Source organism: Atractosteus spatula, chromosome 3 (assembly GCF_055471065.1).
Source record: "Atractosteus spatula isolate fAtrSpa1 chromosome 3, fAtrSpa1.hap1, whole genome shotgun sequence".
NCBI classification, from domain to species: domain Eukaryota; kingdom Metazoa; phylum Chordata; class Actinopteri; order Semionotiformes; family Lepisosteidae; genus Atractosteus; species Atractosteus spatula.
The window spans coordinates 6,395,627-6,527,451 of NC_142708.1; the positions used below are offsets into that span (position 1 = coordinate 6,395,627).

The 131,825-nt window shown below is 47.5% G+C and overlaps 2 protein-coding genes across 8 annotated transcripts; one reads left to right on the top strand and one right to left on the bottom strand.

Annotated features, from left to right (window-relative positions):
• The first annotated feature begins 18,070 nt into the window (after nucleotides 1–18,070).
• On the top strand, nucleotides 18,071–92,725 carry rtkna (rhotekin a). Of its 4 annotated transcripts, none has more exons than XM_088911997.1 (12): nucleotides 18,071–18,242; nucleotides 52,867–53,066; nucleotides 54,109–54,170; nucleotides 55,987–56,040; nucleotides 59,341–59,458; nucleotides 59,637–59,861; nucleotides 60,143–60,237; nucleotides 62,102–62,205; nucleotides 62,629–62,760; nucleotides 66,715–66,880; nucleotides 76,242–76,346; nucleotides 88,107–92,725. In XM_088911997.1, exons 1-12 carry the CDS (start codon nucleotides 18,147–18,149, stop codon nucleotides 88,661–88,663), a joined length of 1,914 nt encoding a protein of 637 aa, XP_088768123.1. In that variant the 5' UTR covers nucleotides 18,071–18,146; the 3' UTR covers nucleotides 88,664–92,725. The 4 variants fall into 4 exon arrangements, with proteins under 4 accessions (XP_088768123.1, XP_088768121.1, XP_088768122.1 ...); XM_088911995.1 differs by having other exon boundaries at nucleotides 18,072–18,242; nucleotides 62,099–62,205; XM_088911996.1 differs by having other exon boundaries at nucleotides 18,072–18,242; nucleotides 62,099–62,205; nucleotides 62,632–62,760.
• A 21,236-nt stretch (nucleotides 92,726–113,961) lies between these two features.
• On the bottom strand, nucleotides 113,962–128,146 carry arid6 (AT-rich interaction domain 6). 4 transcript variants are annotated; one of them, XM_088910319.1, is made up of 7 exons: nucleotides 127,971–128,127; nucleotides 119,483–119,643; nucleotides 118,797–118,849; nucleotides 117,839–117,936; nucleotides 117,573–117,738; nucleotides 116,818–117,105; nucleotides 113,962–116,727 (listed from the first exon to the last, which is right to left on the bottom strand). In XM_088910319.1, the coding sequence occupies exons 2-7, from the start codon at nucleotides 119,628–119,630 to the stop codon at nucleotides 115,513–115,515; spliced, it is 1,968 nt and encodes a 655-aa protein (XP_088766445.1). In that variant the 5' UTR covers nucleotides 119,631–119,643; nucleotides 127,971–128,127; the 3' UTR covers nucleotides 113,962–115,512. The 4 variants fall into 4 exon arrangements, with proteins under 4 accessions (XP_088766445.1, XP_088766443.1, XP_088766444.1 ...); XM_088910317.1 differs by having other exon boundaries at nucleotides 113,962–117,105; nucleotides 127,971–128,146; XM_088910318.1 differs by lacking the exons at nucleotides 118,797–118,849; nucleotides 119,483–119,643; nucleotides 127,971–128,127 and having other exon boundaries at nucleotides 117,839–118,209.
• Nucleotides 128,147–131,825: the final 3,679 nt, after the last annotated feature.

A 131,825-nucleotide genomic window follows, 5' to 3' on the forward strand; every position in this document is an offset into this window, starting at 1 on the left:
TGTGAGCGCTCAGCCGGAAGTACAGTGCGGCTGCAGGGAGAGGAGGAAAGCCAGTGTTTTGGCCTGTGGAAATGGAGGAGAGGCTCGTCCAGCTCTGGAGCCAGCACAGACGTCTGTTCGATGTTTCGGGTTTGTTTACTGTCGTGTGGTGCTCCTCCTCCTATTCTAGTGTGCTCCACGTTGATTGGCTGCCAGAATGAGGCGCAACACAAGATTTGGAACCGTGATGAAAAGTCGTGTAATAAGTCACTCCCTGCGATTCCTAGTCGTATAATTGACACCCTCTAGGACAGAAAAGGCAGCGAGATTCAGCAGCTGCAGTCGTTCAATTTGACTTGCTCTCCGACTAGAAGCCGTGTCCTGTAGTCTGACAGAGGCTTAAGCTGATTGTTCTGGGCATCACCAGGACCTTGAGGGGCTGCCAAAGGCTATTACACCAGCCTGATTCACTCCACCCAGATATGAAGAGGCACTCCACTAATTGAGCTAACGAGCTGATAAAATCACAGAGCCTGAAGAAAGTTTCTCTTACTCAGGAGGATTCCTTTGAAATCCCTCATTAACTCCTTGATTTGGACAATCCTCTGAGTGCAGTCAGCCTTTAAATGTCACAGGGTGGGGAGGTCAGTTGGATAAGCAGCAGCATGAGAACGTTGATGCGGTTATGTTTGATACACAGTAAGTCTCCAGAACACATTTACGATTCTGTGACAGTGACGCAGCATCTCGGCTTGAAGTAAGCTCACTTTTCGTGGGTTTCATTGTGTTTCTGATCTTGAATTGTACTGCAATTTAAATAGCAGTTCAGAAGTTGCATGGAGGTGAAGGTTTTGACTTTGAGGAGATCTTTAATTCCACTGTACCACAGGGTCTGGCTGAGCTGACGAGTCTTTGCGTTGTGCGTGTTGGACGGTTAATGAACCACTAAAGGTGAGATGGATGTTAATGTTTAGAATTGACTTCAAATTCATTACCTTTGAGGTGAGGTAGTATACTGAAGATAATTTCAAGAACATTGCTTCATTTGGGGACAGAATGACAAAGGTGTACCCAGCCCTGTAGTTTCAGTGTTGCTGGATAATGTTTACTACCTGGGTGCACAGTATTTCATGGTACTGCAGGTCATATATGGAACCTGCACTCTGCTGTGGGTGATGAAGCATCAGAAGAAGACTGTGCCCAGCGCGTGTCGTGCCCTGGCTGGGAAGGGAGGGGGGTGACTTTCTGCTTTTGTGTGTGAGTGTGATGAGGTCATTTGTAAGTGCGAGGAATGAAGTCATGCACAGTTGTTTGCTTAGTTGAAGGGAAACAAGCCCCCCTTTGTTCACATTATTGTTGCAGCAGGCCCGGGGGAGGGGTTACAGCCGACTGGGCACTGTTGTTTACTGACCGGGCCGGGTCGAGGCACTGACTGCAGCTGCCTTATTAAGGAGGAGACCCTTCGACCCATCGGGCCTGTTTTGTACTTAACAGTGAATTGATCCAGCGATCTCATCCACTCTTTCTTGAAGGAAACCAACCGTATCGCCTTCGGTGGCTTGTTCCACACTCCCACAGCACTTTGTGTAAAGAAGGGGCTCCTGGCCCTGGTTTCAGATGCACTTCCATGTGGTTCCCACTTGTGCCTCCAGCGCCCACTGTCCTATCGTGGCCCCCGTGTGGAGCTGACACGGGCGATCGATCTCCGAGCACGGACTTGGGGCCATTGCAGATCTGTAAAGGTGAGCGGGACATGACTGCTCTCCCACTCCCCGTTTGCCGCCTGTGGTGATGGCTCAGCTGTGCACACGGTCTCCTGCAGAAATGCACACTGGCCACTGAGACCACACACAAGATTACAGACCCTCCTGTGCACAAGCACAAACACAAGCACTTCATAGGAGCTGTGTGTAGGCTGTGCTTGTGCGATACAGCTGAATCTCCACATACAGTATTGTGCTATTTTTCTTATGATCATAATGTCACGAGGAAGAATGTATATAGCCTGAGTTAAGTCATAACGTGCCTTATTTTTACAAAATTACCATTTGTTAAAAAAGAGGATTGGTCTTACTACAGATTTCACTAGATTTCTTACATAGGGACATAAGATGTTCCATGTTCTCGCAACTCTTTGTGCAAAAGAAGTGCCCCCTGTTCTCATTTCAGGATTTTAAAAATGTTTTTCAAGTTTTAAGGTCAGACAGTTTCAACGGTCTGTACATTTCAGCTTGTTGGGACGGCTAGAATTTCAAAACAATTTGAATCATTGTACTGTATCAATGATTTATTAGCCTTGCCAGATTATTATTGATCATTTCTACTCTAAACAATACTCTTCTGCTGTATTTTGCAGTTCTTGCATCTACAACATGAAAAGTATTTAAGTTCTAAGCTAGAATGATAAAATCACACATTATTATCATATCATGTTAATTCAGATTTCAGTTGTTTCTTATAATTATATACTGGATATTGCATATAAACAACTAAAATTGCCTATATTGTACATGGACAAGCAAAATAGTCAATTTAGTTTTTTTTTAATCTAAGAATATACAGCACGTATATGTGAATATAAAATATGAATATGAGATTTATAAGCAAATTCACTGCCCTTCCTTTAAAGGGTATCCTATTTTACCTCAAAAATGAGATTAGGTAAGATAACAGACACATTGTAGAAGTGTTAAGGGCATGGTTTCATTTTTTAATTGAATAAGTCAATCAAAAACAGACCTCAATTCCAAAACAACCTGGAGAGTCAGGATTGCAAAACGTGGATTAAAAATATCCCTTAACCAAGCAATATTCTCATCGGGTGCAGTTCAGATGCTTAGTTGTAACTCAGATAAGAGCTTTTATTACATTGGCTGAGACATCCTGTTCAGGCCCAAGGGGATTTACTTGCTTTTGTTATGTGAGCCCTGGGTTATCTGGCTGCACCTTATCATGTGTTTGAAGCTGCTCTCCAGGATAGCCCTGAACCTGCTGAGTCAGGAAGCAGTCTGGATTCTGTGCTCACTGGAGAAGTGTCCTGCCCCTCCACAGCGGAATGACAATGGAGTTCTTTTGTCTCCAAAGCCAGGATCTTCAGGAATGCAGCCATGCGGTCATGGACCGCTGAGTACACTTCGTTAAGGTCCATCACTCTGAATGTTCCAATAAACAGCCTTTTTTTACACAAAGGGTTGTGGTAGTATGGAACAAGCTACCCAGTCACATTTTCCAATCTCATACTCTGGTTTCTGTCAAGAAACAGTTGGATGGGATCCCTGGATTAATGAGCTGCTACCTACCAAACAACCCCCCTTTTGTCTGTTTTGTTTGTTTTGGTGAAAAGCATCAGCAGGATAACCTCTGTGATGGAGGGGAGAAGGAAATGGTTTGGCAGTGGTGATGGAGTGGGCAAGGCCTGATTTTTTGTCCTTCTGTACCAGGGTGATCCAGGAAAGGTTTATTGAACTGTGTCCCAGCTGAGTCCAGAGACACCCATCAGGGTCATCCTGCTTGGCACCTCGGTGGTCTCTGGTTCGGTGACACAAGGGAGGTGTTTCAATGTCTTTCTGATGGTTCTCCACAGTGGAGTGGACAGCGTTCAGACTGTACTGTTGAATGGTCCTGTGTGAGTGTCTTTGTAAGAGCCTGGGCTCTGTGTGCTAGAAATAATTTTCTTTCAGGTGGGGGGGAAAAAAGAAGTTAATTTGCTACAAGCTGGTAAAAGCCTTAAACTAACAGAAGGCTGTGTGTAGCTCTTCAGCATTGTTGACTTTTTAATGAGCCCCTTATCAGGGTTAGGAGAGCAGCCTGTGGAGGTGGATTAGTGTCTAGGAAGAATGTGGGTTTCGGTTAATACATAACTTTGCCGGTTAATCATAAGCAGAGCCTTCTGAGTACAATGCCTTCTTCAGCACGAGGAAAGGTGCTGTTTGAAAGTTGCTTTCGGTAAGCTCGAGTGAGACATTTGGGATGATGCCTTGGCCACTGAAGTGATCTGCAGGATGTCAGGGATTTAAAGAATTTGCAGAAAGCTGTGGTGATGAATATTCAACCTCCTCCTGCACTGCAGGAGGTGCAAGATTGAGATGATCATTGTTAATTCCCAGCTGTGACCTTAGTTCATGTAGCAATCGGATAGCTTGTCTGAAGACTGTGAGAGGGTGATGACGGATTTGTAGAAGGACTGCCACAGTCCCCGAAGAAAAGGTCAATTTGGGGTTTTACGGTGAGGAGAAAGGGCGCCAGGTTTCGCTCTCTGAACAGCTGTGCTTTGGGTTTCAGGCAGCACATGCTCGGACATTGTCAGGTTTGAAAGGAAAGCATAAATCAGGTGAAAACCTAACTGCATGGAAGGAGACTTCAATCCACGAAGGGGGGCTGACAGCAGTGACCGTGCCCTCCCAGAGCCAGCCAGCCTGTCCTCCCTCTCCCAGAGTCCTCTGCCTCGGGGCGTGTGCGACAGTGCTGGGCTTGTTCCGCAAGGTGCTTGGTATCCGCAGGTGGGCAGGCGCTGGTAATGTGAGCTCGCAAGGGGCCCGTGCTGGGCTGAGACGAGTGCAAGGCGTGTCCCTTTGTCTTGCCAGCAGAAGGCTCTCTAGGTATGCTGTGATGTGGAAGGCGGCGAAAAGTGTGGAGAGGTTTGGCTGAGCACTGTTGGTGAAGGGGGTTCTGTGTTCAGCTCGTCTTGTATGGATTCGATACCCGCTCTGGGATTCACTAACAGGGGGACTAAAAGGCCTGACCGCTGCCTCTCGGCGCCCCACCCAGCAGGCGTACACAGACTGTAGCCCTGTACCCCTCTTCAATTGTACCCCCAAAAGAACATTCTGGTAAGGGTTTCCAACACAATTCACACCTCCGCCCACTGAAGGTTCAGTCTTGCTTTGCAGTTTTCTCTTTTTTTAATAACTAATGCTTCCATCATGTTGATAGCTACATTTACTCTGTTTTTGTAGTGATTTTCTTTAATGTGGCAGAGGAGCTGGGATTGTTTTTAAGAAGGGTGAAAATGAGGGTGCTTGTCAACTTCCTAAGATGCAGGGGAACAGGCAAACTCTTTAGAAGAAAACATCTTCATTTCTCCAAAGGCAGCGTTATGTTTGTCCTGGTACTGACACGACTGTGTACGGAGTTGACAGTATTTTAAAATAAGTCAGCAAAACAACATTGTAAATCATTATAAATACAGCAACATACTGCCACCTCACAAACGCAGGCTTTTTTCTGACTGCAAATAAAGACCTTTCATGAATCAATATGTTGACTAACAATGTTTTGGAGCGAAGAAACACCTTTCATCTCAGAAACCAAAGCAGCGCAAACTCTGCATTTCGCAGTACAAACAGAATGCGCTGGGAGTCCTTGCTTGTGTTGTCTGTCGGGGAGCTGACATCTCCGGTTAGGGGTGTGAAAGGGCCCTGCCAGTGCCTGGTGCCAGGCAGAAACACAGCGAAGGGCTTGCGCTGTCCTGAACTGCAGCTGCTCAGCCAGGCCGGTGTCCCTGGGTGCCTCTCCAGGCTGTGGCTGGGATGGCTGGACAGTGCAGGAAGCGGTGGGGAAAGAGCCAGTCTCAGTCAAGGGAGATGTACGCTGCACTTCTTGGTGCACACTGGTGCAGCCCTGCCTGGGAACAATCCAGTCTGCACTAACAAGAGGGCACACGTGGGAGTATTGAACAAGCTGCCCGGCCATATTGTTGAACCAGATATCCTGGCTTCTTTCACGGTGGCTCTGCACCTGTGGCTGGACGGTTGCCAGTTTGTATCCCGTGGCCGGCAGAGGAATCCTACTTTGTGGGCCCCTGAGCAAGGCCCTGAACCCCAACTGCTCCAGGGGCGCAGTATAAATGGCTGACCCTGCGCTCTGACCCCCAGCTTCTCTCCCTGTCTGTGTGTCTCAAGGGGAGCAAGCTGGGGTCTGCAAAAAGACAAATTCCTAATACAAGAAATTGTATATGGCCAATAAAGTGATCTTATCTCTTATCTTATAAACAGCTGGGATCAATTAACCGATACCTATCAAACAAGCTAGAATGGTCTCCTCTCGAACCTTTTTAATGTTTTTGCCTGGAAATGAAGTGGAAGTATGTTTACTGTGCAGGTACTATTTTCCAGAGAGATCAGGGCAAAACACAGAGAACTGTGGGCTGAGCAAATCTGCAAGGTATCCGTTTCAGAGGCTGGTTTGTCCTCAGAAGCTCAATAGTGTTTGAAACCATGGAGTAACGTTACAATCTTTTTGGCCTTGTGGGGGGACTGGCGTGCTGTACCTACTGCACTGGTCTCGTGTTCTTTCCTTCTGATCTCTGGAACAATGAGGTCATTGTGTCAGTGAGGCAGAGATCCACACCCACAGACCACATGACTTCATTGCAAAAGAAACATGTAGTCCTGGAGGCTCTTGTGCTGTGCCCGCTCTGTTTCAGATCAGTGTTTTATCTCCCACAATGTACAGCTATGAACAAAAAGATGCAATTTCAGTACAAAAATAGCAAAGAGAGCCTGTTACTTGATGAGTGGTTCCTGCCCGAGGCTGGCGCTCAGACTCCTGCTGTCAGGTGATTTAGAAAGATTCCTCCCTGTGAGGTCGTCGCCGATCCGGTCGAGCACAGTCTCCCATCGCTGTGATCCCAGAGGAGGGGGAGTTTACAGGCTGTGGTCTCAGCTGGGAGAGCTGAGTGCCAGGAAAACAATGATGTCATCGTCTCCCGTGGAATTCTCACTACGATCGTCCCCTGCTGCGATTGGCTGGCGATGACACTCTGTGGGCATTGTCACCTGTGTGTGTGTGTGTGTGTGTGTGTGTGTGTGTGTGTGGATTCCACTCTCTCACACACACACACTGTCCCTCTCCCTCCATTCCAGAGGCAGTGTCTGCTGGCTCACCCTCTTACTCTTTCTCCCTGTCCCTCTGTCTCTCAGCTGTCACTCCTGCGTCATCACAGCTGTCCCTGGTCTCCCAGACAGGGTGCCCTGCTGGCCTTTCAGCTCTGACCCTGTTGGCCAGATTGTCTCTTAGGAGGGCCAGGTGCTCCCCGCTGGAGAAGAGAAGAATAATAATGATCGTCTTGCGTGTCTCATCTTGTGTGTTAGTGTTTAAGGTATCAGACACTCCAAATGCACGGCCTGATGTTACTGTATCAGGTACACTAACTGGTATCAAACACAGTATTTTACTCTTTTCCTTCGTGGCTGCGTTGAGTACTCTTTGGCTTTGACAGTGCTGAGGGCCGGCACAGATCTTCCTGGATCCACAGTGCCTGGGTGGTACTGGATGTGGAGATCAGAAGCTGAGGTTGTTGAAGGACTCATGAAATCAGAGGGCGATGCTTTTTCACAGCAAATCCGGGCTGTTAGTGCAGATCTACGGTTTTTGGATATTCTCAGTTTTATGAATTGAATCTGTGTTTCAACCTGAACAGTAGATGACAATCCAGCACCTAAAGCTAGTTTAGTCCAACGGCTGTGCGCTGCAAGAGCTGAAAGTGCTTGGATGGACCCCACAGTCCCACCGATGCTGTATTGGCCTTTGTGGCACAGGGGACAGGCGAACCCTGTCCAGGATGAGCCAAGATCGTGGCACAGGGACAGGACGGGGGTCTCAGGATTCTTCTCCGTGTGTTGGATGATGTGCGGTTGTCTTTAAAGGAATAAAGTGAGAAGATCTGTGCTTCTCTTCCGTAAGTGGCTGCGGACCATGGGGGTGCACGTGGCCGCGTAGGAGCGGCTCTGTAAAGAAACCAGTAACCGCCATGCCTGGTTAAGGAGCCTCGAATTGCAGCACGTCTCCACATGGGCGCTTCACAGATCACACGGGCCTGGCGGCTGACAGCTCCTCCTCTGCCCAGGCCTCCACCCCAGAACAGGCTTGTCAGTCTCTCTAATTGATAGCTTTTCTATCAATTGTTTGTTTGTCCCCCGAGAGCAGTGATCTTCACTCCCTGGTGACCAGGTCTTACAGGTAACTTAACTCCTCAGGGAGAGGCTTTCAGTCAGAGACGATGTAGGGCTGTCAGTCCGAGAGGTGGCCGTTTTGTAAATTTATGGGAATTCCTCTGGACTTCTGCGCTGTGAGACAGAGCTTCTGTGTAAGAGCTGTCTGCCCCTTTCACCCTCTGTACGTCTCTCCCCTGTAATGATGCATAACGATGCAGCTGAAATGCACTGTGGTCTTGTACTGAGAGATGATCGTGTTGAGCAATTAATGAACATGACAACCCCCTCAGGGCACTTATTTTTCGAGCACATCTTCCCATGTGGTCTGTCTGGGCAAGAGTGGAAGACATCCGCAGATTAGACACCTGGAGACCCTGGGTCTGGGTCCTGTCTCTGTCACCCCTTTCCCTCGGGGAGCCGACAGCGCTGCCTCTCCTCTGTGAGTCAGCCTTGGACTGCACAACAGCCGGAGAGCGCCTTACATCTGGTGCGACCTCATCAGTGGGATGGAGCATGGCGCCCTCTGCTGGTGGGAACCGGTCATTACGCCAGGGTTCGCTCCTCGAGAGATTTTCACAGGTTGATTACTAGCACAAAATTAATTAATCAGTTAATTTATTCACCCCCATCTTCTAAGAAGTGGATAAAGATGATCCCGGTTACATTCTATAAATAGGCTTTGCCACCTAGGTTCCTTGTATCTTTTTCCTTGTGAAAATGTTATTAGATGTAAAGCTATTGTCCAAAGTGATTTACACTTTGTACCAGTCTATACAGTTGGGCGCTTTACTGAAAGTCTGAGTGAAAGTATTCAAGGTTACAGCAGCAGTGTCTCCACCTGACATTTGAACCTTGGATGAGAAGCAATAAACTAGACTAGTGAAGAAAAAGCACCAGCATCTGTATGAGACCCCCATATTGTCATCTATAAAGACAGCCTTACTGCCATCTCAAAAATACGTTTCTGAGAAATCAGACAAAGTATGATTTTATAGTATGCTCCAGTTTCCTAAAGGAAGGTACCTAGAAATGGTGACTGAGAAACATCCATGTTTTCACCACTAATACTTCCCCATTTCTGTCAAATTGTATTGAAGGTGTTATTAAGTGAACGTGTGATGGCTTTTTAAAGTTTTTCTTCTCTTGGAGGAGCCAATAATGCTATAGAATGAGGTGAACAACATGTACCATTTGCAAAACAGGACTTTGTATTGAATAGCCTGCACATTTTCAGTTCTATTTGTTGGTCCCAATGAATTGAAAACCTATTCGTAAATAAAACAGCATTTTTGACACATTTTGCAGATGATCAATCAGGAGCCTTCTCCCCTGGTTCTGGAGACTCCCAGTCCAGTTGGTCTTCTAGGTCACCCCTAAATCAGGGGTGATGGGGGTCACACCTGATTCTCCAGTTATGGACAGCCCGAGTCCAACGTGTTTTACAGTTGACCTTCAGTACGAGTAAGAGCTGAGCAGTCAAACTGGGATCAAATCAACAGCTGTTGCTAATCTCGAAGTAACAGCTGATTAAGGAGGTGACCTATAAGAAGAAGCAGGTGGTGCTCCCAGGGCTGGGGGTAGAGACCCTGGCTGTAAATCACACGACGGCTAATTGCTGTGTAAACCCTCTCCAATCCATCATGGAAGAATTCTACCAATAAACCAAAGCTGAGTTTTCATAGCGCTACTAATTAAGCGGTTTCAAAGGCGTTATGCTCTCACCCTGTCCCTATGGTTCGTTGAATGTGCAAAAAGCGACATGCTGTGTTACACCCCAGTAGAAGCTAAATACACAGCAGCCTTCATTTGACTGGGTCGATCGAAAGGAAGCTGTGGCTGTAGTTGAAGCCACTCTGCTCTCAGGTGAGGGCTACTAACCCTGAAATTTGTGATTGAGAACAGCCATTGTTCAGAGGGAAGGAAGCTGTGAGTTATCCATGACAATGACAAGATGGCATCTTTGAATCGTGTTCACCTGTCGGACTAGTGAAGTGGTTAGATGGGGAAAAATCATGGGCTGATCAATTCAGGCTGTGTCCAGCAGAGGGCGGTAAAGACTCATCACTTCTTAAGAGTGGGTGTTCTCGGTCCATTTGCTGGGGAGCCCAGTCTGCAGATTTTCACATCAGCACATTTCTAGTTGTTTTAGATTCTTGCACTGTTGTTGGAAAAGGTCAAAACATTAGATTTCCTCAAAATAAAGAGAGTGAAACATGAACCAGAGGATAGAAGTGGAAACTATGAGAAAGAGCATTAAAAACTGAGAACAGGAGGCATGTCTTTACCTTACAGATTGTGGTAGTATGGGGAAAAAACTACCGGTTGTGTTGCTTAAAGCCGATAATATGGCTTCTTTCAAGAAACAGCTGAAAAAGATCCCTGGATCAGTTAGCTACCACCTAATGGGCTAGCTGGACCAACTGGCTTCCTGTTGTTTGTCGACATAATGTTGATTTCAAATGACCAAAGTTTTGTATGAGGTAATTCTAAGAGTGTTGTATTTAAGTAAATTAAAATCTACTTTAGGAGTCGAAAGCAATAGAAAAGGGTCTAAGCATGACATTTGCTCAGTTGAGGGTTTAATTAAGTAGCAGTTCATCCGGAATGAAAGTCAGCAGACAGAGGTCAGGAGGACTAAGACGCTCTTGTCTAGGAGCAGCTTTGAGCTCCTGTGCTTTTCAGAAATGCCTTTGCATGCAGACAAATTCAGCTGCTGGCCCTGATTTCTAAACTTATAATATTTTGGGTCACTGGAGTTAAGCCCTTATAATCCTGCCTGGACTGTATGAGACACAAAGATGTGGTTTAAATAGCTTCCCGCTTCTACAGCCTTGCTGTCTGAGTGAACGGACTCATTAGTACAATCAGTACAATCAGTCTCTTCTTCTCTGGGCGGCACCCTAGCACAGTGGTTATCACCGCCCGCAATACTGGGTTTCATCACAGAGCTTGTGTGCTTTCTGTGTGGAGTGCGTATGTTGTCCCTGTCTTTGTGTGGGTTTCTTCGAGGTGCTCTGGTTTTCTCCCACAGCCCAGTTTGTGTGTTTCTCCGCCCTGGGGGGGGTGAACTACTGTCCTGTCCAGGGGGTCCCCTGATTTCTACCTGCTGCTTGCTGGGATAGGCTCTGGCTCCCCCCTGACCCTGAATTGGATAACACGGTTAGAAAATGGATGGATGAGTTGAAGCTATCATCTTACATTTCTGTCTGTGCAAACCATGTTTCTGCGAGCACCGATGTGCCTCCGTAGTGCCCCTATAATCCTGCCTCGTTGTCCACATGGTGAAGATGTGCTCTGTGGTTCTTTCTTGCGCCCTCAGACTTCCTTCCCAAAGTGTCGCATTACAGCAGTGCAATATTCCTAAAGAACTGGAGCAAAATCAAAAGGAGGTAAAAGACCCGAGTCCGTCCGTCCATGAGGTGGCAGTTGATTCTTTGAGTGACCCGGTTTCTCGAGAGGCTTATATGCACAAAACCTTGCTGTTTATCTGTGCTTGCTCACAGGCATGGCTTTGTAAGATCCCCTTCTGAAAAAAGCTTGCCGGTTGTGCTAGTTCACCGGCGGAGTGGTAGCTCTTTGGCTAAGGATCTGTGCCTGTGCCTGGAAGGTTGCTGGTTCAAATCCTGCAGCCGGCAGAGGAATCGTACTCTGTTGGGCCCCTGAGCAAGGCCCTTAACCCCAACTGCTCCAGGGGCGCCGTACAATGGCTGACCCTGCGCTCTGACCCCAAGCTTCTCTCCTTGTCTGCGTGTCTGTGTCTCATGGAGAAAAGCTGGGGTATGCGAAAAGACGAATTCCTAATGCAAGAAATTGTATAGGGCTAATAAAGAAACATTATTACATTACATTACATTATTATTAAACATTACATTACATTAGTTCATGGCCAGTCATGTGGCTTGTCTTAACTGTGGCTTCACCTACAGTACTTGCTGCTTGTAAACCGTGACAACCTGCTTTTATAAGCAAAGCTGTGTGGCTGTGACCAGGCTCGAGCTGAATCCTGACCGAGCCCCTGCGTTCACCTGCCCCACGGGACAGACATGTGAGGCTGTCGGGCCGGCTCCAGCTCACAGGACCAATGTCCGACGCCTCTGATCTAAACAGACTTCTAATTCCACCTTTACTTATGTACAGTCAAAATTAACAGCCACGGACAGCTCTTTCATCCTTATTAGGGCTCATCGGCACAGCATGGCTAACTTTGACCAGGGAAACGGGTGTGGTGTAAATATGCATTGTTCACATGTTCCTATAACCCATTGCGATGTCTTGCTCTTGAAAATGTGGTTTTTCTTGTTTTCTTCACCTTGCAAGGCGTTTCTTGTAAGATCTTAATACAGTGCGTGAATGACATCTCTTTCACACACAACACCTCACTGGCCCTGCAGTTTGCCATAGCCTCATCAGCTCGCAATTTTTAGAATTAATATCAAACGTTAAGAACTCTGTATATCTGTATGAGTTTGCATTCATGGCAGGAATTGCAGAAACGTAGTCTGAAGCGTCGCTTGTGGATTTTGACTCCATGGGCAGTCTGCTTCCTTCAGGCTCGCTGACGAAAGCCGTTTTGAAGCAGCATGTGAACGTTGCCTGCTGAGTGGACAGGGGTAGGCTCTGCTCTTTACGATGCTTAAAACCAAAGACCGCCTGGGACCCCTGAAACAAGACACTGCTTTTACCCTTGGAGACCAGAGGCAAGGTCGCGGTGGAAGTCCTTGTTCTGTCTTGTGGAACTGAAAAACACGCAGGGGTTTGGGTTCGAAAGACGAAGGCTATCCGTGATGAAGCCCTTGGGTTCAGGCATCTATAGGAATTGTTATCAAGGCAGCGCAGGGGATGAAGACCTGCGACGCTGGCAGTCCTGCGCTGCAGGTGAGCCGCATTGAAGGGACGCCGTTCAGATGCGTCGGAATATTCCTGCGTCGGAGCATCAGCACGTGAAAGAGCACACCCGACAAGAGAGAGAGAGAAGAATCTGTCTGAGGTGGAAGGCTGGAGGCTGTGGAAAGCCGTTCAGGAGGAATCGTCTCCCCGTGTTTCCGTCTGAGCAGCAGGAAGAGCCGTACGCAGTCCAAGAGAGCGCTGGCGCGCTCACAGGTCCGGCTGGCGTCGCAGACGGGCCGCGAGCAGTTGATTTGTGCCATTTCAACATGATTTTCTTACTCCGCGTTCTGCGTTCCGGTGCGTTTCCTGTCCCAGACGTTCTGGTCTCGCAGCTTTGCTCATTTCCTCCTCACCTGCTTGCATGACACGGTGGAGCAGCTGGAGAGATTATCTGTGTGTGACGCGTGTAGAGTGAGCATCTCTGAGGTTTAATGTGCGAGTCCGTCTTGCATTTCAAATCGGACTGCCTTCCAGCTGTTGTGCACGAGTCTCTGTGCTTTGAATGTTTAGCACTGTGCTGTTTGGTGGCCTTCCGGTTTGCCTCTTAAACGTGTCTGCCGGCGCTGCTGTTCAGATCTGGCCACAGCAGAGCTCATGAAACTTTAAATGGAATAATCCTTGTAAGAGATTGTATTGATTAATCAACACGCTGTAAAGCAAGAAAAAAAAATGAAAGGAAGTGATTCACCTGGCCCGAGGGTGACCACATTCTTCACGTAAATCTTTTTGCTCATTCTCAGTTCAAAGCGTTTAACCGAAATAGTGATGCAGTCCTAATTATGCAACTCTTTGTTAAATAATGAGCATTGTTTGGTAACTAATGGCAGATGAAATTACATGAAACTTTACAATTTGGTCATTTTTCATTGCTCTCTGGAAATAAAATCATTTAAGGTTCTGTTCTGCCAAGCTAAAGATGAGAACTGAATCTTTTTTTTTTTGTCTTAGACTACAAAGCCGGTCCGCCTCAGGATCAGCTATGAAACATGAGCCCAGAGAACACAAATGCAGAGCTGTATGGAAATGCATTTTAAAGTGATACCAGCAGGCTCTTTACACAGAGCATTGTGGGAGTTGGGCGCAGGCTGCCCAGCCATGGTGTCAAAGTCGATACCAATATTTGTTACGCATTTGTCTTCTTAACCAATTTCCAAGCAAGTGGGTGTCATGGCAATAAAGTATTGAACTATGCAGGTCGTCTGTCTCTCGTGCTGGGGCGGAGTGGTAGCTCTGTGGCTAAGGATCTGCGCCTGTGCCTGGAAGGTTGCTGGTTCAAATCCTGCAGCCGGCAGAGGAATCCTACTCCGTTGGGCCCCTGAGCAAGGCCCTTAACCCCAACTGCTCCAGGGGCGCCGTACAATGGCTGACCCTGCGCTCTGACCCCAAGCTTCTCTCCCTGTCTGTGTGTCTCATGGAGAGCAAGTTGGGGTATGTGAAAAGACAAATTCCTAATGCGAGAAATTGTATAGGGCTAATAAAGAAACATTATCATTATCATTGTCTATTTGTGCTTATTCCACAACTATTAACCTGCTCAATTTGGACAGTTGACCGTATATTTTACTTTATATATATTTTCTTTCTCTTTGTACGTGTCTGTTATTTGTGAATAAGTTCATGTTGTGTTAAATGTATTGTGTAATGTGTTATGTCTTGATCTGCCTGAGAATCAAATTTCCCATCTGGGACAACAAAGTAAGTAGATGCTTTCCTGCTTTTTTCCACCTCACAAAACACACGTGGAGAAACAAGACGGAAGGTTTCAAGTTAGTGTTTTTATTAAATAATAGTATTTTTCTTTCTAGTGATTTAAAGTTGTTCTCTTTTAATGTAGTACAGTATCTGCAGCTTTAGATCCAGAATGCTATTGTGTACATTGAGTTTCAGGGGACTGTTGGAATTTTTGGAAGCGGTGAAGCCTTTTCCCAGTGTGTCTGTGTATACTATATGCCATTCCTCCTTTCCTTAATCACCCTTCCTCTTAAAAAAAAGTTTCGCTGCGTGGAGAATTAATGTCTGAGGAGGGCTAGAGAAATAATTTTAAAAGCGGAAACTTGAGGTGGACCCCCGAGAGCTGGCTTTGGAAACTCGTAACCTCGTCTGCCCCCCGTGTGAGAGAGTCTGTACGGCTGTCGTCTCCGCACGTCGCCTCGTAGCCCGGCTTTCCCTGCCGGTCTTTTGTGTGTAACTGGCTTAGCGCGCGTGTGACACGATAAGGTCAGTGTGTGTGTGTTAGAGGAAAACGTGTGTGAGCAGGGTGTTTCTCATGTGTGAAAGCCGGAGGAATGTTTTGAGGGGCCAGATTGAATTTAATGGCCCTGTGACGAGCCGCTGTGCGCTGTTTGGTTTGGAAGGAGCGCGGCTTCCTGTGAGCGTCTCTGGCGAGTTGGCGGCTCCTGCTGTGCGTTCGTGCTCGGTGCGAGAGAGACGGAGAGGCACAGCAGCTCGCCTCCCGTCCAGAAACTCGCACACCCACGTACTTCCCATTCTGGAGAAACAGGAGCGTGGGGTGAATAAAGGAAGGCGTGAATAAAAATCAATATTGAACTAAAGCAAACTCGTCCCAGACTGCCTCCCCAGTGAAAGTGAAGGATTTACGGCCAACGGGGAAAATTGCGGGACACCCAGTGTTAAAACCTACGAGGTACATGCAGGGTGGAAGGAAGGAATGAGACGTCCTGGCAGAAACCGGAGTTGGAGACTAACGGCTTTTGGACGGAGCCTGCCGGCGCCCCGGAGCCGCTCAGAGGAAGCGTGATAAATAATGTCTGGGGTGAAATGTGGGAGTCGCAGAAGGAGTGAGTAACGCCTAACTTCTCCGAGCAGTGCTGTGCTCGCAGAGGAAACGGCCAGAGCTGGACTTCATCCTTTCGTATCGCCGTGTTGTGGAATCAAGACCTAGCCGACCTGTCTTTCCCCCCCCCCCAGTTTTTCACAGGAGACCTTCACTGCAACAGAACTCGAGTGCCGCTACTCACCCAGTAACGCAGTAAAATTTTATTTAACCGCAGTCGAAATCGTTTGGGAAATCGTAAATCCCAATTTTCGCAGAATCGCCTGCAAGGAGTGAGAAACAGACCTTAAGTTGTAACGGTATTCCTCGTACAATCGTAAATCCAGCGCTACTCGCTTCGTCAGGGGGGGGGAAAAATGCCATTGCAGTTCATTTAACTTCTGCACGGCGTCTGTGCGCCCTGCCGCGTGGTAACGTGTCTGATGGATGAACCCCCGCACAAGCGCCGAGCGTTAACAATTCTCTAAATTATTCAGGCAGCCTTCACGACTGATACTCATGCGAGCAGTCAGGGGTCGGGCTGCACATGAAACCGAGTCTCGACACAAGGGCCGAGTCGTGACCCGCCAAGTGCGGACACTGGGTTTGAGCGAAACAGATGCTCGGTGCGCGGCTCTAGCTACCTCGGATCCTGAGGAGGTTTTCAAAAATTTAAAACTACGGCAGGTAAAATATGTTACCTTTAGTCGATTTCGTTTGATTTTGCCATTAAGCTAAACTGTTATTTGAAGAGGAAATGTATCTCTACACGCTAAGGTGGCTGTGATTTGGCTGTAGGTTATGACATGAAGCTTTATAACGAGCTGGCTGCCCGCTGTCAGTGTTGTAAGGCACGTGAATTCATTCAGTATGTGATATTTTATAATGTCATACTACAGTATGAGTCAACGTGTAAGATTTTGGCTAGTTTTGCTGTCAGTCTACCTTGGTATTAGAACAAGTAAATAGTTTATCAGAAGAAAATAAGTAGACCTATGTAAGAATTTAAAACCCTGGTTTTTCGATGCTTAAACTGAAAAGGCTTCTTCAAAGAAAGTAGAAGACACTAAAGGAAATAACACCACTCAAATACTTAATGCCCAGGCTTCTTAAATGGGATTTAATTTCTTTTAAGCCCTCTTTCAACGGCACTCTGTGAGCCTTAGTCATTGATTTGAGGCTAAACGGGTTCCAGCGTTCGGCGTGAGACGTGACCGCCTCTCAGTTCGGACAGATGAGCTCTTTGTTTTGGGGAGGGAGTGATGTTAGATCTGGCAGCTGGAGTTCAAGAACTTTTTTAAGTGCAGCTCGTCCGGTACAAAACATATCCTCGTTTTTAAGAAACGGCTTCCAACAGATATACGTATGATCTTCGTGTGTAATGCGTCTTGTAGCATCCAGACTGGATTTTCAATTGTACGCCATTCAGAAGTGCGGCCATCTGAACTGTTGTGATCCTGGATGCGCTTATTTTGAGCCTAACACCTACCTTCCATGTATTTTATAATTGCAGGGTCGGGTTACAGTACCGCGGCTGTTTCTTTCGCGTCGCCTTGAGCTGATCAGACCGTGATAATTCCCTGTCTGACTGCGTTTGGAAGGTTTAACTCGGTTTTTATTCTCGGTCTCTGTTTTCAAACACTACGCCTCCTCCAGGGACGGAAATGCCCCTGCGGACTGGTGTATTTCTTTGCGGATATTTAAAAAGCGTGTGACCTGTACGCCGCTCTTATTTTTTTTTACTTATTTATGAAGACCCTCACTCCCCATCGCGACGCGCACGAAACTGGCCGGGGTAAGCGGGGCTGCTGTGCGCTCCAGCGGAGGCGATGCCCTATTGTGGCGAGGTCCTGACGAGGCGGGACAGACGGCAGTCACATCGGGACCACCTGATACAAAGACAAGTAATAAATTAAAAAAGACCTTTCATTCCCCTCAATGACTGGGGAGGGAGAGGGGTGTGGGCGCGCCTGCTGAGTAGCTCATTGTTCTCGGGGAAAAAAAGAGGCAGGACTGTGGTTTGGAATCGTCGTTATTGACATTTGCAAGAGCAAGCACTTTATGGACGTTCACCAGCGAGGAAAGTTTCAGCTCATCTCTACAGTGGGTCTCTGTCGGGCAGCCCGCTCCGTCGTGTGGGGGTGAAGTTCATTTACGCACCGAGAAGTCCGCTCCCTTCGGGTGAAGGGGTTAAAATTGGAGCCAAGTTCAGTCCAGGCTTGAGGTGTCGCTTTGTTTAACACACGCCAAATATCGGATTTGTGTTATTACTGATTATGTGTTTCTTTGTTTGTTTAAACGACGCCCATATTGGCTTTTGAGGGCGACCTGCGCGGACGGAACCGAGCCTGGTTCGTTACGATGGCACTTTATTGTGGAGTCGGCCACAAAGTCACGCCGATGACCTTTAATACCAAAAGTTTGCAGTAGACTAAACATTTAAAAAAAACATATACTCACACACAAATTTCCACTGGGTGGAGAGAAAAAAAAAACGACTTGCATTTTTTACGAAAAGTAAGGAGGCCGTGGAGCTGCGTCTTCGAGTGACCCGTGGATTTTCCCCTCGAGGAATGCACGCGGAGAGATTAACGGACATGGAGGAGAAACTGCGAATCCTCGAGGATCTGAACATGATCTACATCCGACAGATCGCCCTGAGCTTACAGGTAACACGTCGCGGCGGTGTGAGGCGAGCTCAAACACCACGTCTTTCCCACCTTAATGAGTCAGTTCGCTGGAGAGGGTGGGGGGGGGGGGGGGTCAATTAGGAGAAATTAGCGCATTGTGGGAAATGGACTTTCAAGAATTTGGTTTGCCACTTGGGAAAAAAAAAGGAAATGAAAACGATTTGGCACAGTAGGATTTCTGGGTCCGAATGCTGTTCCTGTGGTGGGGATTGGGTTGGGTGGGGTATTGATTCAAAGAACCAGCTCTCTTTTGCCTGCAGCCCATTTCTCCGAGGTATCTGAGTTACTTTTGAGCTGCTGATGCACTTCGCTGCCTTTCGCGGTCTTCTTGGTAAAACAGAGCCACAGCAGAGAACCCAGCGATGCACTTTAAGGTGTCGGTTTTAAATCTATTGACTTCACTCCTCACGTTCCTGGAGGCTTTGAGCCAGGGAGTACGCTTGGAGGAGATGATGGCGGCATGTGTCCGACTGACAGAGGACTTCATTAAAGAAGAGCTTTCCCTCAGGTTTACAGGAAACTGGGGTACTGTGTGTTAGTTAGGGCAGGGACATGTGTAGGCCTTGTTTCGGGAAGAAGTAAAGAGTTTTAGTGGGATTGGTCCCACTCTGAGTCCCTGTTGCTTTAGTGCATTAAGCAGCTCCACCCAGACAAAATGGAAGGGACTGGTAACTCATCGAGGAGAAGTTCAGAGCAGCCACATCTCGGCAAGGAGGGTTAGGCAGAGTAAGAAACAAAATAGAACTGGTTAGTGTAAAGGCAGGCACAGTCTGGATTTCGAAGGATTAAAAAAAAAATTTTTCTTCCAACCTCTCCTGGTGTTCTGCTCCACAGCTGAAGGGCACAGTGGTCGTTTCCTGCAGAATGATACCGAGCACGTAAGGCTCGTACTCCACACTCCTGCTGTCCGTTTCCTTCTACGCGTCTGTACTTTGTACACGAAGAGAACCTGACCTGCACCGGGGTAGTGTGCTCTGACACTGGGAGGTGGAGAGCCAGACAGCTATGTGTGCCGGTTCTTCCACACACCTGCTGCTCTGAGACAGTCCCACCTCGATCAGCTCCTAGTGTGCCTTCCTGTCCTGTTTGCAGAGCGCGGTGTGAGCAAGAGATTGCTTGTACTGCATCTGGTCTGCTGTCCATAAGCCCACACGCTCCCCAAGCCACATAGCTGCTCGTCTGCAGAGTGGCTTGGCTGTCTGTCCTGCACAGAGCCCTCTGGGTCCACGAGCGATAAAGGCTACTGCATATTCAGTGTGCTGTAATGCCCGTCTGGTTCAGGTTAGCAGTACGTCGCCTGTACGTATTAGCATTGCCTTTGACAGTCTTCAGCTCATGCTGGACACGTGACAGGAAACCAGCTGGACTGATACAAACGCAAAAATCTTTTCAGCTGCAGATATGGGATCATAGATGTGCACAGGAAATTCTGAAATTTTTGCTTGGGGTGAGATAGTGGCTGTGGATTTAGGACTCCTGCTGTCAACCACCCAATAAACTCTCATCTAAGCTGTCAATAAACTAAGCCAAGCGATCCCCTGGGCTAGCGCCCAGCCAAAACAGTAACTCATTGTATCCCATGACGCAGCACAGCCCACAGTGTCTCCAGAGGAATTTTGGAGCATAGAGAGCTGGCTTTTCTCACCCGGAAGCACAGCTTCAAGACTGGGGCGTTGTCAGGCATTTGCAGATGCAGTGCTCTTTGAGCTTGAATGCACGCCATCTTCTGCAGCTCCAGCGCCTGTAGACCAGCCCAAGGCTCCATACTCTCAGTGAGACGTGCTCACTCTCTCAGAGCACAGCTACTACTCTGCTGAGTCTCATCTGCTGTTTAAGTTCTGTTCCATTTGTGTTATGTGAGGATTGCACACAGCCCGGGACTGTACACACCAAAGCAAGCAGGAGTACTGAACCGCAGATGCTATCTGGTGCCGAAGTCTCTCAGCTAAGTGCAGCTCTCAGATACAGGCATCCATGTTTTGTAGTTTTTGGGTAGTAACAGGAAAATGGATAATATTACAAGCTGCAGGCGTTTTTTTCCCACAATCCAACCTCAAACTATATATACTACACAGTTACCATTTTATGTATATTTGGGCACCGATAGATACAGTATTTGGAAATAAAATATGCCAGCAGCCATGTCACTCTGCAAATCACAGCTGGCAGCCCACTGCGGCTCAGCAGGTGTGAGCCTGGTCTGTATTTGGATGGGAGACCTCCTGGGAAAGCTGAGGTTGCTGCTGGAAGAGGTGTTAGTGGGGCCAGCAGGGGGTGCTCACCCTGTGGTCTGTGTGGGTCCTAATGCCCCAGAATAGTGACGGGGACACTATACTGTAAACGGGCGCCGTCCTTTGGATGAGACGTAAAACCGAGGTCATTAAAAATCCCAGGGCGTTTCTCGAAAAGCATAGGTGTGTTAATTCCTGGCCAAATTTCCCATTGGCCCTTACCAGTCATGGCCTCCTAATAATCTCCATCTATGAACTGGCTTCATCACTCTGCTCTCCTCCCCACTGATAGCTGGTGTATGGGTAGTGTTCTGGTGCACTATGGCTGCCGTCGCATCACCCAGGTGGGGCTGCACACTGGTGGTGGCGGAGGGGTCCCCAGTACCTGTAAAGCGCTTTGAGTGGAGTGTCCAGAAAAGCACTATATAAGTGTAATAATAAATAATAATTATTATTATTATTATTATAACGTGGAAGCTGTTGTCGATTACGATTTGCTCAAGAGCCCACACCTCTCCAGTTTACAAAGCAATGGACTTTTCATTTGCTCAGTGTCAAAAGAAACCTTGTAGAGCCCATATGGGGCCAGAAAGCGTCAGTGAAACAGTGCAATAACCCCTGAAGTAGCCTTAGAGCACCTACATCATCTTCAGTGACGGCTTCCCTCCAGACTGTTCCCCACCAAGTGCAGGTTTTCACAAAGCCAATAATTAGCAGTAGGTAATTGATCTCGGGAAAGACGGGTCTCCTGTTGCTGGTTTTACAGTACATGCCTTTCCATTAAGTTTCCACTTGTGCCCTCTGTTTTGTGCTTCACTGTTCCTTTGGAAGAAATCTGCTGGGTTGACTTTCTTTGCCTTTGAGAGTTTTGACTGCCTGGATCGGGTCTTCTCATAGTATGCTCTGTTCAGACTGATAAAGCCTGTCAGTGCAGGACATTCTTTTCAGCCCCAGATCTGGGTGCTATTTTCTGGGCTGATTCCAGAGTATGAGTATCTTTTCTATAATGTGGTGACCACATTTGTTTGTACACAATATTCTAGATTTCTGGGACTATTAGAATAGGACTTACTAGTGCATTATAGAATTTTAACATGACATCCTTTGATTTAATTTCTGCCCCTTTACGTATGGATCCTAGCACTGTGTTTGATATTTTGTGATTGCTTCCCCACAATGTGTCACCATGAACACCTGTCTTTTTCATGACTAGCTTCTTCTAGCTCAGTGTTTCCTAAATAATTATGGTATATTCTGAGCAAGAAAGCACTCATTAACTGTGCTGTCTGTGCTGACAGAGCTGAAGTCTCCCATAAATACTCCTCCTTTTTGCACATCAATTATTTTTCATTAAACATGGTGAATTATAATCACCATCTGCATTTGGTGATCCATAGCTTTCTCCGAACACTCTGGCTTTGTATGGTTCTCAATGAGTCTGACTGCGTGCAGTAGATTCAGAGACTCAAGTTCCTGAACCTGAATACTGTTTGATACACAGTATATTGCTTCACCTTCCTGTTTCTCTGGAACAGAGTGTATCCAGTAATGTTACATTCAGACTCATACAGATAGACCCCCAGGATCCGAATTGAACCCAGAGCCCCAGTGCTGTGAGGCAGGTATGCTAACCACTGCACCACCACACTGCCCCCATAGTTGCTTCTATCTCATTCAGTTTGTTTCTGGTACCTCCTAGCATTTACGTCTAGGCATTTAGGTATAGTCTTGTTTTCCCCTTCAGTTCTCCCTAGTCTTTTTTCCCTTTGTAGATTCTTGTTTGGTTTTATTTGGTTTTTCCCGGCTTCTTTTCTAGTTTAAGTGTTTGGGGATCTTCAGTGTGGATTCATGAGCCCTTGTCATCTCTGTCAGCCCCGCAGTTTCCAGTGGGGCAGATCGCAGCGCCCCCTGGCTGCTCCCCGCTGGACCGCCCCGACAGCGGCCTCAGGACGTGACTCCTCTGCCCCACTGCGAGAGCGTTGTCCCAGTGTGGCTGGGCCAGCAGGGAGCTGCGTACAGGACAGTCAACACTGACGGATCGCAGTGACAGGAGGCCACACGTGGCCCTCTGGGAGCTGCGGCGTTCCACTGTACTGTGCCTGCTGAATATCGCTTTCGCTTACTGTGATAGGTTTAATTAAACTAGTGCTAATCAGCGGTGTTTTCCAGTAATTCACTTCAACGAGTCTAATCAGGACGCTCACACTTGGCTGCCATCTCTTTCGTAGTGAGACTGATTAGCCTAAGAGATCGTCCGCTCTTTCACTTTGAGGAGACTTATTACCTTGTCATTAGCATCCTAATAATCTCTGATTAAGCCTCACTGGCCTGTAATAAGCAGCTCCCCTCTTCTTTGCAGTGAACGTTTTGCCTGTTTCCTTCTCAGTAGCTCCAGGAAGGAGGTGTACTCTAGCTCAGTGTGAAATTCCTCGATGTCCAAGACCTCTTTCGGTCCTGATATGTGCATTGTCAAAGCCAGCGAGGATCCCTATCCCTCTTTGTAGTTTTCTGGGAACAGGAGGGCCTTAGAGAGTTCAGCTACTGTATGTTCAAATTAGCTGCTTTGAGTACAAAATATCCCTGTGAACTTAACACACACAACGCAGCAGCTTCAAACAGCGCAGTGCCGGGTTGCTTGGCCTTGTGTGTCATTCAGAGCTTGGTACATGTGCTCATGCCCCAGACTTGATTTTCAAACCATGAATGAAGTTATTTTTTAAAAAGCTTTTCTGTGGTTTACATGACCACATGTAATGAGGGAGGCATTCACCCTGTTCGCTGTTAATAATAATTTAGGATGCTGTGCATAGACTTGTATGGAAGATCAGAGGCAGATATGAACTCTCCAACCTAATGTACTTAAAATTCCCAGTGACGTGATAATTTTGTTTTGCAAACGGCCTAAATCAAAACATGACGGCACATCATTAGCCTGTCGGAGGACCTGAAGGTGAGTCCCCTGGTGTTAATGCAGCTGTTTGCAAGTGGTAAATAAAGCTCTGAGTGACGAACAAATCCAGCCGAACTCTGACCCCTGCCTGCCCTGCTGAGCTGCAGCCGTAGGTGACATAGATGTTCAGCTGTCGTACAAGCCATCGGTATCCGTCAGGAATTTCAGCTGACTCATAGCTGCGCCCTGACCTAACTCTTTAAATACTGCAATGAGGGGGAGTGGTTGTGCACAGGACTTTGATGTCCGGTGGGAAGAAGATCGCTCTGGCGTAGCCTGGCCCGAAGAGCTTCATGCAGTGACATCAGGGCTTCAGCCTTGTAGAAGAGATTCTCGTGCGCAGATCAGCGATCCACACAGACGCTGCTACCCGCCAGCAGCCATGTCACCCTGCGGCTCACAGCTGGCAGCCCACTGAAGCTCAGCAGGTGTGAGCCTGGTCAGTCCCTGGATGGGAGACCTCTGGAAAAACTAGGGTTGCTGCTGGGAGAGGTGTTAGTGGTGTCAGTAGGGGGCGCTCACGCTGCAGGGTGTGTAGGTCCTAATGCCCCAGTATATGATATACCACTCATGGCCTCCTAATAATCCCCATCTCTGAACTGGCTTCATCACTCTGTTCTCCTCCCCACTGAGAGCTGGTGTGTGGGGAGTGTACTGGCGTACTCTGGCTTGTTGTATAATCCAGGTGGGGCTGCACACTGGTGGTAGTGGAGGGGGTCCCCAGTACCAGTAAAGAGCTTTCAGTGGAGTGTCCAGAAAAGCGCTATATAGGTGTAAGCAATTGTTATTGCCTGCTGGGGGCTTATCTGCAAGCTGGAGCTCTTCCCCGGTGCCGCTGCAGTCCCACAGACCCGAGCTGGTGGCTGTGTATGAGGAAAGGCTTACAAACCGAGTGGTGGGGATTAATGACAGCTGCTTGTCTAGCTCTCCTGGTGAGGCCTGACCACCTGGTTCTTGTGAAACACCCACTTCTGGGGGTTGAAAAAGCTGTTGAGCCCTGACAGTCGCCTGCCTGGTTGTGTACTGTTTTTTTACAACATGAAGTGGCTGCACTTGGGCGTTGGCTAGCTCTTCTGTGAGTCTTGTCACGTTTTTCATCAGTCCAGAAGCGTTCCGTCAGCCGCGCGGAGGAAGGAGCTGGGGAAATCGCTGCAGCCTGTTGCTGCGGTTGTCGTCTTCGTGGCTGCTGAATGGAAGTAAGATCATGGAGTGGGTTTAGACCAGGGATCTCCGAAGCCAAAATCATCCTGAAACTAGGATCACACCTTCCCCCTTCTCTCAGCCACAGGCTCATCTCCTTCTAATCCTCTCGATTCATTTGCAGGTTTTGACTTCTCCCCGAGTGTCGATACTCCTGCTCCCTGTCTTTTGTTCTCCCATGCTTCACTATCTGCTGACGTCCCCCTCTCCCTCACACCTGAAGAAGGCTCCACAGCCGAAATGTTCCCTTCTCTTCCTTCCAGCACAGAATAAACCCATTCCTATGTATATACAGTATGCATACTGTATATGTGTTTATATACCGTATGTATGTAGCCCTGATTTCAGGTTTGTGTGGAGGGGAGGAGGCACTGCAGGCTTGAGAAAGGGGGCTTTTTGTTCATGTAGCGTCGCTGCCCCCGTCTCCCCCAGCCTGGAGGAGCTGGACTGAATGGCCACTCTGTGTCCGGAGCCGGGATGGGCCGCCAGTGAAATGCCACGGCTTCCAGCAGTTTCCTTTGAAAAACACCAGCGAGGAGGGGCGACCTCAGCGCGTCTCCCTGTCTTAGGAGGGACAGACTCCCCTCTTCTCAATGGCTGGCAAGCTCAGCGCTCGAAAGGCCAGCTGGCCTGGTAGAGGCAAGTGGGACATCAGCAGAAAGAGCTCGACTCCTTGCCTTCCAAGCCTGGCTTGTTTCTTTTCCTCCTTCAAATGTGTTAATTCACAGGGTAGACCCACGCAGGGAGCTAGAATTGCTGCAGTACCATGGTCTCTTTATTTTTTGAGTCGTGTTTTTTTTTTCAAGTGCACGGGTAGCAGGTCTGTTGAGTTGAGCAAAACCTTAAATCTACTGTCCTTCAGTACTGGGGGAAATCTATAATAGTGTTGCGGAAAGAGGCGGTCACTGACAGACAGCCTTAAAAAGTAGGGTAGAATCCTCTTACGGATTTGTTGCAGAGAATATTTGGTGTTACGCATGTGCTTTTGTCCCACCTCCGTGACCTGCTCATGTAGGTTCGGACACGGTGACGTCATCGCCCTCCCTGCGCGTAGCAGGGACCTCAGCCGCCCGGGCTGGGGGAGGTCTCCTTTGGCTCACTCGGCTGGTTCCCTGTTGCGTTACGCCGGAGACCCGGGTTTGCACCCCAGGTGCTGCGGGACGGAACGGGGTGGCGGAGGGCACACTCGGATCCACCCTGTGCTGGCAGGTTCACAGGGACGAATCTTGTGTTGACATCTTTTTTTGCTGCCACCTCCAGCGACTGGCTCCGCTCTCGGCCCTGGGTGTGATATTGAAAGGGCTGCAGGGTCTGTGCGGAGGCTGATTGTCCCGAGATCCTTAAAAACATCTAGCAGAGCCCTGCTCTTGCAGACTGGGGCCGTGGTTGTTTTGTTTCTGGAGGTGTGGCACGGCTTCAGGGAGGCAGCTCGATGTGTCAGTCCAGTCAGGGCACAGTGTCTCTGGGCAGCGGTCGCTGTCGCTGTGCCTTTTCGGCTCGGCACATGGGAGGAACGTGTGGCGCTAAGGGCTGTTTGGTCTCTTCAGGAAGCCTGCGTCAGGGGAGGAAGCCTGGCCTGTAATTTGCAAGCGTCTTATTTTCTTGGCAGCAGCCGGGCTTGGCCCCGCTTTATACTGTGAGCCGAGTGGAGGGAAGTGACTACGGCGCTTCGATTAACAGCACCCCCGTCCAGCGAAACAGAACTCTGCGTGCGAGCCGCTCCCGGGGGTGATTAAAGAGCGGGCCTCTCGCGACGTCGAGGCGCGCGCGCGGACACCCAGCGAGCCGCACTGGGGCAGCAGCAGGGTGGACGTGGCGAGCCGCTGGCGGAGGTGAAAGGATTGAATGGCAGCCTGCTGCAGAAGCAGGCTGCCGGAGAACAGTGGTTTTTAAACAGCCGGAGGCTCAATTTAGTAAAAGGAATCCCCTGCGAGCGAGGCCTGGGGTGGGGGTGGTTAATTTCACGCCTTTCTGTCAACAACTGTTTCTTGCTCGCTCTTTATTGCTATTAACTCTTCATTGCTCGCGAGTGGCTTGAGTCCCCTGCACTGCTGCTTTCGCCTGTCCATCCGTGTTCTGACTGCTTTATCCGATTCGGGTTCCTGGCAGGGAGCAGGAAACAGCCAGGCCATCGCAGGGCAGGCACACACTCCCGCCAGGGCCAGATTTCCCAGAAGCCAGTTAATCTACCAGCAGGACTGTGGGAGGAAACCAGAGCATCCAGAGGAATCCTGTGCAAACGCAGGGAGAACATGCAAACTCCACACAGACAGCACCCCAGGTCCAGAACTGCACCCAGGGCCCCAGTGCCGCGAGGCAACAGTATTGACCGCCCCCGTGGTGCAAAGTGAGCCGCTGTATAGGCGGCCAGAACCGGGCCGAGAGCAGCATGGGCCGGGCCCACTGCGCCACCTTGAGTCCCGGAGGGGGTCTCTGCGTGCCCTTCCCACTCCGCACGGCGGCGCCGCGCTCCTCCGCGGTCCTGCACACGCCGGCCTCGCACCCCTCTGCCACGCGCTGATTTTAAGCGATTTGTTCCAGCTCTTTTGAGACTGAAAGAGGTTTAGGTGCGAGCTAAAAGAGGCCATTTGGCTGTTCAGTAATTTCCTGAGCCACCTGTCCGTTTCTTAAAGTGTCACAGAGATCCTGCCAATCTGAACTCCCTGAAGCTGTCTGTCGGGCTGCGGGGATGTTTGGTTTGTTTTTACACGTCCGTATGTAACACATCTTTCAGAGCGGTCAGCCTACTCTTTGAACAGTTTCCAGAGCAGAACAGTCCCTTTTCCAGTGTTGATTAACATGAGAAAGGTTACGAAAGAGAAGAGGCCATTTGGCCATTTAACCTGTTTAGTTGCTAACTGATCCAAAGATCTCGACCCGTTTCCTGAAAGGAGGCAGGGTATCGACTTCAATAAATTGGCTGCATACATTAGCTTGTAAGGAACAGGTAACTGGTTTATTCCATGCTGAAAAGAAAAGAAAGGAAACACAACGTTTTGGCTGTGGAGCCTTCTTCAGGTGTGGCTCCACACCACACGTTACCTGTTCCTTTGCAGTCTACGCATGCTGACGCAGCTCTGTACTTGAACTACTACAGTAGCTTATTCCACGCTCCCTGCTGTGCTGATGCCCAGGTACCTGCGTCGATAATGTGGCCGTGTGTCTAGCTTGTTCCATACTCCCACAGCCCCACTGGGAAAACAGGGCCCAGTTAAGAGGGAGGGGTTGCAGAATTCATCACACTCGGTGCGTCGGTCCTCAAAGCAGGATACCTGCTGCTTCACAACAGGTTAACATGAGCAGTACGTCTCCTGCGGACTCTTCCAGAGAAGTCATTCAATTTGCAGTAAAATTGGATTGGAAATGTTTGATTAAACTGGTTGGCCTGGTGGTGCAGTGGTTCCTGGGGGTACGGTCTGCGTGGAGTTTGTATGTTCTCCCCATGTTCATGTGGATTTCCTCCCACACTCCGCAGACACACTGGTAGGTTAACTGGCTTCTGGGAAGACTGGCCCTGGTGCGAGTGTGTGTATCTGTGTGTCCGCCCTGCGATGGACAGGTGTCCCACCCAGGATGTACCCAGGCCTACACCTGTTGCTTGCTGGGACAGGCTCCAGCTCCCCCATGCCCCTGTACTGGCAGAAGCAGTAAGAAGGGTGGCTGGATGACTGGCCAATCCCTCTGTCGTCACAACGGGACCTGTTGCAGCTGCAAGGTCCTGGGAAGAAAGGAAGTGTTTTTGCAGAGGAAAGAGCCTCCACTCGCAAGTCCCCACTGAGTGAAAATATTCAGACTGTGCTTCCATTCCAGGAAAGGACGATTCAAGTAGATTAATCTGGTGCTGTAGGGTCATTAACGTGGCATGCTAATTATCAGCATTAGAATACATGATATGAATGCTCTTCATTCATGACGGCTTGTGAATAAAGAATCGGATAGCGTGCAAGGAGGCTGCTTCTATTCTTATCCATTTCGTCTTTCCTCCCTCTCGCATCAGTGAAGTGGATTGTCTGTGTCGGCCAAGCGGGCGGATACTGGGGGCTTGTTTCGCCGCTCGGGGTGAAAAGGGGCTTTGTTGGGAATCGGTCAGAGAGAGAGAGACGGCCCTGCTCCGAGCGCAGAGCCGTGATGTCAGGGAACGCGGTCCCGGAGGGGGTGATGTCAACGTTTCCCCCCCGCCGCTGCGGCGGACGGAGAGGTGGAAGGTCAGATCAGGGGGTCCGCGTTGTTCTCGCGTCTCTGTGGGCCCAGACGCCGCGCGGTCTGGGAGGCGCTGGCAGCCGCAGGGGTGAGAGGTTCTTGAAGTCCTGGGATTTCTCTGGTGGGGAGGGCAGAGCTCCTGAAGATGTAATCCAACACCCTTCCACTGGCCAAGACGGTGGCTAGCGTGTTAGCCATCGTCACCAAGGTCACTGCTCGGAGGGAAATGCCCTGCTGTGACAGATGAAGCAGAGTTAAGTCTCTGTGTGAATTGTAAAAAGAAACAAAAGCAGGCAAAATAACACTGGAAAAATTTGTAGAAAATATCCTTATACTGTAAAGCCTTAAGTCTGGACTGGTTGCGTTATTGTAAGCCTAGAGAAGGTAAAGACCACATACAGGTAAAGCCAGTGCAGTCTCTTTTTTCACAGTGCACGTCCAGGGTATAAAAAGCAGTGTTAATGCCAGCTTAAGAAAAGACATCATTTTTGTTGTCATGGCGGTGAGTGCTTCCAGTTCACAGCACTTCTGTGAATTGGTGTTTGTTGTGAATATCTTCACAGCAGATATAAGCTTGTAATCACTAATTACATGACCCAACTTGCTAACACCTGCCTGAATCCACACAAACAAGTTAATTGGTTTAGACTGTACAATTTATTTTTGTGATCTGTGTTGTGGTGGGTTTAAACTCAATGAAACATCAAAAGTCATACAGCTCTTAAAGATTTTAAAAGATGAGCTAATATCAGTATCAGTAAGAGCTGCTGGAGTAAGGAGTAAGGGGTTTGCATGATGACTGCCACCCCAGAGTGCTTTGCAAGGCGAGCTTTGGCATGACTGAGCTCTTATTCTGATAAGCTATCGCTGGACAGCAGGGGGTCTTGCAGTCCACATAAGCTTTAAAGCTGCTCTTTGTCAATTGCCGCTTCAGGCCTGGAAGAAGTCTTGCGCTTTGGTGAGAGAAAGTGGTTGTTTCAGCGCAGGAGCTTGGTGAGCTGAAACCTGACAATCTCCAGAAGTCTCTGAATGTCCCACAAACACCAGGGGTTCTTAGTTCTCAAGGACGGGGTGTAACAGTACAAGAGGGGGTGAGGGCTGTGCACCCCCACCTCTGTCACACTGTTCTCCTTCTCTGCACACGGTGATAAAGCTTAGGTGTGAGCCTGGCCAGTCCCTGGATGGGAGACCTCCTGGGAAAAACTAAAGTTGCTGCTGGAAGAGGTGTTAGTGGGGCCAGCAGGGGGCGCTCACCCTGCGGTCCATGTGGGTCCTAATGCCCCAGTATAGCGACGGGGACACTAGACTGTAAACAGGCACTGTCCTTCGGATGAGACATAAAACTGAGGTCCTGACTCTCTGTGGTCATTAAAAATTCCAGGGCGTTTCTCGAAAAGAGTAGGAGTGTAACCCCGGCATCCTGGCCAAATTTCCCCCTGGTCTTTACCAATCATGGCCTCCTAATAATCCCCATCTCTAAGGGGCTCAGGCTGCAGTTGGAACATGCTCCTTCGCAGGCAGAGCCACTCCCCATTACTGACTCTTAGCTTCCTTGGAGTCAGACCAGTGAAGGAACAGGAGCACTACCGTGTCCTGGCTTGCTCGGTCTCGGTCTGGCAGGTGTGCTGCTGTGGAAATGGTGGAGCTTCACTGGGGTAAGGCTCTCTCAGCCGGCTCCAGCTCTCCTGGCAGGAGCAGTGGAGGTTGCAGTATGTCGAACGGCTGCTGGCTCTGCCCCGGTGGGTGTGTTGGAGGAGCCTGGATGGGCGTCTCAGTCTCTCCTGCTGGGGTTCACACGTTGCTAACGTAGAGCCAAGTCTTAAACCCACCCAGCTGGTTCTTACTGGGTTTAGCCCATTCAGCCAGCCATCCGTTTTCTAAGCGCTTTATCCAGTACAGGATCGCAGGGGCCCTGACAGGAGCACAGAAACCAGGGCAGTCCAGGAGCGAGTGATATGGACTTGCTCGTAAGGGAACAGGGCACGGCTCTGTGGAAAGGTGAAAGGACACTGATCTGACTAACAATGTCAATGTTTCAGTTTCGGGGGGTGTCTGTCTCAAGCCGTCTTGATGCTTTATAGGGGTGCAGTGCCTCAGTCCTCCTGAAGATGTGGCTGCCCTCACCCCCCACTCGCCCTGAGCTGCAGCTGGGAGGAATTCCGAGAGGCCGATCCCAGCCTCCTTCAGCACACCCAGATACTTCCAGGTTTCTTCCTCCAGGATAAATAGCCTCATCACCCCTCCCCTTGAGACACATTGGGGAAGTCAACCCATACTGTACCTCGTCTGACGGGGTGTTTCAGTTGCAGAAGAAACAATAGGAGTGAATGGGAATGCACGCCCGCTGAGCTTGGCAGCGCACACGCTGAGAGAGGAAGCACCGCGGGGGTCCGCCTCTGCAGTGGAGTCGGAGAGGGGCTAAGGGAGGGGGCTGACATGGTGACCCGACACGAAGTGTTTGGCTGCAGTTCACGCTGCTCCGAATCGGCCCAGGGCGTCTCAGATTCTGCTTGCCTGCAGCTTTCCCAGCCCCCTCCCCCTGGGCAGGCGGAAGGGTGGACTGGGCTGCTTCTGGGGGAATGATATGCAAAAGCTGGGATGAAGGAAGATTTCGCAGAACGTTACACTTTCTTTGTATAAAGACCTAGGAGAGCAGCGTCATCCACCTTAACCTGTATTAAACTCCTAATTGTCTGTTGCTTATATCTTATTTTAGAACAGAAGCCTGAGTTGAGATCTCAAAACCTGTATTTAGCCGCTTCACTGATCCTAGGGTACTGCTGTACGGTTTACATTTGTGTTGCTGTGCCATAGGCGGGACTGCAATAAGGCGATTGTTCTGTAATGCCAGTCTGCGTGCTAACAATAAAGCCACTCATTTCGTGTTGTTTGTGAGCCAAGCCTGCTGGGCTGGAGAACTGGAGGTGGAAGGGAGAGGAGTTCCAGGCAGTGTTTTCCATACCCCCCCCCCCCCCATTCTGCAGTGCCCCATCTGCCTCCTGGCTCCCTGCCCTCTGCCTCCTGGCTCAGGCTCGAGCAGATAAACGGTGTAAATGCAGTAATGGCCCCATGTGGAGAGTCATTATCGCCATCCAGCCTGGGGCAGCTTGGAGACGCCTTATTTTCACACCTTCCCTCTTTGTGCGATTGAGCAGGCAGTGCGCGCGCGCGCACGCACACACCTCCAAAAGGAATTCCTGTCCTTTCTGTGTCTGTACTGACTGACTTCCTTTCATTGTCCAAGATGGGGAAATTGGCCTTGCTGGCAGGTAGAAGTCATGATACAATACATTTCACCCATCGTGGACCCATGAATACATCAGTGGCATGCATGTATGAAGAGAAAGAAAAAATAAAATAAAAATATAAATTGAGTGAAATATACAATCGGTTGTCCACATTAAGCAGGTTAATAGCTGTAGGAATTTGAGATAATTTAGTTCTATTGACTTTGAATCTTGCCAGCCTAAATCGGCACCCGGATGGGAGGAGGTCAGATTCGCTGTCCGAGAGACGGTCACGGCAGTCAGTGATGATAGTGGCCTTCCTCAGCATTTGGAACTAGTAAATGTTTATTCCCTGCTGAAGAGAGACGAAGGAGTCTTCTTCAGGTGTGAGAAAGACAGGGGAGTCAATAGCGATTAAAGGTTCACACCTTCCCCCTTCTCTCAACGACAGACTTGTTTTCTTCTAGTCCTCTCTACTCGCATCTCTCTCGACTTTGCTCCGCCTGCCTGCCCCCTGCTACCGCCTCCTCTCCACTCCCGGCTTTTCTTCTCCTGTTATATAATCTCCCCTGTCTCTCTCACACCTGAAGAAGGCTCCACAGCTGAAACGTCGTTTCCTCTCTTCTCTTTTCAGCAGGGAATAAACCTGCACTTGTTCCTTTGCAGTCTACGCACGCTGACGCAGCTCCCTGCTTGAACTTCCTCAGTATTTGTTTGCGTTGATGTCTGACACCTGTAGGTGTTGTACACCAATAGTTTTGCTGGCTGCCTATTATATCCTGCTCAGTCTGTTTTTATTGCATGTTTTAAGGTGACTAAACCAGGCTACCACAGTGAGTGTTAGGACAGATTCAATGAAAGACTGATAGAACGAAGTCATTGTTGTACACACAAAGAGTAGAGTTTTCTCAGGAAGACAAATCGCTGTTGGTTTGTAATAAAAATAATAATTTTTAAAAAGGTTCCTTCCCAAACCTAGGACTATGTACATAGAGATAAAGAAAAAGACAAAGAAAAGATCAAATAAAATGTCAAAGAAAAAAAAGACAAAACCATACAGGATGGAATGTAGGGCAATCAGACATAGGCTCTAATAGAAAGGTGGGTTTTGACTTTAGATTTGAAGAGTCAAAGAATTTCTCTTGAGTCAGAGGAAGGACATTCGATAACAAAGCAGCAGTGACAGAGCTCTTCTTACATGCAGCTTCAGTGTTTTCCTCAGAGGTTAGCTTGGAAGCAAAAAAGCCAGCTTTTGTTGGTGTGTGGGCTAATTGTGCATTTCCTTGTTTTTTGTGCCTGTGTGGATGTGTGCCACCTACCAGCTGAGTGTGTTGCAGTAGGTTTTTAATTTTTTTCAACTACTAGATTTCTGAGCACCATGAGTGTGGTCTGGTGGGAAGTCTGTGCTGTATTGGGGTTCTGCGTGGTCAGGTGGGGAGTCTGTGCTGTATTGGGGTTCTGCTTGGTCTGGTGGGGAGTCTGTGCTGTATTGGGGCTCTGTGTGGTCTGGTGGGGAATCTGTGCTGTATGTATTGGGGTTCTACGTGGTCAGGTGGGGAGTCTGTGCTGTATTGGGGTTCTGCTTGGTCTGGTGGGGAGTCTGTGCTGTATTGGGGCTCTGTGTGGTCTGGTGGGGAGTCTGTGCTGTATGTATTGGGGTTCTGCGTAGTCTGTTGGGGAGTCTGTGCTGTATTGGGGGGCTGTGTGGCAGGTTGGGGGATCTCTCCTGTACAGGGGGGTCTTTACTTTCCTCACCTCTACATTTCCTTGCCTGTAATTTGCATTTTTCATCATTGTGCACTTAGATATTGCTTGTTTGTGTAACAATGTGTCTCAGTTGCACTTTGTGTCTGTATTATGTTCATGTGATTAGGAATGCATTGTAATATTTCATTGCACTGCATCTTAATTCATTGTGTCCGATGCCTTTATCTAATATGATGTACAGGGGTTACAGCTATTAAAATCCGTTGTTAAAAATGAACTGAACACAGAGGTCCAATCCTGCAACAAGACAACCAGCACAGCACAGCTCTGGAGTTCGTGCTCCTAGTGAAGGATATAAGGATAAGTGTTTTTGCATGCAAATCTAATGCCCCTGTGCATTTCTGAGGTGTGTGTGTGCTTGTAATCCTGTGAGATGTCTTTGTGTCTGCCTGTGTCTAACATCGCCAGTGCGGCGTGGTGGAAGTGGGTTTCCCCAGCTGTCCTGTTGCTAGTGCTGTGGGGTGTTGTGAAAAACACCCCCAGTCTCAGCCCAGGGGCAGAGAGGTCTAGCAGACACTCATAGCAGGGGTGCCCAGCCCTGGATCAGAGGCTGGGTGTGCTGACAACCGCAGGTGAAGTTCAGGGGACCCCGCTCCTTTAGTTAAAACCCGTTCTCCTCTTCCTGAGCGCTGGTTTGGTCTGAGGGGGCAGCGCCTCAGTCAGGGCTCGTGTGAGGTGGGTGTAAACTCCGCACGAAATAAATTATACTGTAATTTTAACTGTCTGGTTCATATGATAGAAATCGGACAGAAAAATTGTGTCCCAGTGGCAGATGTTTTACATTTTTGTTTTGGTGGTGTTCATTAATCAGCGCTTCAGAGCACAGGTGCTGCATAGCTGTATTTGTAACATGCTGCGAAGGATTAAGGGCTTTAATACTTGTGTAACGCATTGTCATTTTGGATCCCAATTCCTACGTTTTCAGAGCAAGGAGGGGAATCATTAAGGAAAACCGATATTAATATTAGCACTTCGGACTAGTTTACTCAAAGCAATCTCCCCTCTACCGCCAAGTCGTGTTGAAGTCGTTGTGGGAGGTCGCGCCCCTGTGCACGCAAGATTAATGCAATAAACGAGACAGTGTCGTAAACAGGGCAATAAAGTATCCGGACACCTTTCACGTTGCAGCGTCTTTACCACTCCTGCCTGTGCGCGCAGAAGAGCTCGCACTCTCCCCGTCTCCCCACTGTGTCATCCCAGCTCGGCGCTGCTATTGTTAGCTCGGCGCGGGGATGATGTAATCCCGGCTTCTCCTCTCCCAGGCAGTGGAAATTCAGCGAGAGAGAGGGAGGGAGCCGGGGGAGAAAGGCTGACAGGCGCTCATGTCTGCCGCTGGCTCGGTCCTTTTTCGCCGGAGTCTCTCCCCCCCCCCCGTCAGTTTTTCATTTCTTTTTCGCCCCCTCCCCTCTCCTCTCCGACCCCCTGTCAGACTCGACTCGCGATTCTTTCGGGATCTCGCCGGAGATGGAAAAGGAGCTTCTTTTAATAGAACTTCATGCGCCGCACGGAGGGCACGCTGTAGCCTTATGTGAGCGAAGTCGTTTCCACATGAGCCGGCGGGGCTGGAGAGCCACGTAACGGGATTGTAACAGACCCAGCGGCGCACCTCCTGCTCCTTTCCTACACCCCCGAAAAGAGCCTTTGAGACATCGGCGGAAAAACAACAACAACAACACACAACAACGACAAACAAAAACGAAACGGAACGCAACCCTGCCGCGCTGCCTCCCCGGCTGTTGTGGCGAACCGCGTTCAATCTAAGCTCTCCACACCGGTCACCAACCGACCCAGCCCCGGCGGCTGCACGGTGGACGTCCCGGGGAGATGAGCTCGGTCAGATGACCGGGGCGGGGAGCCCCCCTGCTCCTCGTGACGGGACCCGCGCGGCCCCCGGGCCAAGGACCCCCCCAGCTCTCCGCGAACCGCACCCCCCCTGTCTTGGGAACCCGTCCTGCGCTCTTTTCTAAAATTTGTTTGGTCGGGGAAGGGAGAGCCGGGTGAAGAGAGCGTTTTACATGGCCTTGCGGTGCCGGCCAGTCGTGTGATTTTTGACTTGGGGGGACCCGGACCTCTGCAGAGATGAACAGCTGCCACAACCACCGAGTGAGTGTGGGAGGATCTTGTTTGTGGTTTGGTGCTCTTCGAGGTTCTGGCTGAGTGCGCTGTGTGATTAGAATGTGTATTTATTTATTTTGTTGTTGTTGTTGTTGTTGTTCTGCTTGTGCTTCATGTGGACCGTCACTTCCAGTTGGTGCGGTTTCCGTGGCCGTGTCCAGAGCGGACAAAGTTTCGCCGGGGCGCCCGGGCAGGTGCTCCGTGAGCCCCAAGGGTCAGGGCTGCGAGACGCGTGAGCTGTGTGGGTGTGTGTGCGCGTAAGGGTGGCCTGCGCGGCTTTTCGCCACGGGAAGTGGAAATGGAAGTGAAAAGCCAAGTCCCATGAAAACGGTTTACAGCATGGAGCAATTTTACGGATTAGGAAGGGCAGCGGAGAAAGGCGGTCAGGGTGTGCGTTAAATTTAATATTGGATTTACGGCTGAGCAGTGTGTATGTGAAACCCAACTGCAGTGGGAACAAATCTTTTCATTCTGATTAGAATAAATCAGCTTGTATTTTACAGTGACTTTACATGCGGTTTTAGATCCTCTTGAGTTTTTAAACTAAGACCAGAGTTCCTCCAGTCAAGGACAGAGGCACTGTTAGCCAGTTTCTTCACCTGTGGGACGAGCCTGTTATCCTCAGCGTATGTAAAAGTCTTCTTACCCCGTGAAGGGCAGTAAGAATGGTGAATGTCCATGGCGTTCAGACACCCTTATTTATCTGCTTAAATCCAAAGTGATGCTGAGCGTCTCATGCCGTAGACCTGCGTGGTGTTTGAAAGGATTATTCATTTCCACGTCTTCTCACGGGAAGCAAAATACTTCATTCCCTGCAATGTAATACCCCAGGCAGGGGTGACCAAGAGTGGACGTGCTGCGGTAGTTTGTAGCCTGTGGCAAAGGAGGTGGACTTGGACTTTGGGTGGCCTGGCAGTGCCAAGGTTATGGGGCAGCAGACTGGAGTGTAACTGAGACTGTGGTAGATGCTCCTCTTTTGCTTTCAGTCTGTGTTTGAATTTGAATGCAATATCCAACCCTCCAGTGTTGTTCATGCATTGTGCGGCTGTTCTGTCTCTTAAACACCTGCTTCTGTGACACTGATTCAAAACCGCAATACCTTGGGCAGTGTCTGTGAGTGTTCCTGAAGGATCCAAGCGACATAGTTGTCTGGATAAGTCAATTACAGCTTAAACGCCTGTCGCAGGCCAGGGCTACTTGTTAAAACGGTCTTGCGTTGCAGGATCCATGAGAATGCAGTCTGCCGCAGGGCTGTCCGGCCCTGGTATTGAAGGGTCGTGCATCTGCAGGTTTTCATTGCAAATTAGCGCGTTATTGGCTTAACTGGACCCAATTTAACAGCTTCTCCCAGCTCTTCAGAACTTAAGTGGGGCTTTTAAAGATCCCTAAATAACCTGCACATACACAAGCCCTTCCAGGAACAGGATTTAACATCTCTGGCTGATAGTCATGCAGTAATCATTTATCATAAGACTAGCAAGCATTGTTCATAAGGTGTGTGTGGCATTTTGTTCTTTGGTGCTGTTACACTGTGTGCTTTATTGTAATCGCTGATCATTTTGCAAGGCAGTGATTCACAGTACTGCAGTTTTCCGTATGGCAGAGGACTGTCTGAAAGGGTTTCCTGTGGGATTCTCCACACCGTGAAGTGTGACTGGTTGTAGCCACTGCAGTCAACTCCTTTCGCAGTAAACAGCGTCTCTTAAAATAATCTTGAGCGCTTGCGAGCAACAGTTTCAAGTGTCACGATCGGCAGCTTCAGCAGCTGTGAAGGAAGCGCTTGACTCTGTGAATAAACCTCATGTCCCCTAACAGCATGCGAGTGAAATGTCACAAAGGAGGAAGCAGATGTATAATAGATTTCTAGAGAGCATGATTTACGGCTGTAGCTTGTGCGCCGAGGAGTCAGTTCTGTTGCTTTCCCATGCATTGGCGTGTTTAAAAGACTTGTTCCACACCCCCGCCCATCTGTACATGTCCATATCTCAGCTTGGCGCAGCCTCAGAGGGGCGAGGGACTGGTCACTCTCTGTACCCCTAATTTATCATAGGACACGGACCGCTCCAGTCACTCATGAAAACACCCTCCCTCATATCATGTGGCGTTGTCTATCATGAACAGTCCTTTCCAAGCAAGTAAAACATAACCATGTGCCACATTTTAAAGGAGGACAGGGTAAATAACGTTCAGATGAAAGTGTGCAGACGAGAGGAGGCAGTTTGGCCCATGTTGATCGTTTGGTTGCTATTAGCTTATTGACCTGAACTGTTGCCCTAGTTTTTTTCAACAAACGGCTGGTCATGAGAAGGCAGCTTGCTGCTGCCACCCGCCACCCTTTTTGTAAAGATGTGTGTGTGTCTTGAGTAAAAATAGGCTGAAAGTCTTCTCTGCTTCAGACCAAGATTTTATGGGTGGGCACACAGGCACACAGAGAAGAGAGCTCAGAAATGACTCACAGACGGACCTACACTAAACATGAGGCTGTTAAAACACTTACCAGAGCATTGAAACACAGCAGAGTGAAAAGGCACTGGAGGATCAGAGCAGCTGTGCTCACAGCAGGAGACCTGACCAGGTGTGAGCGCTCCGTGAGGAACAGGGCTCCGTCACGAGATGAGTCTGAGCTCTGAGGCCAGTCACAGCCAGCTGCACGTCTCTGGAAGTCTGTCATGCAGTGATTACTGCCTTGTGCAATTAAACTGAATTTTCCCTTTTGTGGGGAGAATGGTGTCAGTTAAGGCGCTTTTTGCTCTTGCACACGAGAAACAGCTGTGAGGTTTTGTGCAGGAAGAAGCACATGCCCTCGTGCCTGTCAGTAGAGGAGAGATTTCTTCCCTCAGACGTCCGTGTCCAGGTGCAGTTTGTTGGCATTCTTTGCTACAGAACTGTGTTTAATTTAAATAATCATTTTCATTTGCTTGAAAAGGAAGGCTGCGTTTCGGCTGTGGAGCCTTCTTCAGGAGTGAGGGAGACAGGGGAAAGGAGCAAAAAAATAAGGCAAAGGAGCACAGCAGGCAGTGTAGGTAAGAAGGGGGACCAGGGGCAAACAGGATACCCGCCAATTAAAACCAAGCCCCAGTCTGGCATTGCTTTTCTGCTTGCTGTCATTGAAAGGTCATCAAACTCCATGCTGCCTTGTTTCTCGTCAGTGCAGAGACCAGGCTGCGGCTGTCTGTGCAGTCCCAGTAACCGCCGGCTTACTGCCAGCTCTGCAGCCAGAATCGACTGGAGTCCCACGGGCTTCCTGCTGGAGCTGCCTGTTCTTCCAGTAGTGTGAGAGTCAGCATGCGCCAGGGGCAGGCCTGCCAGAGCCAGATAAGACCTCACACTCTCTCTCTCTGCAGAGCCGCTCCTCCCTGCACAGCAGTGCATCCAGAGATCCCAGCCTTCATCTGTGTCACCCTGTCTCCCTTCCCCCGGCGCCCCAGTTCAGTTCAAGGAGCATCACTGGCATGACCGATGAGTTGATGCGTCTTCTGTCTCCTTCCCTCTCTTGACTGAAGTCCCCCCGCCTCCTGTGAGCGGCTGACGGAGGATGCTGGCGGTTAACCTGTGCTCCGTGCGTGCTGTCTGGGCCCGACGCAGAGAGAGCAGCCGCAGGCAAACCGCGATGCTCTGAGGGCAGGGTCTCGGCGCGGGCCAGCCCCTTGCCTGCGCATCTCCCCCCTCCTCAGAGAGAGCTGGCTCCTCCACGGGTTATTACCCAGCCTCCTCGGCTGGAACGGGGGAGCGCGCGGTCACTGCTACAGTGCCGATCACTTCTGAAAGAAATGCAAATGTCGGCAGCATACTGGAGCAATAGAATGTGAAAATTTCACCCCCCCCCACCTCTCCCATCTTGTTCAAAATTGCTTTGCGCCGAGACTTTGAGATGCCAGCTGAGAGAGGGGAAAGATGGGGGAAAATGGGAGCTGCCAGCAGTGCCCATCCTGTACCGCTTTGCTTTAATACTCAAATACTTGTATACAACCATGAGTTGTGTACAGGAAGAGATGAGTAATTCATGCGTCTCCCTAGCGTGAATCTTTAATTACAGAAGTTTTCTCAAAAAGAGGAAGACCGGTTAGCAGAGGTCCAAGTGCTTACAGCAGCCACGAAAATGACTGTAAGATCCACTAGGCACGAAATAAACATCCCAATCTGTTTAAATGTGACACCGAACAATGCCTTATTGAGCAATAGGAATGAAAGACCTTGCGTCGTTTAAAACTCAAACAACCCGAGGCAGCTCTGATGTAAATGAAAGGCCCTGGATGCTCTCTGATGAGATAGAGGTAGAGGAGATTATTGAGATATGTGCATCTACATTGGAATTCTTATTCGCACAGATCTCTCAGGCCATGCACAGTACAGCAGACAACACCTTGCAGTGTAGACAGTACATAACAGAATGATGCAATGATAATAATAATAAATAGTAACACCCAGAACAATAAATACTTTGTAGAGAGCTGTAAATATGTCATAGTGAAAAAAAGGAGCTGAAGTCGGAAGTGCACAGTGCAGAGGTGCATTGAGTTCTGAGGCAGTGCTGGTGAGGTTCCCCTTTGATGGGGAGCAATAAGGCCGTGATGGTGAAGCAAGGTGTGGGAGCTAACAGCTGGAGATTCATTCAGACTGACGCAAGAGGCTTGCAGTTTAGGCACGGGGGTGCCTTTGTCATCCGTGTCTCAGAAAGGTCTGCTTTGGCTCTGAGTGTATTGTGCCTGCTTTGCTCCCTTATTTAGACAGCAGTTCATTTGCATTTGTTTAATTAGCCCTCTGACTGACTGGTGCAGTAAGACCCTCTTAGCATACAGCCCCTTGGGGTGCTGTAGGGAGATGCATTGTGGTCCAGAAGTCCAGAATAAATCTCCTGCAGATGTGGCCACCTTCCACCGTACAGCAGCGCTGCTGCTACACTGGGCTCTTCAGTCTTGGTCTGGCGGTCCAAGACGGCACACAGCATGCGGGCCAATAGAGGCGAAGGGTGAGGATCTGGGGTTTGGACATGGCTCTGGGGAGAAAGGAGCATCAGAAGATCTAATGTGTTACTGCGCAGAGACCCGCTGCAGCCCAGTGGTTCTGTGTTACTGCCGTTTGCTGTGTTCTGTAAGTTTCAAAGAGGAAAGGTGCTCCCCTGCCCTACACACACTGCCTGCAGTGTCGGGTCTTTTTCTCATCCAGGACTAAGGGAGTCACAGTTTTCTGACCCGTGTGAAGGAACATCACATACCGAGGCTGTGTGGCTGCAGGAGTTCTGCAGTCTTGGGGGCTGTGCTTTGTGCCTTTTGGAATAAAGCTGTCAGTGCACTTATGACTTCCCCAGGTCTGTGTATGGCTGCGTCCTGACTCTCAGCTCTCGTTTCTCAGCAGCGTGAGGCCCTGCGCAATGAGGCTGGTCCTTGCCTCTCTGCCTGCAGCAGCCCTGCCAGTTAGCAGCCAGGCTAATGAGCGCTGCTCTGCAGCACTGCAGCCCTCTGTCTCTCTGCAAGGCTTTGCGTGGCGCTCACATGGTGAGTGCTGGAGTGAGTGGCTCCCAGATTCCTGTGCATCTGTGCACACTTCGAGCCCTGACCGATACCGCACTTGTCTGTGGGCGGTTTAGCGGCGGTTCTGATGTGGCTGAAATGAAACCTCTTTTCAACATCCTCTCTGCATTGCTCCAGGGCAGGCACGAACTGAACTCGTCACCTGCTTCCCCTGGATGTAAAATACCCTGTTTTATTCCAGCGCTCTGTATGTTTCCAAGCTTGTGCTTTTCACCCCCAGAGGATTTCAAACCTCTCTAAATCTAGAAGATTTTTTTTTTTTACAGTTGTCAAAGCTGAACTATGTGATCCAGATATATTTGTGTAGGAGGATGGTTAATCATACAGTTGAGAAGCCCTTTGCATGACTTACAAATCAGATATTTTGATCCCTCCTCCCCCCCTGTGTGGCTGAACATATCACACCACACACAGCTGCACCAGAGGTCACAGGTTCTGTCCTGCAAACGAAGAGCTAAAGAATCGTCCTAACTGCCAGTCTGAGAGCTACTGCTTTAACCTGGCGAGTGGAGCTATTGAGCGCCACTGTTCAACTGGCCTGTCATGCCAAGTGCAGTTATCTTCACTGGAGCTGATGCTCAGCAGACCTTATTAGGTAGAGCAGGTTAGCTTGTGGTTCATATGCTATAAAACCATGCTGGTATACAATAAGACTACAGTACTCAGCATCCATCCACAGCACATCTCTCACAAACTCGTTTATTTCCAGTCGTGAAGCTTGAATAACTTGGTTCTGTTTTTTGGACTCTGGGTACGCATGCCATTATGTGCACTGCAGTGCTGCCTTTGGCGTGATCCACCGAAACCCAGCCAGGTCTCCTTTCCTCTGCCACGAGTTTTAATAATAATAGTAATTAGCTACAAAGGAACAAGTACAGCTTAATTCTGCTCTGAAAACTGGAATCGGATTTCAACAACATTTCGGCTGTGGAGCCCTCTTCAGGTGTGTGAAGAAGGCTCAGCCCTTGTAGAAGGCTTAGCAGCTGAAAACTTGTATCTTCTCTTTATTTTTCACTGTGGAGTCAAGCTTGGCTCATTCCTGTGCAGTCGATGCATGCTGTAGCAGATCCCCACTCGAGCGTTGTAGTTATTACCTGCTATTGCTACTGGTGTATGAGAAACTATTCAGTGTTGCCCAGCTGGCTGTTTAGATGAAGTTTTCATGCTTGGTGCATCGGTCTGGTCCTTCCCCGGCGTCTGCTCATGTAGAAGGGAGATACGTGATAGATAAGAAACATAGGAAAGCAGATGGATTGCAGTTGCAATAGGAAGATGGTTGCAGTTAAAAACACAGTACGGGGTCTGTTTCAAAGGGGGATTTCTAGGAGGTGTTTGGTGTGGGGTGAGTGTTGACGCTCTGCTCGGTCGGATGGCTCCTGTGTCCCACGCACAGCCGGCGGGCTCCGAGGACGGGTGACGTCACCAGGCTGCCGGGGTATACGAGGAAACGTCAGGGAGCAGGAGGGCTTAGCGACTTTTTAGTCCTATTGATCTGATTAGCACAGACTTCTTTATCCTGGTTCAAACGTGGATAAACCCCCAAGGATTACAGAGGACAGAGCGGAACAGCCCCCAGTCGCTGGTCCTGAGCCGTGTGGATTGGGGGGGGGGGTCAGCTCCGTGGAGCGCAGGGTGCAGTGAGGTGTGCCAGCGCCGACGCGGCACAGCGGGCTGGGCCTGCCCGGGCCGGGCCAGAGCCAGTCCTGCCTCTGAGAGGGCTGAAGGGATGTCCTAGTGAGACCCCCAGTGTAGGTAACAATCTGTATTAACTTTACAAACACTAATAATTCATGTTTCATCTCCAGTTGGTGATCCGGAAAGAGACTCTGTGATGTGGTCAGTGCGCTTGAGCTCGAATCTAGTTTTGCCCTTTTATACCAGGGGTGTCCAGTCCTGGCCAGTGGAGGGACACTGTCTCTGCAGGTTTTCAAAGTAGCAGCACCTGAAGAGCTAAACTGGTCCAGTACCCAGCTACCCTCCTGGGCTGGGATCTGACTTCCTGCGTAAGGTGCCCTTTTATGACGAGAATCATCTCTGATCACTGTACGGAATAAAGTCAGGTGAAAAACAACAACGAACTAACCTACCAGTGAAAGGCTAAAAGTATAACCAGAACAGCAATCCCACAGAGTTACATTATATTAAAAATAAATGAATAAAATAAGGTGAGTGCAGTTTATATAAGGGCTCGTAGTCCTAGAATAAGCACTCAATGTAATGCATTTTAAATGTCAAGTATTGTCATGTAAACATGAGAAAGGTTACAGATGAAGTATGTTGCTGGATTATTCTGGCTCGTTTGGTTGCTATGGGCTCTTTGATCTAAGGATCTCATCTGTTTGTTTCTTGAGATCCGTTTCTTACGTATGTTGTCTGTGTTTCTGTTACCAGTTTGTATCTTTCTGCCTTGCAAACGATTTCAGCCCCTAGAAATAAGGGAAAATGTTGCTGAATTACAATGAATCCATTTTTTTTTTATTTGCCTGGAGCAAAGATTTGCCTGCCTCACGATTTGGAGAGGATAAGTTTTAATTTGGCTTCCTGGTAGCGTATAAGGGGACAGGGAGGGTGGGGGCAGAGTGTCAGCCTGGTCCGCTCAGCGGGGCTTCCTCTGCCCTGGGGGCGAGGATGTCTGGATACAGAGATAATGCGCACCAACAAATAAGCCCAGAAAATATTTGTAAACTCTAATTTGAACGAGCAGTTTGCCTCATACCATTTCACATCCTGAATGCTGCCGTTTCTTCTGCTGTAAATTCCCACTGGAACAGTTTTCTTCAGGGGGATGGAAATGAAGAAACACTTTGAATTTCTGTCTGTTGGGCTCGGTGGAAAAAGATAGCGATGCACAGCGGCCCTCCTGCTTGTGACCGGCCTTTGGAGTCTTCTTTTTCCTGTAAAAAACAGCGTCGGCCTGGCAGGGCTGCGGCGAGCTCGTCCTGGATTTCGTAAGGCGATGGAAGTGGCCGTGGAGGAGCTGGGGTGCTCTCTGTCTGTGCCATGGCATTCCTGCAGCGGGGCAGATGCCATCTGCACCGGGGAGACGTGGAGAGTTACAGAGAATCCCAACAGCTCAACACTAGTCCTTTAAGAAATGCCAGCATGTTTGGGCAATGGAAGCTCTCTGTCTAATTTATAGCTCCCGGAATGGGGTGGGTTCAGCTCGCTGATCCCCTTGTGCGCCTTATTTCGAGGTAGTGGATGCAGTGTAATGCCGGCTTGTCTTTGCCGAGGGTCTGACCGAGTCACTGCACACGGGAAAGGGGTGTCAGCTCCGCAGCCGGAGTTGCAAACATGGTTCCGTTCCTGTTCCCCAGTCCCGCCTTCCAGCTGCAGCACAGCTGGCCCGGAACAGCTTGGGGGGGCTCCAGGACCTAGAAGAGTTCATTGCAGGAACTTGGGAGCTCAGTCACCCACGCAGAGGTACCGCAGAATGCACCTGCATGCTCACACGCCGCACACAGAGACAGCAGCAAACGTGCAGTCGGGCCCTCACGTACGAAGACGCAAATTCAACATGCAAGAAACGTCCTCCGGCACGATCGCGCCTCGAGAGGTCCTGCAGATCAGACCTGGGTCTTCAGCCGCCGCCTGCCCGTGTGGCGCAGCTGCAGGAGGGAGCTGTGTTTAGAAGGGGAGATGAAAGGGTCTTTTATCCGAGTTCAGCTGGGTCGGCTCTGTGTGGGAGTGCCATGTGTTCCCTGTTAATGACTGGCTGCGCTGTGCCGTCTCTCAGGCCCGGTGGCTCCGGAACCGCAGCGCGGAGCGAGGGCCGCTGACAGCTGCAGGAATGGCCTTCGCTCCCTTGCCTGCGTTCCCTGGCGAAGGAAGAGACTGAAAGGATGAAAGTGACGTGCGCATTTTTGTGGGCGGCTAATTTTAAGCCTGTGAAAAACGGCCCATCCAGGGAAATCCAGTGTGCGGTGTGGTGTGTTTGGGAATTGTGTGTGTGTGTGGGAGGAGGGGGAACATTCCGGACAGAAAGCCCTGGGAATGTGGTCAGTTTGTGTGCAGGAATCTGATCACAAAGCCTTGTTGTGATTTTAATTCATTGTGTAGTTTGCAGGCATGTTTCTGTCTAGAGCTGTGATTTGCTATCTCTCTGTTAATTGAACTCCACTTTTACTTCTCTGCATTTCTCTCTCTGCTTCTGTTCCGTCCTCCTCTTTCTCCCCCCGTGTCTTGCTGGCACACAGCTGCCTTGCCTGTCACCAGGGCACGTTCAGCTGACAGGAAACCCAGGCTGGGAGCGCAGGAAGTGACCTCACAATGGCTGTCTTTATTGTGGAGCAGAGCCTGGGCTCGAAGTCGGCAGCGCTGGATTTCCTCTTGGCACCACGGGCCCATTCCACATGTGCGCACAGACACAGACACAGGCGCACACACGCTCTGATATTTCCACACTCATGAAAGTGTGTTTTAGTGATGGCAGCTGTGGTGCGAGTGAATCTTCCCTGTGAACACAGTCAAGTCAGGCAGTGAATGTACAGTTTCCAAAACGCTTCTAAACAGTGCAGTAAACTTGTGAACTTCATCTCTTGGCTCCTTCTGCAGAGACCCACTTAAGGGTTGCAGTCTTAATTAAAATACCAGTGGAAAAATCAGCATATTTTGCTTGGTTGAGTATCAGTGTATATGCAGTGCTTTCTCATTCTCCTTAGTTCTGCATTGCCAACGGTTTTCGCTGTGACCTTTCCAAGCCTGAGCTGTCAACTGACGGTTGAAAATGGCACACAAGTGAAGTCAGAGGTCGTATTCGCGAGACAGTAGCCCAGGCCTTGCTAGCAGAGCACACCTGGGATCTGGGGAATCTAACAATCTTAGAAATTCACAGATGGCACTTGCAGACCACCAGACAGGACCCCTTTGCTTGGAGGAAATGATTGTGGCTCCTGGGGAGCATCAGTGAGAATTTATCTGGCTCGCATTTCAGCTCTGCAGTTTCTGTTCCTGTCTGTACTACAGCGTGAGAATGCAATGGCAAGATAAATAACAGTAATGCAGTTCCATATGTGGTTTTGAACAAGCACAGAAAATGGTGTATGTTTATATACTGTAGTTTTGCAGACAAGCAGCAAGTCTACACAGTCCTTTGCAGAAGTGTATAGCATTCACCAGATGTCTACATTTTGTTGCTGTCTGAGCTGGCAGTTATGTTGTTTTCCGGATTTTATATTTAGGATCAACACGATCTGTCTGAAACGGATTCAGCTGAAAAATACTGATAGTATATAAGTTGGATGTATAAGGAATATTTAGAAGATTCTCAGTTGCATAACTATTTATTTATTTGTGACAATATTAAATCAGTTCAGCTATAAAATAATAGTTTGAATGAGTGTAATCTTCACTGTGTGTAAGCAAGGTGGTTTAACTTGACTTAATGGTAAATGCATTTATCTCTTAGGTTCCTTCAAAATATGGAATTTCGAGCCACAACTCATAGTGATCAGTAAACAAACTAAGTAGTTTTAAGAACCTCTGGGAAAAAGTGGTAGAGGCACAGATCAGGAGAAGGTTACTTATTCCTTAGAGGGCCAGAAGTCCATTATAAAGAGGTGGAATGTGTATTCTACCAGATTCCAGATTCTGAGTGACCCAGCAAGCAGGAAAGCTTGCTTGAGTCTCCCAAGAATCTTAAAACTGGATTGAAAAATCACACTTCAGCAGGGTAGTGACCAAAGCAACACGGAAGAGCACTGAAGACCAAAGACACGAAGAGAGTGGTTGTCTTTAAATGGCCCAGTTAAAGACTTGACTTGAACCCAGCAGATGTGTCATGGCAGGGGAATTGGGAAGTGCAGTCCTTCACCTATTCCAACAAACGTGTCGGAACTGGAGCCAAGCTGGTAGAGACAGAGCCAGACATACAGCAGTCGCTGCTGGCAAAAGTGCTTCCATTAAGCACGGACTTAGAGGGCTGAATATTTATGCAGTCGGTAAATTTCACATTCAGCCTCTTTTGGATATAACAGTAGTCTGTTTAATTACACATTTCGATTTGAAAATGGTATAAATTCCCTGTACTTCTCAAAATTAGTGACAGGGGAGGAATACTCCTCCAGGCACTGTGTATGTATGTAGAAATCTCTTGCGTGAAGTGAGCAATTTTCCAAACGGTTGATGTGTTCGCTTGTGTTCAAAGGGCATCTCGCAGGCCTGTGTTTCGCAGGGCCTGGCCGAGCTCTCCCGGCGCTTGCCCCACCCGCCCCTCTCCCAGCTTCCTTCCAGCCGCCGAGAAGACGACGTTACACACCAGCTCCCTCGGTTAGCCCCATCTGGGCTCATTTACAAACCTCACGCTTCATTACCTGCGAACAGCCGCTCAGTGTGTGTGTGTGTGCAAACCCACCCCCTGCTCAGTTCTCACACTGTGCGTCTGTGTCCTGGCACCACACCGAGTGCGAGGCAGCCCACATGGCAGGGGGTGTGTGTGCATCGGAGCGCAGCCGCTGGCACGCGTGCCGGACTGGCCACCAGCGGTGTCGGTGTGCAGTAATAGCGCAGCCGGGGCGCCTTGTGCTCACCGAGCCAGGAAGCACTGCGGAAGGGAGGTGGCAAAGCATCGGCCTAAAGACATCGAATCGGTTGTGCTTGAAGAGATTGTACTCTTTTTTTGGGGGGGAAAAGAACACAAAAAGGGATGTGAAGCACATGCTGTAGATCTGAGAGAGAGAGAGAGAGCCTGTAGATCTGAGAGAGAGAGAGAGAGCCTGTAGATCTGAGAGAGAGAGAGAGAGCCTGTAGATCTGAGAGAGAGAGAGAGCTCTGTTGTATGTCTCTATGTCTCTGTTGTAAATGCCTGTAGATTTTATTTTACTCTTATTTTTTGTTTTGTTACATGTTAATTTTATTATTTTTATTTGCTTTGGCAACACTGATTGTACCCATCGGTCATGCTAATTAAGCACCTTGAATTGAAAAAATTGAAAATTGAATTGAGAGCCTGTAGATCTGAGAGAGAGAGTGATTGAGAGAGAGAGCCTGTAGATCTGAGATCTGTCTGTAGATCTGAGAGAGAGAGGGCCTGTAGATCCGAGATCTGTCTGTAGATCTGAGAGAGAGAGAGGGCCTGTAGATCTGAGATCTGTCTGTAGATCTGAGAGAGAGAGGGCCTGTAGATCCGAGATCTGTCTGTAGATCTGAGAGAGAGAGAGGGCCTGTAGATCTGAGATCTGTCTGTAGATCTGAGAGAGAGAGAGGGCCTGTAGATCCGAGATCTGTCTGTAGATCTGAGAGAGAGAGAGGGCCTGTAGATCTGAGATCTGAGATCTGTCTGTAGATCGGTTGGCTGATGACGCATCATTCGATCTGTCAGTCACAGTGACAGAGTTGGGGAGCAGGTCTCCAGGAGAACAGGTGGGTTCTGAGTCTGTAGGATTATTTGGCTCCTGGGAACAGTGAATGTCTGGAGCTGCTCTAATTATCCATTAAGCTGTCCACCTGAGTGCAAGTCAATTACTGCTGCTCCTGTGGGGACAGGGGCTGTAACAGAGTATTTTTAACTGGGCTAACCTATTTTTAAAGTGCTTTATTCAATTATCTAATTCCTGGCTCGCAGTCTTGTCTGGCCAGCTGTGTAATGATATTGCTACACCTATAGTCTTCTTATAGTGTGTAGTAGGTTGGTTTTATGTACAGTATTCATGAAATCATTTGGCAAATGGTGGTGCGACCAACGTGTGGCACATACTTTCACCTTTTAGAAAAAAAAACCTTTTGCGATCAAATTTGCACCAATATTTCACATTTCTATGTTGCCACTCTGGGCTTGACAAAGCGTACTGTATACTCAACCTGGCTGAAAAAGATTTAATAAATATGACCTTTAAGTCACATTGAGAACAGTCATTCTCAATAGAATTGGCTGCTTGCAATGACCTGTGGTTCTTATTACACGCACTCACGCACACAGTGGAGCAGAGAGCTCTTAAAAAGGAAGACGGTAGTGAGACCCGAGCCCCCTGGAAGGGAGGAAGCACCCTGCATCTTCCCCTTGAGCGTCCACGTCAGGCCCTGCCACGTCAGGGCCGTCAGGACAGACACGGGCGAGTTCCGTGTCTGCCGCGATTCGTACTTGGCAGTATCCAGCCGGTGTGTTTTCCCTGCTCCGAAGGTGCCGACTGGAGTATGGCGGGGCTCTGTAATGGGAGTCCAGGGTGGAGGCTAATGAGCTGGAACGCGCGGCAGTGAGGTGGGGGCACGTTGCCATGGTGACGGGAGGTGCCCACGGCGCAGTGCTGGAAAGGCCTCTGCAAACCCAGGGAGGAGTGGGAGAACTTGGACTTCTCCGCCCTCGCTGTGAGGCTCCTGGAGAGCCACGGCGAGCACAGCGCGTTTCAAAGTCTGCAACCTGTACGTACGGTGTGTACAGGCCTTGAGGTGGTGTAACGCTTCTTGATGGGCTTGCCTGAGAACCATTTACATGGTAGCACGTCTTATAGGTAACATTTCCTTCTTTTCTTTTTGCTGATAACGTATGTGCAGAAAGTGCACTCTGTGCCCAGCGGTTTCCTTGGCTGGGTGGGTATTATGTATTACAGGGATGCGGGGCAAGGGCGCAGCTGTGATCCGGGGGGTGAAGTCACGCAGTCCTGGTCGTGGAGGCTGTAGTCAGGCCCATCCTGTGCGATCGTAGCCAGTGGTGAGGGCCATGCCAAGAGACAGACCTTGACGTTTATACAGGCTGATGCTCTGTTGTCAGGCCGAATGCTGTTTAGACACTCATACAGAATCTGAGCAACAGTGTGCTGGGTGTGATTGTCCTGCACTTTCATATCCAGGACAGAATCCCGGAAAACTGGGGAAATGTAATCTTGTGGTAATTCAGTTTGGAATTAGAATTAGTGCAGCAAATTTTCAACAGCCGAGGAAGTGTGAAAAGTCGTTTATTCTTTGTTCCTTCATGACATCATGCACTCCAGCATGTGATGTGGTGTGTAGGCAGAGGAAATCATTTCCTGAACCGGTAAAAGCTGAAGAGGGAAGGGTTGGTATTTTGCTTCTTTTAAAAAAAACCTGTGGGATTGCAGCCCTCAGGATTGGGCACTCAGCTCTGTCTTCTGTAAAACCAGTTGAGGGCATTTTCTCATTTTCTCCTGTGCAGCGCTGAGGTCTCCTAGCAGGTAACTAATTAACGACCTACATTTCAGCAGCTCTTTCCCCTGTGACAAGACTCCTGCTGCTGTGTCATTTCATTAAGGAGCCCTATTGGGGTCCATGCACTGGCGCTGGCTGGGCCTCTGACCGCTGACCGCTGACCACTGACCGCTGACCGCTGACCTTTGGCAGTCAGTGACCAATAGGACTGACTGCTGTGCTGTAAGTGGTCTGGAGTCCTTCGCAGAGGAGAGAGAGGGTCCATAAATGAGCCCCTGTCAGGATGTGCAGTAAAAGAGGGGAGGAGATCTGATCGCTGGTCTTGGGTCTAGAGGCAAGTAAATCTTTGCAATAGTGAATGCTCTTTGGCTTTGCCCACATCTTGGTGCAGTTGGAAATCTCCAGGATGAACTCAAACCACACATTGGTTTGGACATATTGGCTATTGTTAGTGGCATGCTATTGATTGCATTGAAGATGCCAATTTCCAGAGGTCACCCAGCTGCTTGCAGAGTCTGTGCCAGTGCTGAGAGAGAGATGGCCCAGTGCAATTTCATGACTGATGTTATATTTCCAGCAAGTCAGTAGTTCCTTTACTTCCAGTAATGTCTGATGTGGCTGTGTATTTGTCTTAAAACATCTGTGTTCTGTCCATTAGTGCACTCACAGCGGTACACTGATCGCCCTCACAGCCTTCATAGTCTGTTTGGCTTGTAGTCAAATCATTATAACTATGAGGACTGTTCAGCTGTGACAGAAGCTGAAGTGTAAAAATGTGCCGTGTCTCCAGTTGGAATTGCACTTTAAAATTGAAGTGGGGCCAGAATTTTTCCACAAAAGCAAGGGAGTCAGTTAAACAAATCCGAAATGAAGGAACGAATATTGAACAATATTGATAGGCATTATGACAGGATGCTAACACTGACATTACGGCGACCTTACAGTCTGGTACAGTCGTTTCTTAGTTAAGGCATTTTATGAAGTATTAAATCAAGAGGGCGGTCAGTGGTACACCCAGCGTTCTGAACCGTACTGACAGTGTAGACTTCAGACTTGTAGACACGGGCTGTTATTGCAAGTGGAAGAGTTTGAAAGTGTTCGCTTTTTTTTTTTGAGATTTGGAACTTTTAATAAATACATAGTGTGAACACAGTCTGCTCGTCTTTTGGCTGTTTTGCTGTATTGTGGGGGTGTGTTGATGATGTTAATAGATGAAAATAATGGAGACTTAGAATGTGACTCCAGTGGTCACGTCAGTAGTGTAAAAGGGTGAAAACACGTGTCTAAAAGCTCAATGCTCCCAGCTTGATATTGTAATGCAATCAGACCTCTTTGCCTAATTTTTTATAGGCCTTGTGGTTGATTTACTACTATTGAAAACTGGCTACAATAAAGCTTTCACTCAATATACAGTCGAACCCTGGTATACATTGGGAATGCTCTCTAGAAATGGGCAAAGTATAGAGAATCAAGGGATATTGAATTGATTTGCACCATAAGAACTAAGGACAAATGTAAAATGGCGGGATAGGTTCTAGGATTCATGCAAATTCTTGCAAAACAAGTATTTTAGTACATTTATTTGTAATACACTAACAGTGCACAAAATAAAAGGAAATTCATGCAGTATAAGAATACAAAATAATGCACAGAATAATTCAGTCTTCTCTTTCTTAGCTCTGCTGAGCAGCTCTGTACAGGTGTGGTGTGACTGGTTTGGACCAGAGCTGGTCAGTTGTTTCTGCTGTTTTTCTTTGGGAGGGGTCCAATTACACTTTTCATTGTTGCTTCAGGCAACATCACAAAATAATTTAATCCAGTGATAAAGCCCACTAATATAACTTTCATTACATTACAGTTCTACACTGCAAATGAGTGCTGACAGGTCTGCTTGTGCACTGTCCATGTCTAAATGTGCAGTACGAACACAGTCAGGTGGTGTTTGTATCTGGTGGACTGGAGTATGAGATCACTGGGTCTGCAGTACGAGGTACAGTCGTGCCATGAGTTTGGCGTCTGCTGCCTCACGCCCTGATTGTCAGAGCAGCAGGCAAGGAAAATCCCACCCTGGTACCACGGATTGGAGAAGGAACAGACTGCGGGACGCAGCTGTACAGAAATCACCTGTTTGTTTTGGCACATGATGAAATTGTGTTGTTTTTTTTTGCGGTATGTGTTCTCCTGGCCCGGACTCCTCACTGCCGCTCCCTGTGTGACCAGGAGTGTCTGAGTTTCCGAGTTCCTGACGTGTCGCTCTCTGTCCCCCCCCCCTTCTCCCCTCAGGACAGCGACATCCAGAAGAAGATCGACTACGAGATCCGCATGCGGGACGGGGCCTGCAAGCTCCTGGCTGCCTGCTCTCGGAGGGACCAGGCGCTGGAGGCCGCCAAGAGCCTCCTGACCTGCAACACTCGCATCATGGCCTACATGTCCGAGCTGCAGAGGATGAAGGAGGCGCAGGTCATGCAGAGAGTAGCCCGCAGGTCAGGGGGCACGGCCGGGGGGGCGCCCACAGTTTCTAATCCACTGCACGTCCGTCATCCCAACACCTCACATTGGGTATTTCTCAGAAGGAGGTGGCTGTGATCAGTCACAAGGGGTCCTCCTCAGCCTGGAACAGGGAGCTGCGTTAGTGTCAGAGCTGGAGGTGTCCTCTGTCTACATGACCAGACTCTGAGCCTGAGAGAGTTTGTCTTTCCTCCTGCCTGTGTCTCAGGGAACTGTGATCTTCGGGATTGTCATTTGACGCAGCAGCCTGGTCTGGGGTTTGTGGCGTTTGGAAGAATGCCTGCGGTGTGCAGTTGCGGCACTCATAGGGCAGGACCGCCTGACCGCAGCTCCTATGGCTGTACCTGTACCTCTTTATACGAACGCAAATCGTATAGTGAAAATTCGTGAAAAGATCAGCCCGTTTCCACTGTTTCTTATGGGGAAAAATTACGATCCATTCCAGAGCACAAAAATGTCACCCCTACTTTTACTTTTTTCAGTCAAAAATAACAAAAGAAAAAAGAATAGTAACTAAAGTTTATGCTGTGGTATGTGTTTTTAGTAATTAAAAAACTGCCTACCTAGTTAGACCTCATTAATCATACCTACAGTAAGTCCAGTGCTGTACTGTACAGTAATCACTTCGATTGCTTTTTGTGTAATTACACACACACACGCACAATTTTCATTGTCCTAACACCTTTCGGGTCCACTCTGCTGGCTGTGTGAGCTCTCCCCCGCACTAGTTAGTGGAATGGGATGCAAACACTCGATATGAAACGAGTCGCTTTCCTCTTTCACTCTATATATTTGGCTGCGATTTCGAACATTTTCTCTGTATCGCTTCTGTGTGGTTTCGAAGCTGCCTTTCGCTATTCGAAGTGTGGATAACAATGCAAATGCTTCATAGTATCGCGTTTTCGGAAAAGGGTACACGTGTTAAAGAGGTCCGGGTGTATTTCCCCTGAACCCACCAAGCGTGGGGCCGAGCGGAGAGCGGGCTCCGTCGCTGAGGGCTCCCGTGTGCTTTTGCAGGTCCTCAGACGCTGGGCCCATGGACGACCGGCTCCCCTGCAAGGCCAAGGTGGCGATCTCAGGTAAGCACGCCGAGCTCACCGCCGGCTCCGCTGGCTGGCTCTGCCCAGACCTGAGCCGCGCGGACGCTACCTGCATCACACTGACGGGGCAGGGTGGCCCCTCACCCTCAGTTCTCACCCCTCACCCCGCCCAGCCAGCGATCACCGCGCCCGAACTGCCCTTACTGTCCCGTCTCTGCGCGGCTGGGACTGCGCTCTCTTTTAAACGGGCACGCCGCAGCACAGGGTCACCAGGCATCAGCAGGGAGTTCCACACTGACGCAAGAGAAACAGGCAGTGGTTTGCCTGCGCTGCCTCTTTCTGTGGAGCAGGGGGAGGGCAGCAGGAAAAACGAAGAGGCTCACTTCGCGATGGAAGAACAATAAGAAATAAAAACGCAACGTTTCGGCTTTTTCCCCCCCCAGTAGGAGTGCCCATTCTCACATCGTCATTCTTCTGTTCCTCCTCACATCTGAAGCGGATGCAGAGCCGAAAACACTGTTTTTCTTTGTTTTTTCGACTTTTCCCCCGTGGAGTTGAGTTCTGCACGATGCTTCGCAGCTCACGCACTGCTGCAGCTCCTCTCCCACACCTCAGCAGAACTGCCAGATTCTCCAAACATTTCTTCAGGGGCCAAGCATCCCGAGAGCCCTTTTCAGAGCCCGTCAGCGACTCAGGCCCGTTGTTGTAGTGCGTGTTATTTGCCGAGTGTGGACAGCGTGCACAGCAACCCCCAGTCTGACGCACCGAACAGCTGTCACTGTTGTTGGACTCCTGCGCGTCTTAACACATTAATAGGCTGTAATGAATTTGTCTCGACTCGTGCCGCCGGGATGGGGTGTGGGGCAGTGACAGTGACAGAAGAGATTTCGGTGATGACCCCTGCGGGTTCCCCCTGGGGGGGCGGGTTAGTGAATCGGGTCGTTAACAGATTATAATTAACTGCTCAGTGGCAGTGGGGGGGACAGTAATGCTTTCTGTTTGGCAGGCTGCAGTAAGCCTCCCCCCACTGCTTTCCGCGGGATCACAGCCAGGGGACAGACCCCCGCTGAGCTGACAGACAGCCCCGCTCTCCTGCACGTGCACTCCGGGGTGAATTAGAGATGGATGCAGTTGCTCTCTGCTCCATTAGGCCAGGCTCCAGGGGGTAAGGCACCTCGCTGTAGCTGCTGGAGACGGAACAGCAGTAAGAGCAGCTGGGCGCGTCTGTGTCAGCGAGCTGCGAGCCCAGAGTGGCATACAGGCACACAGACCATCCTTCGTTTCTCCCTGCTGGGCCGTGCGCCACACTCCCATCTGCAGGTGGCGCCGTAGTACAGGCCTGCACTCCAGTCTTTGTGTCTGGGTGTGAGGGGGCGAGTCTGTGTGGGCGGCCCTGTCCTGTCTCTGAAGTGAGCCGAAGGGCCAGATCTCGAAAGGTTTGCCAACTGCGCTGAGCTCGCTACCTTTTTTTTTTTATCGTGGAAAAGAAAACGGGGGTTTGTTTGTTTCTGATTTCTCCTGAAACGTTCCTCTAGTCCGTGTTTCCTCTTCCAGAAGAGTGCTGAAAGCAGTTCACAAATACTGGATCCACCGGAAAGATGATGCTCAGGAAAGCCGTTGCTCAAACACGTTTGAGCTTGAGCCTTTTAGCGCTTCATTAAACACTTAAGAGCAGTAAATAAATGGCAGAGTGTCTTGTGTTGCCTGTAAAGCTGACTCGGCGTGCAGCAGTTATGGGACGTCTTGAGCCAGCCAGGGTCTAGCTAGTCGGTGCCTTGATGCAGAGAGACCCTCAGGCGGGGTGTGTTTGCCACAGAGTGTGGACAGTTTTGTGACACTGTCATTCCCTTTTCAGATCTGCGCATCCCGCTGATGTGGAAAGACACGGAATATTTCAAGAACAAAGGAGGTGAGTGGAGCTCTAAGGTGCTGGGTTTTTAGATCTTTGGGGCACTGGGGTTCTTGGGCTCTCAAGTTCTGGGGCTCAGGGGTGCTGGGGCTGCAGGTTCTGACAACAGGGATATCAGCCTCCCATGGGCTGCAGGCTACATGTCAGTTGTAGATCTACAGCTGCTGACGGGGAAAATCACAGCTCCTGTTCTCAATCTTCTGATTGAGTAGTTTGCAGTAGGATTGCTCAGACATACCTCCCTGTGCAGTGAAACTACTGGATCGTTAAGAAAATATTGTCTTGAACAAAGAACAGGGATGACTGAGTGACATGCAGCATTGATGCAGATCACACAGTTAACAGGACATATGCAAAATGTAAACAGTGTCAACAAAAGTATTAACTGAACTACATCTGCTTCTTGGAGTCTTCAGTTAACTAGCAGAGTACCCTGTGAGCCGTGGAAACAGCACTAAGTGGATAGAATCAGAGCAGGCCTGGAGGTCAGAGCTGTGCAGCCCTGCTGTCTGAGCCCCTTGGCTTCACAGAGAGCAGTCAGTTGCTGGCGGGGGCAGCTCATGGTCCGTTTCTTGTTTGCAAGCATTGTGTCAAAGCGCTTCATGAAGGCAAGCTCAGCTAATAAATAGTTAACCTCAAAGTACGTAACGAATGCTTTTTGAATGAAGTCTAATTGGTCGATTGATAAAGGGCAGCCGCTCATTCTCCACTGCTTTCTGGGAGACTTCAGCCAAGATGTGCCATCTGTCCATAAAGTATCGATGTTTAATTTAACCACTAGACATGTTAGTTAGGGTTTTATCTGATGAGGAATCATGCGTTTGTCCTTTTCAGTTAGTCAGGCGTGGAAATAAACACACTAAGCTGCTGTCAGCCGGTTGCATGCTCGTCAGCAGCTGTGCTCCATGCATATGCGTGCCAGTGACGGGGGAGACTCCTCCTGAGCTGTCTTCTGCGGTTTATGAGGTAGTTGTTGAGACTCTGAGCTCACGGCAGTGCCAGTGCATCGGTAGGGAGTGGGAGAGGGTTCTGTGGCAGGCTAGCGCTTCCTGCGTGAAAGGAGGAATGTCTGCACGGGCTGCTGGTATTGCCTCCGTTATCAATATCAACCTCCCGCACCGCTGTCTGCTGCAGAGCCTGCGTGAAGCACGCGGTCAGGAGCCCAGACCCAGAAACCAGTGTTCCCAGCCCCTTACATGACCCTTACCCCTCGACCCCATTGCCCCCTGAAAGGAGGCACTTGAGCTCTTGCCAATCTTGCCAAAGAGGTTATAGGTTGCAGGTTTGTATTGGGAGAGCAATACACCGTAGGATTGTGGCCCTGGGCATTTTCTTCATTTGATGTACTGTTGCTGAAAGTTAAGTTTTGTCATTCTGAGATCTGCAAATAGCTGAAGCAGAAGACTAAATACTTTCCTGAAATTCTTCAGATTTGGTGTTCTCCAGGGATTCTTCTTGGGAGCCCTTTTCCGGTACTTCCAGTGTGTTCCACATCCTTTTTATGTTCCGATTGCACACAATGTGTTGTTGTAGGGCTGCTGCAGTCATGTGGGTGAATTCAAGGCTTTCGTTCTGAAATCGCAGACTTCACAGTGATCCCTGATTCTGGTCTTTCATTTTGAAATTGCTTTTGAAAGTCCTGCATGTGAAGTATCACAAAAACATCTTTCTTTCCTTTATGTGAAACCCTCTTTAGTGTAATACCCTCTTTTTCTGTTCCCATTGTGAAGAAAGTTGATTTCATCTAGAATCAACTGCCAAAAATCCCTCAAAGGCAGTACACTGTCTAACGAATGAAATGACAGATTGTAGCTTATTTAGAATTGAGTCCTTGTTAATTCCTTGGCACACAGCCATCCATTCCTTCCTGTAGCCTCTCTGCTTCGGCTGCCAGTCAGATTTTCCAACAGGACTCTGTGGCTCAGCCTACCAGCTTTCTGATTCAGTGATGACCTTTTAACCTTCCAGAGGGTGTCTTTTTTTACCGAGTTCTTGCTCGTCCGTTCAGGTTTTCCTGAAGCTCTTGAGAGCCCATTTGGAAGGTTGGCTCTCAAGCCACTTTGCAAAGCCATTCTTGTTGATCGTTGGAAGCCACTGTGCTGGTGCAGGTACCTGACTCCTTGGCACAGTGGGCACTGAGACAACTCACTGCAACTCGCCGGCTCTCTCCGGACTCTCTGACCTCCCACACGCATTGCTCTCAGACTTCACCAATAAAAGTCCAATAAGGTTCTGGAAGTACGTTGTCCAAATTCGTGTAGTCCGTCCTATGACTGCAACCACAGAAATTTACAAACAGTAAGGTATCATGTCTCCTGAACCTTATTAGCCAAGTGAAATAAGAAAGGGGCTGATCTTTACAGAGTAATGCCTCATTTGAAGTCCAGCTGTTGATCTGCACGCTGACAAAATGGAAAAAGTCTAGTCAAGTAAAAGTCTAGTCTTGTCATGACTGAACGAAATCCAAGCAGTCGGGATTAAAGATCAGTGCGCCGAATGTTTCAGGCCTGCCAGAAATAAGGAGTTGGAATTTTGGTGGCTGCAATTAATTCTTTGCCATAAATATGTAAATCCATAAGTGCTATAATCTATTTGTGAACTTTTTACTTTTGGCTAAGGTACTATTAAGACCCACAATGAAAGGCGACAATGAGTTTTTCTGAAAAAAAATCTCATTGCGAATCTGCCCCCAGACTCGGACTCCAGCAGGGTCAGAGTCACAGGGGGTTGAGCTACACTTTCACATCTTCGGAGGCAGAACGATGTGGGAGAGCGATACTGCAGAGCTGGCTTCTCGTGGTGCAGAAATCACCGCCTGCCTTCGCTGCCAGGTCAAATACTAACTCGCCCACGGTTTCTCTCTCACTCTTCAAATCCAAAGAGCTGAACTGGCATGACCGATGGATTGTAGTTTTTGCCAAAGCAGTAACAATTAACAAGACATTTACATTCACAATAAAAGGTTATTATTCAGGACGCTGACTTTCTGTTCTTTGGGCTGTGGTAGGAGCTCACTTAACTTGGCTGCAGCTCTAATAACTCTCTCACACTCTCTCTGTCACTCTCCTCCTTCCTCTCACTCTCGCCATCACTGTGCCTTTCACCATCACTCCCTCAGTCTCACTATCACCCATGCACTCTCTTCCTCGCCAGCACACTCTCACTCTTTCTCACTCTGTCCCTCTCTCACTCTCACTCTCTCATTCTCTGTCCCTCTCTTGCTGTCTCTAGCCCTCTGACCCTCTCTCACTCTCTCTGACCCTCACCCTCTCTCACTCTCTCACTCTCGCTGTCTCTCAGAGCTGCACCGCTGTGCTGTGTTCTGCCTGCTGCAGCTGGGAGGAGAGATCTTCGACACAGACATGGTGATGGTGGACAGGACGCTCACCGACATCTGCTTCGACAACACCATTGTTTTGTGAGTCTCCCTTCTGTCTCACTCCATCGCCCCTGTCCTAACCCCTGCCGGCTGTGCGCGTGGCCCCTTGAACTGCGCTACGCTCTTGTCAGTGGCCGTGCCAGCCCGTCTCCAGTGTCTCTGTGCATGTACCCCAGTGTCAGGCAGCAGCGCTCACTGCGCCGCTGTGTCCCTGCAGTGCTGACGCCAGCCCCGGGTTCCAGCTGCGCGTGGAGCTGTACAGCTGCTGCATGGAGGAGGACTTCTCTGTGGGCAGCGCGCCCCGGAAACTCGCCAGCAAGCTGAGCAGCTCGCTTGGGCGCTCCTCGGGGAAGAAGGTCCGAGCCGCGCTGGAGCCGGGGGGCGGCAGCCCCGTCAGCAACGGGGGGAGCAGCCCCATGCTGCTGCCTTCGCCCACGGTCCCGTGAGTACCCTGGAGCCCTCCGTCCACACAGCCGCACGTTGTACGTCGGGCACTGTCCACCTGACTGACATGTGGTCACATCCAGTTTGACAAGCTGTCCCCTACACTCACACTCCGCCACAATAGGACTGACCGAGACGTGCGCCTTCACGCCAGCTTCTACCCACTGATCTACCTCATAACCTCCCTTCCCCAACCCAGATGTCCCCGATCTGGTCTTGCCCTCCGACCTGACCTCCTAATCTCACTTGTTTGGCCATTGTGTGTGGTTTTGTTCTCAGGGGTCCGAAGTATCACCTCCTGGCGCACACCACTCTGACGCTGGAACACGTGCAGGACAGCTTTCGCACCCATGACTTCTCCATCTCTGGCAACGGTGGGCTTCCTTGGGGCAACGGGGCCTCTGCACTGCTGTAGCAAAGATCCTCATGTGCTTCTGCTTTATGCAAGCATAGGTCATTTCTGTTACTTATGGACAGGAGTAACAAGGCAGCTCCACAGAATTTTATTTAACATTATGTAGCACACTGAGATACCAGAATGTTAAATAGAAAACATTGCCCAGTTCTCTGGGCTAACGGGACATTCACTAGAAAACATTGCTCAGTACTCTGGGCTAACAGGACATTCACGCGAGATCACTGCTCAGCGCTCTGGGTTAACAGTGTTCACGCGAGATCACTGCTCAGCGCTCTGGGTTAACAGTGTTCACGCGAGAACACTGCTCAGCGCTCTGGGTTAACAGTGTTCACGCGAGAACACTGCTCAGCGCTCTGGGTTAACAGTGTTCACGCGAGATCACTGCTCAGCGCTCTGGGTTAACAGTGTTCACGCGAGATCACTGCTCAGCGCTCTGGGTTAACAGTGTTCACGCGAGATCACTGCTCAGCGCTCTGGGCTAACAGTGTTCACGCGAGATCACTGCTCAGCGCTCTGGGTTAACAGTGTTCACGCGAGAACACTGCTCAGCGCTCTGGGTTAACAGTGTTCACGCGAGAACACTGCTCAGCGCTCTGGGTTAACAGTGTTCACGCGAGATCACTGCTCAGCGCTCTGGGTTAACAGCGTTCACGCGAGAACACTGCTCAGCGCTCTGGGTTAACAGCGTTCACGCGAGATCACTGCACTGCTCAGCGCTCTGGGTTAACAGCGTTCACGCGAGATCACTGCTCAGCGCTCTGGGCTAACAGCGTTCACGCGAGATCACTGCTCAGCGCTCTGGGTTAACAGTGTTCACGCGAGAACACTGCTCAGCGCTCTGGGTTAACAGTGTTCACGCGAGATCACTGCTCAGCGCTCGGGGCTAACAGTGTTCACGCGAGATCACTGCTCAGCGCTCTGGGTTAACAGTGTTCACGCGAGATCACTGCTCAGCGCTCTGGGTTAACAGTGTTCACGCGAGATCACTGCTCAGCGCTCTGGGTTAACAGTGTTCACGCGAGAACACTGCTCAGCGCTCTGGGCTAACAGTGTTCACGCGAGATCACTGCTCAGCGCTCTGGGTTAACAGTGTTCACGCGAGATCACTGCTCAGCGCTCTGGGTTAACAGTGTTCACGCGAGATCACTGCTCAGCGCTCTGGGTTAACAGTGTTCACGCGAGATCACTGCTCAGCGCTCTGGGTTAACAGTGTTCACGCGAGATCACTGCTCAGCGCTCTGGGCTAACAGTGTTCACGCGAGATCACTGCTCAGCGCTCTGGGCTAACAGTGTTCACGCGAGATCACTGCTCAGCGCTCGGGGCTAACAGTGTTCACGCAAGAACACTGCTCAGCGCTCTGGGTTAACAGTGTTCACGCGAGATCACTGCTCAGCGCTCTGGGCTAACAGTGTTCACGCGAGATCACTGCTCAGCGCTCTGGGCTAACAGTGTTCACGCGAAATCACTGCTCAGCGCTCTGGGCTAACAGTGTTCACGCGAGATCACTGCTCAGCGCTCTGGGTTAACAGTGTTCACGCGAGATCACTACTCAGCGCTCTGGGTTAACAGCGTTCAAGCGAGATCACTGCTCAGCGCTCTGGGCTAACAGTGTTCACGCGAGATTACTGCTCAGCGCTCTGGGTTAACAGTGTTCACGCGAGATCACTGCTCAGCGCCCTGGGTTAACAGTGTTCACGTGAGATTACTGCTCAGCGCTCTGGGTTAACAGCGTTCACGCGAGAACACTGCTCAGCGCTCTGGGTTAACAGTGTTCAGTCCAGAACGGGAATGACCCCCAGTCTCTGTGCCGTTGCAGAAGAGTGCTCCTACTGGCTGCCTCTCTACGGCAGCGCGTGCTGCCGCCTGGCTGCACAGCCCCTCTGTATGACCCAGCAGATGATGAGCGGCTGTCTGAGAGTCAAGGTGAGTGTGAGCTCGGTCAGGCGGGGACCAGGGATCTGTACTTGGGAAGAGGACCGGTTCTCTCTAGCTGTAGCTCCAAAGCCAAGGTAGAGAGTGACGATTCACAGTTTAAGAGTGAATAGCCTTATCAGTTTCTGCTTGAATAATAACTCAGGTGATCTTCAGAATGATCAGCAGAGAACAGACACATGCACCAGATAAGTATTTCACTAGTTTAACTATAATTATGCTAAAACTGACTCCTCTGTATACATGTAAGTGGTGGTTTTGTTGCTTCACTTTTGATGTACTCTTGTATCAGTGGAAGTCGAATGCGCTTGTTTTCAGAGAGGTGTGTGTAAATTACAGTAGCTCTCTTTAACTGCTCTTCCTGCATCTCTTTCTCTTCCCTGTCCTCTCTGTCTCCTTCCCTGTGTCTCACAGCAGCTCGGGGGCGATCACCCGAGCTGGACAAAGATCTATGGTGTCCTGAGAGGGACAAACCTCTCCTGTTACCACCGGCAGGAGGATGTGGAGGCCAAGGTGGAGCCAGCCTTCACCATCGCCATCAACAAGGTGAGCACCGGGGAGGAAACGACCCACAGGCCTTTCGAGACTGGATCTGGAATTTAGGAATTGTCATTTTAATCTCGAGTTTGCTTGGTGAATAACCCCTTTTTTAAATTGTCAGAAAAACTTAAGTGTCTCCTGTACAGCATCCCTGCAGTGCTGGTAAGGATTGTGAGTTGTATGGACTCACTTTTTCTCCACAGTTCACTGTGGTAAAACTGTGGTCACTGGCAGTTTTCTGGACACTCCACTCAAAGCGCTATATATAGAACCTATTTTTAATGCATTTACTTTTGAGAGGCAGGTCTCTATCTGACATACTGATGCTTTTTTTCTTGCAGGGGAATTCATTCGGTATTTTTGCATTTGTACTAACAAGACAACACCGTTGAACCGGTGTCAAGAGACCGGTTTCCAAGAGGCTAAATAACTTTTTTTTAAATCATTCTAAATGATGTGCTGTCCTCTTGTGGCACCAGGGTATATTACATCAAACAGAAATGTTAATGTTAATGTAGCTCAAGAGATATGATATAACTTTTTGGAAATTTGTTCTTGACATCATCACACAAAAACAATACTCAACATAACATAAATACACATAAAAAACACAATATTCCTAGATATGCACCAGTACATATACTGTACACTTAGTAGTTCAGCTGGGTAGCTGCGTCAGCATGCGTAGGCTGGAAAGGAACAAGTAACAGGTTTATTCCATGCTGAAAAAAGAAGAAAGAGAACACAACGTTTCGGCCGTGGAGCCTTCTTCAGGTGTGAGAGAGACAGGGCAGTAAGCAAAGGTAAAGTAGCGGGAGAACAAAGGTTGGGAGGGAGGAGGAGTGAGAGGCGGGAGCAGGGGACAGAAAGAGAGGCCAATCAAGAGGTGTGAAGTCAGAATGGGTGCAGAGAGGTGTGAAATGAATCTTCCAATGAATGGAGAAAATTTAAAGAACAGTAGTCTGTCATTAAGAGAAGGGAGAATGTGTGATCCTAGCTGCAGAATAATTTTGGTTTCGGTGGTCTTTCTGATGTATGAGTTCGGAAAACTGTCTTTGAGAACACAGACGGAGAGATTAGAGTGGTCGTGGCCGTCAGAGGTGAAATGAGAAACAAAGGGCTTGGAGAGATCTTTAATCTTCACAGCCCTGACGTGTTCTCTGGAGCGGTCTCCGAGTCTCCTTCCTGTTTCTCCAATGTAGATGGCTGGGCATTTACTGCAAGAGATACAGTAAATAAGGTTGCTGGAGGTACAAGATGCTGTCTGGGTGATCCGGAATTGTCCTGAGGGGCCTTGAATGAGTGTGGTGGTGGATGTGTACTTGCAGGTAATACAGCGAGCTCTGTTGCAAGGGAAAGTGCCAGGTGTGGATGGTTGTTGAGGGCGGTCAAGGGAGCTGTGAACAAGGAGGTTACGCAGATTAGGTGGTCGGCGATATGAGATGATAGGGCGATCAGAAAAGACGGCCCCAATGGAGGAATCATCCTGTAGGATGGAAAAGTTGTGGTTAATGGTCCTGGGGATAGGAAGTGTGTTAGGGTGGTAGGGGAGCACCAAAGGAATGCGGTTGTTACGGCGGGAGTTCCTGATCGGGTTGATGGTCCGGGGGGTGTTTTTGGCTCGGGCAAGGGCCCTGTCAATCACACTGCTGGGGTATCCTCTGTTGATGAAAAAGGAGTACATTTCGAGGGCTTGGTTCTCGAAGTCGATGTCGTCGCTGCATAATCGTCGTAGCCTAAGGAACTGTGAAAAAGGAAGAGAGTTTTTAGTGTGGTTGGGGTGAAATGAGCTGTACAGGAGGTAGCTGTGTGAATCCGTGGGTTTTTAATAAACTGAAGTGGACAGTTGGGGGTGGTTGATGGAGAAGTTGATGTCTAGAAACAGAAGAGTAGTGGAAGATATGTTAACCGTATATTTGAGGGACGGGTGGAAGTTGGTGAAATGGTGCAGGAAGCACTCAAGCTGATCGTTGGAGCATGTGGCGGCACCGACGCAGTCATCAATATATCGTTTGTAGAGGTCAGGGACATAGCCAGTGTAGGAAGCGAAGAAGCGTTCTTTTACCCAGCCGACAAAAATATTGGCATTGCTGGGTCCCATTCTGGTGCCCGTGGCAACTCCACTGACCTGTTGGTAAGAGAGGTTATTGAAAGACAATGCGTTCAGTGTGAGGACCAATTCTGCAAGGCGTACCAGGGTGTGGGTGGGTGGATCAAGCACTGTGCGTTTGTCCAGCGTGTGCTTGAGGGCTGTGAGGACTGTACACTTATCTCGCCCTGACTGTATTACACTAGAGAAGATAAGATAAGATCACTTGATTGGCCATATACAATTTCTTGCATTAGGAATTTGTCTTTTTGCATACCCCAACTGGCTCTCCATGAGACACACAGACAGGGAGAGAAGCTTGGGGTCAGAGCGCAGGATTCCTCTGCCGGCCGCGGTATACGAACCGGCAACCTTCCAACCACAGATGCAGATCCTTAGCCACAGAGCCACCGCACCACCCGAGAGAAGGAGTTTACCTGGCCCGTACAGGGATCGAACCCGCGACCTTGGTGTTATTAGCACCACGCTCTAACCAACTGACCTAACTAATCCAATAGCTTCATACAGGGAACAGTCACTTAGCTGTGTTTAATATAGCAGAAAGAGGCGTCAACATTAGCTATGAATATGATAGATCATTTTAATTATCTTTGAAAATACATTTTGTTTTTTGCCTGTTCTGAATAGAGTCATAAAGGTAGATAAGTGGTTTTCTCATTTTTAAGAGGACCTCTTGGATTAGATGTATCATAATGTTTAACATTCATAATTTTCAATTATTTTTTTATGATAAGCATTTCTCTGGCATTCGGCATTCTTTTCTCCTCAGTGTTATTTGACTTCCTTTGTAAAACCACACAAAGGTGTACCTATAAATAATAAAGCCTCATCTTTTTCCTCTAGGCTTTGCAACTTGCAGAAAAAATGAAAATGAAGTGTTTCTGCCTGTAGGCAGGGTGTGCCTGGTTTCTTCATGGTGCAATTCCTGTGGTTTTCACTGGAATACTGATAGAATCTGAAACAACTTCATTCCTGCTTCACACTGTGTAGCCTGGTCTCCACAGTGAGGTTTTGGCAGCTGTAGTTCCATGTGTCCACCAGGGGGCCCTGTAGACATTGCGCTGTGTTATTTCGAGATGAGTTTAATTCGTAATAAATGTTAATATTCACAATGAAAACAAATATTTCCTCCAATTTCTAAGATTACCCTGTGCTGTTTTACATAAAAACAACAAGAGTAACTGCATTTAACTTTTTTTTCCGCCTTGGCAAAGAAACAAAGACAGTGACTAACAGCTTCATCTCTCTTTCCCTGATTGTAATCTAGATACCAGTCTTTTTGATGCCAATACACATAATTAATCTTCCCAGTGCCATCCTTACACGATGCATTGTTAATGTTTTCTGTGTTGGGCAGTGGGCTCGTCTCCAGACTCAATATCTCTGTAAGCGAGCAATGTGTAATCTCCACACCCGCCTTTATTAAGAGCAAAAGAAGAGAGCTTTCTTAAGGAAGATGTGATTAAGGAAATATTTAAGCTTTTTTTTTTAATTGTATCACGGAGGCTTAATTCCAGTATAGCTGCTTTATGGCTTTATGGATTTGAACAGTGAAATCTAGAGGTAGTGTGAAGAGAGAGAGGAAACGTAATGCATGATGGCATCAATGTTTGTCCCCGTGCCTTTTCAGCAGTCATTGTTTTCACTGCTGGGAAATTCACTAAACATGTGCAGGATACAAGGTGCGAGTGAGTTACCCACACAGAGTGGGACAGGAAGCAAGGCCGGGCGGGGGGTCCGAGGAGAGATTTTGTCTTTCCCCTACCTGTACATCATGCCTTGTCTTGTCATTCTCGCACTGACCTGCGTGTGTGTGTGTGTGTGTGTGTGTGTGTGTGTGTGTGTCCCAGGAGACGCGGATCCGTGCCACGGAGAAGGATCCCAAGAGCAAAGCACAGAGCATCTCCATCAGCAACCAGTACGGCAGGGAGGAGGTGACCCACACGCTGCTGGCCGACAGCCGGGAGGAGACGCAGCGCTGGATGGAGGCGTTCTGGCAGCAGTTCTACGACATGAGTGAGTAACTCGCCGCCGAGTGGCGCACCGCCCGCCAGGGTACTGCTACTGCGACCCGGGTGTCTGAAACCCTCCAGGACCCTGGTGGGGTCACCCCGGGGGACCTGTTCTGAATGACCAGGGAGATGGGAACCAGCATTTAAAACCAACCACAGGGAGCTCTTCTTTACCCAAAGGGTGGTGGGGGTGTGGATCGAGTTACCCAGCCGTGTTGTTGAAGCCGATACACTGGTTTCTTTCAAGAAACAACTGGGTGGGATCTGATCAATTATCTACTGCCTCCTACATGGGTTTTGATGGGTCGAATTGCTTCCTCTTAGTTGTAACCTTCTTATTCTCTTCTGCTCTTTTGTGTGCCTGTGCCTGTCGCTAGATTTCTACCTCTTACAGTTACTTTCTGAAGTCAGGGGTCAGACGTTTGGTAGCCTGGGTCTGTGCCGAGGAATAGGAGCCAGACGCTGCTCTTGCAGCCACTGGCGCGCTTGTAGGTGGAACAGCTCAAGTTATCAGCACCTAAAAAGGCAAAGACAAGAAAAAAGAGTTTGTTTTGTTAATGTGTGGTGTCACACAGGTCTTACAATCCTTGTCACGTTGCTACGAGGAAGTCAGAACAAGGTGGAACATGTCGGGACAGCACTGCTGGCACCTGTCGCTTAAGGAGAGCTGGATCGTGGGGCTTTGAAAAAAAAGACATTCCCCAGATAAGAGCGCCACGATTTCAGGCAGGTGTGACATGGCTGCAGGCGGCCCTGCCTCTCTCCCTCCTCGGCACATGTCATTCAATAACCAGTAACAGAGCCCCCCAGAAACCTGACAAGGAAACGGGGGGCGTTGTGCCATTTTGCAAGAGACTGTTCTAGGAAGGCAGAGGGGGGGGCGTTTCAGGAGAAGAGATGAAGAACCTAAACTGTACATATACAGTGCACATCCAAGAAAACTTTTTATACTTACAACTCAAAAGTTTTTATCTTGAAAATAAACTGGTTTTGTAGCAGGTACAGTGACGTTGGACAGATAGGGCACGAGTGGATTCCTTATTCTGATTTGGAGATTTCTCGCCAATAGGTTTGGTCTACAGGGGGTGTACCTTGAGAGTCACATTCTAGTAGCTCTAGTATTTACTCAAGTATATCCCAGTCAGTCATGAATGATTAATCAATCAAACTGACACCAGCTTTTTATGTTGTATAGGTGCATTAATTTTCTGAAAACCTCCAGAAATACACTGGTACAGTACGTTCCCTTTAAAGCTCTTCAGGCTGAGGTGATCTGACTGGTCTTATTAAACTCGTAGCTTTGCTGTTTACCAGTGTGACACTGGCTCATTCTCCCTTCAGCGCCTGAGCCTCAGTGCTGAGACAGGAGCCCCTATCACATGCCTAAACCCCAACAGAAAGAGCCCAAGTATTGCTTCAGTATGTATGTGACCCCCCTCCCCTCTGCCTCAAGGATACCCACCAAATACCCCAAATTAAAACAAAATCATACAAAAGTGATTTGGCGTAAGTTCGCAAATTTAGCAAAAAGTATCATTTGGGTGATGTAATTAGCGGAGTACTGCAGGGATCTGTACAGGGATGCCAGTACAGTGAGTCAACGAGTTCAGTTTGCAGACGATACGGAATTAGGGGGATCAGCAAATATGGTCGAAACAGCAAGTGAAATCCAGAGAGATTCAGATCAAATTCAAGACTGGGCAAACACCCGACAGATGATGTTTAATGGAGATAAGTGCATGGTGTTACATGCAGGAAGTAAAAACGAAATAAAAGGACCGCCCGGTTCGCTTACATCTTATAGACGACGTGGGGCAGCAATTAAGTAGGTAAACAAAATGATATAATAAGTGGTTAAAAGTGTAGAATGTAAATCAAGGGCTGTTTCAATATGTTGAAAGTGTAGAGTGTATGTGTAAGGCCTCATTGAGAGTATGGTTTACAGTTCTCTTTGGTTAGGTCTTCAAAGAGGTGTGAAGCCTTAGAGTTAAAACTCCTCTGTGGAGGTGACAACCGCTGATACTGTAACAACTTCTCACCGAGCCCCCCAGAGAACGGCCTGCGCTCCCCCTTCAGTGTGGATCAGAGCCCTCGTACGTGTCGAGCAGGGCAGAGAATATTTCTGCGGTCACGTGGGCCTGGACGCGTGTGCTTCTGGGGAGAGTCTCGCGCGGCTGTAGAAAAGCTCCATGTATTTGCCTTCCTTTGCAAAACCTCCAGGCACAGTATGTCGGCGGAGAAGAAATTCTCCTTTACAAGTGATGACCTGGAGACTCACACAGTCTGGAATCCAGAGATTCCACTGCTCCATGCTCACACCTGTATTGGAGTGAATAAAGCATTGTGTTAGTGAGGCTCAGTCAGGAAAGGAGCTCCAGTTCACCCAGTTGGCATGACATTCAGCAGGGAAGCGCATACGAGAGGCCACGAGCGGACACTGCGTAGAGGTGCGACGACGCCTGAGAACAGGAGAGCCTCTTTACACAGATTGCTGCGGGAGAGTGGAACAGGGTCTCCTCATGCCGCGTGAGTGGCGGAGGAGTGGCGCGCCTCTGGCAGGACTGTGGCCAGCAGGTGTGTGCCTGAGTGTCAGGCCCCTGTGTGGTGTGGACTCTGCTGTAGACGCACAGTGGTTAAGTATGATTGCTCAGCAGTGCACGCCTCGGAGGTCAGCTCTGCTTCCTCCTCTGCTGGTACAAGGCTGTTGGTAAGCCGCCTTTATTGAAACTGGCAACCCTGCTGGCAGCGTGGAACGGAATACATTAACGTTAACTATTGGTGTGGCATTAACACCAAAGTAAACATGGGAGTTTCATTGTTGTATATGGAATAGGTGGTGTGCAAAAAATAAATCTGCCCCTTGTGGCTGTCTTAAAACAGAGCAGCTTGTTAATAACAGTGTGTCAAGCCAGACGACCCCCTTGTGTATGGCCAGTATCGAGACTGTAACAGTGCACAAACAATACTGCCGTGTCTTCTTTACCGCCTGAGGAGTGAAGCTTTGACAGTAGTTATTGTTGAGAGAAAGCACGAAAACAGAAAACTATTTCTACCATCTGTAAATTTAAAATTCTTTTTACTCTTTTGCAACAGAGCATGAAAGAACTGCCTAATACTGGCATCAGTGCAGGCCTGACGACTGTATGGTTACCAGTTACTTCAAAACGCATGTGAGAAAAAAACGCCTGCTCCGATTTCAGTTAGAGAATGCGTCGCTTTGGAACAACAAAAGTCACCTTTGCCCTCGAGCTTAGGAAGAAGTCAAAGTTATTGGCTGAACATGGATGGCAGCAGTGATATCTAGTGTCTCTGCTGGAGGAGGGTGGGGTGGCCAGACGATCCTTCTAGGAGACAGCCAGCAGTTTCCAGTTCTGGTACCAGCAAGAGGACAGTCACAGTTCCTGGTGATGCTGGCCACAGCCTCTGCTTGTCCCCCTGACCACTCCTCACCGAGGTGGGCGAGTGGCAGAGGCAGTACCTCCAGGATACGGGTTTCCCACATGGCTGAGGGCAGCGGCCTCAATGGGGTTACACGCCTGGGAAGGGCTGTGCCATCACGTGAGGAATCAAGTTCTTCAGAAAGTTCTTCTTCTAGAGGACTCCGGCAGGAGAGAGGATCACAGCCATGAGTAGCTTGAACAGGCCCATCTGAGGCGTCAAGGAGAGGTTTGGAGGCAGTTTCTGTGATGAGTTCCCCAACGCTGATTAGCGAACCCTGACGAAGACCGGACAGAGCAGTCATGCTAAATCTCCCTCTTGTTGCCCAGTTACCTGATACCAGTGCAGTTCCCGCGGGGAGGGAAAAAGGAACTCGCTGCAGTTCTGTATTCAGCACTGAGGAATGTCTGTATCGCCAGGGCCCAGAGCAGTGGAACAGGTCTGACGGTGGGATCGTTGACGAGCCCATCTGTCACCCAGTTCGAACTCGCCGAGCACTTGCAGTGCCTGCCCTCGCTGAGAAGGCAGTTCTTCTGGAACAAAGCATCATTTGTCATTTTCCAAAAGTCACAATCCGCAGATCGGGGGAAGAGGATATGAAAGGGATGTTGGTATTTATAGAGCTCTCTTCCCCCTCAGATTGACACAGGCCTTTAGCCTTGCTTGTCAGGAACCTTGTGCGATTTTAATTTGGGAGTTTTTAAAAGAATTTTAAAATGTTGAAGAGTTTTAAGATTTATTTTGATCAGTTGCAGTTTAGTAATTGTTTCTTCCTTGCTTTTGGAAAACAAATATTTTTCTTACGTTCAAGGACAAAAGTATTTTTCCGGCAGCCATATCACCCTGCAGCTCACAGCTGGCAGCCCACTGCAGCTCAGCAGGTGTGAGCCTGGTCAGTACCTGGATGGGAGACCTCCTGGGAAAAACTAAGGTTGCTGCTGGAAGAGGTGTTAGTGGGGCCAGCAGGGGGCGCTCACCCTGTGATGGGCCCCAATATAGTGATGGGGACACTATATTGTAAAAAGGTGCTGTCCTTTGGATGAGGAGTGAAACACAGGTCCTGACTCTGTTGTCATTAAAAATCCCAGGGTGTTTCTCAAAAAGAGTAGGCATCCTGGCCAAATTTCCCATTGGCTTTTCCCAATCATGGCCTCCTAATAATCCCCATCCATGAACTGGCTTCATCACTCTGCTCTCCTCCCCACTGAGAGCTGGTGTGTGGGGAGTGTACCCGTGCACTATGGCTGCTGTTGTATTACCCAAGTGGGGCTACACACTGGTGGTGGTGGAGGGGATCCCCATTACCTGTAAAGCAATTTGAGGGGAGTGTCCAGAAAGCACTATATAAGTGTAAGGAATTATTATTATTTTTTAAAATAATATGTGGAAGTTTCTAAAACAGGTGCAGTTTGAGGTGTGAGAAAAAAATGGTGGTCATGCAGCCTTCTGCCTACACTTCAGAAGTGAATCAGAGATGATTAATCAGTTATTAAATAGCAGCAGCTATAAGTCTTGTGGGCTGTGTATTGACAACAAATATCATTCTGAATATGTCAACTAACTCACACCTGAAGAAGGCTCCACGGCCGAAACGTTGTGTTTTCTTTCTTCTCTTTTCAGCGTGGAATAAACCTGTTACTTGTTCCTTTGTAGCCTGCGCATGCTGACGCAGCTCCCCACCTGGACTACTAATAACCATGCCCAGTATGTATTTACAGTTCCTACAGTAGACCGTTAATAACTTCTGCTTCAGGACTGGAAATGATTAATAGACCGTACTATAGTTTTTGAACAGAGGTGTACATCTTTACATAGATACTCTTGAAGCACAAACCCCAGGAGGCATGAGTGGAAACCAAAGGGTTGTGGAAGTCCTGGAGAAGACTATACCCTGGACTCTTTCAGAAACTGGCTGATGGGAGGTCCTTATGTCAGATAACTGCTAACTGCAGTACGAAACAGGCTGATGGGCCTAGTTTATTTGGAACTTTTCTTACATTGTTATACTTAGCTAAAGGTCCATTTTCAGGTTTCCTGAGAGTCAATGGCACAGATCCATGACTGAAATCGGTGAAGGCTCCATGAAGATTGGAGCAACAAGTAATAAAGCCTGAAACATGCAGTGCCTCAAAGGTTTTGTGCACTTTCAGCGTTTGTGACACATCTTGTCATCCATCCAGGTACAGCGCTGGCCTTTTCCTACAAACCCAGACATTCCATAAGCCTTTATTTTTACTTCAGATTGTTGACAAAGGGGACCTGACAATTTCGTTCTATACAGTACATTCCCTAGGAGGACATCATGGTGTTTTTTAGCCCTAATACTGGGGTTCTAAACAAACGTCAGCTGCTTATAAAATAAAGATGATCCAGGCAGGTTCGAGAATGCGGTGTGTTTCGGCAGTGTTGGATCTCTTCAGTGATGCTGTCAACATGAGCGACAGTACGTTACTGTTTAATAACCTCTCACTATTTTCGACCTGCATCAGGCCTGCATTCAGATACAGATAGATCCCTCATTTGCATTTTGAGTGATTTAGTGTGCCAGGAATCTGACAAATTTCAACCTTCTGTTTTCCATTTTACTGCGCATTTCAATCATTTCTTGCATTCTGTAACCACTAACGTGACAATTCACATAGCAAAACAACAGTTTCCTGAAAACAACTGGCATTCCTTTTAACTCTTTGGAAGGAGGTGAGGAACTGGGCAAGACCGTCGTATCACTATACTGTACATCACAGTGGCAGCACTGTGGTGCTAAAACACAGCCTGTGATCCTGGATGCCAACTTCACAATTTCTATGATATTTATAATTTTCGGATGCATTACTAAGACCACTGTGAAAGACTGTTTGAGATGATTGTGCTAAGAAGGCTGTCAGCCATGTCCAGAGTCGTGACCAGTCTTTCTAACACGGTCTAGTACAGGAGAAAAGGGTTGTTGGTTGTAGGTTGCTAGTTGGACATCTGTGACTGTTGCCGTTTCGACCAGTTTAACAAAGAGCCAACACAGCACCTATTTCAGCACAGCATTCTTAATTGGTCCTGCTACAGTGGTGCCATCTGTAAACCTTTGTAGCTGCATGTAGAACTGAACAGAAGCAATTATTTGTGAGCAGAGAAAATTATAAGTGCACACCCTTTTTAATTTTTTTTTTTGATCTGGGGGAGCTCTAAAAGGAAGTTCAGAGTCCAAAGACACTCTAAAGAACCCCGAGATGTTATTAGTTTCTACAGAATAGGTGTAGGTATTAAAAGCGTAACTAACTTACAAAAGAACGTCTTGCATAGGTGTTGGGAATCTTTGGAGGCCGTGCAATGGTATGCAGAGTGAAAGGGGTCAATGTTTTGATTTAAAAGCAACTAAAAGCTTTACATCAGAATGCTTAATAATGGGATGACTTTTAAGAGATTAATTGACAAACTGTCGTGACAGGATCATGACTGTTCCTTGACTCATTCACATCAAAACTGCAGAATGTTAAATCTTAAATTAGTTATATCAAGTGGTGTCTGTATCCTGTTATTTTTTATGTTTAGTTGTGTTAATCTCTTAAAAGCATGACTGAAAAGAACAGGCATTCAGCATAGGTGTTATGATTAATTCCTTTTACAGATCCTTATTGACAGCCTGACAAGAATGTTTATTCTGTATATTTATTCGTGAATGTGTAGGATGGAATAGGGTGTGACAGGACTGAGGAATTCCCTGTGCCTGGATTAATGGTTCTTGAATGCAGAGTTTTTATTTTCTGTCATGGTTTCAATGTAGCCTTAATTGCAAAACAACAAAAAGTGTAAGTGTTACATCTTAGCAACAATTACATAGTCACCCAGACAGGTGTGACTAAATATCCACAGGTAATTGTGATAGGTCTGTTTTACTCTTTTGTTTTTTACAGGAACCATAAATCTGCCTAGTATTCGGCACTGTTCCAATTAAAGAATAATAATAATTCTTCATATTTTCAATTCGGCTCAAGCTTTATTATCCCCTGGGGATATTTATATAGCGCCTTGCGTCCAATGGATTCAAAATTGCTTTACAGGCAGAAGGCATTCTCCTCATCCACCACTGAAGTGCGTAATGCACCACAGTCATGCTGCCTCTGTAGCCCGAACTATTCCCCAAGTGGAAACTAAATGGAGCAGTTTGTAACTCTTCTTATTTTTTTCATGCAGTTTCACCCATGATTCAGGTGCCTTTGGGTTCTGGGGTGTGTATTTCTTTCCTTTCTTTAGTGCACGTCTGCGCCCCTCTCATGCTTCATCAGAAACACATGCAGCTTCTTGGGAAGAAAAAGTGAAAATATGCTCAAAAAAGCCGTTAAAACCTCCTCAGGGCTGGTTTGCTTTCACAAAGCAAAGTCGCAGATCTTATTCCAGAAAATGAGCTATTCCGTCTTCCATTAAGAAACAGCTGGTTGAGATCCTAGGATCATTTAGCTGCTAATTACCAAATGACCTGGATGAGCTGAACAACCTCCTCTCATTTGCAACTCTTAGTGTGTTTATATGTGTTTATACAGCCAGGGCTCTTTCACCTTCTTGAGCACAACAACAAAGTCTAGCTTATCTGTTGATCGCCCATTGAGGAATGGATATGGCAGATAAGAGCTTTGGGCACATAAATACCTACTTGGAAACAACAACAGCTTGATGTTGTTGGGTTTCTGTTTTTTTCCTCGTCATTCCTCTAATACCTTGTACCATTCCCGTGCTCTAAATTAGCTGGATCGGGTCTCTGGAATCCAGTCCAAACTTAACAAGGAAATATCAGAGTTTTCGAGAAGTGAATCTCTCCAAATTCAATTGATACTTGTTGTTCAAGTTGTTTTGAGCAATCCGGGTTTCTGCGTTTCTCCCTGAGGCACATTTTCTCATTATCTGATCATCTCCAGGCACTGATTCCAAGACGTTTAACTCATAGCTTCTTGGCAGTGTCAACCGCAGATATATTCTGTATTATGAAGGGTGCGATATGCAGGTAGAATTTGGTTGCACAAGCAGATGTGAATTGATACCTGCAGTTGCACAGTAATATAAAATTGGCTCTGTGCTGGCTGTGTGATGGAAGATAAACCTGGCACCCTGCCAGTCAGTGCCTGCCCCTGCGCGGATTCCTGTGTCCGTAATGTGCCAGCACTGTTCTGCGTCCTGCCTTCCCTTCTCTGCTCCTGGGGATCATTTCTACTCTCATCCCTGAGCTTTGCATTGTGTGCTGGTGGTTTCGTACAGGAAGTCGACAGGGAACAGATCCGACAGTCTCCATAGGGAACAGGAGTAAAATTCCATTGTGATGCAACAGAACCTTTGGACATGTGTACATTGTAGTTCAAGGAAATGAAATGCACTCGTGTTTAATCACAGAAGCAATTTCATGGTGGTTAATGTTTTGTGCACGTGTTCAAAATGTGCGTTTAAATGCTTTTCATCCTCATTTGGAAACCGTTTCGGAAAGTTTTTTTGTACGGTCCTACACTGAGAACGTTGTGAATTTTAGTTTTATCTGTGTCGTCAGCAGTCCTGGTTAAATACATCGAGGGTGTGAATAAAAACAATATGGTGGACTGCTGGGCCTCCACCCTCAGAGTGGGAAACAAGAACTGTTTTCAGGTTTTGTTTGTAGATGAGCAGAAACGTTTCCCTGGGACTTAAGCTCCCCCAAATTAAGTAACATAAAACATTGCTGAGGGATCCCTCTGACCCCAAGATCGTAAAAGCTTCTAGGTACCTCCCCTCCGCAGAGTCCAGTGACATACAGGCCAGACAGGATCTCATGGCCGCCCTATAAATGCATCAGCAAGTTTAAAGTGCCTGATACTTGTGTATATCAGATGCAGTGTTACAGTGATGCAATGCCTGTGCTCCTGCAGTGCTCACGGGTGCCTGGGGTTGAACTGACAGCGTGTCTCCCCCCGCAGGTCAGTGGAAGCAGTGCTGCGATGAGCTCATGAAGATTGATGTTCCGTCTCCGCGGAAACCACCCATCGTCATGGCGAAACAGGGTTCGCTGTACCACGAGATGGGTAAGGATTGCTTCGCACGTCTCCCTTGTTGGACACCCGCACACCGGCTATCCAGATACCTCCTGGGGCTCTGTCAACCCCAGCAAGCGGGAAAGAACAAGTACCTGCTTGGCCTTCTTATTAGGGCTCCTTTCTCCTCTACTGGACCAGTGCCCTGCCCGTATGCAGTAAGAAGTGCTTTAACAAGTCATAATCCACTGGAGTTTACACTCACTCTGGCCAGTGTCTGAAGACTGCCTGACCATATGGCCCTGGATGAGAGCATGAATTTTTACAAGATCCCGGCGCGATCCCACTGATGCCCAGATCGCAAGAGCTGAGGGAACGGAAGATGTGGCCTCTTACTTTAACCCCTGCATGGTGAGAGGTGAAGAGCTGGACCTGCTTGTTGGGCCTTGGCACAGGTCCTTGAGCGACGGGTGGAGTAGGCGCCGTTTGCCCCACCACCCCCATGGGAGCCGAGTCCCTCCACAGGCCCTGGCAGAGGGTGAGGCGCTCGGGCAGCTCGGGCAGCATGTGGCCCCAGAGTCTCAAAGGCCCCTGGCTCTGTGATACCGTGTTAGAGTTCGCAGTTTACCAGCGTTTATAAATCGGATATACGAAGTTGGGTGGTGGCCAGTCAAGGGGCCCGTTTAACCAGCGCAGTCGGCTGGGTTTGTCTTTGTTTTCTTCATGGCATTGCGAGCTGTCCTCGTGTCCCATCGCCCCTGTCCCACACACGGCCTGTTGCGGAGCTGTGCCACGCCTGGGCGAGCAGTCTCGCCGCGGGGACGGCGGTCTAGCGGTCTAGCCGTCTAGCCGCGGGGACGGCGGGCGAGCGGTCTAGCTGCAGGGGTGATGTGCATTTGACACTCCACCTGGGCATCGAATGGAGCAGACACCAGCTCATTGGGATCTTGGGTCCTGGCCCTGTCCGTCATGCAGGGCCTGACACAGGCGATCATGACGAGACCTATATACCAATGGGCTCTAGAGGGCTGCAGAAATGGGCAAGTTGCTATTTCAATATGGCGAAGATCTGTGTTAATTATTTAGCTGCCCAGCTCATGGTGTTGACACCCACACCCTGGGTTCTTCAAGAAATGGCTGGGTGAGATCCCTTGATCAAACAGCTACTGAAAAACCCAAACAGATTTGATGCACTGATTGGCCTACTGTCATTTATAAGCATTCCTCTGTTCTGATGAGTATTGTTAAGGGGGAAAAAAAAGGTTTTATGTTTCTTAACTCCTAAGAAGAGTTTCCTTCTGGATAATCGAAATATGGAAGAAGCGCAAGAGCAGATCTGAAGCATTGAGCTGCAGCGAGAGTGACTACGGGGAAAAGCAACCTCAATTAGTGAGCTAATTAACTTCGGGGAAAACGGCACCCTGACCCTGCCCCAGATAAGCTTGCTGGCAGATCTGTCTGGGGGTCACTGTGTGGGTGGAAAAGACTTACAGCAGGCCTGCAGGAGAAACGACTGATAACATAATCTAGAAAAAATTAAATTCAGTTCAAAATACTTTATTCATCCCCTGGGGGGCAATTTGCTTAGAAAAAAAAGTATACAGCAAAACGGGCCATGATTCGTTAATCCAAGCAGTTCCACCTTCAAATCAGACGCCGGGGATCTCAGGACAGATGGGACTGCTGTTGTCATTGTTGTCAAACATGCGGACCAGAGCTGTCCGCTGGCCCCGAGGCTGTAGGTGAATCTGTTCCAGGACGAGTTTTGTGTTCATGAGTCATACAGTAAAAACACGCCCCTAAATATTTGCAAGCTCTGTGTTAATCCTGGTATGTGGAACATCTTCTTTAGAAATTATGATGTATCGGAGATATTAAGATATATATATTAATGGATATTTGGTTGTTGCGAAAGTTACTTTACTATTTGTTTCACTCACACACACCTACATAAATACTAGAATCGCCATTTTTCTTTTGCAGAAGCACCAGGGTTTTATTTCCTGGAGCAGAAAGCACATGAAGGTGGATTGAAGCCTGTAACGTAGAGGACAAACTTGTAAAAAAAAAATAGTCTTGGAGGTACACACATGCACATATCTAAGGAAAGCTGCGGTATTTTTGTTATGCATTGATCACCATGATATATCTCAAAACTCACCCAAGAGAAACTAGTGTTAATTTTCTTCACTGAACAAGTTCTGAAGACATTTGTAGGTTCAAAGGAGCCGAAACGCTTTGATTTCTCCTGTCTCTGAGTGGCTTTGCTCTCTCTCCCTGCCTGGCTGGGCTCAGCTGGCTCGGCCCGGGTTCGTTCTCTGTGCTGCACTGTGTATGCGTTTTCTCTTTTCTCTAACATGCCGACTCTCTCTCTCTCCTCCCTTGCTCCTGCCTGCCCGTGTCTTTGATCCTCTCCCTTCCCTTCATATTCATCTCTCCCCCGTTCACCCTCCTCCTGTCCGCTCTCACTCCCCACACCGGCCCTGCCGTTCCTCTTCGCCTGCCTGCCTGCCTCTCCCTCCCCCCAGGCCCCCCTCTCCCCTCCCCCTCCTGCGAGGGGCTGCTCCTGCAGGATAACGCTGTGTCCGCCGAGATCCGCGCTCTGCTCTCCTCCTATTACAGCGACAGGTGAAGTAACCACCCCCTCGCTCCCATCTGCCTCTCAGCCCCCTGAGCGCACAGTTACAGGGGAGCCTGTCTGCCCTCTGTCCGGCACACATCCTGTCCTGTGTAGCGCCACCCGTTACAGTCGGAACTTGTGTCACAGCACAGTGGGCAGCACGTAACAGTGAGTAATCTTGTATTAGACAGCCAGTGGGCAAAAACATGGAAACACCTGAGTAGGTGAGGGACACCAAGTCTACGGAAAGTCGGGGCTTCCAAACAGTTGTGGCTTATGTGTTAAGCAAACAAGTATCCCAGCATGCTTAGGGTCATATAAGTGCTGTTCAGGCCTTGCCAGTAAATATTGCTAACATGACTGCAAGAGGCAGCCTCAGTGACTTTGAAAGAGGGGTGATTACCGGGGCGCGTTTGGCAGGAGCTTCAGTGAACAAGACAGCGCAACTTGCTGATGTTTCTAGAGCTGTGGTGTCTAAGGTGACGTCAGCATGGAAATCTGTGGGCAGGACATCGACAGCAGAGGGCGACAGTGGGCGTAAGAGCGGAATCGTGAAATCTGTGCCTTCATTCGAGGTGTGAGGTGAAACAGCCAAGCCGCTGTGGATCAGTGGCCTGCAGATTTCAGGCTGGGGCGCGAGCAGCCAGTTTCATCAAAAACGGTCCGCTGAGAGCTCTGTAGTGTCATGGTAAAGTTGATGGTGCATGTTTGCGAGTTGGCTAATGAGCAGTGGAGAATGTGATCCGGTCAGATGAATCATCCTTCTCCATGTTCCTGACAAACAGATGAGTGCACATGCGGCGCCAACCTAAAGACCTCCACAGCCCGGAGTGCCTGGCTCCAGCAGGGCAGGGCTCTGGTGGCTCTTCATCTTCGCCCCATGTTTCTGCAGTTCTTTCCTGCTGCGAGGGGTTTCCTCCTGGATGACAGTGGCCCCCATCCACAGCCCACGTGAGGTCCCTCCATCGTTTGAGGAACTTGACGCTGTTATCCATATGTCATGGCCTTGTCGGTAACCAGACCCCTAAACCAGGCGATCATTTATGGGATATTCTGATATCATTTCCTCCTTGGCAGCACAGTGGCACAGTGGTTAGCGTTGCACTGGGGCTCTGGGTTCCGTTCCAGACCTGGGGTGCTATCTGTGCATGTTCTCCCTATGTTCATGTGGCTTTCCTCTGGGTGCCCTAGTTTCCTCCCACAGTCCAAACACACACTGGTAGGTGAATTGGATTCTGGGAAAGCTGGCCCTGATGTGAGTGTGTGTGTGTCTGTGCACTGTGGTGGACTGGCGCCCCCTCCAGGATGTACCCTGGGTGCATCCTTCCTGCAGAAATCCAGACACTGGTAGTACGTGATGGCCCCATGCCCTGTTAAGTAACTTTTCATTGGTGTTTCCATTTTTTCCTCCACTGCCTGTACATGGTCATTACATAGACCTATTTATTTCATTTACTATGCTGTGCTGAGTGTGAAGTTTGGAATAATATGTAAAAATGTTTATGTGTCTGCTTCAGCTTTATACTGTACCTGTAGGTCACGTAGGACTGGACGTGGAGCAGATTGTAAGGCAGGCATGCTGGAATGTTCCCAAAACACTGCACTGTACTCCGTTGTCAAAGACGTGCAAAGTCATGCATGGAAAGAAAAAGAGAAACATGCCTAGGTAATGAAGATGAACGTAATGTTTTCAGGTAGACCTTAGTTAAATGCAGTGGGTGATGAGTATACCACAAAAGCTTCGGCGGAGCGGTGGCACTGTGGCTCAGGATCTGCGGCTGTGGCTGGAAGGTTGCTGGTTCAAATCCCACGGCCGGCAGAGGAATCCTACTTTGTTGGGCCCCTGAGCTCTTATATGATCTCTTATATTGATTCACTTTGTAAAACAACAAACAGTGTTGAAATAAACTAACAGCTGCTGATTAGCTGTCTTCCCCATAACTTCTTTTTGTTGGTTTGTAAACTTCAGCAGCTGTAATGTTGGAACGCCAGTGCAGTCTCGCGCAACACCTTATCAGAAAATTGCTCATTGCTCACACTTGCTTGTTTCTCTGTTGTCTTCGCTATTGAAATTTGGAATGCTTTGAAAAAGTATTAATTTTCCACTAACTCATTCCGGATAAATACCTCAACTTTCAGTAGGGTGTCCCATGAAAGGTCAGCGCATGAAATCGATCACGACAATCTTGCACAAAGGGGAGAGAAAGTAGATCAATAAACAGTGAAGGTGACAAAAATGCAGGCAAGTCCAGCACGTTCTGGGATGCTAATTGATGGTGAGGAAACGAGATCTCAAAAAGGCAGGAGTCAAAATATGTCAGACGCTCATTTTTTCCAGTTGAATGAAGAATGACAATTAGACCTACTGCACACAAGTTTTAGTAATGACTCAGTTAAGTAAACAACGCTTATTTATTTTGGAACTGCACCTGATAAGCCTGCTTTGTGCTTGCCAAAGTAAATCTACTGCATGATGCTCTAGCAGGACAAGTAATGATTCCTTCAGGGAACCTTTTACAAGAGTGATGCTCCTCATTTGTATCCGCTTGTTTACCACAGTTGAGAGGTTTTGTAAAAGCCAGCTAATATTGTAGGAAATTAAACAGCAATCCTATAATATCTCCCCACGGTCTGTGAAAATAATTTGGCAAGATTACTTAACTCTTGTATTTTGGAATCAGTAATTACTTATGAAAGCAAGAGGGCAAAATGTTTGTCTCTTCCAACCGATGAAAATATAGTCTACTAACCTTTTTGTTAGGCAGGACAATGCATTTTTAAATTTTAAAATGCCAAATGTATAATCAATAGCTAATAAGCCAACTTAGAGTTTGGAAGAAGTATTGCACTAATGTCTTGTAATGTCCGAAAGAAACAAGTGTGAAAATATTAAATGTTCTTGAAGAAAATCACAGCATGATAAGAACTTCCCCAAAAAAATGCAACTGTACATTAGAAGCGCTGAAGAAGACAGGAGACAGAAATAGGGGAACTAAGCAAGTGTGCTAAATCTCAAGACCACTGTCTGGACGGTGTTGGTTTAGGACAGGAGGAGAACCCAGTACCTGCAGCTGGAGCTTGAGAAGGTGTTTCTGAGACCTGTGGATGAAGTGATGTTTTGCAGAAGACAAGAGATTTGATTTTGCAAGACGACACACTGGAACATATCTGACCTGAATAAAGTCCTCTGGTATGGCTGATGATATCAGAGCCACCGCCTTCTACCCTGATCTCATCCGAGCTCAGGAACAAAGCAAGGCTGGGCCCTGGTCAATACCAGAATGGGAGACCGAGACCTCAAATAAAAACAGGTTGCTCCCGCTGTAAGTGGACCAGTAGGTGGCGCTCTTCCTTCTGGACCAGAATTTCCAAACCGTTGCCAGTCTGCTGAAGACAATATCAGGACTGTCACTGTTCGAGAGAGTGTGGACTTGCAGGCTAAGGACTAAGGCACTCCTTTATTTCAGTTGGTGAAGCAATTTCATAGTTTCCTACCCGGTAAAAAGAATAATTCAGTTCTATTTAAGAGCATTTTACAACTATGTCTAATTGTCTAAATTGGCACTGATGTGTAGTGGGACAGCTCGTGCCCAACAGCTGTCAGACATCATGAGTGCAGGGGCTGCTCTATAGTTGTGGATGAAGTAGTCCCCCTCCTATACGTAGAGCTCTTGGGGATGAAAAGCACTGTACACATGCAAGGAATTCCTAGTATTTCTTCTTCTTCTATAAATGATATATTGCACGTAACTCAGTGAAATTGTAGACAAATCAGACAGGCCTGAGGCTTTGCCTGCAGGCATGCAGTGTGGTTAGCACTGGAACACTAAAGGTACAGTGTGCTACATTTGTGAAATGTCTGCCTGTTGACCTCACTTGAATGCTGAAGCAGTTCTCCATTAGACCATAATAGCCAGAACAATGTGCCCCAAGTAAGATAAGAGATAAGATCACTTTATTGGCCATATACAATTTCTTTTATTAGGAATTTGTCTTTTTACATACCCCAGCTTGCTCTCCCTGAGACACACAGACAGGGAGAGAAGCTTGGGCTCAGAGCGCAGGGTCAGCCATTTATACAGCACTCCTGGAGCAGTTGGGGTTAAGGGCCTTGCTCAGGGGCCCAACAGAATAGGATTCCTCTGCCGGCCGCAGGATATGAACCGGCAGCCTTTCAGCCACAGCCGAAGATCCTGAGCCACAGTAGCTGTATCATTAATAAGTAGGTATTAGAAAAGTAGCAATTGTTTCCACTAGTTTCAATCAGAGGACCCTATCTGGACCTGAGCTATCTGAGCGTCCACTCCTGGTCTCTCTGCTGATTCATACAGGTCTAACCCAGTGGTGCAGTTTTGTAACTCACCAGACTAGACAAAATATAAAATAAAATGAAAATGGGACTTAAAGACACTGTGTTAAGTTAAGGGAAGTGTAGGGACTGAAATTACTGGAATTAATTATTTTTTTCACTGCTGTGCACAGTGTGTCTCAGAAGAAAGCATTGTACTTGAGGCATTACTCATGCCGGTGATTCTTTGCGCTTAAAAATGCTTGGAGTTTTCTTGCTGGTGGGATGCAGTATCGGGGGAAAAATAATGAGGAAAAAACACAACGATACAATAAGAAGCCACTTCGATCATGAATTGAGATTGCCTTGCGATTGACCTGTTGCAGCAGCTGTCGACAGCAGGCAGCGCTCAATGAGCATCTCAAAGCGTCCCGATTCCTTACCCACACCCGCAGGGCGATACTCAAGAGTGTTTGCTCTGTCTTTCCTGCTCCAGGTTCTGACACCTTGTCCTGTCAGTAAGCTTTCTTTTGTATATCGTAGATGGGCGCAGCCTCTTGGCGAAATCCCTTCTGGGGTTTGAACAAGGCTCTGTATTAAAAGTAAAAGGATGTTGTTTTTTTTGGTATGTCTGTTTCAAACTGTAACCAGCTGTCATTAGTCGCTCTGCTTTAATTTGAATATATGTAAGAAAGTAATTTATTTTTTTTAGGCGTAAGATTTTACTCCCGTAATGCCTGCCTCATGAAATTGGGAATACGCTCATTGTGGTACACCAGATGAATCAAAATGTTCAGTTACAAATTTGTAAAAGTGAAAAGCCTTTTCTCAAAACTTCGGATGAGACGTAAAACCGAGGTCCTGACTCTCTGTGGTCATTAAAAATCCCAGGGCGTTTCTCGAAAAGAGTAGGGGTGTAACCCCGGCGTCCTGGCCAAATTTCCCATTGGCCCTTACCAGTCATGGCCTCCTAATAATCCCCATCTCTGAACTGGCTTCATCACTCTGTTCTCCTCCCCACTGAGAGCTGGTGTGTGGGGAGTGTTCTGGCGCACTATGGCTGCCGTCGCATCATCCAGGTGGGGCTGCACATTGGTGGTGGTGGAGGGGATCCCCATTACCTGTAAAGAGCTTTGAGTGGAGTGTGCAGAAAAGCGCTATATAAGTGTAAGCAATTATTATTATTATAAAAACAAGACCTTAATGAGGCTTTCTGGTGTTCTTGCATTCGTGTCTATACCTCTGCTCACAGCGAGGATAAATCCCAGAATGTTATGAGTGTTCACATTCTCTCTCTTTCGGTTCCTGGGGCTCTTTCAGTTGAGGGCTGTCAGGAGACGCCAGGGTCACCTGGGAGTGCACAGTCAGAAGGCTGCCTTCTGGAGGAAAGGAGGAAATCTCTGTCAATTGTTTCGGGCTGCAGTACTTCAGGGGAAGAGCTTAGGAAGGGACCCCGGCCTGGGTGGGGACCCCGCGCTGCAGTGGAGTGGAGCGGCTGACTGATGCAGGGAAACTGCTCCGGTGCTCCTCCCACCTTAAGAGAGTCACTGTGAACTTGACATTAATGTGAAGCATGTTCGCGGCAATGAAAAGTGACAAGCTCCCTAAATGTTTTAGTCTCTGTGCATTGGCTGTGAAATGTAACAGTCTGCTCTTCTTCTTAATCTCCAAATCTTTTATCTGTCTTAAACCTGTTCTGCCCCACCTTCCCGGCTGCATTTTCACATGGCTTAATTTGTACACCAAGCTTCCCTACAGGCCTGCCTGTCCTTGGAGTGCACTCCGAAACCCTGTGATAACGATACTAACGATTCTGACATTCCTGCAACCAGGAAGACAGTCATCCAAAATTCCCCACTAAGACACTAAGCTGTCTTTCTCTTTGTTTTGTTGTGGTTTTGTTTTTCCAGATTTGGCATAGTCTCTCTCTGGAGCAGGTGCACATGTCAGTCACCGGCTCCGCGCTGATGTTTACTGTGATAAGGATGTTCGAACCTATCACAGCGCACGCAGGGGGGTGATGTCAGTCCTTGCTCCCTGCTGTGTAGTGGAGCCTTGCTGTGCGCTGATGTGTTCCAAATGCAATCCATTCTTTTAGTATTTATTTGGGTGACACTTTCAGCAAATGCAACATTTTATACAGCACGGTATATTTGCCTGGAATTATTCAGGGGGAAGTACCTTGATCAAGAGTACAACAGCAGTGTCTCACCTGGGATTTGAACTGGCAACCTTCCTGTTTCCAGTGATGAGTCCAGAACCCTAGCCACTGATCCATCGCTTTAATCCACAATGTGGTAGTAAACCGCAATGCACAAATCAAGTTGTAGACAGGGTGCTCACATTCAATTCAAATAAGATTCCATAGAAGTTATTGTGGCAGGAGAAGATTTGGGAGCTTTGTCGAGAATATTCACTGGGCAGTAGCAAAACATAAGACTGAATGATATATCATTTAAATTTAAAGGGGATCTGCAATGCTTTTTTTCAGATTTTGAGAATCAGCATTGATGAGTGCATTTCAAACCACAAGAAAAGTAAAATGCACACAGTCACTGGTAACTGCAATTTACACCACAAAATAGACTAAATTTCCAGGCATGTGTAGCACCATGTTCTGCAATTCAAAACGAGACAGCAAAATGTCCAGTGAGGTGAAGCAGCCCTGTGAATACATCTCTTTTAATCCAGTAGACATACTGCTTTTGATTTCAAGATGGTTTTGCCAACAGATACTACTCGTTAATTCTGCATGCAGATCACATCGGAACATTTCTGTATAGAAGTATCTGTATAGCCCGCATGGATTCTCTCATGCATCACGTTACGTTTGCCATTACGGTGACTAGTGAGCAGGAAGGGCTGCAATTCATGGGAACTTGAATGCGAGTTTGCGACCACGTGGCAACTTACAGTACTTTCACAAAGTTCACAATTTTGTGCTTAATTCAAAATTTTGTTCATTTTTTCTCTTCACGTCGCTGAACTTATTTTGTTACCGAGGTTTTAAGAACCGGTCTGAGAAATTGGGACTGTTGTGAATGATTTAGTTGCAAGTTGGATACTTTGGCCCTGGTAAAGGCTGGAGCAACCCGGGATACGAATTCCAGAGCCAGACAGGAATTACGGCCTGGACAGAACACAGGCGGATCCTGCAGGTGCCAGTTATCAAAAGCAAGATGGCAGAAATTACAGGCATAGTTCTCAGCGGGACAAATAAGCGGCCGTCGGACTGCAGGAGAAAGAGCTTTTCTTGTGCATACAAGGCGGGTAGAGTTCCCAGCCTGAAATCTTTCAACAGATAAACACCACAGCCTCCAGTAGGGCCACAGTGTAGCCTCTTACCCCCACCCAACAGCCCTGCAGAGGGGAGCTCGCACAGGTGTGATGGCATCTGACTGGCACCCATTTAGAGCTAGTACCTACAGTAGCTCCGTTCACGTTCCCCCTTCATGCACCAATCTTGTTATCATTGTGACTTATTTTTAATAAGTACAAATAAGCATCAGTGGTGGCGGTCGGACAACAGTTAAGAGTTTACTATTAACACTCCGTCAGGTATGTACGGTTGTTACCTTTACTAGACAGATATCCCACCTGTTTTAAGTCTGTTTTAAGTGAGGTTTTTTCTGTTGTGTTTAGATCCCACTTGCAGGCAAGACTAAAGACCTACCTAACAGATTTGACCACATGTTTCTATCGGGTAACATCCTGGTGATGCCCTGGACTCTGATGTCGCCAGTTAGTGCCATGCTTTGAGCAGAAGTCATTCATATACTGAGACAACCACAACTGGATCTCTTCCTAACTCAGAATCTCGGGCATGCCTACAAGCCCATGCCACCGGGCAGGACTTGAGATCACGGGCCAAGCCCAGAGTCCCATGTTCCTGTCATTCACAAACCCCCCCCAGCTCAGATGTTGGTGCCAACCAGAGAAGTTCTCGCCACTCTTGTCTGAGCACATGTTGCTAGTGACCTGTGATTCTGGGATTACGAATGGAGAGTCTAGTTGTACAGGGAGCAGCAGAATTCTGGACCAACATGTGCCTATACTGTCTCAATCTGGCTGCTCGAAACATTACCCCCGAGGTGGGCAGCATGTCCTGGCGCAGTGGCATGGACTCTGTGTGGCAACAATCGGAATCTGTGGTTTACAGGCCAAAACCAAACCATATTGCAGCACTAAAGGAGAACATGAGGAATTCTCCATCTTCGGAATCATCCCAGAATGAATTAATGAATGAATGTGTGTATCAGTGTTAATGGCAACAGTTTTGAATCTGATCTTTTTCTGTCCTTCCCTCTGGTCTGATTCTTAACTGCTAGTGATTTTACTAGCACTCTGTATATTTAAGATTTAAAGTTAATTATACATCATAAATCCAGTAAAGAAAAGCTAGAGCTTTCATCCTGAGGTAATGTAAGTGCTTATTTCTGGGGCCTCAGACAGTGTTTAATACTGCTTCTATCAGTCCTGCATTTTTTTTAATAAGGTGTTTTACATCACAGACCCCAGCACTGACAAGTTATGCTCAAATATGTGATTCAGCTCTATGCATTTTATTCTTAAAGAAAGTCATGAGTTTGCTAAATTAGAATATTGACACCCAGAAGGACTGTAGCTGCTATCCTGTATGTGCGCCTGTCTGAGAGAGTGAAGCCGTTGGGTACTCTGAGACAGAAGGCACAGTGTTGGAGGCTTGGGAGCTGTTGGCGTGCTGGAAGTCTTCATCTATACTGCAGTAAGCAAAGCAGCAGCATCTGGAGAAGAGTGAGGCTGGGGAGTTTAGTCCTGTCCCTTGAGCTGCCGCTTGTCCTGTCTGTGGCACTAACAGGAGAAGAGACGTCTCTCTTGCGCAGTGTTTTTCTTCCCTCTTACCCTTTCTCTCTCTTCCCCGCAGTTATTGACGCCTCTGATGACATCGGGACAGTGACCGACATCCTGGCCCAGCGCGTGCAGGAGTTTGACTTGAGGGGACCACTGGGGGCCTCCCCTCCCTGGATGGCTCTCTTCGAGGGCTCCCCGGCGTGCCAGCGACCCCATCGGGGAGCCGGACACAACCCCTACCCCTACTTCCACTCGCGGTCCCCACAGAGCGCGCAGGGAGGCCCGCCTTCCTCCGACAGCGACAGCCCCCGCAGCGCCCGCCGCGCCTGGGAGTCCCCCCTGCCGCGGCCCCGTCCGCGGACGCTCTCCCTGGACGCCAAGCTCAGCAGCCTCCGGGGGCGGGGCTTCAGCGTCCCCGCGTGCCTGGGCCAATCGGCCGCCTCGCGCGCCGCCCAGCCCAGCCTCTCCTGCTCCAGCTCCACCTCCACCTCCAGCAACAGCTCCAGCGAGGGCAGCACCACCCCCGAGTCGGACAGCGCCCCCTTCTCTCGGCCCTCGCCGGCGCGCCGCAGCCTCAGGAACCTACGGGCCAAGCTGGACCCCCGCAGCTGGCTGCAGACGCAGGTGTAGGCCGCGCAGCCGGGGGGGAGAGGACACGTCGCCGGCGGCGACCGAGAGGGCATCGTCTTCTCCCCACCCGGGAGACGTCGTTTTGTGAAAGGTCGGGAAGGGTACCGTTGACTCATCAACCGCGAAATCTGCCCCACACAGCCATCCCCTCTGCGTGCCCAGCAAGCTGCCCCCGCGCCGGCCAGGCAGGAGGAGGGGAGCGGATTTCAGCGGAGGCTGGAGGACTTCAGATGGGAAGAGAGCGTTTAGACCGTCCCACCCGTTGAGTTCACCCAGTTTTCGAAAGACACCATTGAATCGACACCGCCGTGGCCTGGAATTGCGTCCCCGGCCCCGTGTTTTTCATCCAGCTGCATGTCCTGCACCGGGAATGGGAATGGGAATGAGAATGGGCTTTTTGGAATAAAGGATCAAAGGCAGTGCGGATGTGCCAGTCAAGTATGGCTGTTTGATATCGATTTAGGTCCCCCCCCTTCCTGGAATCTCGGCAGCGCGTTCGTTGAGAGAACGTGTTGGCGAGGCGTCTGTTCCGTGTAGCTGATTAGATGTGACGGTTAACACACGCCGATCTCCACCGGTAATGAGATGAATCGAGAGGGCCAACACCCATTTTGCTCACAGACTTGGCTTTGCGCTCCTCCCTGTTCTGTGTTGTTTCGTTTTTGTCCCAGGATATATGCGCTGTTGCTGATGGGCTTTTAGAAACTGAGTGGAGTCTGCAGCATGTGAAAAAGCTCGAGCTCGAACTGAAAAAAATCGTGTGTGGATTCTGTAAACGGGGGAGGGGGGGGGGGGTTAAAAAGGAAAGGTGAGATCCCACAGAAATGAGACGATGTCTCAGGAGTGACTGATTTTTAAAAAGGTGGATTTCTCGGAGAGCTAGCTGCCGGTGTCGAGAGGGTGAAAGAAGAGCTCCCCACAGTCCAGCTCCCGCCACAGCTCATGCCCTCCTCCTCAGACACAAGGCCCACAATCCCTCTGGGGCCCACAATCCCTCTGGGCAAGGAGGCGCTGGATCGCGATGGATTCTCCCGGCAGTATTTCTAGGTGAAAAACAAAGAGGTTCCCCCTGGAAGGATTTTTATTTCCTCCCTTTCTACAAGGATCGAAGTTGTTGGAGTCATGCCATTTCCCTGATTAACACCCTCCTGCGTACGTGAGAGATAAGCACAGACTCTGAAATTACCAGTTGAAATTTGAGCTCTACTGTTTTGAACGTAACACAGTTGTTGTACTGTCTCTTCATATTTCTGATGCAATTCATCCTGAGACTTTTTTTTTTTTAAACCAAACGTTTCACAGGCGGCCACAGCTCCGACTGGTTTCAGACGCCTTCAGAGAGCTGCGTCGTCGGGCAGGGTGTCCAGTGGACTGATCACGCCCGTGTCCCCTGGAGCGCACGGCAGTGGCATAGACCACACCGGGGCGCTCCAGGGAATGTGATAGGACGGGAGCCTGTCCGTTCGCTCTCTCCGCTCCCCGGCTCAGCAGGGGCAAACGGTGCCCAAAGGGGTGACCATGAGAGTCGGGGGGTTGTTTAAAAAAAAGGGGGTCTCCCTGCTTCACTTCTGCCAAGTTGACTATGTAGGGAAACATCTAGAAAAACGTGTTCACCACCAGGCTCCAATCTGGAGAGCCTCGGGGGGACCATTCTGCCATAATGGGTTAGAAGTGTCTGTATCCTCCAGAGGCTTGAATATCACTCCCTTCGCTGGCCACCGAATCAGGGTGATCATACACTGCAGCCGGATTCCCAAAGAATACGTTAATCAGTGTATCATCTGTGACTGCAAGGTTATCCCACGTCTTTGACAGATAAATACAGCTGTTTTAAAAACTTGGTAAGTGACTTTTGAGTACGGTTGGCAGATATTGGTTTATTTATAGAAGCAGCAATGCCTGAAGTTTTATCTATTCCAGAATGGAAGGTGCTGTGTATTACTCATACATGAAGAATTGTACCAGCATTGATGGATAAACTGGAATTGAATACAGATTAGATAATGAATAATAGCAAGACTTATCATCTATATACATTCAACTTTATCTGTTATACACATATTAATATCATGTAAATATGCAGTATCTTAAAAAGCAGTTTAGATACTATAGTAGATCATTTTAATTTTTAGCATGAAACCTCTGATGAAAAAAACCCAACTCTTTACAATATCCTAAATGGCTCGGTGACAAGTAAAGAGTAAAGATATGAAAGCCAATTATATGAGATATGAGAAAATAAAATAAGAGGCATTTTGGCTTTTGCTGTGTACTTTATATGAATACAGCAATGTAGTACAACTTAATTACAGGTATTAAAAACATTATGCATATTGCATTCAGTTTAGACATGTAAATGTGGAAATCGTAACTCAGAATGCACTTACCAGTGTTTTTAATTAACCAAAGCGCAGAGGGAGAGTACAGGACCATGGAGGGGAGTGAAATCACGAGGGCGAAGTGGGAGTGGGGTGTGAGTGGAGTGTGACAGTGTGGGCTAGTTGTCCCCGGTCTGGCCTCCACCTCTGAATACCCCACTGCTGTGTACATTTTGCGTCAACAGTATTATTAATTACTGATGTACTGCATGTCCGACATGCATCTCTGTTCCGTTTCCTTTCCTTAGTGCAGCGTCTTTAGCCAAAGCTCAGGAAATCCCGTTCTTGCCTGAGACCAGGCTGCACTGCTCCTGTATACTGTAGCTTCAGTATTGCTCATCCAGCCTGTACTCCCAAGCAGATGCGTTTTACAGTCCTGGACTCGGTCTGGATTCCTTACAACAATACAGCATGGCCTCTGCATCTCTGCAGATTCTGCATGAACGGACTGGTGCATGTGCTACAGAGTGCTGCACTGCAGGCTTTGCATGCAGTTGATGCAGACCATGGATTTGACTCTGTAAACGTCACTAACACACTCTTCTTTGACAGTGGAGGGGATTGGTGTGAGTGGGAAAATGTTTTGCAAATACCTCAAGGGGAAACCCGCCCCTGACTGTTGAGAGAGCTGCTCAGAGCTCTCCAAGCTTCTCTTTTTAGTGCATTTTATATTTGGTTTACTACAGGTCTACCCATGAATGAGCAGATCAGCGGATGTACTGACAGGGAATAACAGTAGTTTGATACTGGTGCTGAAATGGTCCCACATTTTAAGAAAGCTTCTCAAAACCGACTTTAATGACACTGAGTCATAGTTTTTGTTTTTCCTTGGAGAATTAAAGAGTAGGCCTCAGGTCTTTTTCTTCTTACTGTGGATGTAGATTGGAAGTGCTGTTCTGAAACAATGGGTGTAATCATTTCAGAATTCCTCATCAAATTCCCTACAGCTTAGTAAAAGCTGGCCAACCTGATCTTGTCCCACTTAAATTTCTATCACGAAATACTGCTCCCGCCCCCCAAAATGTAGTTGTCTTGTATAAATCAGGGCTTTTCCTGTGGTCCAGATGTTGTATGATGTAATGGAGACTATACAGCACTATAACTATAGTCTCAGCTGGGATATGTGTTGGAAAAACTGGCTGGGACCATAGTTTTAAAGTGTAACTTCAGGTGGTTCTGTGGAGGAGGATAAGCGTATTGAAAAACCTGGCAGGCTTTTGTCTTGATGAATAACATAAAGCAGTCCGTGCTGTATTCAGACAACATGGAGCAAGCTGCTCCCTGGTAACTCTAGCTTCCTATTTCTTTATTTAATAATGACTATAAACTATGCCTCTGTGTTTCTGAGAATTTAATGAGCTGTGCTACTTTCACTAAATAGTAAATATCTAATGCAGCATTTGTTACTGTAAAGTTTTGTAATTTAACTTTTTCTTCTTTTTGAGATTGTTAAAAAGTATTTTGCATCATTGATTTTGTTATACATACAACTATATGGATATATTATTTTAACAGAAGAGAACAAATCTATTACAGCCCAGATGGGAACCCCTGACAGTTTGAAGAAGTTTATGATCAAAGCTCACTGTTAGCTGCATGCTGAAAAAACATCAGGAAGAACAGAAATGTGTAATAACAGATATTTAACTCAAAGTGTACAATAATAAATTAAAAATACTTTATGAATTATGATTGAGCTGTTTTTTTTTTATTTCTTCCTGTTACTGTTTCCAAACTTGATTAAAAACAAGTTTGTTTAGAGTTTTTAAAATAAAGCTATGGTTCAAGAACATTTTTGGCATCTCTGAGCTGCTAAAGGTGATGTTATTGTAAGTGCGTAGAGACTGCTGCACATATCACACCACAAAACACCTTGGTAGAGATCATTTATTTCTTTTTACACTTGTTAAAATGTTAGTATCCTTTTGAGATTTTTTTTAACCAGCTTTGCATATATGTACAGTAGTTCTCTAACATGTAACGTTGCAGATGTGCACACGAGTCTTTAAATCTGTGTATTTTCAACAAGAAACTGGTTCCAGGCTGAGGGTATAAAAAGTGTCCTGATGTACTTTTTATCCAGTGTTTGCTTTGTTCTAGAACAGGACAACTCTACTGGTCTGTGGGATATATCATTTTGACATGGTAGTGTTCTGGACGTTTGCCATTCTCTCGGGCTCAGAAATCAACAAGCTGGTACTGTACATCGGAACCCTTTTCTTCTCAAAGGCCTGGATCCCTAGTTACTTTTTCAAACACAATAGTTAAGTGGCAGCCAGTTTATCATGGTTTAATCTGACACATTTAAGAGCTGAAAAGTTTGAATTCGTCCTACGATTAGATCAAGCTGGAATGCAAACCAGCAGGTGTGTGTTAACAACAGCACTGAAGGTCATCATAGATCAGTTGTTTTTATGTCTACAGTACGGGCCCCAGCAGTTGTTTCCTGAAAACCGGGTGGAAAAAAATGGTACATATTCACATATTTAGTTTTGTATCGGAGCTGAGTTCTTGTAAATTAAATCTAAATGACTTCAAAATTACTGTTTTCATCTCAGCAGAGTGGCAGTGTTGGGTGTTGGGAACATTTTTCTAACCCATTATTAAATTAGCTACACTGTCTCTGCTTTGTCACGTGCAGCCTGTGTAGTTGTTTTTGTCCTTGCTGTCAGGTAAAAGCTGGCAAGATGTAAGAGTGTATAAGTCTCATTGAACTAGCATTTCCAGAACATCCCTTTATTTTGAATGTAAAACCTGGCCGCCTTGGTTGTCTTAAGTTATTCCACTCCATTTAAGTTACAGAATTATAGGTACTATACATATTCCAAAACACATTGTTAAAAAAGTTCCACAAAGGCATTTGTAAAAGGTAGCACTATTTGTGTCGCTTAACGAAACCTTTCTAGGAACAACAACTTCCCAACTTCCAAGAGTTCGGTGCTTTGGAATACGTGTTGAGAAACGTTTGGCTTAATCAGCTTGGTTAATAGGTAGCCTCTTGGCCACGGGGCGAGGAGGCTCGAACCCTTTCAGACTGAGTGAACCGTGGGGCAGCTGCAAGGTGGGGATGGTGGAGGAGGGGGAATCCTGGAGACGAATGCGAAGGGAGGTGTGAGTCCAGTTCATGTAGCTAGTATCGCAATGATAGTGACTAGGTACAGCTGTGTGTGATTGGCTTACCATTGTAAGCCACTACCGAACTTCAGTTATGAACTGCCATGCAGTGGTTTTGTGTTGCTGCCTGATGTTCGTGAGGTGTGAGCCAGGAGATGGAAGGAGGTGGGCAGTAATCCCAAGTGTGAAATGACATTTGAGGGAATTCATCAGCATCTTCCTTGCAAAACATGCATGCTCCTTTGAAATCCTCTTTCATTTCTTAGTGTTTTTAAGTAACATGAGTTACAGCCTAGAGCAGTGAGATACTGTGGGTAATGTTCTGGGCCACGCTGTATAAATCTGTGCATGTCAAACACTGACACACCCACCACCTTAATCCCAACATTCCCATCTTGGTTTTCTGAATTTTAATTTTTCTGCTCTGCTCTTGCAGACCCTTTCCAGGATCTTAGTTCTTATTTGTAAGTCCCTCTTAAGGCTGCATGGTCTTTCTTCTCCAGTTAGTCTTAACTGGACTCTACTCAAATGCACATATAGTGTATATCACACCCTCTTTACTTTCTGTCTACATTAATCACCAGGCTCTTGAGTATTCAACCCCATGGCACAGGTCGAGTCACAGATTTTAATTTGTGACATTAATTCTTATGTTTGTGATCCTGAGTGAACAACCATACTTACCACAGCAGATAGATTCACAAATATGTTGTTACTTTATGCATGTTTTGTGTTGTATCAGTAAACTGCAGATTGTTTTTTTAGAATCTGCAAAACTGTAAGGTAGTGCTATAGAGTTGTCATAGCACTCTGGTACTTTACTGTTCCAGGTTCTAATTGTTCCAGTAATTTAAAAACGCTCGTATCACCATTGTCTGCTGTGGAGATACGAGTATGTGAGCTGCTATTGAGTAGGTATTGGACACAATACTGGTAAGCTGTGATGAACAAAATAGCACAAGCAGTAAAGAGAAGGCGAGGTGACTCATGGCATTAGCAGCTGAGTATAATTTCATGTCTAATCCTCACATGCAGCAAAGTATTTTAAACCGACACTTAAGCACAGTGTATGACCTTTTTTTTTAAACACAGAGGCCAGCATAGCAGACCTATTGGCTCCCTTCTTTCTCAGACACACCAAGCACAACTCCTCCTCAGAGTGTTTTGCTGATGGAACGTGGAGTGCAATAGGACTCGTGCCTCAGAATGCCTAAGCACTCTGCTTGTTTGAAGTGGCCCTAATGTACATGATACCAGACCATGCCTATAATGGACACACATCAATATCTAGTAGCCTGGGCTACACCATGTGCAGTCTGATGCATATGCTCCTGCGCAATACTGATCATTAGCACAAGGTGCTGCATTCCAGTGGAAAACTGATCAGTTCCCCTGTATTGGGGCAGTCACATTTCTCATCTTTGTCTTTGCCTGCCTTTCCTTTCACTCAGTCTGTTTTAGCTATTCTGACTTGAGATCTAATGGACCACATTCATCCTCCGCTCCTGCCTTTAACACAGACAGCTCAGGGCAAACACTCAAGTTGCTCACAATTGAGTCTAGCAAGTATCCATTCCCCTCTTTCATTTGCTCAGCCGCGGTTCGGCAGAGAACTGCCCTGGACAAACACAATGGTGTAATTTAAGAAGTCTTAACATGACAGTGACATGTTTGGATTACACACTGTTGATCTGATGAATGGTGCCGATTGTTAGCAGTTAGTTTTGCATACAGCATATTGTGTCTGATTAAGAGCTGCCTTGTAAGTGATTCCGGCTGGGAGCCAGTCACGCTGTTGTATTGACTGATTTCAGCTTCAGTGACTCAGGAACGGTATGGAATCTGGGGGTGAATAACAGAGGCTGTTCTCTGCTACACCTTGTCAGGCCGGTCACCATAATTTCATCACTAATAAATATGGTAAAAACAACAAACATTCTTTACACTGCGGGCAATTGACATTCAAAAGAAGTAAAGGTTAATGCCGGGCTGAAAAATAGAAAGGAGAAACACAAGTTAGGCTCTACGGCTGAAACATTGTGTATCTCCTTTCTGTTTTATCAGCATGGAATTAACCTTGTTCCTTTGCAGTCTGTGAACGCTGGTGCAGATCCCCCGCTCAACCGTTTACAGTATTAATATGTCTTCTTCCTTTTCATAAAGACACAAAAATATCACAGTCATTATACAGACATAAAAAGGGGACACTGTCATGGGTCACCTTGGGGCCCAGGGTGACATAAAACCCAAAGTTATTTTGCATTGAGGCCACAGAGAGTCTCAGTCCAGCAGTGCAAGTGCTCACAAGACTGCAGGTCCTGACAAAAGACAAGGGTCTAAAACACAGTGCTCTTCACATGTATTCACATGAAACAGGGACACAAGCCACTGCATAACAACAAGACGTGCAGACTGACTAATGCTTTTTGTTTAAGAAAAAGAACACTTGTCTGACTGGATCGAGGTCTGGAGACTGGGGAGAGCAGTTGACAAGATTTATTTTGTGGGCAGTCTTTGTCCAGTTTGATGCAATTTTTGGATCATTGTCTTTTTGAAATGTCCTTATTTAGCCAAGCCTGAGCTTGACAGACAGAGGGACCCAAGAGGCTGCAAGACATACAGTACATGTGTCCTTTTCCTGGTAAAGTGGTCCTTGTACTAGAAATGTTATTAGCTACCAGTAGATTAGATCACTATACAGTATTTCTCAACAATGGACACCACAGAGCAAAGGGGTAGATTCAGTCCTTGGTGGATGTTTAATAGCTTTCCCTCAACTTGCAGGAGACAATGACGATTTATCAGCAGTCTTCAGTAAGCTCTCTGACCTTAGCCATGATGATGCCACTACTGGATGTATTCTTTATATCACCTTCTTTCATACATCTAGGAAATGAGAAATCTTGAAAGGCCTTTATAGAGCCATTGAGGCATCCAAAGGGCAGAATATTATTAGAGATTTGGAGTGTGAATATACATGACTCTCATGTTTTCTGTACGTGATCTCTAACATGACTTTGCTCTGTGCAGTGCCATTAAAGTTACAATAGAACATTTTTAGAATTGTTTTAAGCCAGACACATTATGCTATGTGTAAGTCATTCTGTCACATGTTGTGCTTTCTTCCTAGTTCTTCAGGGGTGTGAGTTAAGCCAGAGGGCACTTAGCCTCGAGTACATTTATCGGTGTCTATGCGAGAAAGAGTCTGCAGGCTTAGGGAAGGAGCAAAGGGTGTCTCCAACAGGGCTTAAGTGGTAGAAACCCTGTACTCTTTTTATCATTAATCGCGTAAAGATAAGGTAGCCGTTTACACTCTTACCCCAATTGACTGCACGAGTACAAAATGTCATTAAACGACACCCTTCACCCAGGTTCATTTCTGGCTTAAAGTGAGATCTATTTTGGTGGATGTGCTATGAAAGAGCTAAGCATCTTTCAGCCTGGTGTGACAAGGTTCAGGCATGTGGGAGGTCTCCTTACCCCCCAGCAGAACTGCTGCTGCTCCCCAGCCCCAGTGCTCGCCAAACTTTTGGCTCCAAGTTCCACCAGGTCTGAGCTTGAAGTCCTGATTCAGTCTCCTGCTCATTTTCGCTGACTGGCCCTGGGGGCTCCTGCCGGTGATACTGGTGCCAGGCATTCCTGGAAGCTTGATGATTCTTCTGTATCTCCCATGGTGCTTTAGGTTCTGTGCCGTTTTGGGCGGAATGTGCACATGGCAGCTGCCTGAGATCTGAGCGTACCCCATGTGCTTCTGCGCTGACTGACAGGACCCAGGTATGCCGAACGCAGAGCCCTCCAACCTTTCAATACCTGTTTAAATTCCAACACAATGTCACCCAAAGGCAAAGGATTTGCATTTCCCTGAGAATTGCCTTCAAAAACTGTCGTGTAGGATGTGTGCATAAACCTTCCGCTTCTAAACATATGCTGTCACTCCCCATCCAAAAATGAAGGGCTCGTTCATACCACTCTGACTAGGTGAGAGGACGACATTCAAGGTCAGAGATAAGGCAAGATGGGGACAAACATTGGGCTCCCTGTTCTAAGAGTTTACTTACACTTTGGACTTACAAAAGTCCCTGTACGGTTGTGAGAAATGTCCTGTAATCCAACACAAAGGAGGATAATCCCAGTATGTGAATTGATGGCAGCTCTGGGGCATGTATGGACACATCCATACTTTTCTCTCCTTTGCCCCAGTGCTGATCTGAACACGGCAAACACTTTCTTTGAGAACATGTTGCCATGCTGGTTTAGTATCATGACAATCCTGTTAGCTACGGCACAAACTCCTCTCCTTCTCTGTCCAGTCCACCCCCACCGTCCCCCGGTGTACAGATAAGCCATTCCTACATGTTGCCAAGCGTGGACTTCAGGGGCACAGTTGTACTGAGCTCAACCTCGGCGCAAGAGAAAGCCCCATGGGCAGGTCGGTCGTGATACAGGCCACCTCAAGGGAATTATCCCATTCTGTGAGCGTACTCGCCTGGCAGACAGCGGGTTGAAATTAGTCTTCTCAGTTTTTTCAGTGCCAGTGGTCACAAATTGAAAAATCCAGGGGTGATATTCGATCCTGGTTCGACTTTTAACCATCATATGAAGAATATTGTAAAAACATCATTCTTCCATCTCGGAAATCTCACCAGACCGAATCTTATGTTGTCTTTTGACTGTTGCAGAAAGGCTGGTCAACTCAAGTGTTTTTTCTAGAATTGATTAGTGCATCACCCTATCACTGGGATATCTAAATCCACTCTGAACAAACTCCCGTATGCCTAGAATTCTGCAGCCAGAATCCTGACCAGGTTGCATGCAAGCAATAACGTGACACCTGCTTAGAGTCCTTGCACTGGCTTCCTATCAGGTTTTCAAAATCCTTCAAAATCCTCATGCTCACCTTATGGCTATACATGGCTTGACACCTCAGTACCTGCATGATGTATTATCTGTCTACTGCCCAACTCACAACCTTTGTCTGACACTAGTTTTCTATGTGTCCCCCAAGCTCGTTTACATACTAGCGATGATAGGGCCTTCTCTTGCTGTGCCCCACAACTCCGCAATTCTATCCCCAAAAAGATATCAGAGGCGCCTTCCTTGAGCACTTTCAAATTCAGACTCAAAACCTTTTTTTTTTTAGAAAGGCTTTTATTGAATTACTGTCTCTGTCTGCTCCATTTTCTAATGAACTTGTCCCTTGTCTTGCACTTCTACCCACTGGTGTTTCTTACACTGTATGGGCTTATGTGTGATTTGCTGTCCTTATAACTGTTTTATTTTATTTTAACACACCTACTGTGAATCGCTCTGAGGTGTTAAAGGGACAATTAAAGTGCTGTGAAAATAAAAGTTTATTATTATTGTTGTTACGGCTATAGCTGACTGTGGAGTGTCTCTAAGAAACTAGATTAAGTGTGTAACACCTGGCAGTGGAAAACTTCCAGCTTCATAGCAAAGGGGATGTTTGCTGAGATGTGGGGGGGGTCCAGATTTAGTGACCATAAAGTTTACCTTTGTTTGCCTTAGTTAATTAAGTTCTGGGTAAGTGATTAAGTGTCAATCAACAGTCCAGAAAGACATCGTGTATGAGCAGATCAAGACAGACCACAAGAGAGAGAGGAGACAGTAGAAGACAGAAAACGTAGATTGTGCCAGGTGAGAGGTCCTTGTTGGAGATCATCAGAAAAGGGCTGATTAGAGCTAGGCATCAGAACCTTGCTAAGAGCTTGTCCTGTTCTACAGATTTTAGGGTTCTTCAATTTCCCAAGCAAAGAATCCCTCCGTTAAAAACTGCCTCTTCTGCTTAATCACTGCTTTTTAGAATACGGTCATTTAATGTGTGGCATCCAGGTTTGCAGAGAAAGAGAGATTTAACTGTAGGTTGCATTCTGTTTAGTTTAGAAGGCAGCTTATCTCTTATTCTGGCCTTTGCAGGCATTAAGAGTTGAATGTTTGGTTTGAGTCTGGGACTGTCCCGGGTGGATATGAAATTAGGCCTCTTGGACGCCTTGTCTGTAAACATCTACTGTACTATGTGTGTTTTATGTTTATATTGTGTGTAGAGTATTATTGCCTCTTAGTAAATATTTGTTTAACCAATTTCCTCTGAATTATGCTGTGTCCATCAAAGATGTGCCAGAGAACAAAGAACTCATGTGCATCGATCTACAGTATACCAACCATGTGGGTATAGTCTTGGCAAAATCCTTTCAAGGGAAGGCTCATTATCATTAATTTTACTTATTGACTTATTTGTGCTCTTTTGGAATATTATTATTATTATTAAGAAACAGTGTTGAGGGCTCCCTCCTCTACCTGGAAACGTGTGACTTAAAATCCCAGGTGAGGTCATGCCTAGTGAAAGAGACTGTACTCTGATTCCTTCAGTAAAATACCCAGCTGTATAAAACAGCATGTCTCTGTGGTTGAAATTGGCAGTCAAATATATATAATATATATATAAATCATGTAAAACGGGATTGTCAGAAGACATACAGTACATTCCATCCACAGTGACAGTTGCTAAATTAACACGTAGATTGAAACCGAAGCAAAAGGCACAAGGTGTCATCTTGCAGTACATGAGCTTTTCGGTTCCTTGTTGTTTTGATCGCTGACATTGTCGAACAAGGGGGAGGGGTTGGTGGAGGGGGTGGGCACTGGAGAAATCCTTGCTCAAGAGCAGCACACCAGTCTCGTGGTTCACAATCAGCGGCAAAAAATGCAGCTTTGCTCTGCAGGACGGTCGTCTCAAATTCACCACACCTGAAATCAAATCAAAGCTGAGAACGCGACCGAAATTCCAATTCTAATTGCTAAATTAGAATTGTTTCAGTTTGGGAATAAGCAGAATCTTCTTGGCATTCCATTCCACCCTGTTGCTTCTTCTGAGACACAACACCTTGATGGATTGAAATCCTCAGTCTCTGTTGTATGTGTAGAAAGTTTCTAAAGTGTCTGTAAGTTTTGAATATTTCAACCACAGCAATAACAATCACAATAATAATAATTATAATAATAATAATAAACATACTGCAGTCATTCTGCAGCTCCAGTCCAGCCAATGGGAGTAAGGAAGGGATTCATATGTCCAGTTAGAGAGGCCAGATGTGCTAGCCCAGGGTGGGACACAGGAAAGCACATCACTTCCGTTCTTTACTTCTTCCTGTTGCAAGAAATTGTATATGGCTAATAAAGTGATCTTATCTTAAAAAAAAGGGCGGCTGGAAGGTTGCTGGTTAAAATCCCGTGGCCGGCAGAGGAATCCTACTCCATTGAGCCCCTGAGCAAGGCCCTTCACCCCAGCTGCTCCAGGGGTGCTGTATAAATGGCTGACCCTGCGCTCTGACCCCCAGCTTCTCTCTCCCCCTCTGTGTGCCTGTGTGTCTCATGGAGAGCAAGCTGGGGTATGCGAAAAGACACATTCCTAATGCAAGAAATTGCATATGGCCAATAAAGTGATCTTATCTTATCTTCAAAGGCTGTATTAGACAGGATACACTCTGGTCCAAAGAGGCTCTGTGGCTTGAATATGGACATGACCCACCCTATAATGGAGACTCTGGGGAGAACCTTCCTATGGGCACTGTCCGCAAAACAGCAGAGACATTGGCCCCCAGTACTGTTTGTGCCCACCGCTGGAGCTGTTACTGTCCAAATTGTGCTTAACCACAACTGGACAGTACGGTATGCTTGTTTATAGAAATGACCTTTGCCAGTGCAGCATATACAATTCCTGTTAGGAAAAGCGTAGTCTCAGGTCCTTAGTGGAAATAAACGAGCACTATCACAGACAGGAGAGCATAAGTTTAGGCGCGTCCCGCTCGTTTGGTTTCCCGCAGACGACCGACGAACAGGATCCCATGGAATCAGCGCCAGTAAATAAGGCAGAGCAGGCCAGCTGACCACGGCCCATCCATCGGTTTTCCAACTGCGTTATCCAATACAGGGCCTCAAGAGCGCCTGAGCCCATCCCGGCAAGCAAGGGGCACCAGGCAGGGTCGCAGAGCAGCAGTCCCGAGTCCAATTCAAGCTTTACTGTCCTCTGGGAGAAATTGGTTTTGCAGCAACAATGCGACCAAACCGGACAAACGCCGCCAGCAAGGAATACGGCAGTGTCACAGGAGGGAAGAGAGCACATTTCCCATGCTTGAGTGTGAGCACATGAACTTCGCTATGCTGGCCGGCCAGTCTTTGTTTGTTTTTCTCTCCCGAGCATGATTTGATAAGCAGTTTCAAACACGCCACAGGATTGGCAGCATGAGACTGACATTCCAACTGGGAGTCCCTGCTGCAGCGATCATACTGCCCCGGTGAACAAGCTTCACCTGGGCAGTGTGGTCTGATTCAATCACATCTTATCATAGATAAGAGAAAGGAATATACAGTATGCGTCCCAGATTATTATTAGGGCCGTTTCTGGATTTTCAAAAACAATGTAAAAACAGCATGCGTAGCTTTGAAGAAGCTCAAAACATTCTCCTTTGGAAAATGACCTGCGGCATCATTACAGTAACTCAGACAGTGGACGAGGCGCCAGCACTGGTAATTCATGTGGAACAGCTACGCATACCTGTAATATTGTATTACCAACCTGTACGACTGGTTAATCCAAACACTTCTGGACTAGACAAACAGCCCAAAGGCATTGCTTTGCAATATCAGAGCTACAAGCTGGGGGACAGGTTATACCAGGTGGAGCCTCCAATATAATGTAGAAATAAATATTATTTTTCTTCAGCTTTCTGCTTCCTTCGCAAAGATTTCCAAAAACACTTCTGGGTGATGTCGGCACGATGCCCTGTGGCTCCAAGTACTGTCTAAATGACACTAACATGGTGGGAGAGATGTGAAAAAGATCTGTCATAGCATATTTATTAATACATGAATCATAGTCATCGGCCGTAAAATTAAGTACTGTATGTATGGAGTCTGTGCTCTTAGACTCCAGGGGTGTGTAAGTGCTGTTGATTGTACTCCCCTGCAGTGTCTAACATGGGTATCTTCTATCAGGGTTGTACTTTGGTATTTATTTTGAAAGTAACTTTTTAGAATTCAATATTGTGTCCTGGTGATAGTCAATTCACATTCAGGTAATATTGAATCCAGTGCCGGATTTCCCTTTAGGCACTGTAGGCACACTGCCTAGGGCCTACAAAATTTTAAGAGCCTACGAGGGAGGGAATCACTAGTGACTAGCAAAAAATGAGCTGAAACAACATGCTTGCGATCGACTCTAGTGTAATGTTTCATAGCCGTTCAGGGACGCCAAATATGTAACGTTGTGGCTCTCTGAAGGCACCAGTTCTGTAGGGATTGGGCATTTACTGTGACAATTATCAATTGTAGCAGTAAATCACAAAGTTGATTCTTTTGATGGCTTTAGAATCCAACCATGCGACATAACTCAAACAACGCACACGCACAGGTACTAATACACGAGGATACATTTATTAATACATAGAATATGCATGTAAACCTAACAGATCTTATCGTGAGGGTTATCAGACTACAAAAGGTATATATTCAATCAGTTACGAAGTGTTACACATATCAAGAGGACATACGTTCAGTATATCATTCATTAAGACCGTTTCATAAAGTGAACTTGGTTACAACTTCTACATTAGATACTCAAAACAAGTACATAACTCTTAGGAATTAAATTGATATCAACTGGTTGGGATAACAATTGAATTCTCGAGCTGTAATGCATTGAAGTTGAATACTCATCCAATTTCTGGGGATTCAGATCTTCTGCGGGCACAAAGAATCAGCTGCAGGCTTGTTGCTGTCCAATCCGCGCTCTCTGGCTCCGTGCCAGGCTGTGCGGCTTGCGACGGTGCGCTGCTGATGCTCACTGTCCGGCTAGTTAGTGTTGGCTTTAACTAGCAAACTTTGTGCACAGGAGAAAAGATGACTGTGGATCCCAGCAAGTCAGGAAGAGGACCGGTTCGTTCCTGATGAAGAGCTAGTTCTGAATAGTGATTCAGCTGTCCACAGTTCTGACCTGTTCACGAGGCCTGCTGCTGGTTACTCTCTGGCAACCTCCACTCTAGACTCTTAGAACAAAGGAAAGTTCTGGCACTCGGACACACTGGCCATTCCGTGGTTGTCCCGGCTGAGTCTCAGGATGGTCAGGAGGCGCGCTGCGAGAATGTCCTGCCCTTGGGAGCCTTCTGCTCCTGGGCCGTCCTGCCCTGGAATTCTCCTTTGAATTCCCTTTAGAACAGTCCACAGAATCCTCTCCAGAATCTTACTGAATCTCCCGAATCTGAATCTCTCAGGCTCTCTGTGTTGCCTGTTTTTACCTGGAGGAACTTCAGCTCATTCATTGGCTGAAAGTTCCATGGGCATCAGAGTCCCACGTGGGTTACTCGGCCCTACCAGTCCCTGATTGGTTGACCACGGTGAGATATGAGTCACTTAGTCCTGACACTTAGTAATGCAGTCCAGATGTCCATTCGGCACTCCCTAGACTGATAGGCGCCAATGGATGACCATTGATCATGATAGCCAGACTTAGCTAAGTGCATCCCCCTTTGGGAGCTGTCCTAGGACCTTAAATCACCCTGCACTAATGGTCTCTCTGTGGCTGCACCACAGAGATGAACAGAGAAATGGGGCCTCATTTGGGAAGCTCAGAAACACTTAACTCTGCCTTATTATTAAGCCTCGCTGCTACATATCCCCCCTTGTTGAAGGTCACGAGGTCCTGAGGCGTTGTTGCCTTCAAAACAAAAACAGAGTTAAGTGATGTCCCTTGCCATTAGAACATTAATCTTAAATGTCCACATTACTCCTCGAGAATTCATACCAGAACCAGCATTGGATACAAACAGGATGAATAACATCTGGAGTATGTATAAACACGGTAGGAGACATTATCTAAGTCTAGGAATTACACATCAGGAAGCTCACTGTCAATATCTGATACCTCTGTAGTAGATATTTGGGGAGAAGTCACTTCCTTTCTTTTGACATGCTACCTTTGACTCATTCATGCTACCCGGAGTACATCTTGATGTGAGAGTACAGCATTCAGAGTACATCCAGTCATGATCCAGCTACCCGGCAGTAGTGTTACAATAACAACAGTTCCTGTTCCCAGCCCCCCTGATGAACCACAACACCTGTGTTGGGCACCTGCCAGGGTGGTTTGGAGGTTTGTTCCATTAAAGCAAACTAACTACCTGTACCTCTTCAGGGCTTACTGTTTCTTGGATTTCTATCCAATTCAATAGTGTGGCACCTGAAGGCATCCACGACCTCAAGTTTGGTCTTATATTGTCTGGTTCCAGACCGTACAGTGTTAAGTTCAAGCTGTACTATGGCCTCCTCGGGAACTTACAGGAACTGTTTGATTAGGTAGCTGCATTGCGGTAGCTGTATCATGCCTGTCACAAGTCATAGTGTCAGTTAAATGTGGTGTGTTGACCAGCCATTTACGTCCCACCTGCTCTTCATGGGGTTCATTAACCTCCCTCTGCCCATTAGTAGCTTTACACCCTTCATTGGTGAATCGTTTAGACACAGCCAATGGATAGCTTTGGTAGCCATACCCATCTCAAGATTTGGAACCGAATTCAATCTTGGATTGCCTTCTGGGTGAGCTATGAGCGATGGGGTTAATGTCACATACTCCTCTACTGAGAAGAGTGGAATCAAGTGGGTTGGGAATTGTGCCGTGGCTAGACTGGCTACAGTGGCACTAAACTCCCTTAACAGGTCTTGTGTCAACATTCTGGCCTGTTGCACACAAGCATAAACCCACTGTATAACACCAACAATCATGTCCACTGGTTGGGGAATAAGGTTTAACCCTGTTGCATAGGAAGTTGCCTGTAGGGTTTTCCCTAAGCTTTCCAACTTTTGCTGCTGTCGATACAGTCTGTCACTACCCTCTGGCATCTCTGACACCTGCCTTCTTGGGGCAGTCAGGGTGAGAGTGCCAGTAGCACACAAACCTACCAGAAAAAGCAAACGTGCAACAGTGGCGGCAGCAATCAGTCTTCCCAAAAGTCTTTTCGGGTGGCTGATCCCAGTCATCTCCTTCTGAGTGACTGTTGCCTTTCTAAGCTGGCGCAGCGTGTACATGGTGTCTTTCTCAGTATGCCATGTGGCATCTTGGGCACCAACATCCTGGAAATCTGGGGAGATCTGACACAGCTGCTGATGCTGCTCCTCCATTTCCAGGGCATCTGCTTTTTCGATTTGTTCATGCCTGTGCTCTAGGAAACCTGCAGGGGGCGGTGCAGCGGTGGAGCATGCCTGACCCTCGGCTGAGTGGTCATCTGGAGCACCTGAGTGATCTGGGATTGTTACCCCATTCTCACTGTTCAGGTCCACCCTGCACACTTCCTGATTGAGGAATCCCTCTATCGGCATGTTTACAATCGTTCGCTGGGCGTGGGTGTAGGACACCTGCTCGCTCCCCCCTTCCCTCGCTAGGGGTTCAGGGAGCTGCCCCAGCACTGGGATAGCTAGTTCACTGTCTTCGAACTCGCTATCACCCACCAGGCCCATGTCAGTGCAGGCGGGGATTCTGACACCCCTCTTTGCGATGTCCTGCACTGGCAGGCGGGTGACTTGACCATCCAGCTCCAGTCTGGCTGAACCACTGTTGGTCAGACTCAGACTGACAGACTGAGCTGGTGGCTGTAAGAAAACCAGCTCGGCTTTCATTCCCTGTCCCTTCTGGGGGACTGGGTGTGTTGGAAACCCTGCCGTTGAGGCAGGAACAATCAGGTCAGTCTCACTCACTACCTGGTAGTTGTGAGAAATAATGTTACCTGACTGCAGGTTCCCTGGGTCACAGCAGAGGGAATCGGCATCTGGGATCAGGTGTGTCCACAGCGCAGTAGTCTCAGCGTCCAGCTGGACCTCCTGTCTAACCTGTGAATGTTGCACCAGGGGCACCTGGCGGTGGCCCTGTGACAGCTGCTCAAGCCGATCCTCACTAATAGAGGACCTCTCAGGGCTAAGGGTGAGGGCTACATCACCAACCTGCTCTCCTGCCATCTGGATCCCTTCCACCACTGCAGGGTGGTGGTCCTGACCCCTCTTGGGTGCCAGGGTGCACAGGGAAAGCTCCTTTTCATCGCCAGGTGGGGAGATCTGCTCCTCTTTAGGGATGTAAAAGGTGTGTGCTTTACCTGGTGGATCAGGCGGCTGCTTGGAGCACCGCTCCTGTGGCAGGGAGGCTGTTGTGACCTCAGCCGGGACACGACTTCCCTGTATATCCGGGGAACAAGAAAATATTTTTATTTCTTGTCCAGAGGGAACAGAAGGAATCTTCACTCTCTGTGTTCGGTGGGCACTGTGTGAGCACAGTCTGCCTCTTGGCCCCCCTTTCCTTCTGTACAGAAGGCTTAGGAGCCTTGACCTGTTTCCACACTTTGCCTTTCTGGTGATCCACCAAAGGTTCCTCTCTGAGTCGCATGCCCTTTTCTTTTTCAACCCGTTTGAGCTTGCCGTGTGACATCAAACACCTTTCAACCTCAGTGTCAATCAGTGTCTTACTGGGTAAGACATCTCCCATGGCAGCCTTGAGGTAAAAGCTTCTTGCTTTTCCTCTGTGTTTTACTGCCTGCTCTGTGACTTCAGGGGTGGAGTCAGCACTTGCTTGGGAGTGGCTGACCTCATCCAGGCAGGAACCCTTCCGCTCAATCAGATAGACTGAGGGAGTGGGAGGGGGCGGGTCTCCGCCTCCTCCAGTGGAGAGTATCAGCTCATTCACGCTTCCGGCAGCCTTGGGGAGCGGTTGTCCCTGTCCTAATAAAGCTTGTTCAAGCCTGGCCAGGCGGGTGGCTACTGAATCCTTTTGTTCAGCTTTTTCTAGCCCTTTCCCTCCCCCGGTGTTCTCATGGCACTTAGGACGCTGGGTGCGGTCCTGTGTGAGTGCTTTGGAACGGGGCTTAGCCAGCTCAGGAGCCTGTGCTCCTTCGAGCAGGGGGGAATTAACCCTGCTGGCTCTGACGGCGAACACAGTCGCTTTAGCAGCTTTTTGCTCAGAGCGACTTTGGACATCATACTCCCAGGCTTTCTGCACGAATCTCTTAATATCAGTCACTTTCATTGTCTGTGCATCTGTATGGATTAAGATCATCTTTCTGACTGATGGGTGGAGATTCGCAATGAATAAACCCTTGAAATGTGTGTTCTCTTCGCAACCCTCATCATTTCGCCCTGCAAAATAAGTTCGTCTAAGTCTCTCGTAATATTCGCGAGGGGACTCTGCTCTCTCGTGCTTAATGTTAAGGGCGGCGGCTATCGCGGCAGTCGGGTCAATAAACGCACTGTATTCTTCGATAAGTGCTTGACATAGCTGCTCAAAGTCATTACAGACTTCTTTCATCTGCCTAGCCATCCACTCATGTACAGCTCTGCTGGTAGTTTTCCTGACCAGAAACACTTTCTCCTGTTCTGTGGCGTTTGGCAGGAACTGCAGGTTATACCTGAGGTCTTGAATATAACTCTCGATATTATTCTCTGACACTGCGGGGTCAAATCTCTCTATGTCCTTCGCTAGCTCTCTCAGAGAATGGAGATTTATTCTTCTAGCTTCTCCGCTGACGGAGATATGGAAGAGATCGTGGTCAGACTTGTCGCTGCTAGAGAGAGTGCTTAATAGCGACTCGAATTCAGACCTTTTAGCAACCATCGTTAAACTTAAAGAGTATTACTTTTAAGTACGAAATCACAGTTTTACCACAGAAAACCACAAGATCAAGTATGCAATCAACCCGGTAGACTGCAAAAGATCACAAAACAATCAAGCACTGCTTAAAGAGCAAGGGGAACGTTTTTCCTTTCGGCTTTCAGCACACTGTATTGTCGTGTATGAAACCCGCGGCGTTTTATATGAATTATTCCGCTTGGTTGATTCATTTCAGTCTTGCCACGCCCACCCAGGGACGCCAAATATGTAATGTTTCATAGCCGTTCAGGGACGCCAAATATGTAACGTTGTGGCTCTCTGAAGGCACCAGTTCTGTAGGGATTGGGCATTTACTGTGACAATTATCAATTGTAGCAGTAAATCACAAAGTTGATTCTTTTGATGGCTTTAGAATCCAACCATGCGACATAACTCAAACAACGCACACGCACAGGTACTAATACACGAGGATACATTTATTAATACATAGAATATGCATGTAAACCTAACAGATCTTATCGTGAGGGTTATCAGAATACAAAAGGTATATATTCAGTTACGAAGTGTAACACATATCAAGAGGACATACGTTCAGTATATCATTCATTAAGACCGTTTCATAAAGTGAACTTGGTTACAACTTCTACATTAGATACTCAAAACAAGTACATAACTCTTAGGAATTAAATTGATATCAACTGGTTGGGATAACAATTGAATTCTCGAGCTGTAATGCATTGAAGTTGAATACTCATCCAATTTCTGGGGATTCAGATCTTCTGCGGGCACAAAGAATCAGCTGCAGGCTTGTTGCTGTCCAATCCGCGCTCTCTGGCTCCATGCCAGGCTGTGCTGTGCGGCTTGCGACGTTGCGCTGCTGATGCTCACTGTCCGGCTAGTTAGTGTTGGCTTTAACTAGCAAACTTTGTGCACAGGAGAAAAGATGACTGTGGATCCCAGCAAGTCAGGAAGAGGACCGGTTCGTTCCTGATGAAGAGCTAGTTCTGAATAGTGATTCAGCTGTCCACAGTTCTGACCTGTTCACGAGGCCTGCTGCTGGTTACTCTCTGGCAACCTCCACTCTAGACTCTTAGAACAAAGGAAAGTTCTGGCACTCAGACACACTGGCCGTTCCGTGGTTGTCCGGGCTGAGTCTCAGGATGGTCAGGAGGCGCGCTGCGAGAATGTCCTGCCCTTGGGAGCCTTCTGCTCCTGGGCCGTCCTGCCCTGGAATTCTCCTTTGAATTCCCTTTAGAACAGTCCACAGAATCCTCTCCAGAATCTTACTGAATCTCCCGAATCTGAATCTCTCAGGCTCTCTGTGTTGCCTGTTTGTACCTGGAGGAACTTCAGCTCATTCATTGGCTGAAAGTTCCATGGGCATCAGAGTCCCACGTGGGTTACTCGGCCCTACCAGTCCCTGATTGGTTGACCACGGTGAGATATGAGTCACTTAGTCCTGACACTTAGTAATGCAGTCCAGATGTCCATTCGGCACTCCCTAGACTGATAGGCGCCAATGGATGACCATTGATCATGATAGCCAGACTTAGCTAAGTGCATCCCCCTTTGGGAGCTGTCCTAGGACCTTAAATCACCCTGCACTAATGGTCTCTCTGTGGCTGCACCACAGAGATGAACAGAGAAATGGGGCCTCATTTGGGAAGCTCAGAAACACTTAACTCTGCCTTATTATTAAGCCTCGCCGCTACACTAGGTTCTCCAAATCAATAATCATGCGATATCGAGCGGCTGTTCTAGACACTTAGTATTGAAGTATTGAAGTGATGGTCGCTCGACTCGCTCCATCAATCATGTGGTTTAGCGGTAGAAGAGTTTAAAGTGCATCATGTCAGTCGACGTCATTCAATTGGCGTTTACCCCTCTTTTTGCACATTTTGGAGTGAAAGTGCCGAGGGCCTACGGACGCCAAAATCCGGCACTGATTGAATCATCCATCCAGCTGCGATGATCTGGCGCACAGATCCCTATGAAGACCAGTTGAGAGAAGAGTAATCAGTGCTCTGCTGTTATGGCTGTTGTTAAACTGAGACAGAACATCCACCCATTTTCTAACTGTTTTATTCAAAACAGAGTCAAGGCTGAGCTGGAGCCTATCCCATCAAGCAACGGGTACAAGGCAGGATACACCCTGGATGGGATACCAGTCCATTGCAGGGCACTCACTCACACAAGGGCCAGTTGGCCCAGAATCCAATTAACCTGCCTGTCTCTGGACTGTGGGAGGAAACCCACACAAACGGGGAGCATGTACAATCTCCACTTAAATAGCCTCCCTGGAACTGAACCCAGGAGCTAACCACTGCCCCACTGTGCCACCTGAGATCAAACTTCTAACAATCTCATTGATCATGCATGCACACCCTGTCACATAAACTACCCTGAAATGAAAAGAACTTTGTAAGGGCCTGTTTTAATCTTTAGAACTTTCATGGACATGGACCTATATAGTGAAGACGTTTACTGCAATATTTAAATTAGCACTATCATTAAATGCAATAGTAATCTGGTATTGAATTATTACCATATAACTGCTCAATTTAGAATGAAATGGAGAAAGGTCAGGTGTGCAGTTTTATCCTAAGCCTCATACTGTAAAATCTACATCTTTTTATATTTCATAAGAAGCCTTATACCCCTTAATGGCCATGGTCTTCAAAATGGACATTAGCTTCTTAATTATTTTGCAATTTGGAACTATTCCTAACTACTGTGCTGAGAGCACCATGAAATTATGATTGTTCCATAATATATCACATCAGAACACCGGAGACTGTTCACGGCAGTGTGCCAACTCGCCACACCACAAAGTCATTTTATTACATTGTAACGGCTGTGGGCTCAGGTTCTGGAATTGAATGCAAATAGCATTTTCCTGTGAAGTCTATAGCTGTTGTATACATAGTCATGCATTTGTTAATGATCTCTTTTTCCTGATTTACGTTCTTGCTAAAACTGCTCTGTTGTTATTAGTCATTGTAAGACTATGCTAATTGTGCTCTACCAATAGGACTTGTGTTGTGGAACTCTGTGACTGATGTCTAGTGGGAAAAGATGGTGAGGGGTTTCTCCTTCACAGATGGGACTAACCTAACCTGGACAGTGGTGTTGGCCGGAGCTACTGTGGTTCCTCCAAATGTCAGGGTTGATTGAGAGAACAGGGAGTGTTGGTGAGTGAGAAAAAATGCTACACTCACAATGCTGATAAAAATAATTTCTTCAACACTGGGGATTTCACTCGAGGATTTTAGAGAGAGGAGTAAGAAGGGAAACAGGACGACAGTTCGTTCTAAAGGGATAAGGGATCAAGATCAAGATCAAGGGATCATTTTAATCTCTTTCCAGGCCTATCTGATTCCTTCTCTGTAGGCTTAAGGAGGATTTCACAAGAGCTTCATTGATGAGGAGTATGAAACAGAATGTGAAAGAGGTGCTGTCTCATATCAGAACCAAATTGCTCCAGACTGGAGCAGAGTACAAAGGATTCAAGAAGGGCTTAGAGAATGCAATGCCCAGGACTACAGTCATGAACCTGCCACTTGGTGAAGAGGTGTCTAGTGCTGGTTTGAAAGAATGATGGGGCGTGTATGTCTGCTCCCTCGTGTCTCCAGAATTCTGGATTCACAGTTCTGGTCTTTGTTGCCTGTCTGTGTGAAGTTTGCATGATCCCCATGTTTTTCCTGCACAACTGTTGTCCTGTCCAGAGGTAGAGTAGGAAAGTGCTATAAATCCTACCTAGTGTTGTGTGTGTCTTGGACAGTCTCTGACTTCCCATAATCCTTTACAGGATAAGATGATGTTTTATCTATTGGATTATTGATATGTCACTAGATAATGTTAATGTGTAAAAGGGACATTTTATGAATGTAAAGTTTGTGGACTTGGTAGGAATGAACTACAAAAGAGGTTTCTGCTTCTGTGGGTTGATCTCTCAGGTGTTCAACACACGCCAGAAGCTTCTGTCACTCTTGTCATACGTCTCAGACTGCCTGCTGCCACTTCTTTTCCAGCCCCTGGCCGGTTCATTGAAATCAAATAATATGAAGAGGGTCAGAAGTTTTTGTGCTATGTGAGCACTTTGACATGTATAAAACAAACACATTCTGCAGTAATGTGCTGGGCTAAGACAAGCCAAGACTGATGGCTCAGATAGGACAGCTCAGTTTTGAATGCAGGCTGGGGGGGTACAGTAGTTTACAGCTTTATGGTCCTGGGTTCAATTCCAGCTTTGGACACCTATCTGTGGAGTTTGCATGTTGTCCCGGTGTTTTTTCGGGTTTTTCCAGGAGTTTCAGATCATGGGAAGTCCCATCATGAGAATGCACTTGGGTGACCTCAGATTCAAAGTCTTAGCCAAGCCATTCTTGGGAGCCCAGCTTGCCTGCTTGGTGTCAGGTGTACCAGGAAGTGTCTCCAGAGAATGCAGAATGCTTTGTTACACTGCAGGATGTGTGAACATGTATGCGATGCTGGAAGTGGACAGTGAAATGCAATAACATTGCTAATGCATTACGAATCTGTTAGTAGGAAGTATTCATGCAAGTTGTACCAGCTATATCAGGAGTGATCATGATAAGCAATCATTATCACAACTCATGCATCTTATTAGAACTGTAAAAACAGGAGTGAATTTGATAAGATCAGTAAAAGAAGATCTTTAAGATGCAGCTAACATGGTAAAAGAATATTTTACAGTCTTTTACAATAGAAAGTGTCAAACCTGTGCTCTGCGCTACAGCAAGCTCTGTCAGTACAGTCGACTTAAATTCGCATATAGTTAAATTTGACCTGTAACCCTTATAAAAGCCCAATACAACCTCTTACGGCAATACAATTTATTCAATATTAGTATAAAAAAAGTATTTTTCCGATATTTTTATTTTCCAGAGCCGACCGCGCAAAGCAACTGCATTGGGAGATATAATTGACACTGAAACACTACAGGGACCAAGGTGGCTAAAACTATCTAGTTGCCAGGGCTGGTGGTCCAGTCATACGTAAAGAAATTGAGGGGTGTTATTCACAGACAGAAGACTGTGCAATAAGGTTCGAAACAGGCAAGGCTCAAACATGTGACTCAGTGAAAGGAGATGCTGTTACTGTTTGTACAATAAAAAATATAACTGTACAATTACAACCTGAACCAGGAGTTTATTATGTGCCAAAGCAGGAAATGTACTGTTGAAGGACAGTGCAGAAACACCAGACTACTACAGATAAAATAATTTAACAGAAAAAGGAACAGAATCATGTTTGACTATTTGATTAACTCCACAGCACAGTAGTAACCGTCTCACTGTTTGAGTGTGTGAATGCTAATGGTTTTTGTTAATGTTTTCAATGATTTGTTTAAAAAAAACAGTACTGTCCAGACACAAAGAGTAATGTTGACATACAGTAACTGTATTATGATGTTTTATGGTCTTGGCTGTCTTCAAAACTGCTCGGTTATTTACATAGATAACTTGTTTACATTTTTCATATTTCAAGTTCAACGTTGTCCTTCAAAAAAACATACGAGACAGAAATAACAAAGAAAGTCCCACTTCAAAAAAGGAGCAGAACAGTTTTAGCAGGTTTATTTCAACAGTCATCAGTGAATTGGGTCAATTCTGTAATCGCCGTTTCAAAACCTGACTTTTTTGATAGCTCTGTACAAAACCACGGGGTGACAAAGGCCCACGCGGCTGTCCAGTCCTGGTCCTGCAGGGGGCGCTGTGTCCGCAGGTTTACACAGTCTCTTCATGGCAGCAGCACCTGGAGAGCTGGAAGAAGCTGCTCAAGCCACTAACCAGCTGGTTTCGCTCTTTAAGAGTTGAGTTGTACTGAAAACCTGCATTCCCATCGGCCATCCAGAACTGGGATTGGTCACCTCTGATCTAAATGAGCTCACCTCAGATACCCACACTTAATCATAACCCCCCCCACACTTCCTATAGCAATGCCTGGGTCACTCAGAACCTTAATGTCTGGCAGGTAAAGACATAAATTAAATCTTAATTCTTTACTTTTTTATCACATACTTCAATTATTTTAGAAAATACATCATATAAAATACATCATATTTCATACTTATATGAAAACAATAGAAAACATACTTCTAAACTTTTATATACACACATTTATATAATATACACTTATTACAATGCTGGCACCCTTTTTGCTTATTGACAGACCTTTGGCTCAAACAGTCCTGCTGTTAGTGCTGAATTTTAACTTTTTCTATTCGAAATCTCATCAGGTATTTGATGCTTTTTCTGAAAAGAAGAAACACAAAACAAAACTGTGAATAAGATGGGCGTGTCGTGGAAAATGAAAGGCAGTACGAATGGAGGAGACTTGCTTCCTGCAGTGAAGCGCTTGCAGTCCCAGCTTGTCCCAGAGTGCTCGGCTCTTCAGATCGCCAGTACTTGGCCGCTGGCAACAGCAGCCGCAGTGGCTGAATAAGCTACATTATTCTTATTTTCGGTTTTCCTTACTGAGCTGTGGGTCGGGTGATGGCAACGTTCCTTCCAATGTCCAGGCAGACAAAAGTCGACACCGGGAGTGCTCAGGATTGATGGATCAGGAACAGAGGAAAACCAGGGTCTGAGACCCATCGGATAACCATGGGGGGGAGGCGGAATAGACAGCCGGTGGTTGCTAGCAGCCAGCAGCTCCCATGGGTGGGTGCATCCTCAGGGCGAGCTGGATATCAGCCTCCGCAGTTTGAGGCACTCCTGGGGGGTCAGGGAAAGCAGGGAGGAGGAGGTGGGGTTCACCATGAGCAGCGCAGGCTGGGCTGCCCCAGCCGCGTGGACAGCCTCCGCAGGCAGCTTGAGGGCCACTTGGGGGCTCAACCTGAAGGGGGAGCTGCTTTTGTGGAGGCTGCTGGGGCTGTAGGCAGAGGCCAGGGGCCCTATGTTTCCCATGTGATCAGGGGGCTGGGAGCCCGGGTGGTACCTCATGGAGACGGGCTGCGCCCGGGAGCTGTCTCTCCCCGCTCTCAAGTCCGACGTTACGACCGCCTGTTCCCCCGAAGAGTACTGCTTCAGCACCTCGTAGTCCTTCCAGGGAGAGTACAGCCTGCCCACGGGAAGCCTGCTGCCTAGAGGCATGGCATCTGCTAGAGGCAGCTTCGTGGCACCGCGGGTCTCCGTTGGCTTCCCCCAGTCCCTGGCCTTGACTCCCAGCGGAATCAGATGCCCATTCCGGTTAGCGTAGCCAGGATGCCCAAGGAGAACGCCCTCGGTGGGGGTGTGTCTGGGTAGGCCACCCAAGACAGGGGTGTTTAGATGTGGCTGCCCGTCCACAGAGCTGCTCCTGTGGCGCTGCTCTTCCACCGACCTGCTCTTGTCTCTTCTTGGGCCCTGGTAGCTCAGATCCGTGGGCTCCGTCGGTGTGGGGGCTGTGTCCGAGCTCTCCCTTGGGAACCCCCTGTCTTTCTCGCTGGCAGCTGCCGTCGCCTTGCCCTGCCCGTTGGAAAGCGGGACCATGGACTCGGACTTGTGCAGCGGGCCCGATTCACCGGCGAACCAGTCCTGAAGCAGTGCCAGCGGGATCTGGATCTTCATCCTCCCGGAGGTGTCCTTCGGGGTGTCTTGTGGGGTGAAGCACAGGTTCAGGGGCTCCGAACTCAATTCAGGAGGCTCCTGCGCTGGGTTCTTCAGCGGTGGAGCGCGATCTGACTCCTGGGTCTGGGTGACCGGTGTGTCCGGGGCCGATCCGTCACCGGCGCAGGAGGAGGCCGAGACCGGAGAGGGAGAGGAGGTGGAGGACGCCACCGTGGAGGTGAGGTCAATGAGGGACTGCTTACGGGCTGTCTCGAGATCCCACTCTGGCCTGTCCTGGCTGGCTTTGGGAACCTCTGCTGCGTTTTCGATGACCTCTGACACCCCATCTTTCGTCACGTTCTGGCAGGGGTAAAGAGGGGACACCTTATTCAAGAACTTGGGGGCTTTGATGTTGGAGGGTGGGGCGAAAGAGGAGGGACACTGACTGACCGGCCCCAGGCTTTCCTCTTTGTTGCTGAGGTTGAGTGGCTCAGCCCAGCCCGAGGACGACGTGTACTCCTTCGCTAACGTCCGGAGGAGAATCAGCTGCTGTTGGGGTCGCTCGCTGACCTCCCTGGGCATGGGCAGGTACCCCGCCTGGGGGTGGGGGGGCAGCACAGATGGAGAGGCGGGGAAGTAGGCGGGCAGAGCCGGATGGCTGGGGTAGTAATACGGTCTCAGCTGCAAGGGCAGGGGAATCAACCTGACTCGGGGGTCTGCCATGACTTCGTGATGGGCCTGAAAAACACGGGTGGAGAAAGATTCACGATGTGCACACGTCTAACCACACGCAGCTGGACATACAGCTCCCACGCCTGCTGACCTCACATGACTCAAGAAAACAGTGGCTCCTCCAGTACTAATCTAGGTGACAATGTGTTTATTAATAATACAACACAATTTTATCTACGAATGGTTCGGGCACTTGTAAGCCATGGGCAGGAGTGCCCAGCATGCTATGTGGGTGTGGCAGGAATTGGGAGTTTAGCTGGCCAAGTGGTGGAGGAGGTCTAGTCGTGTGCCGAAGTTTGAGTGAGACTGGGAGGATGTTTCCTACTGCTCGGCCAGTGCAGCACCGATCCAATCCCTTTGGAGAAGCCTCCTGGGTGTCTGTCTGTGGTTCTTCAGTGTGTGGTGTTCCCGCCCAGTGCCGGCTGTGGGGGACCGTGCACCAGCGCAAGAGCCCGGCCTGCAGCGGAGCGTACCTGCGGGAGGTGCGTGTGCCTATAGCCCCCCTGCCACTTGCTGGGCCTGATCCCCTCCTCCTCCTCGCTGGCGAAGCTGTCCCGGTGGAACCGCTTCTGCGGCCGGGACGGGGTCACGTCCTGGTACTCCTCCCCCCGCAGGTGGCGCTCGTAGGGCAGGATCAGCCTAGAAGAAGGGCACACGGGCGGGGCGCAGAGCCTTAATCCCGCGCAGACGCACGCTATGGCGGGGGTGCGGAACGGGCGCGAGGAGGGCGCGGACTCACTTCTCGTAGTGCCTGCGGGTGCAGGTGGCGGCGCTGGTGCTGCGCGGGTTTCCCCCCAGCCGGTTGTACACCTGCTTCCACAGCTGGTGGGCGGTGACCTGCGGGAGGCAGAGCAGGGAGGGAGCACACTTTCCACTCCCCACTGGCTGACACGCCCCCTCCCCCCGAGACCGGGGGCTGACAGCGGACCGGTCAGATCCCAGTTCACCAGTCTGAGTGCAATTAAGACCTAGCTCTGCGCAGGAAGCATCTGTCTGGATCCGAGCTCCCCTGCAGCCCACTTTTTTGGTATGTAATTCTGTATGCATGTAAATATATCGTTGTATACACGAGAAACAGAGGTTTTATGTTTTTTTATGGTGTTAAATTATTTGTTTCAGATATCTTCAGGTGATGACACATTGTTATAAACTCATAGGCCATAGGACCTGCCTGTGAACCAAAGGATTATGTAATCATGTAAACCTTGTGGGCAGCATAAACAGCTGAGACCTCTCTTGCAGTTTTAGTGGGAACTGTGATCAGGAATGCTGCCTGGCTGTGCCGAATAGTTCTAGAAATGCCTCTGGAAAGCTGGGAGACAGGGGGGAGAAGGCCAAGGAAACTACAATGCTATTACACCAGCTTAATTTCATTATGGAGTTTCAGAGCCTGCTGTAACACAAAAGGTCTTCTGAGAGGCTTTTTGGAGGCCACACGTCCCAGAATGAATCATTTTGGAGGTTGGTTTTCGAAAATTAAATAGAGGATTCAATATATGAATTTTAGGAAGGTGGTCTTGGTTTAGATTGTATCCTAAGTAAAGTAAAGTCCTCCCTTCAGCTGAAACTGTGATGGACACTTCACTCCGCAATATCTTCGCTCCTGTCTCCACCTTTAACCCTGAGACCGCAAGAGACTGGACGGATCTAAATGGCAGGTGTGGAAACCTTCTCAGGACCTTGTTGTGCGGCCTTACCTGGTCGTAGCCTCCCAATGCCTGTACAGTCTTGTACATCACAAACAGGTCAACTGGAACAGCACAGAGAAGAAAGGGCATAAATGTTTGCAATTCACCTGCCAGTCCACTTGTTATTTCTACACAGGCATGGGTGTGTGTATGTATGAAGAAACAGGTCTGTCGTCTGCAGCCTCGCTCATGTTCTTAAGCTCTGGTTAGTGTCTGGAGCAGGCGTCCCCTCCAGGTGACTGAGCCCCAGACTCTGGGCATCTTTAAGAAATGGCTGGATGACATTTTAGATTCACTCGGCTACTAGGATGGCCCAATGAATAAGATAGTAAGATGGGCCAAGTGTGTTTGTGAGTATCAGCCAGCTAATCAATGAAGACAATCAGTTCTTTACACCCAGAACTGGGCACTCAGGCCAAGCAGGACCTGTTGACATTCCACTCACTTACTCACTAAACTGACCTGGATTTACTGCCTGATGGCTCAGGAGTGCCAGGATCTCTTTGTGTGTGTGTGTGTGTGTTTGTGAGTTTATGCGTGTCTGTGTGTGTTTATGTGTGTGTTTATATGTGTGTGTGTGTTTATGTGTGCGTGTTTATAGTGTGTGTGTGTTTATCTATGTGTTTGTGTGTGTGTTTATGCGTGTGTGTGTGTGTTTGCTCGTGCGCGGAAGGGAGGGAGGGACCGAGGCTCACTCTGCTTGAAGCCCAGGTGTGGGATCCTCTCGATGGGCGTCTCTCTGTTCTTCATGTACAGGTAGAGCTCTTTCAGGAAGGCCTCCTCAGTCAGCTCATCCTCCTGCACGTGACTGGGCTGGGTCTCCTCCTCCCCTTCCAGGGCCATCTCAGCACAGCTCCTAACGAGAGCCAGGGGCAGGGTTAGCCATACGGCTGCCCGCCAGCACCGTGTAGGCACGAAAAAAACACCAGGAGCATAGTGTAGTTGGAGGGATACACTATCTACCTCTACATAGATACCTAGAATCCCAGGAGGATAATTCAGTGAAGACTGTCATATATCACTCATCTGACACGGTCATGAAGCTGCGTGCCTAACACAGTGCGTCTCAGGTGCCATCATGCCAGTCAGGGCTCTGTATGTGAGCTCTGCCCATCACGGTGCCACCCCAGTGTCGGCAAGGAGAGCGCCAGCTCGCACACAGACCCACGACAGGTACCCGCCTTCGTTTGGTTTTTCCCGGACTAGAATCTGCCGCTGGGCGGCTGGAGTACCTGCTGTTTCAGACTGTCGGGAGCTGCTGTGGGCTATTCACAGGTACGATGCACCTGTTCTGCACTTCCCTGGAAAATGTCAGAAGCTACGACTTTAAACGCGTTCTAGCAATATTTTCTAAATGTTCTAACCAAATTCTGATTAGGATGATGCTCAACAGACGAATGTAGCCCCATTATTTAGTCTTTTGTCAACATGGCTCAGGACCTCTTTGTTGCTTCTATTTCAGCGGCACAATTATTGGCTCTTTTTGAAACCCTGTACAACGCACATCGAATTCCCGGCGGTCAAGGTTATTCTACATTTTAAAAAACAAACGTGTGATGTAGAATAAATACTTAGTGTGTAATTGGGCATCTGTTGTATCAAACAAGATCTTGACGTCAGTATCATTTAAAGGTCAGGGATAATAACACACATTAACCCACAATAAATGCCTTTATCCTTCTAGCCATGTGAAATTATTTGTCGGTGCAGTTTCCTTCTTTGTCTTTCTCCCTCTCGAGCCTCTCTTCCTCTCTGTTCTTTGTGTCTCCCTCCGCTGTCTCTCATGGGGGAGGCCCCTTGTCTGCTTCCAGGCTGAGTACACATTCCTGAGTGTTTGTCGACACTGTAACAGTCGCCTTATGAAAATCAGCAGTGATACAGTACACAGCCATACACAAATACAGTGTCAGGTGTATGACCGGGTTTGATGTTGCAGCCAACACAGCTCTTTCCTAAACCAGGATACAGCCAGGCAGAGCCCATGTTCAATTAATCATTGTATTTGATCCACAGATTTAAACTAATTGTTTTCATTCAGACTCTGCCTGGTGTGTAACGTCCCTCTTGTGACTGTCATGAAACATTTTGTGTGCGTGCAAGATCTGGCCCACAGGTCTGGTCCTCTAGCAAGATCACTGAGAATCGCGTGACCTCCACTCTGACTTTTACAACCTAGCAGGTGGGAGTTTAGAACACAATTTGTATTACGGTACTGAAAGATGACTTTTTTATATATCTTTTTATTAACACCATGATAATTCAAAATGATTGCAATCATCATAGGCCTGTACTTTCTGTGTAACCCAGGGGCTACTCGAAGCACTCGTGACCTCACACCCGTAAAATGCTGTTTGCATTTAAAACGCTTCTTTTGTTAACAATATGCTCTTGAGATTCTGACATAATGCACAGACTGCAGGCACCTACAGATTATGTTTTGATACCAGAAAGGCGAGAGAGGAAAGTCAACCTGTTGCTGTTAGACAGCAATGAGTGGAAATGAGGAGTGTAACTTCTATCTGGCTACAACGAGAGCTCTGCCAGGGGAAACAGGCAGAGAAAGAAAAGGGAGAGAAAAACTTTTTTCTCTTCTTCTCGTGCTGCTGTATGGTGCCTTAACTTCAGCTGAAATAAAGGCCGGGTGATCACCCTCTTGTACCCTGAAGATACAGCAGACAGACCAGGAAAAACCAACCTGAACACACTGAAATAAGAGAAGTAAGAACACCACTTTTATTTAGAGGTCACTAAAAAGAAATGATGTACTGTACATCTTGTGAGCATGTATATTCTGGTATACTTCCACTATTATCTGATAACTGCATTTAAAGAAATACAATAAGAATGCAGCTGGTATTGGCAGAAGCTTTGCCTTCCTAAGTGAAATTCTGCTCCCCATTAAACAGCACAATCATCCGACAAGGCTCTGTTATGACAACATTTGACGTAACACACAAAATTGAACAGGAACGACATAGTGGCAGTTTGCCAGCTGGCTGGAAGGGTTTCTCAGAAACTGAAGAAGCCAGACCTTCAAGTTCACTGACAATTAAAATCAAAACCTCAGCTAACCATGACCATGTGTGATATTTTCACATATCACACAGAATCATCTGCCTGCTCTCTGGCTGCTGCTGTCAAGCCTGGAAGGGAAGACTGTCGCGTGAGTCATGAGAACATAAGAAAGGTTACAAACGAGAGCTGGCTGCTCCGCTCATCTGGCACAATTAGTTTCTAGTAGATCATTGACCATCCAGCTGCTTCCCGAAAACAACATTTGAACAACGTTGCTAGACAGCTTGCTCCAAACCTCTGCCACCCTTTGTGTAAAGAAGTACTTCCAGGGAAAAAAAAACACTGCATTTTCTATTGACTTTTTACATGGTTTCTGGTCATTTACTCAGTGAGCTTCCTGATGGATAGAAAGTGGATGCAGACTAAGGAGAATGTGACCCTGGGAATCAGCATGCGCTCACAAGGGAATGATGCCACTGAAATAAATCAAAATAAAAAGCAGGCCCTCCTCTCTCCACACTCTGGCTCATCTCTTCAAGCACCTCCAAACAACTCTCTTCCTGTCCACCAGGGGTCACCACTCCCTCTTTCCTTCATCCCTTCCTAGGTCTTCTCATGTTCTGTTCATGTTCTCAGTTCCATAGTAAGTTTAATTATCTTAATTATCTGAATAACTGTAAAACGTATAACACAGCTCTCAGGCGATGCGTAGGTAAACATACCTTTTATCAGGTAAGTGTATTGTGCAGTCAACTGTGAAAGACCTTAGAGAAATACTATACATGTGAAGAAGGACCTGGAGAAACTGATTTTAAACACTTATAATAAAAAGCACAGTCTACACTACAGTTCAAGCTTCAAACCCCCAGCAATCCCCACCAAAAGCTTCTCGATGACATTTAGTAGCCAGAGTAATACCAATAGTAATAACAACCACAAACTCCTTACTGGCTGACCGGACATCCGTTTCAATACAAGTATTGTTATAACACTGAGATACTACAATAATGAAAACAGAGTGTGCAGACTAAACTTTTGTTTAGACAGTGGTTTCATCTTGTTTGTCCAAATAAGAAAATTTTCCTTTAACTCTGTGATCCTTAATTTAGTGATTTCTTTAGTGTTCCAAAGAAAACTGTAACAGAATATTATTATCCATAAAACCTTGAGAGAGGTGACAGTTTAACGCATTTGGTTGCTAAAGCTTAACTGATTGGAGGTCCAGCTGTTTCGTAAAAGAACCCAGAGTGTTCACTTTAACATTGAAAACTGCTGGGTTACCTGTTCCAGACTCCCACAACTCTTTGTGTAAATAGGTGCCTACTATATACGCACACACACATATATATGGCCTTGTTACGTGTTGTCTATCCTGAAAGCATATTTTTGTGAAATTTTGTACATAAGAATCTGTCAAGAACAGAAACCTGAGATACAATTTTGAGAGGCAGTTCCTTTAAAATTGTTCCTCATTTCAGAATATCCTATCTCACTACCTTGTAAAACAGGCTTAACTCTAAGGTGCACTCTTTGCCCCATTTCTGTTTTTTTTTCACGGTCTGAAATGTGGAATTCTGAAAAAGCCTCCAGGGGTTATTTCATAACTTCAGTTGAGCCTCTGAATCTATTTGATAAAATCGATGCGATTTCTTTCTTATAAATGTATTTATTCGAGAAATAACTATTTAACCCCTAGTTTCACACCTCGGCAGAGCTTGATTAAAGAATGTTTAAGGTGTCGCAATGTTCTGTGGTAAGCATGTGTTTCCAAAATATTCCAGAACAGCTTTTTACACCTGTACTGTTTAATCAAGAAGCACCGACTGTAAAATGCACTTTTAAACAGCCTGACAAAGACGTTCTGAGCTCAGAGACCTGTTAATTTGGCAGTAAGGGGTTTTAAGTGGGTGATAGCTTATCATTGATACTATTACTATAGCTTTAGGCTGTGTAGGTTGTGCTTTGGGTTAGACATTATGTTGTGTAGCTCCTGAACCATCATGACATGATTTCTAGTTGAATATTATGGATTTTTAATGAGAAAATCAACCAGAAACGATACTAATGTATTACAGTCTCTTACAAGGTTCACAGAACTCATAAAGCCCACAAATAAAACAAGAGCAGCCGGCCACTCCAGTTCCCCAGGCAGTACTGTCCTCACAAACATGAAATCCCCTTGGACCTCACGAAAGAGACCATTCAGAGCAGGAAATGGTGAAAACATGCACAATCCCGAGAGAACATGCAAGCTCCACACTCAGACACCCCTACTGGACTGAAGGTAGTAGAGATACAGTAAACACTCCACCACCTTCCCAGCACTACACCATTTATATCCTGTCATATACTGTAAGTCATGTCTTTCACAGCTGTTGCTCAAATACCGTTTGTGTGTTCGGATTTTGATCTCACGGAAATAGATGACTTGTTCCACCTGTTCCTGTATATTACTGGAGATCTCTTTTTGGGGAATCAGTGATCAGTGCTGACAGATCTGTGCAGACAACCGCCCTGAGATAATGAAGTTGACAATCTCCTGTATGTGATCAAACTTCATTCCTGTGATTATTAACTCTCCAAGGTGACAATTTATCGCAGCTTTACAGACCGGATTGCACGGAATATAAATTTTGCCTTTATAAAAGAATCCAAAGGTGTTCATGGGAAAAAATGCAAACCCATGATAAAAAAAATAATTCCTAAGGGAAAATCTATTGTTTGGGGGCTTACAAGAGTTTGTATTTAGAGACATCCTGAATGCTCTCCAGACTAGTGCAGGTTTTTTCCCCAGTCTTTTCCTGTAGGCATTCCTGTGTTAAGTGACTCACATTCCAGTTGTGATGTAATGAAACCTTGTACTTACGTTTTGCTCCTTAAAACACTTTTTTGTTTGACCTCATCTAAACAAGTTTTTTTCTTTAAACACCTAAGTGGTTGGTCATTTAAACTTAATCTTAATATTCAGAACTGGAAAACGAGTAAAACAAAAAAAAAATCTTGGTAAGTAGATTGTTCATTTAACAAGGGGCTCAATCGTTCAGTCAATTGAAAGGGCATCTGTATCGGAAAATGTCTTGAACAGAGGTGCCCAGAACCAGGGCTAAATCTTCGACTTGAGGATATTCTAAAGATCAGAGACCGCGAGCAGAGTGTTTAATGTTGGTCTCTGCAGTTCTGTTTATCCAATATTTCGATTTTAGAAAGCTGTATATGTCATATCCATGTTGTATTGATTGTACTGTACAAATATTGTATTGACTGTTTACAACTATGAGTTGCTCTATATAAGGGTGACTATTTTTCGATTTTTTATTTTATACTACTCAATGTCTTGGATTGAACAATATAGTCCATATGAAAGTGCATATATGTGTATAAACATCATGTTATGTTTCAATAGCAAAAAGGCAAGATACTGATTAATTTTTATACCTACATATTAGCAGAAAGGGCAGCTGGGAATAATGTCTCACTTAAAATGAGGACCCCAAGACCCATTTATACAGCAGGGTATTTGCTAGAACATTCCAAGTGAACCCCTTTACTCAAGGGTACAACACTCAAATCACACACAGGGCTCGAACCCACAACCCTCAAGACTAGAGCCCAGATCTCTATTTCCACACAGCTGCTACAAAAGATACCCAAATGAATCACAGATCTACCGCTCCACCTGCTCTTTTTAACTGACGGCATATCTCTCCTTGTTGAGCAGCTACAGTACACTGAAAAGGCATTGACAGAAATGTTGAGTTCAGTCATCTATACCAACAGATGTGTCAGTAAAGCACGTGGTCATTGTGATCACTGTTTGTCAGGCAGATATTGATCCTGTTTGAACACAACATGTGATGCTTTCAACTAATAGTTTCATGATTTGCCAGCACAGTACTTGCACTGATACTACTACATTAAATATGTTATTACAGTTATTAAAAAAACTCTGCAGTTATCAATGTATTTCAGAGCAGGCATCTGTATTATAAATCCATGCATTTGATCAATCAGGTGATGCCTGTCACCAAGTTGATTGATAATTGGCAGATCCTGCGCCTAGTTAATATTTTGGTCTCAGTCTTCTGCTTCTAAAGCTGCATTTAGAATCTTAGAGAAGATTGTTCATTTGGATCTGAAAGCTTTTTTTCAGAAAATTAGTAAAATGTGTTCTCGGTGTTTTTACTGCATGACGACAGGATCATCATGCACTCTAGGCCCCCAATTGCAACTGCAATTAGCAAACGACGTGGAAAAAATAGAATTTAGTTCAGGTTATGGGAGCTTAGGACATCTTTGGGGAGATAGTAATTGTTCTAAATCAGGCCCTGGTGAGCTCCCAGTCCAGTGGGTCTCCAGGTGTTAAACACCAGGAGCCCACCTGTAACAGACGGGTGAGCTCCTGACAGATAATGAGGTGCCAAGCCATGCAGAGCCTTAAAGCTGAGTATGAGGATTTTGAAGTCGAAACAAAACCTGATAGGAAGTAGGTGCAAGGACTCCAGGACAGGAGTAATTTCATCACTTGTTTGTGATCCAGTCAGGATTCTGGCTGCCCGAATCTGGACGTACTGCAGTTCCACAGATTAGTGTGGATTAAGATACCCCAGCCAGCAGGGCATTGCTGTCATCAGTTCTGGCGATATTTCTGAGATATGTTTTGAAATGACAGCCCAGGCCCTATGGTCAAGTCTGACAACTTCACAAATCCCCTCACTTTCAATGAATGATCCAGGGAGGCTGTTGCAGGGGCAAAAATGGGATGAATGGAGGGGTATTGTAAAACAGACACGCGTAAACGGTATACATACAGGTAAGAGAACGGAACTGCTGGATTACAGTTCTCCTCTGCCCAACGTCTGAATAACAGCTCCATTAACAGCGATAAATGATTAACTACGCTACTAGTAATGAATGTTGAATACTGTGGGGTTTTTCCTCGGTCTTTAATCTGGAAAATTCTGAACAATTCTTCATAACACTGCGTTCAAATAATTAAATATTGAGAGCTATTAGTTGCAAATACTAGAATTAAATCTCATATAAAGCTATTATTTAAAAAGTTTAGTGGAGAACAGGCCTCGCTAAGAGGTGAACACTCAAAGAAAGAAAATCAAGGCAGAACATGTAAATGACAAAGCTAAATTAAAATATAATGTCCTTATAATAAGAAAAAAAAGGAAACTGCGAGGTCTAAAGAAATAATACTTCGATGGAGAGAGTGGAAAAGTGCAAAAGCATTTTTATTTCATTTACCTTGTGGTGCAATTTAATTGTACAAACATAACCATGAAAAGGTTTATTGCACTCGTTTGAAGACTGTATTGATAAGGTTGCGTGTTGTATAGTGTCGCTCCAATCTCAACAAAACACAGTTCAACTGTGGCTGTGTCCTTAAATATTAGTTTAAGCCAGTAGATGCATGTTTTCTAAACTCGCTAAAAAGCGAATCTATAATCAACGGGAGGAGCAGGGCTTAGGGGAAACTGTCAGCCAGACCTTTCCTTTCTCTTTTTGAAATGTTATTTTAAATAGACTGCAGCTTGATACAAGGAGTACGATCATGTATCCTATTGTGAGTTTGCCACTTGTGCGAGTCCAGAACTATAGTGAAAATCCCTACTGTATGCGTCTTTGCAGCCAAGCCCGCGGAGGAATGCTTTCACACATCAATTCCTCTTTTTAGATTTTACAGAGGCCTGCGTTATGAATTTTGAACCACAGGAATAAGAGAATCGACACGCCGCTTTCTTGTGGAAAATCCCCTTGGATTTGAACTTGAGTTGTCTCCTAGGTGCGCTGCAGTGTCATAAAGCTGTAAACCGCGCGGGTGCCAAATTGCAAAACCGAAAGCAAAGAACGAAAAAAAAAATGTTTATTAAAAAAAAAAACTGTATTCAAGTTTTTATCGCCGTACTAATAAGTGTTCATGTGTGAGTCCTGCGTGTTCCCACTTAAAAGCAACAGTACAAATTCATTCCTACACACCGCCGAGATGCCATAACATACAGAAGGGCTCAGGTCACCAGCATTACCACGCTGGTAGTAAGGGAGATGGGGGTACTATATATTCTCAATGAGCAGTTTAGACGCGGAGACCTCGAACAAATCACACGCCATTAAAATTGCACCGCAGCAGACAAACGCTCCTGGAGAGAGGTGAACTCTTACTTTTGGTGGCTGTCGGGACTCCCGAGCGCGGTGAACGTTGCCTGAGACGGCGCGTCTCTCTCTCTCTCTGCCCGCTGTCTTTCGTCCTCGCTCGCTCGCTCGGTGCACCTCGGGCTCCGCGGATCGTCTGACGACGCGGGACCGATGTCACCCTGCTGTCACCAAAATCTCCGCGCCTGCTACCTGAGTGACATCACCGCGCTCCAGTGTGATGGGTGGGGTCTCCCCGGAGCGCAGAGCTGCCCATCTATTTAGATCGTGACCGGTTCCACCTGTCTGGGCGATAGTACCCTACAGAAAATGCGAGATTGCAGGCAATTGTATTTGACCACTGGCTATTGAATGCTATTTCAATACGAACTAATTTCATATTAGTTCGAAGAATGACAAAGTAAAGAAACGTTTATCAATAGGCTGCAGTCGTCTGCAGATACTGTACAGTACTTTTGGATTGTACGTGTTCCGCTCAGAGAGCGCTTTTAATGATAAGCTGGACCCGCTTACAACAGCTCTGTACACAGTAGTGGCTTTATTGCCGGTATCTCACAAACTCTCAAGAGCAAGATAAACAACTGGTAAAGAAAAGTTTTGTCTTGCAGTCGGTTAAAACACAATCTCAGATGTTCGACTCATGCTGTGGCTCTCAGGGGAACCCGACAAACTTGTTACCTAAATGCAACTTAATTGATAAGATAAGGGACACAATTTGAAATTTGAAATTGGTCAAATTCTTTAGCGTCGAACCTTTAAACGACAAAAAAAAAACCAACAACAACAAGAGCGTGCCAGCGATTAGCCAAGTTCATTATCATAATGATTTCGTAAGTAAGTGAGCTGGACAGAAACTGTATTAGTCACAGGCTGACTGTCTCGTTAGGATATTGGTTTTCTTCTGGCTGAATTGTGTTTCACGCATTACGCAACTGTGTAGAACGATTTGATTTCCACGGAGACAATAGGACGCATAATTGTCCCCCAAATGTATGGCTTTTATGTTCAACAGTACTGTGGTAATAGCGGTCAATTATCCCGTTTTAATAGATGATCTTTTTTCACTGCCAGTTTTCACGCAGTTTCATGTCCGGTGCTTAATGTAGCCACTTAAGACCGTGAGGAAAGCTGCATTGGAGAAGAGACCTTCTGCCCAGCTAGCCCCTTTGGTAATTAGCAGGAAATTAATCCGACAGTCTCACCCAGCCGTCACCGGAAAGAAACCAGGTTATCAGCTTCAATAACAAAGCAGGGAACTCTGGTCCAGGCTCCCAGAACCCTTTGGCTAAAGAACGGCCTCCTGGTTCCGTTGCAAATGTGCTTCCACAGTGTGTAGTTTCCACCGGTGCCCTCTGGTCTGTGTGTCAGTGTTCGTTCTGATGAAGTCCAATGGGTTGGCTTTCAGTGCCTTTGAGGATTTTGAATCCAGGTCCCCTCCTAGTATCCTCTGTTCTGGGCCGAGAAGGCTGGGATCCTTGCAGCTTCCTCACAGCGCTGGGCTCCTGGGTGTGATCTGTGCCGTGAGTGCCTGTCTAGTGTGGAGTTTCCAGTGAGGGGTTCTCTCTGGGTGCCTTGGCTGAGTCACACCTCCCAGAAACACACAGGCGAGAGCCCACAACCTCTCCCATACTCGTTCGCCCTGTTAGGAAGGGAGAGGGGTACCCCCACCTCTGCATAATGCATGTTTTGTGCAAGTTCAGGTGGTATTTTTGAATTGCTTTTAAGCTGATTCTAAGTTGATTTTCTTTTTGCATTTTTTTTTGTTTAATAAAAAAGGTCTATAATGATATTCTGAAGAGAAATGCCACCCGGAATGGTTTAGTAAAGGCCCAGAAAGAAAGACATGTTAAGGGCTTTAGACACAAGGAGCGTACAGGGTGTCATTCTCATGAGGCTTCCCAAGGCTGGAGCTGTCTCTGAGAAAGGGATGTGAACCCTGGCTCCTAGCATCGCAAGGCACTGTATCACCTGCTTCACTAATGGGTCAGAGGCCCATTGGCATGTAACGCTCTCAGGCTATTGCAGACTTGGACTCACTCCTGCTCCTTCCCAGCTGACAAACGCTCTCCGCCTGTGCCTCATTGACAGGGAAGTCTTTCAGAACTTCAGACAGAAAGACAGCAGCATCTAAACATTTCTTTCTAACGCCAACCCCCCCCCCCCCCCCCCAAAAAAAGGCATGAAAAAGAGCCACACCCACATACAGTACAGTACCATAGATTCTTTCTTGCTCAGTTGCAAAGGTTGGAGTTCTCTTTGTTGAGTCCGGCTAAGCCCAGGAGGCAGGCCTGCTGCTTGATTTACAGGATCTGTTCGCTCCAGCTGTGTCGGTTTTCTTTCTTTCTGGGTGCTGACAGACTGGCACGAGGGGCCGCACCGATGCCGGTGCCGACGGCTGTCTGGGATTCTGGCCTGAGGCAGGTCCTGGTGACAGATTATTCAAGAAAACAGCCCCTGCTGGCCACATACTTTACAAGTAAATTCCTTACCAGGCTCTGCTTCAGAAAATCTTTTTTCTGCTGTTTTTGTTGAACCAGTGAGCAGCTGAGAGGATTTTTTTCCGTGGGTCATTCTTCATCACATGGGCTAAAGCAACCAATAAGACCATTAGTTTCCAAATGGCTGTAAACTCCTCTGGCGTCTGAGTCTTCTGTTTTTCCAAAGAATGTCTCTACAATATTTTTGTTAACAGAAAGTACACAGACCACATTACAGCCCTGTAGAGTGATCTGATTAGGCCTTAGAAGCTCTCCAAGTCTGGGGCCAGGTAACCAGTAACCAGGATAGTACTCTTGGCAGACCAGCAGGTGGCGCTTTACCCTTTGGATCAGGGACGCTATGTTGTAGGAAGTGCAGTCCTACGGATTAGAGATTGAACAAATCTCCTCAGGATTTGTTCACTTAGAGCCCCATGGCAATTTTCGAAAGAGTAGGTGGAATGTGTAACGTCTACTCTGGGCGTTCACAGTCAGGTCTATCTCAGTCTTCGTCATCTTCCTGTGCAACGTGGCTGCTGGCCAATAGAAAAGGTACAAACGAGAGGAAGCTATTCAACTCATCTAGGCCATATGGAAGTTATTAATTTGAGGATCTCATCCAGTGGTTTCTTGAAAGACATGAGGGTATTGGCTTTAAAGGGAACTGCAACGCCAGTTTTATATTTTATAGAAAGAATCAGCATCGACGAGTGCATCTCAAACCACAGTAATTTGTAAAACCTCCAATTGACAGCAGGAAATAGATGGAATTTCCAGATGTGCACATCGCCATGTTCTGAGATTCAGAACGAGCCAACAAGACATGCAGTGAAGTGAAGCTGTCACGATCGCTAACCCCTCCTCTTAAGGGCGCTCCAGCCCTTCCTTGTTCTGCCCCATTGTCTGCACCTGGTCCCTAATCCCGCTCCCCCTTAAAAGCCAGACGCGGACCTCACTCCTGGTTCCTCATTGATTTCCGCATCATGAGAGCCCGGGGTCCTGCTGCGTCTGGCTCCGTTATGCTTTTAACTCTCTGTTCCTAGTTCCTGGTTCCCCTCGCCGGTTCCTGTTCCCCCCTCCCTCCGGATGGATCGCCTGGCTATGGACTTCAGCCCTTGTTTCTGATTTCCCGTTTGGATTTCCTACATGGATTGTTCGCCTGGATTCCCTTCCCCTGGACACCTGCACTGCATGGACACGCCCCCCGTCTCCCGCCCCTTTTCCTGCATGACCATTTTTCCCCTTGTGTCTTCACTATTCTGGATCGCGTCGTCCGCATAGGGCCCGGAAAGAACTGCTCGTGACAGAAGCAGCCCTGTAACGGTGTAAAGAAGCAGGCTTGTGAAGATGTGACCATTGTGGTTCCGCCCGGGCTCGTGCCCGTGCC

What these genes read in the sequence shown, in the direction of transcription:
- rtkna (XM_088911995.1), top strand. Translation starts at nt 18,147, where the DNA reads ATGCACGCGGAGAGATTAACGGACATGGAGGAGAAACTGCGAATCCTC. An exon ending in CTTCTCCATCTCTGGCAACG is followed by an intron (nt 60,238 to 62,098) that starts GTGGGCTTCCTT and finishes GTGCCGTTGCAG; the next exon opens with AAGAGTGCTCCTACTGGCTG. An exon ending in TTCGCTGTACCACGAGATGG is followed by an intron (nt 76,347 to 88,106) that starts GTAAGGATTGCT and finishes TCTTCCCCGCAG; the next exon opens with TTATTGACGCCTCTGATGAC.
- arid6 (XM_088910316.1), bottom strand. Translation starts at nt 118,146, where the DNA reads ATGCATACAGAATTACATACCAAAAAAGTGGGCTGCAGGGGAGCTCGG. An exon ending in ACCCGCAGGCACTACGAGAA is followed by an intron (nt 117,739 to 117,838) that starts GTGAGTCCGCGC and finishes CCCTTCTTCTAG; the next exon opens with GCTGATCCTGCCCTACGAGC. An exon ending in GGCACACGCACCTCCCGCAG is followed by an intron (nt 117,106 to 117,572) that starts GTACGCTCCGCT and finishes CGTGTTTTTCAG; the next exon opens with GCCCATCACGAAGTCATGGC.